Genomic DNA, 113,789 nt, shown 5'->3' with positions numbered 1-113,789 from the left:
AATGGCCATCCAGTCACAGTTGATGGCCATTTACTACCTGAGCCAGCACCTTTCCACGTGAGGCCGAGAGCCTGGAAACTGCACTCCTGGCTCTGTCCCCACAGTAAGCTATAGAGATTATAACTGAGGGTGCATATTATAAGTGTAATTAAATTAAGAAATCTATTGGAGTGGCCAGTTAGCTCAGTTGGTTGGAGTGTGGTGCTAATAACATCAAGGTTGCCGGTTTGATCCCCAGGTGGGCCACTGTGAGCTGCACCCTCCTTGGAAAAGGAAAAAAAAAAGACATCTATCCAAAAGGTTCCAGTTTTCAGAACTGGAAAGAATCCTTGCTAGTATTGAACTCAACATTCACAGTGAAGATGGGAAACTTCATTGATAACTAAACCTCACGGGTATATATATTAGAGAAAAAATTTTACAAACATAATGAACTTAAAAGGTCTTCAGTAACCATAAATCTTCACTAAGCATCAGAAATTCATGCGAGATCTTAAAATATATAATGAATTGGGTTACACGTGAAACCAAGAATAAAGCATTACTAAGCATCAGTAAGTATGCATCTAAAAGAAATCTTAAAAATATAATGTGGGGGCCGGCCCGGTGGCTCAGCCGGTTAGAGCTCCGTGCGCCTAACGCCGAAGGCTGCCGGTTTGATTCCCACATGGGCCAGTGGGCTCTCAACCACAAGGTTGCCAGTTCAATTCCTTGAGTCCTGCAAGGGATGGTGGGCTGTGCCCCCTGCAACTAGCAACGGGCAACTGGAGCTGAGCTATGCCCTCCACAACTAAGATTGAAAGAACAACAACTTGACTTGGGGAAAAAAAAAAGTCCTAGAAGTACACACTGTTCCCCAATAAAGTCCTGTTCCCCTTCCCCAATAAAATCTTTAAAAAATATATATATGTAATGTGGGTGGGAAAGATCTTACACAAAATACCAGAAAAAGCCCCGCCCCACCCCTAGTCTGGCCCCACCCCTTCCCCTGGGTCCAGTCCCTCCGTCCCACAGGCCCCACCCACTCCTGGATTACCCCCCCTGCCCATTGCCTTCCCGCCCTGCGGAGGCCACACCTGCGGCTGATGTTTTCACCGAGTCATCGCAGAGTTTCTTGTAGACCCGGAAGCGACTAAGGCAGAGAGAAGATTTGGTTGGCAATCGTGACTCTCAATTTTTGTGGTTTAAACCTGGGCGTCTCAGTCCACGGTCCCGCACACGGACGCCTGGCGGTCACTACGGACGTTGAAGTCCCCGCACCAGCGCCCCCCACAGCGGTGAGTCCCGCGTCCTGCGGAGACGTCCCGATACCAGAGCTTTTCGCTGCCGGGTGGAGGGTCCGCGGGGGTTTCCGGGTAATCAGAGGCCGTCCTCCCTCTGGTCTCTCCGCCTTCGGGCCCTTAGACCCCGCCGGCCGCGTTGTTTTCCTGCTTAAAACCCTCCACCGGGCAGCCCCCACGCGCGGCGTGAAGTCCTGGGAGATGGACTCGGGAGATGGGAGTCCGGCCGTTGGCGCCCCTCCCCCAGCCCCGCCACGCGGCCCCTGGAGCCCCGCCTCCCCCCGGGGCTGGGGTTCTGCAGACCCTCCGCCGCCTGCAACCCCCCTCGCCCCAGTTTAATAAGAGGCCCCGAATCCCAGGTAGAGCACACTGTTCAGGGGGATGGGATTTGGGAGGGAACACCGCGGGGTGTCACCAGGTCACCCCCTCACCCGGGGAGGGGCTTTGTGTGAGCGGGGACTGAAGGGACGGCCAGGAAAGCGGCAGAACGAGGGTGTGAGGGGGTCACGAGAAGGAGACAGATGAGAGAGGAACAGACAGGTGAGAGGGCAGAACGGTCAGTGCGGGTCGGTAAAGAGGAGGCAAAACAGGATGTGGGAGGGACTTGTAAAGCGACGGTAAGACAGAACGAGTGACTCGGAGAAGTAGCCAGAGGAGAAAGAAAATGGAGAAATACGGAGGGAAGGGGGAGCTCCAGAGAGATGAAGGGGAACCTAAAGGGAGAGGGGCCCCTGGTTAGCAGAAGTGGGGGCAACAAAGGACAAGGCACTTTAGAGGAGAGAGGGGTTAGGAGAAGAGTTAGGGGAGCCTAGAGTAGGAACAGAATGGGGGTGGTGGTGGTGACAGAAGAGCGACAAACAGCACTGAGAACTAAGCTGGCGATGTCAGTGAGTCCCCACACAGGGGTGTAACAGGACAGACAGTGTCAGCGGGGAAGATGAGAGGAACAGGGACAGGAGAAAGAGGCAGAAATACATGGAGATGGGGAGCAATCAGAAAGATTAGAAGGAGCAACTGAGTGTAAAACAGGTTTCAAGAGTCTCAAGGAACAGGGACAGGGAAGGGAATAGAGAGAAGGAGAGAAATCAGGAGAGGAGAGAGGAGGCAGGAGAGGACAGCAGTGGAGAGATCCAGGTCGAGAGGGACACAGACCATAGACAGGAATACCTACTAGCAGAGGAAGAAGGGGAGCCCCCAGCTGGTTGAGTGGTGCGCAGGTGGGATGTGGGTGATCAAGTCGTGATACATGACATGTGGCATTAAAATCGATTCAGTTTTACACGCGCTGCATTTTCAGTCACACAGATGCAAATAAGAATTACAAAACTCCAGTGTTTAAGGCTTGTGAATTTAATAATTCACTTCATCACTGGGTGGCTTCCATATGCAATCCTTATGCAGCCAGAGAAGGGAAAACTGTGTCAGTCGGTCATGGGTCCCTTCTCATTTCCTGGGATGGCATGAGGGACGTGACCTGGGTAGCGGGATAATGGGTTGAGTTTGTGGGGACAGGAGTGCACACTGTTCTCATGGCTGTGGGAATTTGTAGACGTCTGTGTGAGGGGAGGGCACCGGAAGACAGGAAAGAAAAAACTCACAGTTCTGTCTTCACTTAGGAGCTCCTTGTCCCTGACTGTGTCCTGGACATAGGACAGGAGAGGGCGGCATTTTCAGCATTTCAAGGTCCTTCTGCCTGTGAGTGTGGCGGAAGTACATAAATGAGCCTGCACCACGCCCTGGAAGGCACATTCTCAAGATGCAGATGTGATTCCTCCCCAGAAAGTCTCTTGAGGAAACAACCCAGAGCAGGAGGACGAGGACGAAATGGCTGCTTCTCAGGTAAGCGTTCCGTCCTGGGTCACAGGCTGTGTCCACTTTTCCTCCTAAAATATGTGGGTTTGGAACCTGTCACCTTTAATTCTCTACTTCTGATGTTCTTGCCTAGCAAGGTTCTTTTCAACTACTTACTTTTGCCTTTTCTTCTCAGGAGAGTCAAGGTCAGCTCGGTAGAAACACTCTGCCCTTTTCCCAGAGCCTTCTCTGCCTTCTGTCCATTAGGCTCCCTGAGGACATGAGGAATTCCCACTGTGAGTTACTGACCGTCAAGTACTGAAATCATCTCCTTTGTGACAAATCCACCTAATAAGGTGGTTGTGTCCAAGGTCCCTGTTAGGTGGGGTCAGATGCTCGGTGTCCCGATGAAGGGAGATGTAGGTGTATGTCCTGTGACTACAGCGTCAGGGCTGTAGAACAGGGGTAAGAATGTGCACGACGACCCAGGATGCCTCAGTGCTCAGAATAGCCCGGAAAGTTCTGGAAAAAAGAAAGAAGAGTAATTGGAAGAGACTTGTTCACTAGATTGGTAAGAAAGACTATTTAAATGTACTAGTAAAGTTGCAGAACACTGGAGCTTTATGTACATTGAAATTTGCATTAAACTAATGTTTTTATGATCAGATTCACATTATGATTTCCTTATTTGTTCATTTGTGCCAGTAACATCACAGCAGTGATGGTGTGTCCTTCCGTGTGCCTTGGTCAGCTGATACCCACTTGTTCCACCTGATTTTCACTTGGTTGAGGTCCTGTCTTCCTATAAAGTTAGCTTTTTTCTTTTTTTTCTTTATCATTAATAAGTGTCTGGTGGGCTTTATAGAGAGATGTGTGAAAACCATCACATTCATCTGGAAACTCCCTTTTTTCTTAGTTTCTCTGCTTTGGAAATTGCAGGCCCTCAGCTTTCTTTACTAGAGATAATTGGCTTTTGCAGTGGAGGCTTTCATCAGTCAGGCCTTGTTCCTATAAATTTTCATTGTATTCCAGACTCATGTCACAGACATTCTCTTTCATCACTTTGTGATTTCAGGAAATTTTACAAGAATTGTATTATTAAAGTTTTGAAGTGTGGTAAATTTGTAATGTATAACTCAGCACAAATTGTAAAGCTGAAATTCAGGGAATCAATATCATTAGACTTAGCTAGTTTGCAGTTTGACTCACCTCAATTCTCACTGTCGAGCTGTCTGTAATTAGACTTCGTTTATTCGCAGTTTGATCCATCCTGATATTCATCTGTTTGCTCTTTGTTTCTCCCCTCGCTGATTAACTGAAGAACTCTGTGTGTTCCCTTTCTCAAGGCCACCCACACCTCGTTCATTAACAACATCCTAACCTGGAAAAACAATTTCTTAATCCTTAGGTACCCGGAGTCTGGAATCCAATTTACAACTCCCTTGTAACTTTTACTGGTGACGCATTAAAGTCCCAGGCCACTATGGCTGAGTCCAGAGATAATGAGATAACATCGTCTTCAGACAGCCTAGACCCCAGGAAGGATGTCAGCCCTCACACCTGCCTGACCGACTCCCCCTCTCCTGTACAAGAGAAAGCTAACCTGCAGTTAGTGCCGCTGCCCATCAGGCCGCCCTGGCAAATGAGTCTGCCAGGATTTCTCTCCTCCTAACTTGAATAAAACCTTTTCTTGAAGTCCCCACTTTGTAGAGTCCTTTGTGAATGCTTTCACCTTCTGTGAACAACTATGGGTTAATTCCACAGCCGTGACACAAATGATGCGCAATTTTTTTCAAAGAAACTGCAGCTCTAACTTATTATATGTTATTGTGTTTTCCTTTCTATTGTGTTTATAAAATACAGAGAATCATCCATGAAGACATTTATGACATTTACACAATTGAAAATAATTGTGATTTAAGTAACGTGAAAATTTTCTTGTGTCATTTGTCATGTGCACATGGTTCCCATATACCTATCTGTCTGTGCGCATAAAATGACACTGTTTGAACTGTTCTTTCTTCTTACTTGCTTAAGTTGGTTCTCTTAGGAGTTACAAAAACTGCTATGAAACTGCTATGAATGTTCATGAGAGTCGTCTATGCATATCAGTGTGGACCTTTTTGATGAATTATACACAGTTTGGAGTAAAATCCAAGCTCTACCATTCTACCAAATGCTTCATAATATTCTCATACAAGAGGAAGATTAAGATTTTTCTTAGATTATTTATCTTTTTTATGAGTTAATATATAAAAAAACAATGTTCTCTTTCATACGGTAAGTTTTCAAAAAGGATCGTGTTGCTATGCTTCTAGAAGAAGTGTAAATTCCATAAAACTGTCAGTTCAAAGTCATGTATGAGTTTTTCTTTGTTTCCATCCTCTGTGCTATTCAACAGTGTGACACATGGACCAGAGATATTGGTGTCACAGGTTAAAACTGAGTTTGTTAAATGTGGAAAATCAGGCCCCACCCCAGGACTCTTCAGTCAGAATCGGCATTTTTATAACAGTCCAGTTCCTTGTTGTCCACGTGAAAATTTGAGAAGTACTTTGCATTTTAACTCAACTATGACATTTCCAGCTGGGAAATGTATACAGTGTATCCTGTATGAGACAAATATAACACTTACAAATCCATATGCCTGTTTTGATGCCTGAATTTAAATCTTTCTTTCAGAAGAAAAGATAGATTTTTGTCTACAGTGGTTTGTGGATTTGTCTACAGTGGTTTGTGGATCATACGTCATCCTCCTGTCTCAGAGTTAGCAAATAACACTCGAGAATATTGTTGCGACCTGCACAACACAAGCCATGGGAAGGCGAGGGAGGCGGCGAGGGTTAAACTATAATAAAGAGACAGAGACTCATATACAGTTAAATCACAGAGGACCGAGGGACTCGCAGCCTCAAGAGACTGGAGCCCTGAATCGGGTCACTGACAGTATTTATTGATTACAAACAATGAGCATCACATGATTAGAGGCAGGGTCTGTGAAACTCTTACACCATTTCAAAAAAAAAGATTTCAATACCCAATTATTTGTCCCAAAGCAGCCGAAGCATGTTGTCCCCAAATGACTAAGGTGCGGTATGCACCACCCTGGGGGAGAGAGTCTCTCATGGTGAAACTGTCCCATGAGTTGAGCAGAAAGAGCTTGATCTTAACGCGCTAATGGGCCTCTCTCACAATAAGGTGAGAGGGAGAGGCAGAGGCAAGCAGCAGCTTCCCACAAGAACAAGAAGGAGGGGCAAGGCTCCCTCCTATTATTTCTTATTACAGCTCACTGGGGTCTCAACGGGGTCGCGTCTGGCTTGAGTTGTCCCTCCCGCGAGGAATCTTACTCGTCATTGACTGCAGACCCTTCTCTTGAAGACCAGATGGAGAGACTCAGGATACTATAAACTCAATCCCAGAGAGACACAGTCCCACAACTTCTTCTTTCCTTAGGGAAAGGTTGTGGGGGACAAACGGCTAGACTGCTGTGTGACCACATCTATTACTGTCAGTGACCTTACTAGTTAATTCCGGACACTCTCCTAGGTCAAAACCAGTTCTCTTAACTCTGTTTTCATTTTGAGTCACGTTATGACCTTGCCCATGGCAACGTGATAAATGTGTCTTGTTTCAGGGACGGTTGACATTCAGGGATGTGGCCATAGATTTCTCTCAGGAGGAGTGGGAATGTCTGCACCCAGCTGAGCAGAAACTGTACATGGACGTGATGCTGGAGAACTACAGGAACCTGTGCTCCCTGGGTGAGGGTGACTTCCTTCCAGAACTCCTACCCCACTGCAGGGTTGTGTTTCCTTCATCAGTACAGCGCCTCCTGGGAGCTTCTGCTTTGTGTGGTAGTATCAGATCCTGGCTCTGAGGAACAAACGGGGTTTGCTGGTGTAGAAAAGAAGCAAATTGGGCATTTGCTGGTGTAGAAAAGAAGCAAATTGGGGGTTTGCTGGTGTAGAAAAGGAGTCTTCATGACGCCCTTGAAGTGGAACTCAGGATCTGAAAAGTTTCTATGTTGTCCAGTAAAGGTGCTGTCAGAAAAGAGTGTTTGGGGGGAATCCTTTTCTAGAATATTCTAATTTTCTGCAATGTCCTTTCTTCTCAGCTGAGCACATACTGGATTGGAAATTGGAGAATCGCCGTCAAAATCCATGTTCCCTTTTTTATTAAACAGGTCTTACTGTCTCTAAGCCAAACCTGGTCACCTTTTTGGAGAGAATGAAGGAGGCCTGGGATGTGAAGCGAAAAAAGACAGTGTCCATCCACCCAGGTAGGTGGGAATGAAGGAGGCAGGTGACACAGATGAGAGGCCCAAAGGTCCCGGAGGAGCCAGACCTTAAGATGAGGTTTGGGAAGCTCCGCTTCAGTGGAAAGGATGTGAGAAGCCCAGGTTTTTTCTGTTGCTGTCACAGAGGACAGTCTTGTCCAATACGTCCCGTGCTCCTACATCCTCTAGGGACGGTCCTCCTGCTCAGTGATCTGGGTCCCATCGCAGTGAGGGCCCCTGGACTGTGGGGGCCACCCTGGTGTGGCTATTGTTCCATTGCCTCAGGGGCCGGGGAAAATCTGTGCTCTCTGCTGAGGAATTCTCCCTGAAGCCATTTTTTAAGTTCTGTTCTTTCCTGGTGTAAGGAGTTTGTGAAGGAAGTGGTGGAGGTCCTGGAATTAGGGTCAGAAATCTAGGGGCACTGGAGACACATGTCTCATGTTTTCTGCTGTATAATTTCTAATCCTAAGGAGGTTTCAAACATGACCCAGCAAAGGTTCAGACTCAGTAACTTCATCTCAGCACAAAGCATCTCCCTATAGTGAGAAACCCTCAATCTCAGTTTGACTTCGCAATATCCTTTTGCTTTCTATGAACTAACACTAGAAATTTTAAGTCTGTTCTCCCCAATTCCTCCATGTTAGAATAGTTTAATGTATCTGTTTACCTCACAGGATTCTTAAATGAATTCATGCCTTGGGGGAGCTTAGAACATTGTCCATCATAATAGGAAGGTCTCCATTGTTCCCTGATTTCTTAATGACTGTCATGTTATAATTCTGTCTTGTTCAGTCCAAAGCTTCCTGGGCCTGTGTCTTGTATGTTTTCACTTTCTGATTAGATCTTTGTCAGATTAGTGGTTTTAGTTTCAGAAGTGCTGATAACAAGGTGCTCAAATGAACTCCTTCAATAAGAAGTGAGTTGTAGAATTATTAGGTTCTCATATTTCGGAAAATATTTGCTTTCTCGATTTCCATTTACTTCAGGCAAAAAGTAATCATGAGGTTTGTCATCTCCCTTCCTCAGCATGTTTCTCAATAATGGTGTACTTTAATCTCAAATGTTGATTTTATAGGTCACTGATTCTGTGGTATTTTACAACTTTTTTGTTGTTCCTGTATTTAGAAATGAAGGGTTCTTTTATTGTCTATGTTTCGATTATAGCGTACATATTTTCTGTAAGAATAGTAGAAATATGTTAATCTAATAAATTTATCCAGTGTCATATCAATGCTTATTTATTAATTTTTCCTTTGATCTATTTATGAATGATTCTAATGCACTGTGTGTGATATGTTCCTGTCATGCATGCAACACATATTCCAATGATTCAGAATGCTTGCTGTTCATGGGGCCACACTCACAGTTGAAACTGAGTTCTATGGAAGGTTTCTCTTCAATAGTACATGTGTGTAGTGTTCACAGTTCTGGATACATCTTCTCTTATTCTCGTTTTGCAATTCCATAACAATCTGTTTTTTTTATGATAGTTTCCTCAAGTTTATTTACTTGCATTTTTGGTTGTTACTCATATATTATGAATGTCAATGTCAGTTTTTAGCTCAGTACACTTAAGACAATATGGGATTTGATTCATGTATGCTTTTTTGAAATCCAGGTAATTTTTGAAATGTTTTATAACCATATCTGTTTTAGATATTATTTTTCATTTTCAATTTTGGTAAAAATCTGTGACTAAAATTCTACCCTCCGTACAGTGTGGTCGTGTTAAGTACATTCACATTGTTGTGCAACTGATCTCTGGAAATTTCCATCTTGCAAAACTGACCGAATACCCATTAAACAACCACTTCCTCATTTCCCTTCACCCCAAGCTCCTGGCTGCTACCCTTGTTTTTGTTCTATGAGGAGGACTGCATTAGGTGACTCACAGAAGTGGACTCTTATAGTATCTGTGTCTTTCTGACTTTTGAACTTAACGTAAATGTCCTCAAAGTTTGTCTGTGTTGTATCAGGTGAGAGCATCTGTTTCTATTTCAAGGTAGAATAATATTCCGTTGTATGTATATGCTACATTTTCTTCGCCCGTTCATCTATTGATGGCCAATTGTGTTGCTTCCAGCTATTACAGGCTTTTGTGAACAACGCTACAGTGTGCATGTGTGTGCACATGGCTCTTGCAGAGCCTCCTTTGAAGTCTCTTGGAAATGTACCCAGAAGTGGGATGGCTGCTTCATAGCACGATTCTATTTTTAAGTTTTTCAGAGACCTTCATATTGTTTTTCATAATGTTTGCACCAATTGATATTTCATGCAACTGTGAATAAGGGTCCAATTTCTCCACATTTTTGCCATCACTTGATATTTTCTGTTTCTTTGATAGTGGTCAGCGTAATTCATGTGCGGTAATGTTGTGTTTATTTTAAATAGCGGATGCAAACATTTACATGCTCGTATAAGCATAACGAACTTCTGGAAAGACATGGAACTAAAATCAGATAGTTCAGAGAAGCAGAAGTCTGAGGATGACTTTTATGTTAAGTGCAGTTTTCGGTCACAGCAAAATTGAGTTGAAGTTACAGAGAATTCTCACGTGCCCCTCCCACATTCACAGCCTTCGTCTTATCCTCGTCACCCCCTCCTTCAGCAGTACGTTTGTTACATAGATGAAGCTACATTGACACGTCATTGTCACCTAGAGTTCATACTTCACCTTGGGGTTCACTGTGGGACTGTGCATTCTGAGAGTGTGTATACATTTATGATGACGTGTCATACAGAGTAGTGTCACGGCCCTGAATATTCTCTGTGCTCTGCCTGTTCATCTGTCCCTCCCCTAAACCCGAGCCACCAGTGATCTTTTTACTGTCTGCATCATTTTGCCTTTTCTAGAATGTCATAGCTGGAATCATACATTATATGGCCTTTGCAGATTAGCTTACTTCACTTAATATGTATCTAGGTTTCCTCCACATCCTTTCTTTTTATTTATTTATTTATTTATTTATTTATTTTTATTTATTTATTTTTATTTTATTAAATTTATTGGGGTGACAATTGTTAGTAAAATTACATAGATTTCAGGTGTACAATTCTGTATTACATCATCTATAAATCCCATTGTGTGTTCATCACCCAGAGTCAGTTCTCCTTCCATCACCATATATTCGATCCCCCTTACCCTCATCTCCCACCCCCCGCCCCCCGCCCCCCCTTACCCTCTGGCAACCACTAAACTATTGTCTGTGTCTATGAGTTTCTGTTTCTCTTTTGTTTGTCTTGTTCTTTTGTTGTTTTTGGTTTATATACCACATATCAGTGAAATCACATGGTTCTCTGCTTTTTCTGTCTGACTTGTTTCGCTCAGCATTACTCTCTCAAGATCCATCCATGTTGTCACAAATGCTCCTATATCATCTTTTCTTACTGCCAAATAATATTCCATTGTGTATATATACCACAACTTCTTTATCCGTTCATCTATCGAAGGACATTTTGGTTGTTTCCATGTCGTGGCCACCGTAAACAAAGCTGCAATGAACATTGGAGCACATGTGTCTTTATCTCTAAATGTTTTCAGATTTTTTGGGTAGATACCCAGGAGAGGGATTGCTGGGTCATATGGCAATTCTATTCGTAATTCTTTGAGGAACCTCCACACTGCCTTCCATAACGGCTGCACCAGTCTGCATTCCCAATCCTTTCATGGCTTGATAGCTTCTTTCTCTGTAGCACTGAATAATATTCCATTGTCGGTATGTACCACGTTCACTCCTCCATTCACCTCTTGGCAGATATCTTGGTTGCTTCCTTGTTTTGGAAATTATGAATAAAGCTGCTGTGAACACACACGTGTGGGCTATTGGGTCGATAAATGTTTTCAACTCTGTGGATAACTGCTGAGGAGCACAATTTCTTGACCTTATGGTGAGAGGATGTGTACCTTTGTACGAACCACCAAACTGTACCCCAGACCCTACAGCATTTTGTGTTCCCACTGGCATTGAGTGAGAGTTCCTGCTGCTCCACGTCCTCAACAGCACTTGGTGTTGTCAGTGTTCTGGGTTCTGGCCCCTCCTAATAGGTGTGTAGTGTTGTTTAATTTGCTGTGTGTTTAATTCTCATTGTTGTTTTCATGTGCATTTCCCTGGTGACATATGATGTGGAGCATCTCTTTATATATCATTTTGCCTGGTGTATCTTGTCTAGTGTGGTGTCTACTTAGGGTTTTGGCCCATTTTTTAATCAGGTTGGTAGTTATGTCATCGATCAGTTTGAAGTCTTCTTTGTGTGTTTTGCATAGTAGACCTTTACAGGTGTGTCTTTGCAAATATTCTTTCCAGTCTGCGGCTTCTCATTTTGTACTGTTGATGAGGATGACGTGTTCATTTTTGCTACTTAATATTTTGTTTCAAACATCGGAGTTCAGAACTTAACATTACAGATAGCAAAAACAAGAACTTATTTAACTTCCTTTGGTAAGAATCTAAAGTGTATGAAATTAAGTTCCCTTTATATTTAATAACATTTAAATTGGAATTTCAACTATGTGTTCTTTCCTGGAATAAACACATAATGAGTCAAATGTTGATGGAGAAGAGTTTACATATAAATTTTGTGACAATGTTATGTCAACTCTAATGAAATCTTTTAATTCCTAATTGTACAGCACCATCAAAGATGGCTTTTTTTCAGTCTTCTATTATTTTGGTGCTTTTTGCATTATAAAAATAATACATGTTTGTCAAAAAAATTGAAACAGTAGAAAGATATTAAAATTTTCGTTGTGGTCCAAAATGTGGTCAACTATTTTATTTATTTGTTTATTTCTATTATTACAGTGTAGTTGATATACAATATTATATTAGTTTCAGTTGTACAACATGGTGATTTTTTTATTTACATATCTTGCGAATTCATCACCACACTGAGTCAAGTACCCATCTGTTACCTGACAAGGGTATTATGATATTGTTGACTATATTCCCTATGCTACATTACATCCCGTGTTTTACTCATTTCATAACTAGATGTTTATACTTCTCAACCCTGTTCCCATTTTTCACCTTTCTTTATCGCCCTTTCTTCTCAGGCAACTATCAATAAACTGTCTGTATCTGAATTTATTTCATTTGTTTGCTTTTAATTTTTAGATTCTACATAGTAATGAAATCGTGTGCTGTCAGTGTTTCTGTGTCTAACTTATCTCACATAGAGTAGTACCCTATAGGTTATTCCATGATGTTTCTTCTGGTAGTGTTTTATTTGTTGTTGGTTTTTTTTGGTGAATAACATTCCATTTCATTTATTTATCACATCTTTATCCGTTGATCTATCGATGGACACATAGATTCTTAACTGATCTTGTCTATTGTAAATAATGTTGCAGTGGATGTAGGGGTACATATAGCTTTTCGAATTAATGTTTTGGTGCTGCTTGGATAAATGCTCGGAAGTGGAATTGCTAGGTCATATGGTAGTTGTCTTTATAATGTTTTGATGAACCACCATACTGTTTTGCTGCACCAATTTTTACATAAATATAATTGCTATAGCTTCTTGGTGAATTCACCTTTTTATTGCTATATAATGCTCTTTGTGTTGTAACAGTTTTTGACACTTAATGTGTATTTCTGTAATACAGGTATGGCTACCTGTGCTTTTTATCAGTAACTGTTTATATGGAATACCTTTTCCCATCCTTTTAGTTATGTCCTATGTCCTCATAACTCAGACAAGTCTCCTATATGTAGAATGTATCGGATTTTATTTTTTAATTCATTCAGCCAACTTATGTCTGTTGATTAGGGGAGTTTTATCTGTTTTTATTTAAACTAATTAATGAGAGGGAGGGACTATAAATATTTTACAATTTTTTTCTTCACTTTTTGTAGCTCTTTTGTCCCACATTTTCCTTCTCAACTGTGTTCTATTTTATTTGTTTGACTTTTTTTGGCAGTGACATGCTTGTGATTTTTTTCGCAGTTTCTTTTTGTGTGTCTAATATAGCTATTATATTATGGTTACTGTGGGGTAACTTAAAATATTTTAAAGTTATGAGAGTGTATTTTGAATTCTCAGTCAGGTAATTAATAGCTCTGTCAGTTTAGGACCAATGTGTGCAGATGGAGTTTGTTCCTGTGATTGGACCATATTTTTTCTGTTCCATTGTATGCCTTGTGATCTTTTGTTGAGCTTTGGGAACAGAAACATCCACCATCCCAGGTTTTGTGGACTTGCTTTGTACAGGAGAACACAAACAGGAGGAAGATTTGCTGGAAATTGTAAGGTCTGTCAAACCGGTTCTGGGGATGTGTATTTTCTGTGGTTTTTGTGCATAATTTCCCACTTCAAAATGTTTTCTGTTTCTTCTTTAGAGGCAGTGGTATCTTCCTATCCTTGATGTTTGTCTTCAGTACTGCAGTCTTTGTGGTGTTTGAACAATTACTCACCATTTTTCTTAGTGGCCACCACAATGCATTCACATTGCACTGCCATTCCCTTAGCACTTGGTGTGATGCAGAAGATAAATGACCCCCTCAGGCAGCTGTGATGAGGGGAGACCTTTGGACACACAGTATACTCAGCCGTTTCCCTCCTGAGAAGAAACTGGGAATTGGCGTTTCTCACAATATTGTCATGGTGTGCCAGGGAGGGTTAGCAGCTATTATCAGCAAATGTAAGCAAGTTTTCTTTCCTTTTTGATGTGACTCTTCCTCTTTTTATACTTTTCTGAATGTGCTGTGAACTCTTAACTCTCTTTTGAAATTATCAGTACTCTCCATGGATGAGCAAAGGTTTGGTGCCTGCTCTTATGCCGTCTTCCTAAGTCCTATAATCAGTATTAAGTTCTTGCAGTTGAATTTAGCTGAGTGTAGAAAGAGTGATAATTTATTTGGTGCTTTGCAGTTATGCCTTCTGAAGACAGCAAAGGCTTGTTGCCAAAACTGGGCATAGAAGATTCATTCCACAGAATGCTTCTGGTAAGATATGAAAGGTGTGGCCTTGATTACCTACCCTTAATGAAAAATTGGGAATGTGATCGGGAGTGTGAAGGGCTGAAGGGATATTATGATGGACATAACCAAAATTTGACTGTTGCTCATACTAAAATCCCTGTTGCCAAAAGAGATGAGAGATATAAGATGTCTTGGGAAACCATCACTGTAAGATAGTTGAATTTTCAGAATAATTTATTTCTGAATGTAAAGACAGGATACAGTTTTATAAAGATATATATTCTGTATACGAAAATGTGGAGTATCTGGGAAGTCCCCTAATGCATGGTGTGATAATCATTTGACTCATTTAAAATGTAGGATTGGATTAAACAATGAACCAAAAAATCTCAATCTGACAATCCCTTAACCAGAGATTCATTATTCTTTCATCCAAAAAGAATCCCTCCTTGTTCCACATTCTGTAATTCTCATGACCTTGGAGGGTACATATAAGCATCATGGTTCCATAGGTATCATGGAGTAGTTGGGAACAACTTTACATGTTTAATAAAATTAGAGCCCTCACTAAAGTCCTTTCTGTCTTTAACGATTACCAGAGTATGTGTAATGGAGAGAGAAGTTATCAATTCAATGAATCCTGGAAAAACTTTCGAGAAGGGCCAAATCCTAATAAGCATCAGAGAACTCAGTATTCAGAGAACCATTGTAAATGTGGGAGTGTCTTTGATCAACGCCCAAATCTTATACATGACAACCATCATATTATAGAGAAGACAAACGAATGTAAATGTGACAAATCTTTGAACCGATCTTCAAATCTTACTGAAAATGAGAATATTCATACTGGGGAGGAACTTTACAAATATAATCCGTGTGGGAGAGTTGTTACTCAATTACCCAGCCTAAAGAGATGTAAGAAAATCCATAATGGAGAGAGGCCTTACAAGTGTAGAGAATGTGGCAAAGCCTTTATTCGGCGTTCATATCTTACTAAACATGAGAAAATTCATACTGGAGAGAAGGCTTACAAATGTGGAGAATGTGGAAAAGCTTTTATTTACCGTTCACAGCTTACTACACACGTGAGAATTCATACTGGAGAGAGACCTTACAAATGTGAACAGTGTGGCAAAGCCTTTAACCGGTGTTCACATCTTAATTTACATAAGAGAATCCATACAGGAGAGAAGCCTTACAAATGTGAACAGTGTGGCAAAGCCTTTAACCGGTGTTCACATCTTAATTTACATAAGAGAATCCATACAGGAGAGAAGCCTTACAAATGTGAACAGTGTGGCAAAGCCTTTAACCGGTGTTCACATCTTAATTTACATAAGAGAATCCATACTGGAGAGAAGCCTTACAAATGTACAGAATGTGGAAAAGCTTTTATTTACCGTTCACAGCTTACTACACACGTGAGAATTCATACTGGAGAGAGACCTTACAAATGTGAACAGTGTGGCAAAGCCTTTGACTGGTGTTCACATCTTAATTTACATAAGAGAATCCATACAGGAGAGAAGCCTTACAAATGTGAACAGTGTGGCAAAGCCTTTAACCGGTGTTCACATCTTAATTTACATAAGAGAATCCATACAGGAGAGAAGCCTTACAAATGTACAGAATGTGGAAAAGCTTTTATTTACCGTTCACAGCTTACTACACACGTGAGAATTCATACTGGAGAGAGACCTTACAAATGTGAACAGTGTGGCAAAGCCTTTAACCGGTGTTCACATCTTAATTTACATAAGAGAATCCATACAGGAGAGAAGCCTTACAAATGTGAACAGTGTGGCAAAGCCTTTAACCGGTGTTCACATCTTAATTTACATGAGAGAATCCATACAGGAGAGAAGCCTAACAAATGTAAACAATGTGGCAAAGCCTTTACTATGAGTTCACATCTTACTAAACATGAGATAATTCATACTGGAGAGAAGCCTTACCAATGTAGAGAATGTGGTAAAGCCTTTACTCAGTGTGCACATCTTATTGTACATGAGAGAATTCATACTGGAGAGAAGCCTTACAAATTTAAATAGTGTGGCAAAGCCATTACTCATCATTTACAGTTTACTCAACACATGAAAATTCATAATGGAGAGAAACCTTAAAACTCAAGAATCCAAGAAGCCCTGTAGCTGGACCTACAGCCTTACTCAATTTCAGAGAAAGCTTACTGTTGAGAAATCTACATAATAAACGATGAAAGCCCTTGGTTCAGAATACACACTTCTAGAAAACCGACAGAAGTCATGCTTCAAAGTAACTTTAAAGATGTAAAAAAAACTGTAATCCGAAATAAAATCTGAAATACCAGAAAATTGACATTAGAAAGTGATAAGTGAAGAACACTTTTCAGATATCACTTTAAATCAGAATACTTATAAACAATAAGCAAATGTTAAAAAACTTGTTTAATATGATTGAAAGTATCAAGGGCATGGATGTTGGACAGCTATAATTATTTACAATGAGTCTTTATATATTGACAGTACTTGACGTTTATTGAAAAAGAAATATTAATGTGATTCTAGTATGAAGTTACTTGGTGCTATGTTTTTACAGCTAGTGTGTGTGTGAATCGTGGGTTGATTGTTGCTGCCTCAACAATTGTTGATTGTTGAGAGCCCTCGTATGTTGGTGGGATTCACTCAGATCTTCTCAGACTCAGATGCACTGAGACTGAGGGCAGTGTAATATAAATGTTTGTAGAAAATCTATGTGGAGATGCTGTTTGGTTGACTTAAATGTTGATGTAAGTCACCATGAAGTAGGTGTTCAGGGCATTGTTCTCTGCATTAATGTAAGACAGAAACATTCTGAATTTTCACTAGTTTTACCTATTGCTCTTTAAGGAAAATAGGTGGCGGTTCATTAAAACCATGGTGTATTTTTGTAGTAGCCAAAGATAGGAGTTGTTGAGTTTTATTTGATGTGGTTGAAATAAAGAAGTCCTCAGAGGTACCTGAGAAAAGGACAGAAACTCATCCCTGAGTGCATAATTATTGTACATTCATGTTTCCTAAACAATGAGCCTCAGTCTTCAAACCCATGGAAAACAGAGCTCGAAGGTTACTATATCAGAACAACCAGAATGCTTCTTAAATGCTTTTTATCTGTATTTTGTCCATGGAACCTACAGGTGGTTTAGACTATGTGTGAACTTATATTTTTAATAATAAAGGTGATTGATTTTTAATGTACTACTAGCACTGATCCGTAATGAATGACATGTTTTCCTGCCAACTACATTAACCTCTCCCACCTTAATCATGGTTGTAATCATCAATGCACTATTCGGTGATGCAGTAGAAGGACAGCACTAGTAATCCCTTTTCCCTGTGGCCTGAATCTACAAATCATGTGAGGCTATTTTCCCCATAATTTATATATTGTATCCTCTTCTAACTGTGACTACTGGAGATTTATTACAATAAAGATACAGTAGTGCTGTTGACAGGTTAGCTAAACTACCATATTGCTGCCTTAGAATCCATGTTGTGTAGCCAAGTTGCCTTGAAGTGACACTGGCCCCTCCCACTAGTGCATACACTAGACAACAGGTCACAGACTCACAAGTGAATGTAAGTTCCCGATAGGACTTCTCCAGCAGCCCTTATGAGCAACAGTGTCCCCTGCCTGTGAGGGACTTCACCTTGTATACCCTTGGATAGATCCCTGCAGAGCTTACCAAAACCTTGCTGTTTTTTGTTTGAATTGATTAATGTGGACTTAGCTTGAGAACCCCAAAGCACTGCTCTCATGGACCCTAATAAAGGCATGTGCCCTGGGTTCTGCCCTTCTCTGGTGCATCCTGCCTTGGCCTCCCCATGTGGCCCTTCCAGGTGTACTGTGTCCTTCCTCCAGGACCTGTGAGAATAAGAAACTTGTCTGTCTCAGTTTCCCTGTCATTTTGTTGAACTGCGAGCTCATATCCAACAATGGAGCTCTGCTTAACAAATGGTAATTTATCAAACTCACAAGAATTATAATTAGAAGCCGTACTTTCGTCCAAGGGGAGGTAACAATCTGCTCTAGTATGAAGTTACTTGGTGCTATGTTTTTACACCTAGTTTGTGTGTGAATCGTGGGTTGATTGTTGCTGCCTCAACAATTGTTAATTGTTGGGCTTGCAAGGTGGGCATGTCCGTGCATCCCACATTTCCCATCTGTACCAGAATTTGTGGGTGTTTGAGGGAAAGGAGGACGCCTGAAGACAGGATGGAACCCTCAGTTTGATTCCATGTAGGAGCTAATTGCCCCTGATTCTCCTGTGACCGAGGACAGGGAAGGGGAGGCCTCTGTATTTCAGGGTCCTGCCTGTGGATGTGGTAGCAGATGAATGGGCTCTGCTGGTGCTTTAAAACAGATTCTCAAGGTGCAGGCCTGACTCCCCACGTCACTGTATGAGGAGGAAAAATTAGAAACGGCAGGTTCTCCAGTAAGTGTCTTGTCTCAATTCAGGGGCTTTTGTTTCTTCTTCCATTAATGTCATGTATTTATACTTGCTAACTTTTACTTCTCTACTTCTGATGTTCCTTGCTAACCAATGTTTTTAACTAGTTTTTTCCCTCTTATTCTTATGATAGTCAGGGTCAGCTCTTTAGATTACTTCTTTCATGTGTCCCAGACCTTCTGTCTACTTCTCCATCCTGACTTCCTACATCTTCAACTATTGACCTGCAACTATTAAAAGTGTACCCTTGGTGACAGGACGACATAGGACTGTGTTGGTAGCCAAGATTCACATTGGCAGTGGGGTTGGGTCCTGCGATATCAGTGAAGAAGGAGAACGTATCATGTTTAGGTCCCATCTGGATGCTCCCTCAGCTCTGCTGGAGACCAGGATTCAGAAAATGCACAGACACTATGGTAAGTCTTGCTGTCTAGAATGCTGAGGAAAGACTATTTAAAATAAAAGTTAGGGGCAGCCTGATGGCTCATTTGGTTAGAGCGTGACCTATTAACAACAAGGTTGCCAGTTTCATTCCCACATGGGCCAGTGAACTGCGCTCTCCACAACTAGGTTGAAAACAGCTTGAGCTTGGAGCTGAGCTGCAGGTGGGCAGCTGGTTGGCTCAATGTTTAGAGTGTGGTGCTCATAACACCAAGGTCACCGGTTGAAGTCTCACTGCAGTGAGCTGCACCTTGCACAAGTAGATTGAAAAACAACGGCTTGACTTGGAGCTGAGCTGTACCTCCCCGACAACTAGGTTGAAAAATGACTTGACGTGGAGCTGATGGGTCCTGGAAAAACACACTGTTCCCCACTATTCCCCAATAAAATATTAAAAAACAAAACTATGCTACACATGTAGTTTATAAAAAAATAAAGGTTAGCAGAGATAGAAGCTACATATAGCTTGAAATGCACATAAAGCACCTGTTTCTTATGATTAGAATCATATCATAATTCACTTTTCCCCCATGATAATAAGATAAATGATGGGTTCATCCATGTGCATCAGGCAGCCTACACCAGTTTTCCCCCTCACAGCTGATGTTACCTTCATCCACTTGATTGAGGTCCTGTATGCCCCATTCCTCCTCTATAATGGTAATACTTTTCCTATGGTCAGTAATAAGGATTTCGGGGATTTACTGAGTGTTGTATATAAACCATGATATTTACTGTGTTTCCCCGAAAATAAGACCTAGCCAGTCCACCAGCTCTAATGTGTCTTTTGGAGCAAAAGTAAGATTTTTTGCTCCAAAAGACACATTAAAGCTGATGGTCCAGCTAGGTCTTATTTTCGGGGAAATACGGTATTCTGGAAACTCCTTTCTTCTGAGTTTGTCTTTCCTTATATTTTACCTTGTTCGATAAAGGCTCTGGCCTTTGTTTATTAGACATACTGGTGTTTACAACAGGAGGTTCTAAGGCAGACCTCATTCCTGTAAGTTTCCATTTGATTCCAAAGTCATGTCTGACATACTCTTCATGTCTGTTGTATTTTTTGAACAAGAAAATAAGAGTCATATGTTCAGGTGTCTTCAAATTCTAAGATGAAACTTAGCACAATGATAACTAAAAAATGTTCAGTTAAGTACGCACTCACAAACAATAGCTTTTATATGAGTTTATGTCATTGGGCATGTTTGTCCCCATAATATTTTTTAAACACACAAAAAGGTTCATCCACAAATAGGTGATAACTTCATGCAATTGAAAATATTTCTTAATTTCAGTGGAATTGAGATTTTTCCACTGTGTTACATTTACCATGTACATAATTACCTTTTATAGATATGGAAGTATGCATAAAATGAAAAAATTATTTGATCAATTCCATTTTGGTACCTTGTTTCCATTACTCTTCTCAGTTACAAAATCTGCTGTGATTATTCGTTGATGATTTTCTGTGAATGTTGACTTTGTATGGGTCTTCATTATAGATAAATTCTAGGTCAGAAAAGGTAGGTTAAATCCCAGGTTCTATTTACTGGATACTGAAAAAAATATTCTTATAAAAGAAAAATAATGTTGCTCTCAAAGACTGCTTTTTGTAGTTGTATGCATTCATATTAGAAAAAGTTATAATAATGTCTCAGGATATCCAGTGTTCAAAAAGGAATGGTCTGCCATTGTTGCTATTACAGATGAACCTGTCATTTCTGAGAAGCCCTTTCCTTTCCCGTCATTCATCGTGTCTTCCCATGCGTTTTACCGCTTTGATAGTAAGAAGTGTGGCCCTGAGACTTGAGGCTTTAATATGAGTGGCCAGCATGTTAGAAATGCGGAAACTCAGGCTCCACACCAGAACTATGAATCAGAACCTGCATTATCATAAGATCTCCACTTCGTTGTTGTGCATGTTTAAATTTGGGAAATACACTTCAAACCCACCATGAGTTGCCCATATGGGGTATACACACTCAAAACTATATGTGCCTGTGTTGATCCTTAATTACATATTTTATCTTCCCCAAAGTGTATTATCAGTAGTGGGTTTTTATATCTATGTCATTCACTTTTTTTAATTGGAAAATATTACCATGTTGAAAGTAACCTAATTTTATTATTTCAGAATCAAATTCACCTACCTCAAAACCTTAACTCTTTTAATCTCTGGTCAAAGGATGAACTGTGTCCATGGCCACTTGGTAAATGTGTTATTTACTTCAGGGACGGTTGACATTCAGGGATGTGGCCGTAGAATTCTCCCAGGAGGAATGGGAAATATTATGCCTCAGTGGGATTTGTACCTGGACGAGATATTAGAGAACTCCAGGAACCTGGTTTCCCTGCGTGAGGAGCGCTTCCTTTCAGAATTCCTACCCCACCTACAAGGTTCAGTTTCTTTTATTTGTAGACTGTCTCCTGGGAGTTTCTGCTTTGTATGACTGAATTTGTGAACGTCTGTAAACGAAGTTATTTGTCTTTGTTGGTGTAAAATATTGATGATGTTTCATCTTGACCTTCACCTTCCCCTTTTGTGAGGCTATCTGCATCCTTCACTTTACATTAGGGACAATCATAGAAATTCAGTGTCATAAAGTATTGCCTACATCATAAACCCCAATTTCCACCCCCTTACTTTTGAGTCCATGTTAGTACTTAGATGTGGAGTTCAGATCTGTAAATTGAACATGCTGTCTAAGCGTCATAAAAGGGCTGTTAGGAAACTGGGCAATAATCTTCTATGTCCTTTTATAATGTCCTCTCTACCGAGCACAATACTGGGTAGAAATTGTAGAGTCCACACAGAGACACGTTCCTTTTTATAATAAATAAGTGTCATTGTCTCAGATCCACACTTGGCCACATATTTGGAGCACAGGAAAAAGCCCTGAGAAGTGAAGACAGGAGACACTAGTCTTCCACCCTGGTAGGTGCGAATAAACAAAGCAGATGACACAGGTGAGAGAGCTAAAAGGTCAAGGAGGAAACCCCCTTAAAGTGTGGTTTGGGAAAATCTGCTTCAATGGCAATGATTTTTAGAAAGCCCAGAATTCTTTCTCTTGTCCCAGAGGAACATATTCTGTCCCACTCTGATCCTTCTCCTACATCCTCTAATGACTCTGTTTTCCTCCAGAAACCTTTGAGCACATTTGACAGAGCCAAAGCCTCCCCAGAGCCAGTAAGATCCCGCATGGTCTCACTGTATTTTCATTGCTTTTTTGCACATCTGGAATTCCAACATGGAGGCCAACGTATGAGTGTCCCCTCCCCAATATTTGGGTGTCCCTGCATACTAGAGATACCTATAAATGTGCTACATCCTAGGGAATGTGGGATACATTGACACTCCCCTACCAAAACATAAGCAGAGGAGGCCTCCCCATGGAGGCTTCCCCATGGAACAGACCCTGTAACCAGCCCACAGAAATGGCCCTGGGGTCCTCCCCGTGTTTCACACTGGCCTTATGGTAGAATATCATGGCTACTCTATGAAGATATTATTGATGCTGGGCACTTCCACAGACTAACTAAGAATCTCTGGGATGGGACACAGGAGTGATAGTTGTAAAACCACACAGGGGAGGCCATTGGGAAGTCAAGGCTGAGCTCGACATTGCTAACCCTATCTCATCAAATTTTCAAACACTCACAAATCACTGAAGATAACTTTCTAGGGCTCCACACTCAGACATTATATTTCCAGGTTTGAGGTGAGGCTGTTTAATTTGCCTTTTTAACAACCACTGAGGTTGCTGCCTCAAGACCCTATTTCCAGAATCATGAATCCTGAGAAAGCAAGCTTGCCTGTGTGCCTTACACCCAACCCTCTATCTCAACACAAATACCCGTTCCCAGTGAGTGTCACCTAGCACCTTCTCGAGAGTACATTCTCTGCTCAGTGTGTGCTAGCTGAGGGCACAGAGCATGTAGTGATGTTTGAGTAAGGATGTATGTGGGAAAAAAACATTCACTCATTTATGAAAGCAGTGTTGAGGACAACTTGCTCTGAGAGCTCTTAAGAAATCAACTTTTATTTCCCACAGATCTTTCCCATTTGAGGAGACTTTCCCCACCAGCAGTGGAGTGGCTTACTCTGTGCCATGTGTGCTTTTACTTGGGTTCAAGTCTCCACTCATTCCCACCAGCCTGCATTTTCCCCTATTTCCTTCACTTTGCAGGTCCAGGGTTTCCCTTTTCCCAAAGTGGAGATCATATTTAGCTCAATAGAGACTTCATGAAGGAAAAGGAACATGATATGCTATGCTTTTCTAGAACACATTTTCCAACTCTTTGTTCAGCTAAGAAGAGAGAATGTTAAAGATGGGTCTAGGGTAATATTTCAGAAAATGGTCAACTGACTCCTTCGTTCTGAATGCTGAAGGGTTCTCTTAAGTTTGAAGAAAGCTGGGTCTCAACTAGTAAATCAAAAGCACGAGGGAGGGCCGGCCCGATGTCTCAGGTGGTTGGAGCTCCATGCTCCTAACTCCGATGGCTGCCGGTTCGATTGCACATGGCCCAGTGGGCTCTCAACCACAAGGTTGCCAGTTCTATTCCTCGAGTCCCGCAAGGGATGGTGGGCAGTGCCCCCTGCAACTAAAGATTGAACATGGCATCTTGAGCTGAGCTGCCATTTAGCTCCCAGATGGCTCAGTTAGTTGGAGCGTGTCCTCTCAACCACAAGGTTGCTGGATCGACTCCTGCAAGGGATGGTGGGCTGTGCCCCCTGCAACTAGCAACAGCAACTGGACCTGGAGCTGAGCCCTCCACAACTAAGATTGAAAGGACAACAACTTGACTTGGAAAAAAAAAAAAATCCTGTAAGTACACAATGTTCCCCAATAAAGTCCTGTTCCCCTTCCCCAATAAAATATTTTTTTAAAAAAAAAGCAGGACGGAAAAACAGAATCAGGTGTTCCTAAAACTTTTCCATAAGGTTCCCTGACTTTTAATGTTGCACATCCAGCATTGATAAGGCATGAAATGTACAAAAGTGACGAGAGGGGAAGTCTAGAGTCCATCTCCCAAATCAAATCAGATTCAGTGGCTCTCTCATACACAGGGATTTGAAATACAAGCAAGTCAGACGTTCCCAAAATACTCAAAAGGGAAAGCAGTGATATGCAAATATGGTCACTGAATTTTAGAGAGAAGCAGTTTCCTGCAGTTCTCCATCATGTCTCTGGATAAGGCCCTCTGTGATGAGTCCAGTCATTCCCACTCCTCAGAGAATTCTATGGCCACGTCCTTGAATGTCAGCCATCCCTCAATGGAAAACATAGATCATGGAGTTGACAGGGAGAGAGTTCTTATTTTGACACAAAATGGGAGAATCGGAGCTATGCAAAAATTAACTTGGCTGGGTCTAGTGTTCTGACTTATCCATGTTAGGTAAATTTAAGGATCTTATATATGTCTATTTCCTTTTAACGAAGTGAAATTCAGATAATTTAAAGTTAACCATGTTAAAGTACAAGTGAATGGCATTTAGTACATTGAGAATGTTGTACAAATGTCACATCCAGTTGTAAATATTTTATCAGCAGCAAAGGAAACCCTTCACACACGAAGCAGTTGCCTACACCTCCCTCCCCCCATTCTGGACACCACTATGGTGCTGACTGGATTTTGGATTAATGGGATCATTAGCGTATGTGCTGCAGACATTTCTAAGAGGTTATCTGCAGTGAGGACTCCTGGTTTCCTCAGGACTAATACTAATTGTCAAACCTTTAAAGTGTTTTCTTCCCTAATATTTTACTGAGGGTTTTATATTTTAGATGTTTAAATATTTAGATTCAGACGTCATCAAAATGGAGGCGTGCAGTGAGCCTCTGTAAACTCCCCTGGAATTTACAACTAATCTAACAACAATAACTCCACAAAGGACTCCCTGCACAGCAGATAGGCAAGACGAAGAGGCCCAATACTGAATTCACCTAAAGGTGGGCGAATAGTGCGAGCGGGGGAGTAGGGAAGGGAGAAGTGCGGAGACAGCGCCCCGCCGGCGCAGGACACAAACCTAGCTCAGTGCTCCGAGCTCGCTGCATCCCGGAACTACCGCAGCTGCGGGAGAGGGAAGAACTCGGACTGCTAGGGCTCTGCTTATGGCCCACAGGGCTGAGGGGGCAGCATACAACACCGCTAGACCCAACGCTCACGGCAGAGACCTCTGAGCAAAGACTGAGGGAAGAACGCTGAAAACGGTGGTTTAAGCCCTCACTGCCGAGCAGAGAACAGAAGCCTTAGGCACTGAGACTAGCCGCCCCCTCCCTACCCTCCGAGAGCTTGCCCTGCCCAGTGCTAGAAGAGGAACAGTGGCAGGGTCAGATCGGAAGAACGGAGTATTTCCTGTTCTGAAACTGTGGACCGCAGAAACGAATTCGAAGCCCAACTGGTTCCGGCAAGGGGGAGGGAGCTGTGGAAGCAGGACCAGCTCTGGTGGTCGTCGCCACCATTGCTCTGGGCCACCTCTCACGACTCACCCCGCCCCTGGCACCACCTATCTGGATGGATCCCTGCAGGAGTAAACAGAACTGCTGAAACATACGGGCTCTGACTCTGGTGCAGGAAGAGCTTTGGAACTTCAAAAGCTCTCCGCATACCCACACGGACACTGCACCCTGTGACCCAGGCGAACTAATAACAGGAGAAGCCTGTCTCCCAGGGTATCCCCCAATTGTGTGAGAAGCTGAAATAGTGCAGAGAAAACATAGCACTAACGTGAGAGAGAGAGAAAAAAAGGCTGCAGTTGGAGAGAAAATAAAACATTCTACCAACAAGTATTGGAAAACAAAAGAAAGACCTCTTCCTATCAACCTGTTGCAGAAACCACTCCTGTAGATGTCTAGGAAGAGAAATAATAAATCAGTAATTGCCATGAATAACCAAGGCAACAAGACAGCTCAGAAAGAAAGTGAAAAGTATCCAGAAAAGGAACTTAAAGATATGGAAATATGTGACTTAAATGACAGAGAATTCAAGATTGCAGTTCTGAAAAAACTCAACGAGATGCAAGAAAACACAGAAAGGCAGTTTAATGAACTCAGAAACACAATCAAAGAACAACATGAGCATTTTACAAAAGAGATTGAAATTTTAAAAAAGAACCAAATAGAATTTCTGAAGATTAAAAACTCAATAGAAGAAATTAAGAATGAAATAACCACCTTAGGTAGTAGAGTTGACCAGATGGAGGAAAGAATCAGTGACATGGAAGATACAAACCTGGAAATGACACAGATGCAAAAAGAAAGAGTCTTGAGACTTAAAAGAAATGAAAGAACTCTACAAGAACTTTCTGACTCCATCAGAAAGAGCAATATAAGAATAATGGGCCTACCAGAATGAGAAGAAAGAGAGAAGGGAACAGAGTATATTCAAACAAATAATCGAGGAGAACTTTCCAAACTTGTGGACAGAACTGGATCTTCGAATCCAAGAATCAAATAGAACAAGTAATTATGTCAATCCCAACAGGCCTTTTCTCCAAGGCACATTGTATTGAAGCTGTCTAAAATCAACAACAAATAAGAATCCTCATCAGATTTTTCAGCAGAAACGCTGCAAGCCAGGAAGGAGTGGAACCAAATATTCAAACAATTAAAAGAGAGAAATTATGAGCCAAGAATAATATATCCAGCAAAGATATCCTTTAGATATAAAGGAGGAATAAAGACCTTTCCAGACATACAGAAGCTGAGGGAATTTTCTAATACACGACCTGCACTACAAGAAATACTAAAGGAGGCTATTCGACCACCATCAACAGGGACAATTTGTGGCAACTGAAACATAAAAAGGGGGAGAGTAAAGGCCAGAAACGGAATATGGGAATGGAGAAAGTAAGCGTGCTGAAGAAAATGGAATACTCTAAATATCAAACTTTCTTTTACATAAACTTAAGGGTAACCAATCAAAAAAATCCAGAACTGAAATATATACTGTAATAAAAGAAGAAACAGAGGGACACATCATAGAATACCACCACACAGAAGTAATAGACAACAACAAAAAGGCAAAGAAACAATGGAGACACAGCCTTACCAGAAAACTAAAGATAGAATGACAGGAAATCCTCACATATCAATAATCACCCTAAATGTAAATGGACTGAACTCACCGATAAAAAGGCACAGAGTAGCAGATTGGATCAAAAAGCTAAACCCAACCATATGCTGTCTCGAAGAGACACATCTCAGCTACAAGGACAAGCATAGACTCAAAGTGAAAGGGTGGAAATTGACACTCCAAGCAAATGGTACCCAGAGAAATCAGGTGTAGCCATCATGATATCAGATGAAACAGACTTCAGGGTGAAAAAGATAACAAAAGACAAAGATGGACATTTCATAATGGTAAAGGGGACTATACAACAAGAACACATAACAGTCATCAATATTTATGCCCCCAATCAGGGAGCACCGAAATATACCAAGCAACTACTAACAGAATTAAAGGGAGAAATTGACCAAACACAATTATACTAGGGGACTTAAATACATAATTGACAGCTATGGCTAGATCATCCAAACAGAAAATAAATAACGAAGTAGCAGCCCTAAATGACACATTAGATGAAATGGACATAATTGACATATATGGAGCACTTCATCCTAAAACATCAGACTATACATTCTTTTGTAGTGTACATGGAACATTCTCAAGGATCGACCATATATTGGGACATAAAATGAGTCTCAGCAAATTTAGGAAGATTGAAATCATACCAAGCATATTCTCTGATAACAAGGCTCTGAAACTGGATATCAATTGCAAAAGAAAGCACAAAACCTACAAATATATGGAGATTAAACAACATACTTTTAAAGAAAAACTGGGTCAAAGAAGAAATTAGAGGAGCGATCAAAAGACACATAGAAACAAATGACAATGAAAATACGTCCTACCAAAATTTTGGGGATGCAGCGAAAGCAGTTTTAACAGGGAAATTTATATCATTACAGGCCTATCTCAAGAAACAAGCAAAATCCCAAATAAATAACCTCATGTTACACCTTAAAGAACTAGAAAAAGAAGAACAAGTGAAACCCAAGGTCAGCAGAAGAAAGGAAATAACAAAAATCAGAGCAGAACTAAATGAAATAGAGAACAAAAAGACAATAGAAAAAATTAATGTGACAAAGAGCTGGTTCTTTGAAAAGATTAACAAAATTGACAAACCCTTGGCTAGACTCACTAAGATAAAAAGAGAGAAGACACTAATTAACAAAATCAGAAATGAAAAAGGGGAAGTTATCACGGACACCACAGAAATACAAAGGATCATCCAAGAATACTATGAAGGACTATATGCCACCAAATTTAGTAACCTATAAGAAATTGACAAGTTTTAGAAACACGCAATCTTCCTAGGGTAAACCATGAAGAACTGGAAAATCTAAGCAGACCAATCACCAGTAACGAAATTGAATGAGTCATCCAAAACTTTCCTAAAAGTCCGGGAACAGATGGCTTCACTAGTGAATTCTACAAAACCTTCAAAGAGCATCTAATGCCAATCCTGCTCAAATGCTTCCAAAAAATTGAAGAAGAGACAGTACTCCCTAACTCATTTTATGAGGCCAACATTACCCTGATACCAAAACCTGGCAAGGACAGCACAAAAAAGAAAACTACACACCAGTATCTCTGATGAATACAGATGCAAGAATCCTAAACAAAATTCTAGCAAAGGGAATACAACAATGCATTAAAAAAATTATTCATCACGACCAAGTGGGTTCATTCCCAGGGCACAAGGATGGTTCAACATCCACAAATCCATCAATGTGATACATCACATAAACAAAATAAAGGACAAAAATCATATGATTATATCAATTGATGCAGAAAAAGCATTTGACAAGATACAACATCCATTTATGATTAAAACACTTAATAAAATAGGTATAGAAGGAAAATACCTTAACATAATAAAGGCCATATATGACAAGCCCTCAGCTAATCTCATAATTAATGGTGAAAAACTGAAGCCCTTTGCTCTACGTTCAGGAACACGACAGGGCTGTCCCCTATCACCTCTGCTTTTCAACATAGTGTTGGAAGTCCTTGCCAGAGCAATCAGGCAAGAGAAAGAAATAAAAGGCACCCAAATTGGGAATGAAGAAGTTAAATTATCACTCTTTGCAGATGACATGATGCTATATATAGAAAACCCTAAAGACTCCACCAAAAAGCTATTAGAAACAATCAACGAATACAGTAAAGTTGCTGGCTACAAAATCAACGTACAAAAGTCCATTGCATTCCTATATACTAACAATGAAATCTCAGTAAAGAAATACAAAAAACAATTCCTTTTGCAATTGCAGCAAAAAGAATAAAATACCTAGGAATAAACTTAACCAAGGATGTGAAAGACCTATATGCTGAAAACTATAAGACATTTTTGAAAGAAATTGAAGAAGACACAAAGAAATGGAAAGACATTCTGTGCTCATGGATTGGAAGAATCAACATAGTTAAAATGGCCATATTACCCAAAGCAATATACAGATTTAATGCAATCCCCATCAAAATCACAATGGCAGTTTTTAAAGAAATAGAACAAAAATCATCAGATTTGTTTGGAACCACAGAAGACCCCGAATAGCCAAAGCAATCTTAAGAAAAAAGAACAATACTGGAGGTATCACACTCCCTGACTTTAGCTTGTACTACAGGGCTACAATAATCAAAACAGCATGGTATTGGCAGAAAAACAGACACATAGACCAATGGAATAGAATTGAGAACCCAGAAATAAAACCACATAAATATGGACAGATAATTTTGACAAAGAAGCTAAAACATACAATGGAGGAAAGACAGCCTCTTCAATAAATGGTGCTGGGAGAATTGGATAGCCACGTGCAAAAGAATGAAACTGGACTGCTATCTGTCACCATGTACCAAAATTAATTCAAAATGGATCAAAGACTTAAGCATAAAACCTGACACAATAAACTGCATAGAAGAAAACATAGGTACTAAACTTATGGACCTTGGGTTCAAAGAGCATTTTATGAATTTGACTCCAAAGGCAATGGAAGTAAAAGCTAAAATAAACGAATGGGACTATATGAAACTTAAAAGCTTCTGCACAGCAAAAGAAACCATCGACAAAATAAAGAGGCAACCAACTGAATGGGAGAAGATTTTTGCAAACAGTGCCTCCGATAAGGGGCTAATATCCAAAATATACAAGGAACTCATGCAACTCAACAACAAAAAAACAAACAACCCAATTGAAAAATGGGCAGAGGAACTGAAGAGACATTTCTCCAAAGAGGACATACAAATGGCAAATAGACATATGAAAAAATGCTCAACATCACTAATCATCAGAGAAATGCAAATAAAACCACAATGAGATATCACCTCACCCCAGTCAGAATGGCTATCATCAACAAGACAAATAGTAACAAGTGTTGGAGAGGCTGTGGAGAAAAAGGAACCCTCATACACTGTTGGTGGGAATGCAAATTGGTGCAGCAGCTAAGGAAGGCAGTGTGGAGGTTCCTCAAAAAATTACGAATAGAATTACCATATGACCCAGCAATCCCTCTCCTGGGTATCTACCCAAAAAGTCTGAAAACATTTATACATAAAGACACGTGTGCTCCAGTGTTCATTGAACCTTTTTACGGTGGCCAAGACATGGAAACAACCAAAATGTCCTTCGATAGATGAACGGATAAAGAAGTTGTGGTATATATACACAATGGAATATTATTTGGCAGTAAGAAAAGATGATATAGGAGCATTTGTGACAACATGGATGGATCTTGAGAGTACAACGCTAAGTGAAATAAGTCAGAAAAAGCATAGAACCATATGATTTCACTGATATGTGGTATATAAACTAAAAACTACAAAAGAAGAAGACAAACAAATAAACAAAAACTCATAGACACAGAGAATAGTTTAGTGGTTACCAGATGGTAAAGAGGTTGGGGGGTGGGAGATCAGGGTAAGGGGATCAAATATATGGTGATGGAAGGAGAACTGACTCTGGGTGGTGAACACACAATGGGATTTATAGATGATGTAATACAGAATTGTACACCTAAAATCTATGTAAATTTACTAACAATTGTCACCCCAATAAATTTTTAAAAAAGTAAAATGAAAAAAATGCAAAAAAAAAAATACTTAGATTGAAATAGTTTGAAACTTGGGAAGATAAGTTGCTCTTGGGCAAGAAAACAAAAACCCTCCCTTTGTCCCTCCGTTTCCTCTGTCTCCCAGGGCTGAGCCCACTTCCCGAGTTGTGCTCTCGCACACAGACTGACTTGCCATTTCTCTACAGATGAAATCTTTCACAAGTAGGAATGAGAGAAAACATACTTCATGGTAGATGTTAATAACAGATATTGCCATAAAAGTTTTTGAGTGTAGAAATGAAATTATTTGATTATTTTATTTATTTTTTTTATTGAGGAAGAGTGTGTTTTTCCAGGGTCCATCAGCTCCAAGTCAAGTGGTTGTCCTTCAGTCTATTTATGGAGGGCACAGCTAAGCTGCAAGTCCAGTTGCCCTCTTCAATCTTTAGTTGCAGGGGGCGCAGCCCACCATCCCATGTGGGAATTGAACCAGCAACCTTCTTATTAAGAGCTCGCGCTCCAACCAACTGAGCCATCTGGCTGTCCAAGTTATTTGATAATTTCAGTTTAGGGCTGATATTATAGAAATATACTTCCGTACTCAATGCCCTTAGAAATATTGCAAAATTCATGATTCTTTAGGTTACAATAAGTCCCAATGTCTTTTGAAGACTATATTTTATGGACTTTGTTAAGCCCATGTGACAGAACATTCAGACATAGAAAACAAAGCAGAGCGAAAATACATGACAATTTTAAAATAACAAAGTAAGATTTCCTCTTACTCTCAGAAGGAACGTACAATGAATTTCACATGACCTTATATTTAGGTATTATTGATGTAAATATGATATGAACAAGTTTATCTCAAAGGTATTTGAAGGTAACTTATTTCAAATGTGGAATAAAACAATGCAATTTTTAACATTTTTTCACGAAGTTATTTTAACCAATGCTTATTGACCTAAAACACCACATGTCTTAGTTCTCCATTTCTCATATCCCAGTTCGTGTACCTCTGAAGGACTCTGGTACTGAGCCATGTTGAGTCTTGGCCTCCATGGTGAATGGGGAATAGAAAAGGAAATGCTGTTCTGTTGGTGTCAGTATGAAATTGCCTTTTCTACCCAGGGAGGATTTTGTACTTCACATTTTAGTTGGTAATCCCCACACAGGCAGCTGTAGTTTTTGCTTAATTAAAGTGCTTACATTAATTCTAACTGCAGAAATGTTCCTGAGTACCATCCCTTCCCTACACCCACCCCGTCACCGGGATCCCAGTTCCTCATGAGTTTCTTCAACCTCCCCAGCAGAACCTCCTTGCAATCCACGGAACAAAATAGGTTTTGACCTAAACCGTTTTCAGCTTGCTAAGAGGAAAACATCTTGGTTTTCAACACATGTGGTTCACAAAACTGTAACCGTTTACCTTAAAACTTACACACAATAAAATGAGCAGGCAGCAACGCTGCTGCATTAGAGTCTAAAGACGAGCAATTCTAAAATCAGAAACGAACTCTTGAGAACCAGGTGCAACAACGCGTAAGCCCCGCCCCGTCCCTAAGCCCATTTCATTTGGCTTCCTCGCTGTCACTGCGCATGCCTGGCTTCTCAGCCGGTCCCGCCCCCAGCAGCTCGCGCTCCGCCCCGTCGCCGGTTTCCTTTCGCTTTCCTCGGGTCACCGCGCAGGCCAGGGTTGTCTCTCGGTCCTGCTCCCTGCAGTTTCCTCCCCGTCGTGGCCTTTCCCCCACGCGGGTTTCCTTTCTATTCCGGGGCGTTAGTGCCCAGACCCGACCTCTCACCAGGCCCCGCCCCCTGTCGTTAGCGCTGCGCCCAGGTCGCCCTCCGTTTTCCCTCCCGGCGCCATTTACTATAGACACGGAAGCGGAGAGTCGCGAGCGTCTGGGTGAGTGTGGAGCGTGAGTTTCCGATTTTGTCGTCTAAACATGCGTTTCCCAAGCCCCCCCTCTTTTTACAGGGGTCTGGGATCGCTATGGACCTTGAAGTCCGTGCAGCCGACTCGCACCTCTGTAAATTTATGCGTCGCCCTGTGAGGCGGGGCGCTCCCTGAGGCTTTGAAATTCCTGCGAGGCTGCTCCCTGCCTGCCGGCTTTTGTGTCTTCCGACCATGTAGACATGCTTTTCGAGTCGTTTTCCTTAAAACTCTTTACTGACTTCTCTGCCTGGCAGGAGCCATTCAAGTATTCCGTGAGGTGGACTCGCAGCCCCAGCCTCACCCTCGCGGTCCTTGGGGCATTACGGATCAGCCCGCCGAAATAAGGCCGTGTTTTCTTCCGGTTCCAGGGCTCCTGGAGAAGCCCGGCTTTCTGAGCCACGCGTCTCCCCATTCCCCCATCTCCGCCGTCCTCGCGTCCTCAGGCCCGCTCCTTCTCCTCGGGCCTCCACTTCATAGGCCCCTTCTGAGCACGCGGTTGTAGTGGGGGGGGGGGTGAGCAGCCTGCCCTGTGACACCGGGTGTTCCTTCTTCCAAAATAAAACCCCACTGAGAAAGATGCTTCTGGGGGAGAGAATCATCTTTTGCATTCCACTCCTGAATGTGCGTGCAAGGGAGTCCAGAGAAACGGGGCCTCGGAAAGAAAAATAGGAAATGTGAGAAGAGTGAGGAAAAATAGATGACAATGTAGCAAATTGAGTGAGGGATTTGGCAACAGACAGTAAAAGTGTTAATCTAGGTGTAAGGTTAAAATTCCGTAAATCCATAACCTAATTTGTCTTAGGTCGTTTGCAGTTTGACTCACCACATTGCTGGCTATCTAGCCACTTGTCAGTTTGATCCACCCCACTATTCCCCTGTTTTCTCTGTTTCTCCCCTCACTGATTAACTGAAGAACTCTGTTTTGTTCTCTTCCTCAAGGCTACACATACCTTTTTAATCCATTTAATCAACTCAATCCTAACCTGGAAAGGGCAATTTCTTAATCCTCAGGCGCCCAGACACTGGAATCCAATTTGAAAGCTCCAGGCCATGGTGGCCTAGTCCAAGTCTGGGTTCTGGAGATAACATTATCTTAAAACAGACCAGACCCCAGGAAGTGATGTCAGCTCTTGGACCACTTTCCTTTGTTCTTCTTGTGTGCCTATAACCATCTGTCCCGCCTAGGAACAGGGAGATGGACTTTGGACAGGAGTCCGCCATTGTCCCAGAATGCCACCAGTCTGAATAAACCTGATTTTCTTTCCACCAATCTTGTCACTCGATTTTTAACTTTTTCAAGCAGCAGGCAGCTGGACCTTATTATGGTATCATAGTTACTGTCAACTTCATAATAACATGGCATAGTTCTATTTTGTCACCAAAAAAGATTTATTTGGGAAGAAGACAAAGGAAAGGGTTGCAACCCAGCACATGCAGGCATGGCAAACCACCTTCACATTCTGATCAGTGTGGCAAGATGGAGGGATATTTAAGGAAAGGAAAAAGGAAATTAGAACCACAGAGTTCTATTATCTTGCTCCCCAGCATATGTCATTAGTTTGGCTCAAACTCATAAAAATTCACTACCGATATCTACAGGTTTTATAGCAAGAGGTCTCTGGTAGGCTTTAGGAGTGAGAAAACTAGTGGGGCCCTTAAAACAGAGAGTAGGGGCAGAGGATAAAAGTGTTGGATCCTTGTCCCACAGAGCCACTTGTTTTCTGGGACTGAGAGAGGACAAGGGGGTGACAAGGAGAGCAAAGGAAGAAACAGCAGAACGGAAGTGTAGCCTCCTGTGTGTGGCAGAGTGGGGATGAATGGGGTGTAACTGGGAAAGAAGGAATGTTACTGGGAGAGTAGAGAGGGAGCTGAGATGGGGGGAAAATGACAAAATACAGCAAGATTGGCGACAATCAGAAATTGGGTGGAAAGCACAAGAGGGTATCAGAGTTGCTGAGTGGGTTTAGCACAGGTGTGAGAAAAATACTGAGAAGGAAACAACAGGATGAGAGGGGAACAAAATGAGCACAGCAAAAAAAAAAAGTGAGAAAATACAAGAAGGGAGGGAAATTCATAGTAGTGAAGAGGGGGTCCACTTCTGGGTACATACAGGTCCGACAGTTAAGTTCGCAAACTTGTTGCAACGATGTTGCTGACCTTTTTTGATATCAGAGGTATTATTCATTATGAATTTGTACCAACTGGACAAACAGTTAATGAAGTTTACTATTTGGAAGTGCTGAAAAGGCTGCATGAAAAAGTTAGATGACCTGAACTTTTTACCAACAATTCATGGCTCTTGCATCACAACAGTGCATCAGCTCACACAGCACTGTCCGTGAGGGAGTTTTTAGCTAGTAAACAAATATTTAAACACCCTCCCTACTCACCTTATCTTGAAAGGAAGACATTTTGATGACATTCAGGACATCAAGAGTAATATTACAACAGCTCTGATGGCCATTCCAGAAAAAGAGTTCCAAACTTGCTCTGAAGAGTGGACTAGGTGCTGGTGTCAGTGCATATCTTCCTAAGGGGAGCACTTCGAAGGTGACCATAGTGATATTCAGCAATGAGGTATGTAGCACTTTTTCTAGGATGAGTTCGCAAACTTAATTTGTCAGACCTCGTATACCTAAAGGCAATGAAATATTTTGAAGCGATAACCTGCACTCCCATGTGTGTTACTGCATTATTCACAACAGCCAAGATGTGGAATCCACCTAAATGATGACAGATGAATGGATAAAGAAAAGGAGGTCTAGCTATCTATGTATCTATGGTGAAATATTACTCAGCCAGAAAAATGAAGGACCTGCTGCCATTTACAACAAAATGGGTGAACCTGGAAAACATGCTAAGGGGATAAAGCCAGAGAAAGTCAAACGTATGATCTCGCTATATGTGGAATGAGGAAAGTCAAACTCAGAGAACCAGAGAGTACAGTGGTGTTTACCAGGGTTGGGGAAGATTGGGAGATGGTGGTCAAAGGGTACAAACTTTCAGTTGTAAAATGAAAGTTTCTGGGCTTTTAATGTACGACATAGTATCATCAAGCATGCTGTATCATATACTTGTGTTGCAGAATCCAAGACGGGAAAGAACGCAAGCGGCACTGAGAGTTAGGAGCGTCAGCTTTTATTACGCCGGCGGGCTCAGCGGGATCCTTCCCAAAAGACTGAGCCCCTAACAAGGTTTTGAGCAGGTTTTTATGGGTTCGGACTTCCTTGAGTCGGGGAAGGGGTAGGTGTCGTCTGGTGATTGGCTCAAGGTGTGGCTTGGAGGCGGTTATGTGGAACTGGGCTGGGGCTTAGGCTGGGGACTTCTCTCTCTGCCTGGGCCACCATTTTAGCTCAGTTCCACGTGGCAGGGAACCATTTTAAGGTCAGTTCCCCCATCACGTCCCCCCTGTTGATGATTGTAAGTGGTAACAACTTAGAGATCATCATATTAGCTAAGAGGACGATAACCCCACAGGGCAAGGATCTGGGTAGTAGCCCAATGGGTGACGGAGGTCTCTGTGAAATGTATGACAGCATTAACTATGCATGGCCCGATGGTAGCAAGCAGGAGGATCATGAGGAGTGGTCCAGCCAGGGGTAGGAGCCAAGAGGGCCACAAGCTGGGATTGAGTCCCCAAGAGCCGTGGAGGTCGTCTCTGCGTTTTTTGAGGTGGTCGTGGAGTTCATGAACTTTAGCGGTGACGGTCCCCGACTGGTTGACAAGTAACAGCATTCTTCTCCTAGGAACAGACAGGTGCCTCCTTTCTAGGCAGTGAGTAGGTCTAATGCCTGCCTGTTCTGTAGGGCGACTGCTGCTAGGCTGTTGATTTGGGACTGGAGGGTAGCCAGGGAATCGGCCACTCGGTCCATGTCATCGTTGAGTTCCTGGGAGAGCCTGTGATAGAAACTGACAGAGGATCTGAGCCCGGCAGTCCCAGTAGCAACCCCAGCGAAGATGCCTGCCCCGATACGAAAGGGGCTGCAGCAACACGTTTCCGATGCGGGGTTAGCCTGGCCTCCAGCTCAGAGTCAGTATACAGAGAGACCTCGGGTGAGGACAATTTAGATGCAAGGATCGGGGAGATTGATGTCTACACAGCGTAAAACAAGTCCATTACAGAGGAGAAAGATGCCAGGCAAGGCACAGTACGGGGCACCTGTGGGAAATGAGAGGTTATGGGAGCATAAGGAGGGCTGTAATTTACCCCAGGAAGTGACACTGGGGGAAACTACACAGGTATAGTTGGGCGTGGAGGCCACCGGGATTTGGCAGCTATTGGCTGGAGGGTGTAGGTGACATTGTTTGGGCTGCTATCGTTGTCTGGGCTCCAGTCGGGGAACTGGGATCCCAATATAACTGGTCTGGGCGAGGGGTAGGCAAATCCAGCAGGCAGGGGTGGAGGCAGGGTTAGTGGCGTTTAGCCAGGTGGTCGCCCACAAGCGATAGGTGGTGTTCAGGAGGTGCCGGGTGAATAGCAAGGTATCAGGGACTCGGGTTAGTCTCTGCAGGGAGGTTAGGTTGAGACCTCGGTAAAGGGGGTGATTCCCGACAGAGTGGTTGGCAACCTGATGGACCTTGTCTTTGATTTGTTGGCCGAGGACCAGGTCCTGGACTCCTTCCCCATCAGAGGACCGATGTGGGGAAGATATCTCCAACATGCCTGTCGTCCTAGTGCGCCTGGGCAGTTAGGGCTAGTGATTTTTCCCATCTAGTAGCGCTTAGACCCATCGTAGCAGAGGGAGGCTGTGGTGTAACACTCCGAGGGCATGAGGGTAAAGTACGAGAAGGTAGGTTGGCCAGCGGATTTTCCCCGGCAACCTGAGGGACAGGAAGGGGAGGCGGTGTCTCCTCCCTGGGGAAGAGATAGTATAAAGACAAGCCAAGTCATGGTCGCTGTCTAAGACAGCTTATGGAGAGGAGGCAAGCAACCCAGAACAGGAAACAGAACCCCAACAGTCCTTTCTCTAGTGGTGACCAGCTCAGTGGGGTGGATGTAATGAGCAAGGTGAGGGCTAGAAATACTAGGAGTCCAATAACAGTAAGGATGGAGGCCGGACGGACAATGGTGAGGCTCATCCGGGCTGTTTCTAGAGGGTCAGGTAGAGTGGATGGGCTGGGTCAGGCCGGGCGGTTCAGGCGTCGGTCTCTGGCTAGACTCCGTTCACCTGGGTGTGATGGATCCACGGGACAATGCCTGAAACTTTAAGAGCGGTGGGAGTAATGAGTATTACAGTATGAGGGCCTGTCCACCTGGGCCGGAGGGGTTCGTGTTTCCAATCTTTGACCCAGACCTGATCTCCCGGGGTAAAGGGGTGTACCGGGGTACCGAGGGAAATGGGGGCCCTTTCCAGAATGTAAGCACGTACATCTGTGAGGACCTTGCCTAGCATGGCCATCTGGTTTTGGAGGTTGGAGAACCCCAGCTGGCGAATGTCACCAGGGAGACTGGTTAGCAGGGGAGGGGGCCTCCCGAACATAACTTCGAAGGGAGATGATCCAGATTTGCCAGGGGTGCAGCGTACCTGAAAGACGGCTAGCAGTAGGAGGTCCGCCCACCCTAGGGAGGTCTCCTGGTGGAGTTTAGCCAATGTCTTCTTGAAGGTACGGTTCATGCGTTCAACTTTCCCTGAGCTTTGTGGTCTGTGAGCTGTATGGAGCTTCCAGTTGATGCCCATAGCTCTGGCTACCGTCTGGAGAAGCTCTGCTCTGAAGGCTGGCCCATTGTCACTGTGGATAGAAAGTGGAATCCCATAACGGGGAATAATTTCCCTGAGGAGGACCTTAGCTAGTTTGCGGCTTTTTTTCAGTCCGAGTGGGGAAAGCTTCGACCCACCTGGAGTAGGTACAGACCAAGACCAGTAAATACTTAATGCCGCGGCAGCTTGTCATGTCAGTGAAGTCGACTTTGAGGTCTTCAGAAGGTGCAGCTCCACTCCTTTGGATCCCGGGAATAGGGCTGGGGCCAGACTTTGTTCTTTGCACAAGTGACGCAGCGTTCTCTGATGGACTTGCAAAGAGCTGACAGCCGGCTAATGTAGAAGTTTTTGGCTAGGAGGCCTTTGAGAGCGGTTTTTCCTAAGTGGGTTAACTTGTGGTATTCAGCGGTTATTTGAGGACCCAGCAGGGCCGGGATGAAGAGTCTTCTGTCGGGCAGTTGCCACCACCCTTGTGGCCACCTGGTGGCTCCTTCTGATCTTCCCCATCTGAGTTCTTCTGTGTACCGCGGGAGGGACGTGGCGGTAGTGTCAGTGACCAACAGTAGTTCAGTAGGGCTTCCCATCACTGCTGATTTCGCCGTGGCGTCGGCGAGCCTGTTCCCGACTGCTGAGGGCTCATTGCCCCTCTGGTGGCCACGACAATGGATAACTGCAACCTGCCGGGGAAGCCAAAGGGCTTTTAGGAGCTTAAGGATTTCTTGTTTATTTTTAGTAGTTTTTCCCTCTGCAGTCAGAAGGCCTCTTTCTTTGTATATAGCCCCATGGATATGGACGGTAGCAAAGGCAAACCAAGAGTCAGTGTAGATGTTGACTTTCCGGCCCTCGGATAGAGTAAGGGCTCTTATTAGTGCCCACAATTCTGCCCGTTGGGCTGACCATCCCGACGGGAGTGCCCCTGCCTCGAGTACCTCATCTGTGGTGGTTACTGCATACCCCGCGTGACATTTTCTGTCCCTCAGGAAGCTGCTGCCATCAGTATACAGAGTAAGGTCCGGGTTAGGATGTGGGCTGTCCCGGAGGTCGGGCCTGGTGGCATAGACCTCGCTGATAACTTCTGTACAGTCATGTTCTGGATTCCCGTCCTCAGTTGGCAGGAAAGTGGCTGGGTTCAGGGTGCACACAGTTTCTAACAAGATCCGAGGGTTTTCCAGGAGTAGCCCCTGATACTGAGTCAGCCGTGCATTCGACAGCCATCGGGGTCCTTGACTGTTCATTAAGGTGGTGACCGAGTGGGGAACTTTAACTGTGAGACTTTGGCCTAAGATGAGCTTGTCTGCCTCTTTGATGAGAATCACAGTGGCTGCTAGGGCCTGCAGGCATGGTGGCCAACCCGCTGCTACAGGGTCTAATTTCTTTGAGAGGTAGGCAGTGGGATGGAGCCATGGTCCAACTGTTTGGGCCAGCAGTCCTAAGGCTGTTTTGTCTCTCTCATGGATGAATAAGTGGAATGGCCTCTCAGCATCAGGTAACTCGAGGCCTGGGGCCTGTCCAAGTGAGCTCTTGAGCTGCTGGAAGGCATGTTCTTGATCTTCTGTCCATAGCATGGGGGCCTTTTCTTGACCAGCTAGAGCCTCATACAAGGGCCGGGCTATTGCCGAAAAGCCAGGAATCCAGATCTGGCAGAAGCCGGTGGCCCCGAGGAACTCACGGAGTGCCTTCCGGTTGGTGGGCTGAGGGAGGGAAGTGATGACTTTCTTCCGCTCAGTGCTGAGGGCTCGCTGTCCTTTGGCGATGACAAAGCCCAAGTACTGTACTTGTTTTCTGCAGAGCTGGGCTTTCTTCCAGGAGACTGGACTTTTTGGCGTATGTCAGGGGCTGCCTGAGTGACAAAGGCCACGTTTATCATCCTTTGATTTTTGGGGGCTTCCGGATCCAACAGAGTCGAGACCCGGAACGCCTCACAGAGCCGTTCATAGAAGTCACCAGGAGTCTCTTCCCCATTTTGGGTCACATCGGCTGTTTTGAACATGTTGGTTGGTTTTCAGGATCCTGCCCTCAGCTCTCGTAGGAGAGCATCTTGGTATTGGCGGATTGCGCCTCTCCCTGCTTCAGTATTAAAATTCCAATCAGGCCGTGCATCTGGAGAAGCCTCGGTCGCCCAGGTGGCAGCATCCAGGACTTCCCCAGGGGCCACTTCTTCTAGCCACTGCCTTGCCCCCTGTAGGATCCGTCGGTGCTCTTCAGTGTTGAAGAGCGTTCGGAGGAGCTGCTGACAGTCTTCCCAGGTGGGGTGATGGAGTGTGGAAGACGGACTCCATAAGGCCTGTCATGGTTTGTGGTTTCTCTGAGTACGCTGAGGTATGGTGGAGAAGGGCTGGTAGTAGATGATGGGGCGTCCTGGCTGGAGGGTCCCATCGTCTCCCACTTGGTCTGGCCCTCTGGTCTCTCGGAGGGGCAGCTGAAGTGGAGGCGTATCCCTGGACCAAGTCGGCTAGCAGGTCCCAGTGAGGGTTGGTGTCGAGGATCACGCGCCTCCTGGGGAGGGTTTGGGAGGTTGGGTGTCGGCTCAGGGGGTTCGGACAGAGGCAGAGTATCTGGGAGTGCCGGGGGCATGTTAGCTGTTGGCCGTGGAGCATATGGAGGTGGTATCAGCTCTTCATCGGGGTCTCCCTGGTATATGATGTTATTCGCCTCTCTCTGGGTGCAGCCTCACAGGCTCTGTGCAACAAAGATCCTGGACTGTCCCTTACTATTGGAGCAGAACCGTGCCCAAGGAGGAAGGATTTGGGTGATTTTCAACCACGAGTCAACGTAAGGGAACTGGCCTGGATGTCCTGGGGTCCCAATGACAACTACGTAGACTCAGCAAATCGTGGGGAGGTCAAGAGTGCCTTCTGGGGGCCATCCCATGTCAAAACCTGGCCACTCCAGCTCACATAAAGTGTGGAGACGTCCAGGGGTCATTTTGACCCTGTAGTCACCTCTGAAACCTTTCCTGAAATTCTTTAACATGCAGTCTAGAACCGTGGGCTTACCGTGTTTCCCTCTCATGGTGTTTGGACAAGGGACCCGCCTGGCTGTTTCCCTTGCGGGAACTTAGGGTACATCTTGGCTAAGGTGTGCACGTTTAAACCCCGGGCCAGGTCACACCCTGAGAGTGCGAATCATCGTTATGCCTTAGGACGCTACCACGGAAACACAGGTTGGGGCTCACTCCTGTTCCGTAGCCGACAGGCCGTGGATCCACACAGAATCCCGTTGGGGACCAAGCACACACACACTCATTCAGGGAGGAAAGACGCCCTCCCCTGGAATGGCCCTAACTGGAGTCCGAAGTAGGATTCAGCAGGAGGTGATCAGGCCCCCTTCTGCCCGTAGGCAGGCTTAACTGGGTCCGGGGCCCGTGGTCTTACTGTGTCCGATGTCCTGGTTGGCTGTCTGTCCTTTCTCCCTACTGGGGTCTGGCAGGGAGCCATGGGCTGGAGGCGGCGGAGGTCACCGGTCTTGGGCCTGCTGAAATCACCTTGCGCCTAGCCCGGTCTCAGCTCTCCCGCCACCCTGCGGCCTGCCTCTGCTCAAACCGGTGGTTCAAGGGGGCCAGCCCGGTCAGGGAACCAAATGTTGCAGAATCCGAGACCGGAAAGAACACAAGCGGCACTCAGAGAGTTAGGAGAGTCAGCCTTTATTATGCCGGCGGGCTCAGCAGGATCCTTCCCAAAAGACTGAGCCCCTAACAAGGTTTTGAGCAGGTTTTTATGGGTTGGGGACTTCCTTCAGTCGGGGAGGGGAAGGGGTAGGTGTCATCTGGTGATTGGCTCAAGGTGTGGCTCGGAGGGGGTTATGCAGAAGTGGGCTGGGGCTTAGGCTGGGGAGTTCGGCTGGGGACCTCTCTCTGCTTGGGCCACCATTTTAGCTCAGTTCCATGTGGCAGGGAACCATTTTAAGGTCAGTTTCCCCATCACTTGAAATTTGCTGAGAGACAAAATCATAAGTGTTTCCACCACACAGCCAAAACGTGGTGATTATAAGGTAATGGTATTATGAGGTATTAAATGGTGATTATTTCCCAGTGTATTTCAAATGATCAGGTTGTGCTTCTTTAATACACATGATTTATATGTGTCAATTATGCCTCAATCAAGTTGGAAAAGAAAAAGTGGGTGTTTGTGTGTGTGTGTGTGTGTGTGTGTGCGCGCGCATGTGCGTGTGCTGGGCTTCCCTTCTGTGGATGGTGCTGAATACCACTTCACATTAGATTGCTGAGGCATTTTGCTATTCCATCTTTTGTGCCCTCTAACTGAAAGTCATTCCTACATTATGGTGGGCCCAGCCTCAATAATGTTTAAAGTGCTTCATGTGATTCTAATGTGTATCCATCATTGAGCAGCAAGGCTCTGGGTCCTCCATTTCTGGGGGCTGAGATCTGGGGTGAGGGTGAGGGGCTCTGCTCTGCTTGGGGTTTGATCAGGGCCAGGTCTGTGACCTGAAGGGGACTGTCAGTTAGCCGAGGTCCCGCTGTTTCAGTGCATGTAAAGGCAGTGTGATCTGAAGGGATGGGAAAACACTTGTTGGTGTCAGAGTAGGAGTTTCCTATCACTGAATGCTGCGTGTGGCAGGGGCAGCAGGCACCCATCTTTTCCACATGGGAGGTCTCCCCGTGTGTGGTTGTGGCACAAAAAGGAGGGGGTATGTTGATAAACCGCATATTTTCAGCTTTTTAGATTGATTTGTAAAGACATTTGTCTGAGGATGAAGCCCAGAAGAGGAGGAAGAGCAAAGAAAGAGTGTTCAGCAATGGCTCTTCCTCAGGTTAAGTCATATCCTGGGTTGGTGGTTGTGTCTGTCCTTCCTGAGATGCTCTTTGACTTGCTGATCTTCTCTGACTCTGAATTGTCCTGCCTGACATGTTTGTTGACACTCAACCTCGGCCTTCCCTCACTCCCTCCCACCTCTAGTTAGGTTCCATCTCACCATGACTCAGTGACATGGGACTTGTGAAGAGGCCGCACGTGCCCTTGGATTGGAGACAGGGTGGGGGCTCCATGGCATCAGAGCGGTTGGGCAACAGAGATTGTTCAGGGGCCACATCTGGATGCACTGTCTCCTCTCTGTCAACCAGGGTAAGGGAAGATGCTCATAGAAGTCATGTATTGATATGCATGAATGCCTGGTAAGTTCTGGAATAGGGACCAATAGGTGGAAATCTTTTAGACTGATTTTATAATACATTTGAAGCTAAATGAGTGAGTCAAAATCGTAATGATTGGGAATGAACTGGGAAGTTCACAGACTTCAGTGACAAAGGGTGTTTTATTACATCATCCATTTAAAAAGAAATCCACCGTAATGTCTGACAGTTGCAGATTCTTCAGATCATTTTTCTCACATCCATTTCTCGAGGGTAGTAGCATTTTCACCCTGTGGATTGTATCCTTTGACACATGGAAGTTTCTATGTTTGATGCAGGTAAGTTTCTAGCTTCACTCTTTTGCATGTAGATATCCAGTTTTCCCCACACCATTTGTTGAAGGGACTGACCTTTCTCCATTGGGTAGTCTTGGTATCCTTGTGGAAAATCATTTGGCATCTCTACAAGGGCTTATTTCAGGGCATTCTCTTTTGTTCCATTGGTTTATGTATCTGGATTAATGCCATTATCACACCGACCTGATGATGCTTGCTTTGTAATATGTTTTTCAACGGAAAACAGTGTAGCCTCCAACTTCTTCTATTTCAACAGTGGGTAGGCTCTCCTGGATCCCTTTTCCTTGATTTTTTATGAATTCTAGTGTGTTTCTTTCTATTTCTACCAAAATTGCCTTTGGAATTTTAATAGGGATTCCATCGAATCTGTAGAACACTTTGGGTAGCATGGGCCTTTGGACAATATTGAGTCTTGCAATCCATGAGTTAGGGATGTTTTTCTATTTATTTGTATCTTTGATTTATTAGCATTGTTCTGTAGTTTTCAGGTATAAGTTTTCAAAGTTCTTGGCTACTTTTATTCCTACATATTTTATCCTTTTCAATGCTGTGGTAAGTAGGATTGTTTTCTGAAGTTTCTTTTTTGAATGTTTATTGCCACATTCCTAAAATAGTTTCCTAGTTATAACATATGTGTGTGTGCGTATGTATGTGTGTGTGTTTATGGTTTTCTACATGTAAGATCTTTTTATCTGTGAAAGAATATAATTTTACTTCTTTTCAATCTGGATGATGTTTCTTTTGCTTGTCTAATTGCTCTGGCTAGGACTGCCTGTACTTTGATGAATAGTTGTGCCAAGAATATGCATCCTTGCCTTTCTATTCCTATTAGAACTAAAGCTTTTGCCATTCACTATTGAGTATGAGGGTAGCTGTGTACTTTTCAAATATGGCTTTTATTATGTTGAGGTAGTTTACTCTTAATAACTTCTTAAAAGGTGGCTGAATTTTATTAATTGCCTTTTCTGCATCATTTTAAAATGTGTTATTTTTACTTTCTTCATTATCATAATGTGGTGGGTTACATTGACTGACTTTTCTTTTTTTTTTTTTAATTGGGGAAGGGGAACAGGACTTTATTGGGGAACAGTGTGTACTTCCAGGACTTTTTTCCAAGTCAAGTTGTTGTCCTTTCAATCTTAGTTGTGGAGGGTGCCTTTCAGCTTCAAGTTGTTGTCCTTTCAGTCTTAGTTGTGGCAGCTCAGCTCCAGGTCCAGTTGCCATTAATAGTTGCAGGGAGCGCAGCCCACCATCCCTTGCGGGAGTCGAGGAATTGAACTGGCAACCTTGTGGTTGAGAGCCCACTGGCCCATGTGGGAATCGAACCGGCAGCCTTCGGAGTTAGGAGCATGGAGCTCTAACCACCTGAGACACCAGGCCGGCCCCACATTGACTGACTTTTGTATGTAGAAACATTCTTGCTTTACAATGAGAAATTCCCCTTGGTCGTGATGTCTAATTGTCTTAATGCGCTGTTGAATTTGGTTTACTAGTATTTTGTCTTTGCATGAGTACTCATCAGGGATAGTAATCTGTAGTTTCCTTTATTCTTGTGCCTTTCTTGGGTTTACTATCAGCATCATGCAGACTTTATAGTATGAATTAGCAAGTCTTCATTCTTGAATTTTTTGTAATTTTTTTGCAAAACTCGTGTTATTTATTCTGTCAGTATTTGGCAGAATTTTGCAGCAAAGCCATCTGTTCTGGGTTTGTTTCTTTTTTTTCTTGCATGTTTGATTACTATGTGAATTTCTATAATTATAATTTTGTTCACATTTTTTATTTTTTCACAATTGGTTCTGGTATGTCTTTAGGAATTTACCCATTGCCTTTGAGGTTATGTAATTTTTTTTCGTATAATACCATTCATAGCACTCTCTTAAAATCCTTTAAAAATTTTCTTTGACGTCAGTTGCAATGATCCCTGTTCTGTTTCTTATTTGAGTTATTCGAATCTTGTCTCTTTTTTTCCTTAGTGTTGGTAAAGGTTTATAAATTTGTTAATCTGTTCATAAACCAACTCGTAGTTTGTTGATTGTTTAGTATTGTTTTCTTTTTTCTTTACCTGTGCTCTAATACAAGTATTTCTTACTTCCTTCTGTCCTACTAAACTTTGTTTTAGTTCCTCCCTCTCCTCTTCTCCCTCCTCCCCCTCCCCCTCCTTCTGTTCCTCTTCCGCCTCCTCCTTTTTTTGGAGGTGTGAAAGTTATATCTGATATCAGGTCTTTCTTCTTTATAATGTAAATACTACTTAGCTCCTCCTTGTGCTGCTGTCACTGCATCCCATAGATTTCAGTCTGTTGTATTTTCATCCAGATTTTTAAAAAATGCTCGTGATTTCTTTTAATTACTGGTTGTTTAAGAATGGCTTGTTTGCTTTCTATGTTTTGTGGATGTTTCTGTTTTCTTTCTGCTGTTTGTTTCTAATTTCATTTCATTGTGGTTGGAGTAGATGCTTTTTTGATTGGAATTTGTAAAAAAATTTCATATTTGGTTTGTAGGTAACATGTGGTCTGTCGTAGAGAACGTTCCATATGTGCTTGACAAGCATGTGTTTTCTGCTGGTGTTGGGTGGAATGTTGTGTATGTGTGTTGAGTCCTTCTGTCCATGGTGCTACTCAAGTGTTCCATTTCCTTATTGATCTTGTGTTTGTTGTTGTGTCCATACCTAAAGCTGAAGTAGTCAAATCTCATAGGATTACTGTGCTGGTATCTATTTTTACCTCACATATTTGGGAGCTCTAATGTTGTATGCATATATACTTATAATTGTTATATGTTCCTGGTGAATGGCTGCTTTACCATTATAATGCCATTTGCCTCTTGTCAATTTTTGTCTTATACTCTGTTTTGTCTCCTAGAATTTAGCAACTCTGGCTGTCTTCAGGAACAGGTTTGCATGGAATATCTTCATTCCTCCATTTGCCATTAGCCAATATCTATTTAGATTTGTGAGTTTAAAGTTCCAGCTCTTTGTTTCAGTCCGTCTATTTTGTCCTCCTTTTCCCTCTTCTACTGGTCTTTGTTTAGGCAGGCTCTCTGGTCAGCCCCCTTTGTCCACTGATTTCAGAGGAAATGAATCCACTGTTTTCTGCTAATCAAAATGTTTGATGAAATGTTTCTGCTTCATGACAGGTTTTGGCCCAATTTCATTTTTCTCATGCTGTTTAATTATCTAAGAATTTTCTCAATTGCCCGTTAATGTGATAATATATAACACTGATGATTTTAAAAACCTCGAATCATTGTTTTATGAGTGGACTACACCAATGAACTATTTGGTTTTTGTTAATGCCTACATATCTAGATGTAAATGGATAAAATTCTATTTTGCCCCGACCAGCGGGGCATTCAACAGGGACCGAAGGGAGACACCCTGAAAAGAGAAAATAGGAGGTGCGAAGAAATGGAGGCAAGACAAAGTTCTGATCAAGCCTCAGAATTTTTATTGTAGCTACAAGCTTATATGGGTTAGGGTAAACTGGGCGGGGAGTGAATGAGGAAGGAGAGAACGGAATGACGAAGGAGCATTACTTATCAGAGACGTGACCTTTTAAGGGCAAACTGACGGTTCCAGGAATTAGGTCATGTGCTGCCGGATGGCATAGTTTTTCTGAGTCAGGCTCCTACACTATTTGTATGTTTCAATAAGTATTTTATAGAACTTGGAGTTAAAGCGGTCTACATTCTTTTCACTTTGTGTAATGTTTTACTAGCCTTTGATACCATCTTAAAAAATCAAAGTGTAGAATTGATACATTTTTATTGTCCCAATGATGCTGAAATACACATAAATAAAAATGGTAATGAAAAAAATCATTGAAAAATATGTGAAGAGACAACGCCTCTCATTTCAGTTAATTGTTTGGTTTATACGTGTGTACATGAGTGCATGGATGTGCAAGTCATGATTTTTATAAAAGACACCATCATTACATAAATAAGTTTTATATTGTTTAGTAGTTGAAACTGTATCATAAACATATTCCATGGTCTTAATTTTTTTCTACACTATTATGTTAGTGATTTAAATAAAAGTAAAAATAGTAGCATGTTTGCAGGTGCGCAGATGTAATGACTTTTCATGCAGTTCAATGTCATTGAACATGTTTCAGATGTTTTCAGTCAGAGAATGTTTTGTTAGTGTACTTTTTTTTAAAAAAGATTTTATTGGGGAAGGGGAACAGGACTTTATTGGGGAACAGTGTGTACTTCCAGGCCTTTTTTTCCAAGTCAAGTTGTTGTCCTTTCAATCTTAGTTGTGGAGAGCACAGCTCAGCTCCAGGTCCAGTCGCTGTTTTCTAATTGCAGGGGGCATAGCCCACCATCCCTTGCGGGAGTCGAACCGGCAACCTTGTGGTTGAGAGGACGCACATCCGGGAGCTCAGCGGCAGCTCAGCTCAAACTGCTGTGTTCAATGTTAGTTGCAGGGGGTGGAGCCCACCATCCCTTGCAGGACTGAAGGGATTGAACTGGCAGCCTTGTGGTTGAGAGCCCACTGGCCCATGTGGGAATCGAACCAGCAGCCTTCGGAGTTAGGAGCATGGAGCTCCAACCGCCTGAGCCACCGGGCCGGCCCTGTTAATGTTGTGTCTGTAACTTACCTGTTTGACTGTTTAGGTTCAAGTCTAAACCGCATCACCTGAGTTCTGTTGTTTGCTGAATCAAATTGCAGATTTTGACCCGATGGGAGTTTCTTAGAGTTCCTGTGACATGTTTTCTTCTCTATCAGATGGGAACAGGGTTGTGTGTAGCGAGCCATTATGTTGAGAACAAGTAAACTATGTAAAGCATTTAGACTAACGCTTAGTGTATAGGACGTGTTCAAAAATTTTTACTTATTGCTGTTGTTATCCTCATCACAATTTAAGGGTCTGAATTTTTTTAAGGACACTCTGGAGTTTGTCACCCCTGAAGATACTACTCATGCTCTAGCTATCTACACATTGAATATCACTCAGTGTGTAGAACATAGTATCTGATACTTCCGTGTAGACTGCCCTCTTTTGAATTTTAATTGTATATTTCATGTATTGTTTGCAAAAATGAGAAACCTTCCAGGATTTATGAGTTAGCAATAGCTATTAAGGGAAACTATAATAAGCCAACATTATGGACCCATAACTGGCTCAAAAATATTATATGTAGATCTGTCAGAGCACTCACTTCAACTGAATTGTTTTTATACCTCTCTTCTTCTCATTCTGTGAGAGGGTAAGAACTATCACCATTTCCCCATGGTTAAATGCGTTTTTCATTTCAGCCATGGTTGACATTGCAGGATGTAGTCATAAAATTCTCTCCGGAGGAGTGGGAACGCCTGGACTCAGCTCAGAGGGCTTGTACAGGGACGTGAAGTCGGAGAACTACAGGAACCTGCGATCCCTGGGTGAGGGTGGGGTCTCTCCAGAAATCAGGATCTGCCCTAGTGTGTTTTCATGTTCTCTTGTGTGCCTCTTGGGAGCCCCTGCCTTGTGTGACTGAGATTGGAGCGCCCTTTACTCAGACATGAAAAGTCTTCATAACGTGGCATCAGGACTTTGAACTTGCCCTTTCTTCAGTTGATCTGTCCTCTTATAATCTCTCTGGGTTGCTCCAGGGCTTAAGTGTCTATAAACCCCTGCAGCAAATTCAAAAATATGTAATACTTTATTTTCTATCCCTGCTTATTGATTCAGGAGTTCTTGGAACAGGGCTTGGTATCTGCATATAACACTGGTCCCTATGCACAGAAGTAGACAAGCAGTGGGTGATTTTGTGAAATACTTTTCTTGACCCATCTGTAATATCCTTATACCTTAGTTGACCAGAGATTGGGGATTCTGGAAAAAGTACAGTTCTTCTTCCCCCTTTCTTCTTCTATGCAGGAGTTTAGTTGTCTAATTTGAATATTATCTCCATTTTGGATCAAGGGAAAGCACCCTGGACTCTGGAGAAGGAGTTGAAAATACCAAAAGAAGCTCATGGTGGGAATGTATGAAAGGTATGAACACAGGTAAGATCTCAGAAAGGAGAGAGGAACCTCAGCATTAGTAGTGTTTGCAAAGTTCTTCCCAAGTGAGAGAGATCTGTGGGCAAACAAATTTATTTCTTGGGAACCCTCAATGGAAATTTTTCTTCTCTCCAAATTCTCCTCTATCCCTCCACTTATAAAATTTACCTTTCAACCTGCAGGGGTGCCACAGTTCCAACAGAGACATAGAGCATTTATTGTGGTCACAGCACTGTTACGTGGCCCCTGCGAAGTCCCTGAGGAGCATTGAGCGGGTTGTCCCACACGGTTTCTTTCCTACTTGGTCTCTTCACCACCCTCCCATCTGGCACCCATCAAAATGCTATCTGTATCTCTGAGGTTGTTTCTTTTTTGTTTATTCTACTCTCCATTTTTAAATCTCTTTCATTTTTGCCTCATGTGCATAGTATAATTCCCAGAGTTAAAGATGGGACAGTCTTATGCTACTTGCTGACCCAGTTCTTCTTTCTTACTAGGCCAGGATTTTAGTTGCCCTCCTACAGTTATACTCCCACAGTCACAGTAGCACAAGCTCTGTCCCCACATGCCCATTACTCACTGTCCTCCACTCTTGCCTTCCCTACTTTTGATCTTTCCCCCCATGCAACCTTAAACAAGAAGTTATATACTGTTTTTTTCCTAGCATGTTAACTCTACTCACCAAATTCCACCACACACCTTCACCAGTTCTTTGCCCACCTGCACTCCTCATGCTGTAAAAAAATGCCACCCATTTTTCCCCAGAACAACTTTGTCAGGACATGACCTAAATCAGTATGTGCATGGATGACGACTCAGAAACCATTTCTAGGACAAATGGCCTTGCAACACTATTTTAGTGATACAGCTCAGCTCTCATATCGCCGTGGAAGTATTTCTTTCTAAGCTGCTGGTATTTGTTGTAAGCTTTTTTTGCTCTACTGCTTGGGCAGGCAATTGTGCTTCAGAACATGTCATCTGAGTGTGTAGGTCCAAGTTCAAATCCTGTGTCTCTTACATTCTCTGTAAATGGAGGTTATATATTATACATAAACCCTGTGAGTCTACTTCCTTGATTTGAAAATGTTCATTAAAAGTTATCCCTTTGCTTGCATCATATCATATGTTTTTATTTTTTAATTTGTTCTGTCACCTTCATCAATTTTGAAAGCACAGACTCTCTATTTCCATATATCGTGGGGCCCATGTACTAGATGACTAAAGTCCCCTGCATACACAGGGAATTGCTCTATGGATTGGCTGTTATATAATTGCAGCCATAAAATCCTAATGGTGAGTGTTGCCTTCTTTCTCATATTCAGAAGAATATAATGTTATATTCTTTATATTCTTTATAATGTTATGTATTTTGCTGACCTGATACTTCAGAAGTCAGTGATTTCAACATAGTTTCCATTTCTCATGTTGTGTGCTCTTTCTAGAATAGAAGTTCATTTTTCATTCTTTAGGGGGTATCTTTAGAGTTCGACAGAGTGTAACTTTCTAACGTGTTTCCCCCAAAATAAGAACTAGCCAGACAATCAGCTCTAATGCGGCCTTTGGAGCAAAAATTAATATAAGACCCGGTCTTGTATTGTTTTATATCATAATATATCATATCATATCTTATAGTAAAATAAGACCAGGTCTTATGTTAATTTTTGCTGCAAAAGACATATTAGACCTGATTGTCTGGCTAGGTCTTATTTTCAGGAAAACACAGTATAATATGGTTACTGGTTATTTACAGCTGTCTTTATCATGATTTCCTAGCATATTTTTAATTTAACTTTTATTTTGATATAGAGATGAGGGTCTTTCAGCGTGTGTTATGCAATATACCTAACATGAACCATGTGTTGCTATTGTAAAATGCCTCTTCTTTGTAGGTACACATAGTTTTGGAACAGATATTTAGAAGAGTATTTGATTTTTACAAAATGTTTTATTGACTTTTTAACATTCTCATTGCTATATTTGATGTACAATTTTAAACTGCACTTTTAGATTTTTTAGAGAATCTTTGTTCTGGGTTATTTATCATTACAATGTATTGTCTCTTCTTCAGCATTCATTCATGTCCAGTATATATGTAAAAAGTGTATAATATTCCTTTTACCTCAGTTATGAGATAGTAGTGTAGTTACTGCAAATTGGTATGTGCTTTGGGGTGTTGGTGGGAAAATAGTCTTTCCTTGAAAGCTTAAGTTAGCACAGCATGAGTGTTTTTATCATAGGTGTTTGAAACTAGGCTACCCTAAAATTAATTTGACTTGTTTGTGACTACTCTTTCCTTAGTAAGAATCCCATTTCTATTATTAGAAGTTTAAGGGTCACATTTGGGAATTTTCAAAACTGCGTTCTATATAACTTTCTTTTTGGTGTAATATTAGTTTCACAATAATGATTAATAAGAACAGTATGGTATTTTTATCTTATAAATATCTGTCCTGTATATGTGATCAAGACATTAAAACCAACAGAAACCAGTAATACAGAAGAAATCTTCCAAACAGTGATGTTTGGGAGACATTAAAGCCATGTAATAATCAAAGATTTTTCCTTCAGTGAAATCCAGGAAAATATGTATTACTTTGCATGTCAGCAGAGAAATGATGAAACAAATTACCAAGCAATGCCTATAACTCATAAAAACCATCTTACTGATAGAAGAGATCAACACAGTAGAAAGCATGCAGGAAATAAGCCTATTGAACACAGGCTCAGACTAAGCTTCCAGGCACATCTGGCTGAGGTGGAGATATTTCATACTGAAGGGAAAAATTGGTGAATGTAATGTAACTGAGAAGTCTATCAATAACACTTGCTTTGTTTCTCTACTTCAAGGAGTTCCTCCTAGTGCCCAAGGTCACATTTCTGATGTAGATAGGAAGTATTAGGAATTTTCAAAACTGAGAAAAGACCAGAAAGCACACAGGAAAAATTCTTACAAGTACAATGAGTGTGGCAAAGCCTATGGCATGCGTTGAAGCCTAAGTTACCATTTGGTAAATGCATAGTGGAGAAAAATCTTACAAATGTAATGAGTGTGACCAAGCCTTTATTATGAATTCATACCTGACTAGACACCAGGTTATTCATAGTGAAGGGAAACTTTAGGGATGTAATGAGTGTGGCAAAGCCTTTAGGGTGTGTTTACACCTAACTAGACATGAGGTAATCCACACTGGTGAGAGACTTTACAGATGGTGTGAGTGTGGCAAGTTTTCCTAAGGAAAATCATACATTAAAACTCACTGGAACATTGAGGACATATGGGAACATTTGTGACAACATGGATGGATCTTGAGAGAGTAATGCTGAGCGAAATAAGTCAGACAGAAAAAGCAGAGAACCATGTGATTTCACTGATATGTGGTATATAAACCAAAAACAACAAAAGAACAAGACAAAAAAAAAAAAAAAAACCTCACTGGAGCATTCATACAGGAACCAAACAGTACAAATGTAATGAGCATAACTAGACATCAGGTAATCCATACTGGAGAGAAACCTGACAAACAAGTGTGGCAAAGCCTGTACTGTGTGTTCACACCTAACTAGACATCAGGTAACCCATACTAGAGAGAACCCTTGCAAATGTAATGAGTGTGGCAAAGTCTTTACTCAGAAATCACACCTTACAGATCAGAATAATCTGGAGAGAAACCTTACATATGTAATGACTGTGGCGATGTTTTCAGTAAAAAATCACAGCTTGCAAGTCATCGGAGCCTTCATACAGGACAGAAACCCTACAAATGCAATGAGTGTGGCAGAGCCTTCAGTGTGCACTCACATCTAACTATACATCAGGGAATTCACAGTGGAGAGAATCCTTAAAAATGTAATGAGGGGCAGCCGGTTAGCTCAGTTGGTTAGAGCATGAGCTCTTAACAACAAGGTTGCGGGTTTGATTCCCACATGGGCCAGCGAGCTGCGCCTTCCACAACTAGATTAAAGACAACACTGCTACTGAGCTGCCGGTGGGCAGCCAGTTGGCTCAGTTGGCTTGTGCTTTGGCAACAAGGTTGCTGGTTCTATTCCCACATAGGATGGTGGGCTGCGCCCCCTGCAACTAGATTGAAAATGGCAACTTGACTTGGAGCTGAGCTGCACCCTCCACAACTAGACTGAAAAACAACGACTTGACTTGGAGCTGATGGGTCCTGGAAAAACACACTGTTCCCCAATATTCCCCAATAAAATTTTTTTTAAAAATGTGATGAGTGTGGCAGAGCCTTTACTGTGACTTCAAGCCTAACTTTTTATGACATACTCCATACTGGTGAGAGACCTTACAAATGTACTGGATGTGGCCAGACTTTAAGGTATCGCCTTAAACTCAGGATTCACTCAGTAATTCATATTTGCAAATATAGTGAATATAGAAGAATTTTAAATTAGAGCTCACCCGGTACTAGATGTAAGAATGTATACCCTGGAGAGGAACTACACAAATTAATGTGGGGCAAAGTTTTTACCCAAAGATCAACAGTTGGGAACCATTGGAGGGATACCTGACATGTACATTGAGTGTGGCAAAGCCATTACTTTGAGTTCAAGTATTATGTAACAAAAGAGACCCCATAGGGAAGAGAAATTATATAAATGTATGTGACAGAGCCTATTTCCAGGTCTCACAATTAACTGGGATGTACATCTTTGAGAGAAACCACACATAAGTGATGTGCGCATTAATGCTTTTACCCAAAGATGAAATGTGTGGGACATCAAGTGATTCATACTGGAGAGCAACCTTACAAATGTAGTTAATGCCATAGGCTTTCCACCAAATGTCTACATCTTTTGAGTAATGACAGAATTCACGCAGGAGAGAAATTGCACTAATATAGTGAACATGGAAATACTTCGAAGAAACCATGTCCTTAGGATTCATTCAAGATTTCATACTGGAGAAAATCCTTACAAAAGTAATGAATGTAGTAAAATTTTTATCCAAGTCTCACAACTGACCGCACACTCAAGAATCCATACTAGGAATAACTAAGTCTCTGGTACTCTGAGATTAACCCAAGACATTATATACTGCGGAAAAATAACTAATCAAAGTATGTTAAAACTCAGGCCATGCCATATATCAGAGGATTGAGGATGTGTACAAACACCCCATTGTTTTTGGTTTATAATACTTAGTTGAGTCTTCTGGAAAAGACTACGTTACTATTTGTGAATTTTAACATGAAGAGCATAGCCTTGGACTTAAGTCTTTTTTACAGGTCATTCATGATGATCTCTGGGAACCAATCAATACAATGAAAAGGCCTATTACATTAGGCATGATTCATTCATATCCATGTCCTTTGGAAAAATAGTGACACTTGTCATGTAAGGACTCATGCGGGGTCTCAGCTCCCGCTCCCCACATAAGAACGCAGGGTATGGTGAGGCCAAAAAGGAACACCCACGGAACCATACATAGAGGAGTCATACCATTATATTCTCGCTGGCAGGCAGGCAAGACACACGCAGTGGGATCCACACGCTGGGCAGTCTGCCATTCACCTTTTCCCTGCCTGCCAACCAGCTAACCAATCAGTGCAGCCCGGCAGTTACATCAACAGCCAATTGGCTAACTGGTTACCCCTGACGGCCAACCAATCACAGTTGATGGTCATTCACCCTGGGAGCCAGCACCTCCCCACGAGGCTGAGAGCCTGGAAACTGCTCTATGGGACTCTGTCCCCACACACTGAATATCAGGGAACCAGAGGGTATGTAAAACTATGTTGTCTTCATACTTACTAGGCTCAGGGTGCCCGTCTCTAGACAGGCCCCTGTAGGTCATAGGAAATAATGCTCTGTCAGCTGACCATGAAACAGCAGGCCAGACAGTAAGGGGCTGGGCTTTACATGGGAGGAGAGTGATAGGTTACTGGGAGGTGATTACATGGTAGAAATAATGCAGAAGAAAGGGTGAGTTTCTCCATTGAATGGCAGTAATTTGTATATCAAGAGTAATGAAAGATCTGTCTTATTTGCAGTAATTATAGAGCAGTAATCTGAGAGGGGCGCTTAATCGAACCAGAATGGTGTATGTATGTGTGTGTTACATTGAAATGCTGGCATTACCTTTTTTTTGCCCATGTAATTGGAAATAAATCTTAGGGCTCATGTTTTAATGAATAAAGTTAACTGTTTTTTCATAACCTTCAATGAATCATGTTATTTGTACGAATACTGTTTTATCCCACCTCTGTAGGGTACTTCATAATAAACGAGCATTGCACCATTAGGCTTTCAAGATTGAAGGAATCAACAACAATTTCCTACTGTGGGGGGATCGAGGAACAAACAATTTAGGGGTTATTTATTCATAATTTGCACTTGAGTTATTCTCTCACACTCTGGCCCATGACATTTATGAGGCTATAATAACAAATATCATAGTGGTGCAATTTCAGACTGTGATCTCTAAAACCTGCCTGCCATTCATGAATATATGCCATAGGATTATATTTATGTCCTTATTTGTATCCAAATGCAACCCATATCATGCTTCTTGATTTACATGAAGTGAAAATAGAAATATGATAAGCATGTTGAAAAATTAGGGAATCAAAGAACATTTTAGTAAAAAGAATATAAAAAATCTTTGGCGGTTGGAGCACTCAGTGAAATAATATAGAAGAACAATATACAATGGGAATTTGTGTGTGTGTTTTGGGGGGGAACTACAAATTTCATATATGCAGTACCAAAACATTTTTCTTGTCAGTTTGCACTTGAAACAGAGTGGAACCCTTTACAAAGCCTGGTTTTCATACTGAGACTGATGAAGCTATACACTGAACTGTAAAGAGATTACTTTTTACATAAGAAAGCTTTCTGAAAGTACTGTTGGGCCCTTTGATGTCAGGCAAATCAGATTAAAAATTATAGGTCAATTTAATATGAGATTAAATGCTACAGAGATAAACTATGAACCAACCATCAGTGAGGATTATACTACAGTAAATTAGTTGCATTCACATTAGTGTGGTGTTTAGGACCATTAGTTTATCTCCACACACTCAGTCCACCAGTCAGGAATCATTCCTCCTACCCCATGCCCTTGCCACTGGACTAGTTCCTACCCCTCAGTACCTCCCCCCCACCTCTTTTTTTTCTCCCTCATCCATCTCTTTCCCTTAGAGACTGGCTTTCCCGCTGAAATGAGAGGAGTCATCGATTCCTTCTGGCTGGCTGGACTGCATGCTCATGGTGGTGCCCTAGTGGGGGGAGGGGACAGTCAGTCTGTGGCATGTTTGTGATTCTGACATCTCACAGGACTGCATTATCAATATACCTAGTGACGAGACCCGTGTATGTTTCGTAAGCTGAGAACATTTGTGAAAAACTGTTCCCTGTTGCCTTACAGCTGCCAAACCGTCTGTTCCCCTCGCCTATCCCATGACATCACAAGGAAGTGTCTCGGAACACTGAGACCTGATGGAATAATACCGGTCATTCTCCCTTATCACATGGTTTCGGAACACTGACTCCATCCCCTGGGCTTGTGCATCTGTGTGAAGGCACAGTACATGTTGGAGCACAATGGGGACTCGCGGGAAAAGTAGCAGTCAGGCACGTAACTCACAGACTGGGGGAAAAACAAGTTTTACTTCCTTGTATGATTAGTAGTAAAAGCTATGCGTTGGCCCGATTTGGGGCTCAGTCCTTGAGACTTGAGTCCCTTGGCCCGCATTGTACTTTGCTCTTGGCTACTGTCTTTCTTAACCCTGCGCTGCCCTCCTTGAATCCCACAGCTCTTGTCGTGCTGGATGCGACAGTTCCCATTGCCAATTCCCACCAATACTTAGAAGTTGGTCATGTACGTCACCAGAGAGATTTGGATTGTCTGGTAGAGACTTCCTTTTCTGTGACCCTTGAAGGCGCAAAAGGTTCACACTGAAGGAGACAATGCTGAGCGTGAGGTGACACTTGATGGATAGCGATGTTGAAAATATTTTTGTTTCCCTATTTTCTCTATATCTGCTTCAGTGAAATATCTCTTCATGTTTTTGTGCATTTTCTAATTCAATTTTTTTAATTGTCATGGTTCTAGAATTTTTTATCTGTTCTACATATCAGTCCCTTGGCAGATAAATGGTATGTAGATATTTTCTGCTATTCCGTAGCTCTTTTTCCCCACATTCTCTTAATGTGGTTTCTCACAGGCAAACGTTTTTAATTTTGTGGAGTCCAGTTTATCTTATTTCTGGAGAAAAGTCTCAGAATTCTTCAGAAAGCTCTGGATCTGAAAGATTTTATTCTGCTTTTCTTTTCCCCCCTAAATCTCTTATTTAAACTTTTATAATTTTACATTTAAAGCTCTGATTAATTTTGAGCTAATATTTGTACAGGTGTGAAGTTTACATAGAGATTAGTTTTTTTCTACTATGGATATTTCATTGGTTCAGCACAAGATTTTGAAATTTCTTCCTTCATTGACCTGCGTTGGTGCCTTCATCAAAACTCAGTTGGAAGTAGTTATCTGGGGCTATATCTGGTTTTTCTGTTCTGTGCCATTGATCAATGTGTGTGTCTCTCCAATACCACCCATCCTTGATTACTCTTCCTACATTAGAAACCTTAAGGTCACATGGAATGATTCCAACCACTATTTTCAGTTTTTCACTCTTCCAATTCTTTTGCCTTTCCATATCTTTTCCAATATTTTAGGAAAATATTGTTTGTGTCTACCAGAAAATCTTTATAGGAAATGCATGAAACTTCTATGTCAATTTGGGGTGATTTGATATCATTTCTGCATTGTGCCTTCTAGTCAATGAATATGGCCTGTTTCTCTATTTAGGTCATCTCTAATGTCTCTCATTGGCATTATGTACTTTTCAGCATAAAAGTCCTATCTATGTTTTGTTAGATTTGTTACCGGAGAGTGGGCCCTCCTCAGCGTGGTGTCCAGGTTCTTGGCGTCTCGAGCAAAGAATTGAATCAGACACAGAAATAGAGTGGTGAAAGAGTAGTTTATTAGAAAAGATAGTACACTCCAAAGAAATAGGAGCGGATCCAAGCAGTACAGAATGGCTCAAGGGCCATTATTAGAAGAGAAAGTACACTCCAGAGGGATTGGAGTGGGCCTGAAGAGAAGCATGGGCTCAAAGGCTCAAAGGCTCAAGGTGGCTTGATTAAGAGAAAAGGTACATTCCAAAGGGTTTGGAGCGGGCCCTGAGCAAAGGCAAAGCTCAAGAGGTGCTGACTGGGAAGGACTTGAAGTTTTTATCCCTTTTTTTCTCTAGAATGGGCTGTTTGTTTCCGGGAGTGGGACCACTTGATTGACACCTGTGATTGACAAGAGGCTATTATCGTGTTTCCCCGAAAATAAGACTGGGTCTTATATTAATTTTTGCTCCAAAAGATGCATTAGGGCGTATGTTCAGGGGATGTCATCCTGAAAAATCATGCTAGGGCTTATTTTCCGGTTAGGTCTTATTTTCAGGGAAACAGGGTACCTCATCTTTTTAAACTGAGCATGTTCCTTCCCAGAATTCAGTCTGTTATAATAATATTAATGAACTTCTGGGCATACGCACGATATTATAATGATGGTATAATGCGGCCCAGGTGAAATGAAGGTCATTGTGGCCTTTACTGTGCAGGTGTGAGTGACTGGTTTAATCTAGTCCGGTATTTTGTACCCATTTGTTTCCTCATAGGGGTCGATAATTACAGTGAGAAGGGAAAGTTTTGGACAGAGACGGGAGGTCTTTCGGGCGGTCACATTCTGTGGGTGATGTTGGACGTGCAGGAATGCAGAGACTTGATGCCTAGCTCTAACTGCCTGCCTTGTTTTCTCCTTGAAAGACGTGATCCCCATAAAATCTGTATGGGAAGTTGAGGGACAGGAGGTCTTTTCTTCTGTATCTGCTCCCTGCTGGGCAGGGGCCATAGAGCTGTCCCTATCTGTTGGGGGATTCACGGAACTCTCGCCCTATCTGATCTTAGATGAGAGGATGGGGTCTCGAGATTTGCCTGGAAGACCATGTTGGCTTTTTTGGTTGGGACTGGTAATCCTGCTGGGGTATCATCAGTATCCCCAAGGCCCCTAGATGAGGAAAAATAGATTTTAATTAATAAATTTAAAAGTGTTGGCTTAAAGAGCAGAGCTCAAAGCTATTGATGCAAGGTGGCTAAGTGATGGAAAATTCGTCTGCTCTATGGACCCTGTGGCCACTTAACTGGTTATTCAGGTGACAGTTAATCGTCCAGGAGCTAGGTCTGGAACAGGTTGGAGAAAAACATTAGGCTTCAATGATTATCATCAACAAGTATGAATCACAAGTATCAGGACAATTATCTAAAGCAGGGGGTAGGAGATTTCTGTGGTTCAGGTTAAAAACAATCTATTGCCTATGATTAAGAAACTGATTTGGGTGGGGGGTGGGGGGTGGGAGATGAGGGTAAGGGGGATCGAATATATGGTGATGAAAGGAGAACTGACTCTGGGTGATGAACACACAATGGGATTTATAGATGATGTAATACAGAATTGTACACCTGAAATCTATGTAATTTTACTAACAATTGTCACCCCAATAAATTTAATTAAAAAAAAAAAAAAGAAACTGATTTGAAAAATGATTATAACTAGGGGTTATAGAGTCAGAACACTAGAGAAAAGAAAACTTAAGAGTTTCTATAGTGAGAAGCTCTTTTGTTTGGACCATATCAGATTTACACATATTTTTCTATGTTTTCCTTCTAGAGCAATTATACGTGGTACTTTAAATTTCTGCTTTCATGAGTAAATTGGTAGTATGTAGAAATGCAGTAAATTTTTTTTTTTAATTGGGGAAGGGGAACAGGACTTTATTGGGGAACAGTGTGTACTTCAGGACTTTTTTCCAAGTCAAGTTGTTGTCCTTTCAATCTTAGTTGTGGAGGGTTCTGTTCAGCTTCAAGTTGTTGTCCCTTAAGTCTTAGTTGTGGAGGGCACAGCTCAGCTCCAGGTCCAGTTGCCGTTACTAGTTGCAGGGGGCACAGCCCACCATCCCTTGAGGGAGTCGAACCGGCAACCTTGTGGTTGACAGGACGCGCTCCAACCAACTGAGCCATCCGGGAGCTCAGTGGCAGCTCAGCTCAAGGTGCCATGTTCAATTTTAGTTGCAGGGGGCGCTGCCCACCATCCCTTGCAGGACTCGAGGAATTGAATTGGCAACCTTGTGGTTGAGAGTCCATGCTCCAACCAACAACTGAGCCATCCGGGAGGCAGCTCAGCTCAAGGTGCCGTGTTCAATCTTAGTTGCAGGGGGCAGAGCCCACCCTCCCTTGTGGGACTCGAGAAATTGAACTGGCAACCTTGTGGTTGAGAGCCCACTGGCCCATGTGGGAATCGAACCGGCAGCCTTCGGAGTTAGGAGCACGGAGCTCTAACCGCCTGAGCCACTGGGCCGGCCCTGCAGTAGGTTTTTGTATGTTGTTTTTAGATCCTGACACCTTACAAATTTTACTTTTTCTAGAAATATTTGTAGATTCCTTTGATTTTCTACATACACCATTTCATTCAATATCCTATTGCTACTGAAACAAATGACCACACAAATTAAACTGAATACATTAAACCAACAAAATTTATTCTCCGACAGTTCTGGTGGCCAGAAGGGTAAAATGGATCCACAGCACGGTACCTCTGGACACTGCAGGTCAGAATTTGTTCCCTTCCATTTCTCATATTCCAGGGGCCACTTATATCCTTTGCCTCAGGGTCCCCTTCTCCCATCCTCAGAGCCAGCAGGGTAGCATCTTAAAATCTCTTATCTTTGGCCTTCTGCTCCCATCAGATCACCAACCTCCACCTAATTGCAGGTCTCCCTGCATCCTTCTTAGGACCCCTGGGATTAGGGGTCCTATTTACTGATCATCCAGGATAATCTCCCAAATCCCGATCTTAATTAGATCACATTTGCAAACTCCCTTTCCGCACTGAAAGTAACACATTTTATAGGTATGAGGACATGGCCATTCTTGAGGGCGGGTGCATTATTCAGCCCACCACCCCCAGAATCCCCTGCCAGTGGGTACATTATCATATCTCCCTTTCCTCTCTTTATCACTTTCTTCAGTCTTCTTCCTTGATTTCACTACTTAGAAATTTCTAATGCACATCATTGCTCTGTTCCCAATCTCTGGGAGAAAGCGTTCAGTCTTTCACCATTAAGTGTTATGTTTGCTGCAAGTTTGGTGAGTGTTCATTATCAAGTTGAGGAAGTTTCCCTCTCCTCCTAGTTTTTTGGAAGTTTCTATAATAAATGGGTGTTGAATTTTGTCAAACGGTTTCTCTACATCCTGTATCACAGGATATGATTTCTCTTCTTCAGCTTGTTCACTTTGTGGGTTACATTAATCGGAATTGAAAACAGCTTTCTCTCCCTCAAATAAACCCTATCTGCTCATGGTGTACAAATCTGTCTGTGTTAACTCTATTGCTAATATTTTAAGATTTTTTGCATCTTCATGTGGAATTTAATTGCTTTTATCTCCCCCCCGCCCCCAGTGGCATTGTCTGTTTCAGTATGGTAATACTGGCCTCATCAGATGAGTTGGGAAGTGTTCCCTGCTCTTCTATTTTTTGAAAGAAATTATGGAGACTTGCTGTTAGTTCTTCTTTACGTGTCTGATGTCATTGTCTAGTGTCACTGTTGTGCCTTTAAATTAACATTTATTAAATGGAGCCCTGGGTGTCTGATGGTGAGCCAAGACTTAATAAAAGACCACCAGGGAAGGATTGTCTTCCTCACAGGTCTTGCAGAAGCTACAGGACACCCCTCAAGGGGCCGCTTGCAGAGGTCAAAGAAGGGTGCAGACAGCTTGGGGAAGGACCTGAAGCACGTGCTTTATTAGGGTCCATGGATGGAGTACTTTGGGGTTCTGGGGCTAAGGCTGGATTGGTCCATTCAAACCAAAAAGAGAAGGGTTTTGCTGAGGGAGGGGATTGGATTCTCATCTAAAAAGGAAAAGGAGAAGGCTCTGGGAGGCAGTGTAGATTGCTTATCATAGGGGTGGTTGGGAGTCATATCAGGAAATTATTTTTGTTTGTGACTCTGGGCTGTTCTCTAGGACGTGCTCAAGAGAGGGGCTGGTGTCAGTTCAAGATCCCTGCAGGCAGCTTGGCCACACAAAATGGATACCAAGGCAGCAATATTATGGAGTAGTTTCCTTCAACTCTCAAAAGTCACCATCTGTGCCTGCAGATTACTTTGGGTGGGGGGATTTTAAAATTTCAAATTCACTTTGTAATTCAAAGTATTCATTCAAATTATGTATTTCACATTGTGATTTGTGGTAGCTTGTATGTTTAGAAAAATTGGTCCATTTTATCTAAGTTGTCAAGTACATGTGTATAGAGTTTTTTAATAGTCCCTTGCTATCCTTTTGATATAACTGCAACTTTGATTATTCTTGGATATTTTCCCTCTTTTCTAATGTAAACGTTGAGTGCTATAAATTTTCCTCTCATTCTTGCTTTAGTTAGACTTCACAAATTTTGACTTGTGTTTTCATGTTCCTTCAATATGTGTATTTCCCTTGAATTCTCCCCTTTGACCCATGGATTATTGAAAGGTGTGTTGTTTAGTTTACAAGTGTTTGGAGATTTTCCACTTAACTTTCTGATTTGGATTTGTACTTGGATTCCACTGTGAGCAGAAAACACACTGTATGATTTCCACTCTTCTGAATTTGTTGAAAGACATTTATGACCCAGGATATGATCTGTCTTGGTGTATGTTCTTGGAGAAAATGTGTAATCTGCTGTCTTTGAGTGGTGTTCTACATATGTTGCTTACATACTGTGACTTGATGGTGTTGTTGAATTCATCCATGTCCTGCCGATTTTCTGTCATTGTTCTATCAATTATTGAGAGAGATGAATTGGAGTCTCAAACTACTACTATGGATTGGTCTATTTCTCCTTTCAGTTCTATCAGTTGCTACTTTATGTATTTTGCCACTCTATTGTTGGTGCGTATGCACTTAGGATTGCTAAGTCATTTTGGTAGTTTGACTCTTTTATCATTATGTAATTTCCCTCTTTTTCCTTGTTAATTTAATTTCTCTGAAATCTATTTTACCTGATACTAATATACACAGTACTGCTTTCCTTTAATTGATGTTTACATGGTAAAACTTTTTCTATTTATTGACATAGTGTGTCAGAAAATTCTTGTTGTGTGTAGCTGTCCTATGCAGTGTACAACGTGTAGCAGTGTCACTGGGCTATACCCACCAGATACCAGTAGCACCACCCCTGTTGTGACAAGAAAATAATGTCTTCAGATATTTGGCAATATTTCCTAGGAGGAGGGTGACTGCTTCTGGATATCACCTCCATCCACGTAGAGATCAGAAAAATGAAAAAAAAAAAAGCTATGTTATTTTCAGCTGCATATGACACAATATGAGAAAGACCTGACATCAGAAATGAAAGAACTCATTTGCCAGTAGGATTTAAAGGGTATAACTAATTGTGTGTCATCTCAGACTGGTAGAACTTACTATTAAGGAATACTTGATGGTCAAGGGAATATTGAGCTCAAAACCATCGCACAGTCTAAATAAAGGACATGATCCCAATGCGTTTGGAAGTAAGTTGCCAAATGGTTAAAATGGCTCCTGTGAAATTGCTCTCTTTGGACAAAGTGGTTTAGGGAACAGAAACTACAAGTGTGGCTCTCTTAGGAAGGCCTGATAAGCATGAAGACCCTGGAATAAATCTGCAGAGCTAGGCGTGTCCTGTAAAAATAGTGGGTGTAGCTAATGGAAAATGGAGCTATTTGGTATCACAATGTGCTGTTTTTATTTATTTTTATTTTTTATTGTTTCTCTTTTAATTAGTTTCAGGTGTACAAAACAACATAATGATTAGACATTTACACCCTTCAGAAAGTGATAAACTCCCTAATCTACTACCCATCTGATATTGTACATACCTATTATAATACCATTGACTATATTCCCTGTGGTGTACTTTACATCCCATGAATACACACACACACACAGAGGGTGCCAAAAAATGTATACACATTTTATACAGTCAAATTTAATACATTTGTAATATTCAATATATACCAATAACAACTGATGAATACAAGTCACGTTTAATTTCTGCAATTACAAGAGGTGCTCAAAGTGGTTACCATCAGCATCCAGACACTTCTGATTACGGCAATCTACTGCTTGAGCAACATTGACCAAAAAGTCCACTTGCATACATTTTTTTGGCACCCACAGTATATATTTTTAATTACAGTTGACATTCAATATTATTTTATATTAGTTTCAGGTGTATAGCGCAGTGGTTAGGCATTTATATAATCTGTGAAGTGATTCCCCAATAAGTCTAATACCCATCTAACACCCTACATAATCTTTACAACATTGATTCTCCATATTGTGTGTGTATTTCATATCCCTGTGACTCATTTGTGACTATCAATGTGTACTTTCTGATTCCCTTCACCTTCTCCCCATTCTACAGCCCCTCTCTTACCTAGCAACCATCAGTTTTTTTCTCTGTATCTGTGAGTCTATTTCTGTTTTGTTTGCTTTTTTATTCTGTTCTTTAGATTCCACATATAAGTGAGATCACATGGTATTTGTCTTTCTCTGTCTGACTTATTTCACTTAACATAATGTTCTCTAGGTCCAACCAGGTTTGTCAATTTTATTTATCTTTTCAAGAATCCAAGTGGTAAGATATCATTCATTTTTATGGCAGAGTAATATTCCATTGTATAAATGTACCACAATTTCTTTATCCAGTGGTCTTTTTTAAAAAATGTTGATTGACCAAATGTCACTTTTTCTAGAATGAATGATTTTATTTATTTATTTATTCATTTAAAGTTTTATTGGGGAACAGTGTGTTTCACCAGCGCCGATCAGCTCCAAGTCATTGTCCTTCAGTCTAGTTGTGGAGGGCGCAGCTCAGCTCCAAGTCCAGTCACCTTTTTTTTTCAATCTTAGTTGCAGGGGGCACAGCACACCAACCCATGCAGGAATTGAACTGGCAACCTTGTTGTTGAGACCTCACACTCTAACCAACTGAGCCATCTGGCCGCCACCTCCAGTGGACTATTGATGGGATTTTGCTTGTTTCCATATCTTGGCTATTGTGAATAGCACTGTGATAAACATAGGGGTGCACATATTTTTTCAAATTAGTATTTTGCATTCTTTCAATAAATACTCTGGAGTGGAATTGCTGGGTCTTTAGGTAGTTCTATTTTTAATTTTTTTGAGGAACCTCCATACTGTTTTCCAGAGGAGCTGCACCAATCTGCAAGCCCACCAACAGTGCACGAGGGTTCCCTTTCCTCCACATCCTCACCAGCACTTGTTGTTTGTTGAGTTATTGATGATAGCCATTCTGACAGGAGTAAGATGGTATCTCATTGTGGTTTTTATTTGCATTTCTCTGATGATTAGTGACATTGAGCATCATTTCATATATCTGTTGGCCATCTGTATGTCCTCTTTGGAAAAATGTCTCTTCATGTCCTTTGCCCATTTTTCAATTAGATTGTTTGTGGGTAGGGGTTTTTGGGGGGTGTTAATTTGTATGAGTTTTTAAATAAATTTTGGATGTTAACCCCTTATCAGATGTGTCATTGGCAAATATCTTCTCCCATTCAGTAGGATATCTTTTCCTTTTGATGATGGTTTCCTTTGCTGTGAAAAAACTTTTTAGTTGGCTGTAGTCCCATTTGTTTATTTTTTCCTTTGTTTCCCTTGCTTGAGGAGATATATCAGTAAAAATATTCCTAAGGCAATGTCTGAGAGTTTACTTCCTATATTTTCTTCTAGGAGCTTTATGGTTATGGGTCTTACATTTAAGTCTTAATCTGCTTGGAGTTTATTCTCGCATATAGTGTTTAGATTGTGGTCCAATTTCATTTTTTGCATGAATCTGTCCAGTTTTCCCAGCACCATTTATAAAATAGACTGTCTTTTCCCCAATGTAAATTCCTGCCTTTTTTTTTTTTTTTTTTTTTTTTTTTGTCATAGAGTAAATGACCATGTAGGCATGGATTTATTTCTGGGCTCTCTATTCTGTTCCATTGATCTATGTGTCTATTTTATTCTCATACCATGCTGTTTTGATTACTATAGCCTTGTAGTATAATTTGATATCAGGTAGCATAGTACCTCCGGCATTGTTCTTATTTCTCAGGATTGCCGTGGTTATTCAGGGTCTTTTATGGTTCCATATAATTTTAAGATTATTTGTTCTAGTTCTGTGAAAAATGCCATTGGTATTTTGATAGGGATTGCACTGACTCTATAGATTGTTTTGGATAATATGGACATTTTAACTATATTAATTCTTCCTATCCATGATCATAGTATATGTTTCCACTTATTTGAATCTTATTTCTCACTTCAATGTCATAATTTTCTGAGTACGGGTATTTTACAACCTTGGTTAAATTTATTCCTAATGGTTTTTAGTGGAGTCTTTGGGGTTCTCTCTATATAGTATCATGTCATCTTCAAATAATGACAATTTTACTTCCTCCTTTCCAATTTGGATGCCTCATTTATTTTTCTTGTCTCAGTGCTGTGGCTAGAACTTCCAGTACTATGTTGAGTAAAAGTGAAACTGAGCATCCTTGCCTCGTTCCTGATCTTAAGTGGAATGCTTTTAGCTTCCCCCATTGATATGATATTAGCTGTGGGTCTGTGATATATGACCTTTATTATATTGAGATATGGTACCTCTATTCCCACTTTGCTGAAAGTGTTTATCATAAATGGATGCTGGGTTTTGTGAAATGCTTTTTCTGCATCCATTGATATGACCATATAATTTTTATTTTTTATTTTGTATATGTGCTCTATCATGTTAATTGATTTGCAGATATTGAACCAACCTTGCATACCAGGAATGAATCCCACTTTACCATGGTGAATGATCTTTTTAATGTATTGCTGAATTCGGTTTGCTAATATTTTGTTGAGAATTTTTGCATCTGTGTTCATTAGGGACATCAGCCTATAGTTTTCTTTCCTTGTAATGTCTTTGGTTTTGGAATCAGGGTAATGGTGGCCTTGTAAAATGTGCTTAAGATTCTTCCCTCCTCATGGATTTTTTGGAATAGTTTGAGGAGAATAGGGGTTAATTGTTTTATGAGTATTTGGTAAAATTCACCCGTGAAGCCTCTGGTCCAGGACTTTTGTTTGTTGAGAGCTTGTTGACTACTGATTCAATACTGTTGGTAGTAATCGATCTATTCAGATTTTCTGTTTCTTCTTGATTCAGCCATGAAAGATTGTATGCTTCTAGGAATTTATCCATTTGTTCCAGATTGTCTAATTTGTTGGTGTATAGTTCCTTGAAGTATTTTCTTAAATTTTTTTTGTATTTCTGTGATGTTGGTTGTCAGTTCTCCTCTTTCACTTCAGATTTTATTTATTTGGGTTCTCTCTCATTTTTTCTTGATGAGTCTGGTTAAAGGTTTGTCAATTTTATTATTTTTTTTATTTTTATTTTTTTAAGATTTATTTATTGGGGAAGAGGAACAGGATATATTGGGGAACAGTGTGTACTTCCAGGCCTTTTTTCCAAGTCAAGTTGTTGTCCTTTCAATCTTAGTTGTGGAGGGTGCCATTCAGCTTCAAGTTGTTGTCCTTTCAGTCTTAGTTGTGGAGGGCGCAGCTCAACTCCAGGTCCAGTTACCATTGCTAGTTGCAGGGGGCATAGCCCAGCATCCCTTGCGGAAGTCCCTGCAACCTTGTGGTTGAGAGGACACACTCCAACGAACTGAGCCATTCGGGAGCTCAGCGGCAGCTCAGCTCAAGGTGCCATGTTCAATCTTATTCGCAGAGGTCGCTGCCCACCATCCCTTGCAGGACTCTAGGAGTTGAACCAGCAACCTTGTGGTTGAGAGCCCACTGGCCCATGTGGGAATCGAACTGGCAGACTTTGGAGTTAAGAGCACGGAGCTCCAACCACCTGAGCCACTGGGCCGGCCCTGTCAATTTTATTTATCTTTTTTAAAAAAACAGGTCTTGGTTCCGTTGATCTTTCATATTGTATTATTTTTTAAGTCTCTATTTCATTTATTTCTTCTCTGATATTTATTATTTCCTTCCTTGTACTCAGTTTGGGCTTATTTTGATGTTCTTTTTCTTTTTTTTAAAGTTAAAATGTATTGGGGTGACAACGGTTAGTAAAATTACATAGGTTTCAAGTGTACATATCTGTAATACATCATCTGTATATCACATGTGTGTCACCACCCAGAGTCAGTTCTCCTTCTATCACCATATATTTGACTCCCTCTACCCTCTTCTACTATCCCTTCTTCCCCCTTACCTTCTGATAACCACTAAACAATTGTTTGTGAGTATGAGTTTGTTTCTTTATTTGTTTGTCTTGTTCCTTTGCTGTGTTCAGTTTTATATCCCACATATCAGTGAAGTCATATGGTTCTTGACTTTTTCTGTCTGACATATTTCGCTTAGCATAATAATCTCAAGATCCATCTGTTGTCACAAATGGGTCTATTTCATCTTTTCTTATGTCAGAGTAGCATTCCATTGTGTATATATACCACATCTCCTTTATCCTATCATCTATCGAAGGACATTTTGGTTGTTTCCATGTCTTGACCACTGTAAATAAGGCTGCAATGAACATCAGAGCACATGTATCTTTACAGACAAATGTTTTCAGTTTTTTTGGGTAGATACCCAGGAGAGGAATTGCTGGGTTATATGGTAATTCATTGTTAATTTTTTTGAGGACCTCCACACTGCCTTCCATAGCAGCTACACCAATCTGCATTCCCACCAACAGTGTATGAGGGTTCCTTTTTCTCCACAGCTTCTCCAATACTTGTTATTTGTCTTGTTGAGAGCCATTCTAACAGATGTGAGGTGATATCTCATTGTGGTATTTATATGCATTTCTTTGATGATTAGTGAGCTGTCCTTTTTCCAGTTCCCTTAGGTGTAAAGATAGACTGTTGATTTGAGATTGTTGTTTCTTGAGGTAGACCTGCATTCCCTCTTAAGACTGCTTTCTCTAATGCAAATCAAAATCTCAATGAGATATCACCTCACCCCAGTCAGAATGGCTATCATCAACAAGACAAATAGTAACAAGTGACAATAAAAGAAGATATAGGAACATTTGTGACAACGTGGATGGATCTTGAGAGTGTAATGCTGAGCGAAATAAGTCAGACAGAAAAAGCAGAGAACCATGTGATTTCACTGATATGTGGTACATAAACCAAAAACAACAAAAGAACAAGACAAACAAATGAGAAGCAGAAACTCATAGACACAGATAATAGTTGAGTGGTTATCAGAGGGTAAGGGGGGTGGGGGGTGGGAGATGAGGGTAAGGGGGATCAAATATATGGTGATGGAAAGAGAACTGACTCTGGGTGGTGAACACACAATGGGATTTATAGATGATGTAATACAGAATTGTACACCTGAAATCTATGTAATTTTACTAACAATTGTCACCCCAATAAATATAAAAAATAAATTTAAAAAAATTCAAAAAAAAAAAAAGACTGCTTTCTCTGTGTCCCATAGATTTTGGGTCATTGTGTTTTCATTTTCATTTGTTCAAGGTATCTTTTGATTTCTTCCTGATGTCATTGTTGACCCATTCATTATTTAGTAGCATGTTATTTAGTCTCTCTCTCTTTCTCTCTTTCTCTCTCTCTTTCTTAGTTTTTTTCTTGTAATCAATTTGTAGCTTCATACCACTGTGGTCAGAGAAGATGCTTGATGTGATTTTAGTCTTCTGAAATTTTTTGAGACTTGTTTTGTAGCCTAACATGTGGTCTTTGTTGGAAAAATGTTCCAAATGCACTTGAAAATAATGTATATTCTGTTGCTTTGGGGTGAAATGCTCTAAAAATATCACTTAAATCCATCTGGTCTAGTGTGTCTGTAAGGCTGTTGTTACCATCTTGAGGATCTGTCCCTTGGTGTCAGTGGGGTATTACAGTCCCTACTATGATTGTGTCACTGTTGATCTCTCTGCCTTTATGTTTGTCAATATCAAGTTTATATATTTAGGTGCTCCTTTGTCGGGTGCATAGATGTTTACTCTTGTTGGATTGATCCTACATTATTGTGTAATGTCCTTCTTTGTCTCTTATTATAGTCTTCATTTTAAAGTCTGTTTTGTCCAATACAAGTATTGCTACCCCAGCTTTTTTTGCATTTCCATTTGTGTGTAATATCTTTTTCTATCCCTTTACTTTCAGTCTGTGTGTGTCTTTTGATCTGAGGGGGGTCTCTTATAGACCATATATGCATAGGTCTTATTTTCTTATCCGCTCAGCTACCCTGTCTTTTGATTGGAGCATTTAATCCATTTCCATTTAAAGTGATTATTGATAGGTACAAAGTTATTGTCATTTTATTATTCATATTTTTTATTTTTGTTAGTTTGTTTCCTCCTTCTGCTTAAAGAAGTCCTTTTAACGTGTCTTGTAATACTGGCTCGGTGGTAATGAATTCCTTTAGCTTTTTCTTATCTTGGAAGCTCTTTGTTTCTCCTTCAATTTTAAATGGTAGCCTTGCTGTGTAGAATAGTCTTGGTTGTAGGCTTTGTTTTTCAACACTTGGAATATTTCCTGTTACTCCCGTCTGTCCTGCAAAGTTTCTGTTGAGAAATCAGTTGACAGTTTTATGGGAGCTCCCTTGTGAGCAACTAGTTGTCTTTCTCTTGTTACTTTTAGGATTCTCTCTTTGTCTTTAACCTTTGCCATTTTAACTATGATGTTTCTTGGTGTGGGCCTGTTTGAGTTCATCTTGTTTGGGACCTCTGTGCCGCCTGGGCTTGTATGCCTATTTCCTTCATGAGGTTAGGGAAGTTTTCTGTCATTATTTCTTCAGTTTCTTGATCCTCTGTTCCCTCTCTTCTCCTTCCAGTACTCCTCTAATGCGAATGTTGTTATGTTTGGTATTGTCTCACAGGTCTCTTAAGCTATCTTCATTGTTTTTTATTCTTTTTTTGTTGTTGTTTCGATTGGGTGTTTTCTAATATCTTATTCTATATATTTTTTTCTTGCTATCTTTTTTTTTTTAATTCTCACTAAGTTCCTTAAGCATTCTTATAATTAGCGTTTTAAACTCTGTCTTTGGTAGGTTGGTTGCCTCCATTTTATTTAGTTGTATTTCTGGAGGTTTCGCCTATTCTTTTATTTAGGGCATGTTCCTTCATTTCCTCAGTCTGGCTGCCACTCTGTGTTTACATCTGTGAATTAGGTAGATCTCCTATGTCTTTCAGCCTTTGCTGGTAGGCCTTATGCAGTATATGTCTTGTGTAGTCCAATGGTGCAGTCTACCTGATAGCCTGTGCATATGTTTCAAGAGTGTCCCTTGAGTGTGTTGTGTGTGTTCTACCATTGTAATTGAGCTTTGATTGCTTTTTTTTGTATCATTGAGTGAGATTGACTCCCAGGCTGAATTACAGTCAGGATTGACTACACCCACAGTGCATGAGCTGCTATGTGGAGGCTGAACTCTAGAGGAGGCTTCGATCCCTCAGGCTCTTGTACCTGTTGAGATTTCCCTTTGGGTATGCCGCTTGTGAGGCTAACCAGGTAGTGCTCTGGTGTGGTCTGAAGGTGGCCTCTGGGTGTGTTGTTTCCTGTGTCTCCTGGGAGAGGCTCCCATGCAGGCCAATTTCAGCCCTTTCTGTTACCAGCCCGTGGTTACTGTAGGAGCCACAAAGCTATATGTGGTTGGCTGCTGCCTGTGTTTGAACCTGGTAGCTTCTGGGGGGTGGCTTTGCTGTTAACCAAGGCTAGCTGCCACCAATAGTGGGCCTGAGGCAGCTTAACAAAAGGCTCTCTAGGCCTATTGCTACCTGCCAGCTTCCCATAAGGCCCAGCCAATGAAAGAGGCTCTTTGGTGCACATGTCGAGCTAGTTGATCCAGTGTGGAGAGTGCCCTCTTCAATGCAGCACTAGGTGGGCAGAGTGGAGTTCAAGGGAGTCAAGAGATGTGACCAGTGGCTTTTACAAAGTTAATGCTGATTCAGTTCTTATGCCAGTGCCTGGCTATGACCAATTTGCACAGCACCCCGAGAACAGCCGAGCCAGCCATAGCCTCAGGCTCGCACATTCCCGAGAGCTGCCCCAGAGTGGCTGTGGCACAGTTTTTGGTTCACTCTCTACCACCAAAATCTCCCAGGGCCATCATGGATTGTCCACTGCTGTAAAAGGCCTCCATGGCTTGTGGGGGAGGGCCAGTCACCCACGTACCCAGAGTGCCCCTGGCAACTCTAGGTGCGGGGTTGGTATTCCAGGGAGCTAAGGGGTGTCATTGTTGGTTTCTACAAAGTCAATGCAGTCTTGGCTCCCTGCACCATGCTGGGCTTGTTACCGTCCATCTCAGGCTGGCAGGTTTCCAAGAGCTACCCAAGAGATGCTGCAGCAAAGGTCTTGGGTTATCACCCACCAGCAAATGTTTCATGGGCTGTTGTAGTCCGATTGACCACTTCATAAACCTCTACAGCCCGTGGGGTGGAGTGAGCCTCTCAGCAGTCCAGAGTTTTCCATGTGATGTAGCAGCAGCTGTACAGGGAATGGGGACTCAGTGCCTCACCAAGGTGATGCACAAGCATGGATTAAACCATAGCAAAGTGGTCCCAGACTTGGCCCTTTGGGGTAGGGCTTAGCACTGAAAAGAAAGCACTTTCCTCTAGGCCACACATGTGCCAGGCTCCATACAGGGACAACATTGGCTCCCTCCAGCTCCCATGCTGAAGCCACACAACTCAATCCTTCCCCGCACATCCTGAGTCTCCTGAGCTTCCACCCCTCCACCAGAGACCAGGTGAGTGCCCACAAGTGAGCGAGTCTGTGTGCCGGCTCTACAAGAGAGAGTCTGTGTTTCCAGCAACCTTCTACCCCACTCGGAAGGGCAGACAGAGTCCTCGCTGATTTTCACTGCCAGATGCTGTTGGTACTCCACTTTCTGGCACAGTACCCCTGGGGTGGGAATCCTGGCATGGGGCTGGGATCCATCTCTCTTCAGGTGGGACCTCTGTTACTGAGGTGTCCCTCCCCACATTCAAATACTATCTGTGGGTTTGGGTTCAGCCCGTTTCACATCTCCACCCCTCCTATCAGTTTGAGGTGGCCTCTTCTTATATCCTTAGTTACAGAGGTTCTGTTCAACTAGTTTTCAGATGATTCTTGAAGTTGATTGTTCTATAATTTATTTGCAGTTTTGGTGTGATCCCAGGATGCAGTAGGCACAGCATTTACTTAAGCGCCGTTTTTCCTGGTTCCACAAAGTGCTATTTTTTAATGTCCTGTTGCACTGTTGAATGCTGTACAAGCTTGTCCTATCAAAATGCTGACCTGATAGACTTAAAATAATCTTTGGAACTCTAACTATTTATGAGAAGGATGTAGCTGGAGAAGGCTGCTTGTTTCACCTAGAAGGCATCGTTTCTAATCCTTTATTAGCTGTGACTAGGTGTCATCAGGAACAAGAAACAGAAGCACTGGATATCCATTCGCAGGAGAACTGGAGTCAGGAAAGGATCCTTCCTCTTTCCCATCCCCATGGACTAGGTCCCTGACTCCTTTGGGGAGGGTTTATTGAGGTGTTATTTCTGTGTTTCACCGTAATGTGTCATGTGACAGGGACTCCTCTTAGGGGTCTGAATCAGAGGAATCTCATGACAATCTTATAAGACACTCATTTGTGATTGAAGTCATGTTCAGATAGAACTTTTTAACATTTCTTTTGGGATAGCAGTAAATGTATTTTTTTGTGAGCAAAGAAGGGACAGATTATTTCTGATGGAAGCTGCACTAGGCCATATATTGTAGCATTTTTTCCAATTATCATCCTCCTGTGAATATACACATCTCTGCCATTTGATATTAACCTTGACCACTTGTCTCAGGCCACCCTTCTTTCCTTTGGGATGATTATACTTCCTACCAACACCATGGCAAGCTTGGCTGTGAGTTTTCGTGACTTCCTTGGTCAATTTGGTGTGAGTAGAGGTGGCATATTTCAATTTTAAAGGGAAGTTTTAATGTGTCTTTGTTTGCTTCTAACTCTGCCGTTCTGTCCTCCATTCCCAAATGAACTGAAATTTCCCTGAATCGAATTACGGGGCCAAGCAAGAGGGGGACAATAAAAGACAAAATAGGAGGAAGAAAGAAAGGTTTGTTGTTGTCGGCAAAAGAGAATTGAGGAATGTGTGTTACCATAGCTAAACTTCCAGAAAGCTGACTGGTATTCTTTCAATGACATTTTCTTTTTTCTGTACCCCACCTATCCTCCCAATGTCAAGTTTACAGTTGGGAGAGGATTATCTCCAGTAATTGTACCACCTTTGAAATTTTGATTTCAAGAATTCCCTTTCTGGGGCGGCCATTAGCTCATTGGTTAGAGCATATGCTCTTAACAACAAGGTTGCTGGTTCGATCCCCACATGAGCCACTGTGAGCTGCGCCCTGTACAACTAGGTTGAAACAACTACGTGACTTGGAGCTGATGGGTCCTGGAAAAACATACTTTAAAAAAAAAAAAAAAATTCCCTTTCTATATTATTACGCTCGTTCCTTTCATTTTTATATATTTTCTTTTCTTTAGAATATCCATTTATTTTTAATACATCGAGGAACACATTGCCTTTCATCGTCTAACAGCCCTCAGTGGCCTTATGGTATCAGTTACATTTTCACCTTGTTTATCAAATGTCCATAAAGGACCTCACGCACCTTGCCCATGTTCACCTGCTGCCTTCACCTGACAGCCTCAGGATCTGATGAGCTGTTTTCAACCCAAGTCCCTTTACAGGCAGGAAGTTCACAATGATGTATAGAAAACCAAAGCAAACAAACAAAATAAATAAAAGAACCGTTAGCTTATAGGTGTTTGGTTAAATTGCTATCTGTTTTTGATGGGTGCTATTTATAATTTCTGTCTTAGTGGCAAATTATAAATGTTGATACATTCTGTTATCGTTTATTCAGATTATATTTTACATGGCCAAGAACATGGTTTGTCTTGGTATAGTACTATATGCATTTTTAAAGATTGTGTGTGATTCTCTTGGTCGGTGCAGTGTTCTTCTGAAAGAACACCTCCTGTGTCAGAAAAGATCCAGTTCTTCTCTACTGTGTGTTTCCTTCCTCTGTGTCCCCTTTACTCTCACAGTACTAACACACTCACCCAGAACACTTCACTTCTGACACTCATGGTCAGCAAATGTGTGGAGGTTTCCTCCCACACCAAGCAATTCTCTAGGACACCAGCTAGGTGTCCTATATGTTAATGTAATTCTGACACCATCAGTCTGGAGATATCATCATATGTCACAGGGTGAGGGCTGAGTTCCATAGGCTGCCCCTCCTGCTTTTAACAGACCCAGCTGGTGCTCCAGGTCATTGGTTACCTGTGCTTCTGACCAACTAGGTATAGATTGGAGGTTTCAACTACCCCCTTTGGGTTCCATTAATTTGCTAGATTGGCTCATAGATTGCCAGTTTATTAAAGGACGTGATAATACAGATGGGCAGTCAGATGAAGAGATACATAGGGTCAGGTCTCAGAGGGGTCCTAAGCTTCTGTCCCCATGGAATTGGAGTGCATCACCCTCCCAGTGTGGATGTGTTCACCTACCTGGAAGTCTGTGAACCCCCAACTATTGGGATTTTACGGTAGTTTCCTCACACAGGCATGATCAATATGTAACTCCATTTCCAGCCCCTCTTCCTCTCTGGAGTGTAGGGGAGGGGCTGAAAATCCCACCCTTCTAATCATGGCGTGGTCTTTCTGGTGACCAGTCCCCATCTAGGAGCCCACCAGAGTCACCTCAATAGAACAAAAGATGCTCCCAGTGCTGCATCACTTAGAAAATCTTCAGTTTTAGGAGCTCTGTGCCAGGAACCAGGGGCAGACACGAATGTATGTATTTTGTTATCTCGTAGTACTACAAATGTCAGTTAGGTTCATTTCATTGATTTATTAACAATCTAATTGTTAGAGTCTTCTATGTACTCATTTTCTTTCTAATTGTTCTATGTATTATTGAGAGAGAAGGCATGGGAATCTCTGAACATAAATGTGGATTACATTTTTTCTCATTGCAGCCTGGTTAGTTTTTTCAGGGGTTTAGAAGTTCTGCTGCTCTGTGCATGGTTCTTGATTGTTATGTCCTGGTGATGAATTTATCCCTTCATGATTGTGAAATAGAGTTCATTATCCCTGGCCATAGTATTTGTTCTCTAATCTGCTTTGATCTTAATTACTCAATTTTGAATAGTGCACACATGATTTATCTTTTTTTCAAGATTTTCTTTTTCGTCCCTTTTTCCCCTCCAATTTTTCTGTTGTTGTTTGGGTTTTTTCTTTGGTATTACCTTTAAAATTTTAAGATATCATTTAAATATATATTTTCCTGAGAGTGTTTGTAGTTTATTAATTTTAACTTCCAACCATGATGGGGAACTAGAATCAGATTTTAATTCACCAGGTCAAACTTGTTCCTGTGCTTTTCAAATATTTGAAGTTTTCAACACTGACATCTTTAATAATCTAATAATTTGCATCTGTTTTATGATGATATTACAGGGGACATATGTCAAATTTTTGCATTGATTGAGGGAATTCTTTCTTTCTTTCTTGTTAATGTGTTCATTTTCCTCCCTTGTAAATTTTACAAGCAGCAACACTCCCATGAACAGATGAATTCTTGACTTTCACCTATAATTAGCTTTGCCTCAACTCTTCTGAGTTTGATGCAAATTCCACCAGCCATGCATTTATTTGCTAGTGAACATCAGAGTCCATGTTGAATTTGCTTTTCTGCCAATATGGCTGGTTGGCAATATTCCATAATACTACGTAATGTCCATAACCTAATTTTGAAAGATCACAAAATCTATTACCAACATTACATTTTATTAAAAATTACGTTCAGGCAAGAAACGCATGGAATGTTTTTATAAAAGGATTGTATTAAGCTTTCAGTTATGTCATGTTGAATCATAGAAATTAAAACTGAAGATACGATCAAATATATGGTGATGGAAGGAGAACTGACTCTGGGTGGTGAACACACAATGGGATTTATAGATGATGTAATGCAGAATTGCACACCTGAAATCTATGTAATTTTACTAACAATTGTCACCCCAATAAATAAAAAAATAAATAAAAAAATAAAACTAAAGATACGTATTACAAGTCTAATCAAGTTAAGAAATCTACCAAAATGGTTCCATAGTTTTCACAACTAGAAAGAATCCTTGCTGGTATCAAATCCAAGACTTCCAATAAAGATGGGAAAGTTTTGATCAGTTTTTCATGGATAATCAAATATTATAGTTACACATGTAAGAAAAAAACTTTAAACTATAATGAACTCGGAAGGTCTTCATGCAGGATGAATCTTCACTAACCATCAGAAATTCATACTGCAGAACTTGAATATAATGAGTTGAACTATATGTTTAACCAAGAGTCAAGAATTACTAAACATCGGTAAATATGCATCTAAGAGAAATCTTGGAGTACAATGGGTGTAGCCAAGTTCTTGTACAAAATTCAATCCTTCCAGGATCATGAGAATATTCGAAGGAAATCTTACAAATTTTATGAGTAATGATACAGCCTTATAAAATATTAAGTAGGTTAAACTAATCACAATGGAAAGACCCACGTGGGCCCCGCCCCATCCAGGAGGCCCCGCCCAGGCATGGCCACTATTCGCGCCCCGCCCAAAGCCGGAAGCGCTCGTTCCAGGCCACGCGGGCGTGAGTCTACCTGCAGCGCGCTCGCGGACTTTCTCTCAGCTGCGAATCACAGAAGGCTGGAGGAAGGTGTCGGTGATATTGGGTGTTTCTGGTTTAAACCTGGGCGTCTCAGTCCACGGTCCCGCACACGTGACGCCTGGCGGTCACTGCGGACGTTGAAGTCCCCGCACCGGCGTCCCCTACAGCGGTGAGTCCGGCGTCCTGGGCAGACGTCCCGATACCAAACCGCTCCGCCGCGGGGGTTTCCGGGTAAACAGGCCGTCCTCCCTCTGGTCTCTCCGCCTTCGGGCCCTTAGACCCCGCCGGCCGCGTTGTTTTCCTGCTTAAAACCCTCCACCGGGCAGCCCCCACGCGCGGCGTGAAGTCCTGGGAGATGGACTCGGGAGATGGAGTCCGGCCGTTGGCGCCCCTCCCCCAGCCCCGCCACGCGGCCCCTGGAGCCCCGCCTCCCCCCGGGGCTGGGGTTCTGCAGACCCTCCGCCGCCTGCAACCCCCCTCGCCCCAGTTTAATAAGAGGCCCCGAATCCCAGGTAGAGCACACTGTTCAGGGGGGTGGGATTTGGGAGGGAACACCGCGGGGTGTCACCAGGTCACCCCCTCACCCGGGGAGGGGCTTTGTGTGAGCGGGGACTGAAGGGACGGCCAGGAAAGCGGCAGAACGAGGGTGTGAGGGGGTCACGAGAAGGAGACAGAATGAGAGAGGAACAGACAGGTGAGAGGGCAGAACGGTCAGTGCGGGTCGGTAAAGAGGAGGCAAAACAGGATGTGGGAGGGACTTGTAAAGCGACGGTAAGACAGAACGAGTGACTCGGAGAAGTAGCCAGAGGAGAAAGAAAATGGAGAAATACGGAGGGAAGGGGGAGCTCCAGAGAGATGAAGGGGAACCTAAAGGGAGAGGGGCCCCTGGTTAGCAGAAGTGGGGGCAACAAAGGACAAGGCACTTTAGAGGAGAGAGGGGTTAGGAGAAGAGTTAGGGGAGCCGAGTGCAGGAACTGAAAGGGGTTGGGGGTTGACAGCACAGCAAGAAGCCTCCCTGAGCTAAGCTGGGGGTGTCAGCGAGTCCTGGCACAGGGGTGTAACAGGACAGACAGTGTCACGGGAGAAAGATGGGGAGCAGTTAGAAAGATTAGGGAGAAAGAGCAACTGAAGGTGAAAGAGCTTTCAAGAGCTTCGCGAAACAAGTGCAGGGAACAGAACAGAGGAAAGGGGAGAAATCGGGAGAGGTGAGGGGGACAGGAGAGGACAGCAGTGGAGATAATCCAGGACAAGAGGGACACACAGATCCATGGACAGGAATACATAATAGCAGAGGAAGAAGGGGAGCCCCCACCTGGATGAGCAGTGAGCTGGTGGAATGTGGGTGATGAAGTCATGATATATGACTGGTGGCTTTATAGTTGATTTAATTTAATACATGCTGCATTTTCAGTCACACAGATGAGAATGAGAATTACAAAATTCCAGTTTCTAAGGCTTGTGCGTTTAATATTTCATCACCGGATGGTTTCCATGCGTAAGCCTCATGCAGCCAGTGGGAAGAGACCTGTGTCAGTCAGTCATGGGTCCCTTCTCATTTCCTGGGATGGCATGAGGGATGTGACCTGGGACAAGAAATGACAGAAGCTGTGACTACATGATACTTTTCAAGGAATATTAAAAACATTGCCTCCTTTTTTCTTTTACATGGAATTTACTTTTTCCTTTCTACCTCTCCTACATTTGATTCACTGTTTTAATAAAAAGCAAATTGAGATAAATCTTAGTCTGCCTAATTTTAACTATTTTGTAATAGTCATTAACTTCTGAAATAAGCTCTGGTGACATTGCATTACCAGCTCTTACTCTTTTCTAAATATGAGGTAATCTTAATTTTCTTTTAAACTTTGACCCTAGAAGTAATTACAGTAAAAAAAAAATCTCAAATCAATTTCCCTTCTAATAACATTGTGTCTAGTGTACATGAGAAGCCCTGCATTCTTTCTACTCCTTATCGTGTTGAAACGTCCACTGGTACTTATTAATAATATTAGGCCACTTCAGTGTGCATTTGGTGAGGCTATTTGTGTTGAACCTAGTTTGGTGAGTTAGTGTGATATTCAGCAGCTTTTGTCTTCCTTTTAAGTGTTTTTGTTAATTTAGTGAGCTGGAAGCTACCAAATAGCTGTCCCCTCAAGTCATTCTTGTTCATTCTCTGAAAATGTAGAAGGATGGTGCAGATGGACCAGATGGACCGAAACTCGGTTCCCACAGAGCTCATCTATGCATGGTGAAGTAATGTGATCTGTGTATTTCCACAGCTAACCCTCCTTTATAAGTTTTCAGCACCAAATACATGTTCATCATTTTATAGCTCTTAGCTGATTCTCTGTGATTTCATGGAAAAGAGAAAGAAAATCCACCTGAGGAGCCAACCCTTCTAGACGTTCCTGCCTCAATCCCTCACACTCCCCAGAGCTCCATTTGTGCAGTCTGGGATCTGTAGCCCAGTGTGACAGGAAACAGGTCTGGGTGGCAAGTCCGCACCCCAGGGAGACTTAGAGATGCCATTTCATTGACCCCCTGCAGACCTGCAGAACTGTAATGGCCCCCTTTAGAGTGGCCCCTGATCCTCCAGGGACCTGCATGGTCATTGAAGCAAAACTTGTCATTCTGGTTCCTCCTATGTCACATGGGAATTTTAAGGAGTGATGTGACCTGTGCCCTCCCCCTGGGAGTTGGACAAGTGGTTTGGGTGGAGCATCATTGTATTAGTGAGGTGTTCATGCGACTCTAAGGTCAGGCCAGGGACTAGCTGGAGGCTCCTGGACACAGTTCTGAGAGTTGAGAGCAGACTTTGGACAGGGGAGGTAATGGGGTGCTGTGTTGGGTTTTGGGGGCCAGGAGAGCAGCCCACGTTCTCATTGGTATGGGAATGGGTGGGTGCCTGTGTGAGGGGAGGGCACGTGAAGACAGGAAAGAAAAAACACAGTTCTGTCTTCACTTAGGAGCTCCTTGTCCCTGACTGTACTGTGACAAAGGACAAGAGAGGACGACCTTATCATCATTTCAAGGTTCTGCCTGTCAGTTTGGAGGAAGCAGATGAAGGGCCTGTGCCCACGCCCTTGAAGGCACATTCTCAAGATGTCCACGTGATTCCTCCCTGGAACATCACCTGAGGAAACAAACCAGAGCAGGAGGAGGACAAAATGGCTGCTTCTCAGGTAAGCGTTCCGCCCTGGGTCACCAGTTGTGTCTGCTTTTCCTCCTAAAATTCGTAGGTTTAGAACCTGCCACCTTTAATTCTCTACTCCTGAAGTTCTGCCTAGTGAGGTTCTTTTCAACTACTTACTTTTTCCTTTTCCTCTCATGAGAGTCAAGATCAGCTCTGTAGAACACTCTGCCCTTTCTCCCAGAGCCTTCTCTGCCTTCTGTCCATTAAGGCTCCCTAAGGAGATGAGTAATTCTCACCGTGAATTACTGACCCTGAAGTACTGAAAACATCCCCATTGTGACAAATCCACCCGTCAGGGTGGTTGTGTCCAAGGTCCCTGTTAGGTGGAGTCAGATGCTCAGTGTCCTGAAGAAGGGAGGTGTAGGTGTATGGTCGGACAATTAAGTTTGCGAACTCATCCTAGAACAAGTGGTACATACCTCATTGCTGAATAGTACTACGGTCACATTCGAAGTACTCTCCTTGGGAAGCTGTGCACCAACACCAGTGCTTAATCTACTCTTCAAAGCTGTTTTGGAACTCTTTCTGGAATGGCCATCAGAGCTGTTGTTGTATTACCCTTGATGTCCTGAATGTCATCAAAATGTCTTCCTTTCAATATTTCCTTTATCTTTAGGTAAAGAAAGAAGTCATTGGGGGCCAGATCAGGTGAGTAGGGAGGGTGTTCCAATACAGTTATTTGTTTACTGGCTAAAAGCTCCCTCACAGGCAGTGCTGTGTGAGCTGGTGCATTGTCGTGATGCAAGAGCCATGAATTATTGGCGAAAGTTTAGGTTGTCTTACGTTTTCATGCAACCTTTTCATCACTTCCAAATAGTAAACTTGGTTAACTGTTTGTCCAGTTGGTACAAATTCATAATGAATAATCCCTCTCATATCAAAAAAAGCTTAGCAACAGCATTGCAGCAAGGTCGCAAAATTAATTGTCATTCCTCATATGTCCCGTCACTGCAGCATCAGGGCTGTAGAACGGGGGTAAGAATGTGCACAAGGACCCAGGATGCCTCAGTGCACAGAATAGGCTGGAGAGTTCTGGGGGAAACAATAAGTAATTGGAAGAGACTTGCTCACTAGATTGGTAAGAAAGACTGTTTAAATGCACTATTAGAGTTACAAACGTGGGAGCTATATAAATGCATTGAAATTTGTAAAAAACTAATGTTTTTATGATCAGATTCACATTATGATTTCCTTATTTCTTCATTTTTGCCGGTAACATCACAGCAGTGATGGTGTGTTCTTCCGTGTGTCTCAGTCAGCTGATACCCACTTGTTCCTTCCACCTGATTTTCACTTGGTTGAGGTCCTGTCTTCACTATGAAGTTAACATTTTTATCTTTATCGTTAATAAGGGTCTGGAGGGATTTACACAGAGATGTGCAAAAACCATCACATTTCTTCTTGAAACTCCCTTTTCCTAGTTTCTCTGCTTTGGGAATTGCAGGCCCTCAGCTTTCTTTACTAGAGATACTTGGCTTTTGGAGTGGAGGCTTTCATCAGTCAGGCCTTGTTCCTGTAAATTTTCATTGTATTCCACACTCATGTCACAGACATTCTCTAGTTCATCCCTTTTTGTGTTTTCAAGAAAGTTTACAAGAATCATATTAAAGTGTTGAAGTGTGGTAATTTGTAATGTATAGCTCAGCACAAATGACATGCAATTTTTTTCAAAGAGAAAGCCCCTATAACTTATGTTATTGTGTGTTCTTCTCCCTATTGTGTTTATAAAATACAGAGTATCATCCACAAAAACATTTATGAGATTTACAGAATTGAAAATAATTGTGATTTCAGTGACGTGAAAATTTCTTTCTCTGTCAATTTTAATGTGCACACAGTTCCCATATGTCTGTGTGTCTTAACACGGTTTGAGCTATTCTTTCTACTTACTTGTTTAAGTTGTTTCTCTTCTCAGTTACAGAAACTGCTATGAATGTTCATGAGGGTTGTCTATACATATTGCTGTGGACCTTTTTGATAAATTCTAGAAACAGTTTGGAGTAAAACCCAAGCTCTACCATTCTACCAAATGCTTCACAAAATATTCCCATACAGGAAGAAGATTAAGATTTTTTCTTAGATTACTTATGTTCTTTATGAATCAATATATAAAATACAGTTAGAATGTTCTCTATTATACAGTAAGTTTTCAAAAAGAATTGTGTTGCTATGCTTCTAAGAGAAGTGTAAATTCCATAAAACTCAAAGTCATGTATTAATTTTTCCCTGTTTCCTTCCTCTGTGCTATTGAACAGTGTGACATATGGAACAGAGACATTGGTGTCACTAATCAAAAGTGATGTTGTTAAATGTGGAAACTCAGGCCCCACCCCAGGACTCCTCAGTCAGAATCTGCATTTTTACAACAGTCCAGTTCCTTGTTGTCAACATGAAAATTTGAGAAGTACTTTGCATTTCTAACTTGCCATGTCACTTCCAGCCAAGAAATGTACACAATGTATCCTATATGATACAAATATAATACACAAAAATCCACATGCCTGTGTTGATGCCTAAAAATTTATCTTCCAGAAAAGGAAAGTCTGTATGTTATCCTCCTTTCTCAGAAAATATACTAAAGATTATTACTGTCAGTGACCTTACTGTTTAATTCCAGACACTCTTCTAGGTCAAAAACCAGTTCTCTTAACTCTGTTTTCATATGGAGTCATTTTATGACCTTGCCTGTGGCCACGTGGTAAATATGTCTTTTGTTTTAGGGACGGTTGACATTCAGGGATGTGGCCATAGATTTCTCTCAGGAGGAGTGGGAATGTCTGCACCCAGCTGAGCGGAAACTGTACATGGACGTGATGCTGGAGAACTACAGGAACCTGTGCTCCCTGGGTGAGGGTGACTTCCTTCCAGAACTCCTACCCCACCGCAGGGTTGTGTTTCCTTCATCAGTACAGCGCCTCCTGGGAGCTTCTGCTTTGTGTGGTAGTTTCAGATCCCGGCTCTGAGGAGCAAACTGGGGGTTTGCTGGTGTAGAAAAGAAGCAAATTGGGGGTTTGCTGGTGTAGAAAAGAAGTCTTCATGATGCCCTTGGAGTGGAACTCAGGTTCCACGTTGTCTAATAGAGTAAAGGTGCTGTCAGAAAAGTGTTTTGGGGGGCATCCTTTTCTAGAATATTCTAATTTTCTGCAATGTCCTTTCTTCCCAACTGAGCACATACTGGATTAGAAATTGAAGAATCTCCATCAAAATCCATGTTCCTTTTTCTAATAAACAGGTCTTGCTGTCTCTAAGCCAGACCTAGTCTCCTTTTTGGAGAGAATGAAAGAGACCTGGGATGTGAAGCAAGAAAAGACAGTGTCCATCCACCCAGGTAGGTGGGAATGAAGGAGGCAGGTGACACAGGTGAGAGGGCCAATGGTCCTGGAGGAGCCAGACCTTAAGATGAGGTTTGGGAAGCTCCGCTTCAGTGGAAAGGATGTGAGAAGCCCAGGTTTCTGTCTGTTGCTGTCACAGAGGACAGTCCTGTCCAACACGTCCCGTGCTCCTACATCCTCTAGGGACGGTCCTCCTGCTCCGTGATCTGGGTCTCATCGCAGTGAGGGCCGATGTCCTCCCCCTGGACTGTGGGGGCCGCCATGGTGTGGCAATTGTTCCATTGCCTCAGGGGCCGGGGAAAATCTGTGCTCTAGCTGAGTAATTCTCCCTGAAGCCATTTTTAAAGTTCTGTTCTTGTCTCATGTAAGGAGTTTGTGAAGGAAGTGGTGGAGGTCCTGGAATTTGGAGCAGAAATCTCAGAGACACTGGTGACACATGTCTCATGTTTTCTGCTTTATAATTTCTAATCCTAAGGAGGCTTCAAACATGACCCTGCAAAGTTCAGACTCAGTAATTTTATGTCAGCACTAGTCACCTCCCTAAAGTGAGAAACCATAAACTTGTTTTCACTTCAAAATGTCCTTTTTCTTTGTATGAACTAACATTAGAAATTTTGAGTATCTACTCTCCAATTCCTCCATGTTAGAATAGTTTAATGTATCTGTTTACCTCACAGGATTCTTAAATGAATTCATGCCATGGGGGAGCTTAGAACATTGTCCATAATAATAGGAGACTCCATTGTTCCCTGATTTCTTAATGACTGTCATGTTATGATTCTATCTTGTTCAGTCCAAAGCTACCTGGGCCTGTTTTGTATGTTTTCACTTTCTGATTAGATCTTTGTCAGATTAGTGGTTTTAGATGGAGAAGTGCTGATACATGTGCTAGAATGAACTCCTTTGGTAAGAAGTGAGGTTTAGAATTATTAGGCTCCCATATTTCAGATAATGTTTGCTTCCTCAATTTCAGTTTACTTCAGGAAAAAAGTAATCTTGAGGTTTGTTGTCTGCCTTCCTCAGCATGTCGCTCAGTAATGGTGTACTTTAACTTTAAATGTTGATTTTATAGGTCACTGATTCTGTGGTATTTTACAACTTTTTTGTTGTTCCTGTATTTAGAAACGAAGGGGTTTTTCTCTATATGACGCATTACAGCCTCTATATTTTCTGTAAGAATAGTAGCAATATATTAATAACCTAAAAATTTCTCCAATGTCATTTCCATGCTTATTTATTAAAATTTTTCTTTAGAGCTGTTTATGAATGATTCTAATGCATTGTCTGTGAAAAGTGCCTGCCCTACAACACATACTCCAATGATTCAGAATGCTTGCTGTTTGTGTGACCACACTCACTGTGGAAAATGAGTTATACAGAAGGACTCTCTTCAATAGTACATTTGTGTAGTGTTAAGAATTCTGGAGATCCATTTTCTCTTATTGTTATTTTGCAATTCCATAACAGTGAGTTTCCTATTTTATGGTAGTCTCCTCAAATTTTGTTACTTTCTTTTTTGGTTGTTACTCATACATTATGAATGCTAATGACAATTTTCAGCTCAGTACACTTAAGACAATGTGAGGTTTGATTCACAAGGAATCAGGCATATGTCTGTTGTCATTAAAATTAGGTGCATGTTTGTGTGTATCATTGATATAATAATGTTGGATCTGCCAGCAGTTTCTGGGTGTGGGCCGGGATCCTATCTCATGAAGCCGAAGAATGAACACACAGACCAGGGAGAGGGAAAGAGTTGTAAAGGAAGATAGTTTATTAGAGGCAGCAGAAGAGGTTGCAGCTCCCAAGCGGGAGAGGGTACCCGAAACTGGGAAGCCCAGTGACTGAGCAAAAGCTCCTACTAAGGGGACTGAAGCCTTTTAATGGAATTCATCTGTCAGGTTTGTCCTGTTTGCCATTCTGAAGGGATTAATGAACTAACCCATTCCTAGCTATCAGATCTGCTCCTTTGTCCGGCCAGAAGGGATTTGAGATAATTATTAACCTCAACGTGTGTTCTCCTATCTTTTTCCTGGAGTGAAGGAGACATTCCAGAACCTGAAGTTTCAGGATATGGCTGCTTTTTGTTTATTCCACCAGGGAACCCCACCTCCCTCCCCTCCCTCTACCAGCAATCATACTGACTAACCTGTCTCATCATTTTATCCTGACTTTGTGCATGACTTATTTCTTTCTTTCCTTAGTTAATGGTCAGTCTTTTCTTATCCTGCGTAGTTAAGTAGTTGTGGTAATAGTCTTCATTTTACATCTATTTACTGGTTATTTTATGTTCTCTTTGTGAGAGAATCACTTTTTTGAATTCCAGATAATTTTTGAAATGTTTTATAACTGTATGTCTTTTAGATGATATTTTTCATTTTCAATTTCTGTCAAAAATTTGACTAAAAAATCTCCTACCTGTAACTATAGTCCAGTCATGTTAAGTATATTCACATTGTTGTGCAACTGATCTCTGGAAATTTCCATCTTGCAAAACTGGCTGAGGACCCATTAAACAAGCACTTCCTCATTTCCGTTCACCCCACGCCTTCCTTTTGTTCTATGAGGAGGACTGCATTAGGTGACTCACAGAAGTGGACTCTTATAGTATCTGTGTCTTTGTGATTCATGAGCTTTACTTGAATGTACTGAAGGTTTGTCTGCATTGTATCAAGTGAGAGCATCTGTTTCTATTTCAAGGCTGAATAACATTCTGTTCTGTGTATATGCTACATTTTCTTTACCGTTTTAGTGGCCATTTAGGTTGCTTCCACCTATTTCAGGTTTTGTGAATAATGCTATAGTATGTATGGATGTGCACATGGCTCTTGCAGAGCCTCCTTTGAAGTCTCTTGGAAATGTACTCAGAAGTGGGAAGGCTGCATAATAGCAGGATTCTATTTTTAGTTTTTTGGAAGACCTTCATATTGTTTCCACCAATTAATATTTCATCCAAGAGTGCATAAGGGTTCCAGTTTCTCCACAGTTTTGCCAACACTTGATAATTTTGTGTGTCTTTGACCATCCTAATTCTCTTGTCATCCTACAGTGGTCATCCTGATTGGTGTGTGGTGACACTGGGTTTTTTAAAATAGCGGATACAAACATGTATATTCTTGTGTGAACATAACGAACTACTGGAAAGATACATGGACCTGAGATCAGATAGTTCAGAGAAACAGAAGTCTGAGGATGATTTTTATGTTAATAGCAGTTTTAGGTCACAGCAAAATTGAGTAGAAGTCACAGAGAATTCCCACATGCACAGCTTTCCTCCTCTATTCCCCCCCGAAGTGGTACATTTGTTACATAGATGAAGCAAAGCTCACATGTCATTGTCCATCTTGGGGTTCACTGTGGGGCAGTGCATTCTGAGAGTGTGGACACATTTATGATGACATGTGTCATACAGAGTAGTGTCACGGCCCTGAATATTCCCTGTGCTCTGCCTGTTCATCTGTCCCTCCCCTAAACCCGAGCCACCAGTGATCTGTTCACTGCCTCCATCATTTTGCCTTTTCTAGAATGTCATAGCTGGACTCATACATTATGTGGCCTCTTCAGATTGGCTTTTTTTCACTTAATGTATATCTAGGTTTCCTCCATGTCTTTTCATGGAAAGCTTTTTTCTTTATAGCACTGAATAATATTCTATTTTCTGTGTGTGCCACAGTCCACTCTTCCATTCACCTCTTGGCAGATATCTTGGTTGCTTCCTAGTTTTGGAAATTATAAATAAAGTTGCTGTGAACACGCATGTGTGGGGTATTGGGTGGATAAACATTTTCAACTATTTGGTTACTGAGGAGCACAATTGCTGGCCCATATGGTTAGTGTATGTATTTTTGAAAGAACCACCAAACTGTACCCAAAGGCTGCAGCATTTTGCGTTCCCACCGGCAGTGAGTGAGAGTTCCTGCTGCTCCACGTCCTCACCAGCACTTGTTGTCCGTGTTCTGGGTTCTGGCCCCTCCTAATAGGTGTGTAGTGGTGTTTAATTTGCTGTGTGTTTAATTCTCATTGTTTTCATGTGCATTTCCCTGTGACATATGATGTGGAGCATCTCTTTATATATCATTTTGCCTTCTGTATGTCTTGTCTGATGTTGTGTCTGTTTAGATCTTTGGCCCATTTTTTAATCAGGTTGGTAGTTTTCTCATCAATCAGTTTTAAGACTTCTTTGTATGCTTTGTATAGCAGACCTTTACAGGTATGTTTTTGCAAATATTCTTTCCCAGTCTGTGGCTTCTCATGTTCTACTCTTGATGAGGATGACGTGTTCATTTTTGCTCCTTAATATTTGGTTTCAAACGTGGGAGTTCAGAACTTAATATTATGGATTGCAAAAACTTGGTTAAGAATTTGCCTTGAAAAAAATCTTAAGTATATGAAATTAAGTTTACTTTGTATTTAATAACATTTTCATTACAGTTCCAGATATGGGTTCATTCCTGGAATAAACACAATGAGTCACATGTTTATGGGGAAGATTTTACATATCAATTTTCTGACAATATTACATCAACTCTAATGAAATCTTTTAATTCATTGTACAGCACTATCAAATATGGCCCTTTTAAAAAAAATTTTTGTTATTTTGGTGTTTTTTGTATTATAAAGATAATGATTGTTACAAAAATTGAAACAGTAGAAAGATATTAAAATTTTCATTGTGATTCAAAATGTGATCAACCATTTTATTTGTTTATTTCTATTATTAAAGTATAGTTGATATGCAATATTATATTAGTTTCAGTTTATAACATGGTGATTCTTCATTTACATATCTTACGAAGTATCATTATGCTGAGTCAAGGACTCATATGCCACCTGACAAAGGTATCATGATATAACATTGACTATATTCCCTCTGCTACATTACATTTCATGTTTTACTCATTTCGTAACTAGACGTTCATACCTCTCAACCCCGTTTTCACCTTTCCTTATGGCCCTCTCTTCTGGTAACTATCAGTAAATTGTATCTGTGAATCTTTTTCTGATTTGTTTTATTTGTTCGCTTTTAGTTTTTTGGATTCCACATATCAGTAAAATTGTATGCTATTAGTCTTTCTGTGTCTGACTTATCTCACTCAGCATAGTAACCTCTAGGTCCTTCCATGATGTGGCCACTGCCCACATTTCCGTCTTTGATTTGGCTGAATATCATTTCACTGTGTGTATCTATCACATCTTTATCTACTGCTCTATTGATGGACACATAGATTGCTAGCACTTCTTGTCTATTTTAAATAATGTTGCAGTGGATGTAGGGGTGCATATATCTTTTCAAATTGTTTTTTGGTATTTCTTGGATTAATGTCCAGAATTGGAATTGCTGGGTCATATAGTAGTTGTGTTTATAATGTTTTCATGAACCACAGTACTGTTTTTGCTGCACAATTTTTACATAAATATAATTGTTAGCTTCTCGGTGAATTCACCCTTTCATTATTACATAATATTCTTTATGTTGTGACACTTTTTGACACTGTGTATTTCTCTGATACTAGTATGGCCACCTATGTTTTTTTCAGTAACTGCTCTGTATGGAATTCCTTTTTCCATCCTTTTAGTTACGAGGTCTGACAATTAAGTTTGTGAACTTGTTGCTAACCCTTTTTGATGTCAGAGGGTTTATTCATGATTAATTTGTACCAACTGGACAAACAGTTAACCAAGTTTGCTATTTGGAAATGCATGAAAAAGTTAGATGACCTGAACTTTTCACCAACAATTCATGGTTCTGTGTCACAATGCACCAGCTGACACAGCCCTGTTTCCTGAGGGAGTTTTTAGCCAGGAAACAAATAACTATTGGAAAACCCTCCCTACTCACCTGATCTGGCCCCCAGTGATTTCTTCCTTTACCCAAAGATAAAGGAAATATTGAAAGGAAGACATTTTGATGACATTCAGGACATCAAGGGTAACATGACGACAGCTCTGATGGCCATTCCAGAAAAAGAGTTCCAAAATTGCTTTGAAGGGTGGACTAGGCACTGGCATCAGTGCATAGCTTCCCAAGGGGAGAACTTCTAAGGTGACCATAGTGATTCAGCAGTGAGGTATGTGGCACTTTTTCTAGGATGAGGTCGCTAACTTAACTCTGACCTCATGTCTTCACATCTAAAATGAGTCTCTTGTAGACAGGTGTTGGATTTTGATTTTTTAATCCATTCAGCCAACTTATGTCTTTTAATTGGGGGACTTTTATCTGTTTTCATTTAAACTAATATATTAGAGGGAGGGACTACTATAACCATTTTAGAATTGTTTTCTGCACTTTTTGTAGCTCCTTTGTCCCACTTTTCCCCTCTACTGTGTTCCATTTTGTTTCTATGATTTTTTTTTTTTTTTTTTTTTTGACAGTGACATGCTTCTGATCTTTTTCTCACTTGTTTTTGTGTGTCTGGTATAGCTATTTTATTGTGGTTATCATGGGGGTAACTTAAAACGTTTTAAAAAGTATTTTGTATTCTTGGTCAGGTTATTAATAGCTCTGTTAATTTAGGGCCAGTGTGTGGAGATTTAGTTTTTCCTGTGATTGTAGCATGTTTTTCTGTTCTTTGTAAGCCTTGTGATCTTTTGTTGAGCTTTGGGAGCAGAAACAGCCACCATCCCAGGCTTTGTACTTGCTTTGTACAGGAGAACACAAATAACAGGCAGCTATACTTGAAATTCTGAGGCCTGTCAATCCTATTCTAGGAATATGTGTTCTCTGTGTTTTTTGTGCGTAATATTCCACTGTAAAATGTTTTCCGTTTCTTCTTCAGAGGCAGTGGTACCTTCCTATCCTTGATGTTTGTCTTCAGTACTGCAGTCTTTGTGGTGTTTGAACAATTACTCACCATTTTTCTTAGTGGCCACCACAATGCATTCACATTGCACTGCCATTCCCTTAGCACTTGGTGTCATGCAGAAGATAAATGAGTCCCTCAGGCAGCTGCAGTGAAAGGACACCATTGGACACACAGTATACTCAGCTAATTCCCTCCTGAGAAGAAACTGGGAATTGGTGTTTTCTTGCAGTATTGCCATGGTGTGCCAGGGAGCGTTAGCGACTATTATCAGCAAACATAAGCAACTTTTCTTTCCCTTTAGATGTGACTCTTTCCTAGGCATGCTGTTAACTCTGAACTCCCTTCTAAAATGATTAGTACTCTCCATAGAGGAGCAAAATTTTTGTGCTAGCTCTTACGCCATCTTCCTAAGTCCTATAATAAGTATCACATTCATGCAGTAGAATTTACCTGACTGTAGGAAGAGTAATAATTTATTTGGTGCCTTGCAGTTATGCCTTCGGAAGACACCCAGGGCTTGTTGCCAACACTGGACATGGAAGATTCATTCCACAGAATGCTTCTGGTAAGATCTGGAAGGTGTGGCCTTGAGAATGTACCCTTATTGAAAAAGTGGGAATGTGAGAGGGGTTGTGAAGGACTGAGGGATATTATGATGGACATAACCAAACTGGGACCATTACTCATAGTAAAATTTGCCAAAAAGATCAAAGATATAAGACGTCTTGGGAAAACTGTCACTTTAAGGCAGTTACTTTTGCAGAATAATCTGTTTCACTGAGAAAAAAATCCTTCCTTGTTCCAAATTCTCTAATTTTCATTATAGAAAATAATGGGAGGGTATGTATATAAGCCTCATGGTTCCATAGGTATCACAGTGGTATTGGGAACAACTTTACATGTTTAATGAAATTAGAGCCCTTACTAAATTCCTTTCTGTCTTCAATGATTACCAGAGTACGTGTAATGGAGAGAGGAGTTATCAATTCAATGACTCTTGCAAAAACTTCAGAGAAGGGTCAAATCCTAATAAGTATCAGACAACTCAGTATCCAGAGAACCATTGTACATATGGCAATGTCTTTGATCAAAGCTCAAATATTATATATCAGAATCGTCATATTGTAGAGAAGACAAAGAAATACAGTGAAAGTTACAAATCTTTGAACCGATCTTTAAATCTTACTGAACATGAGAATATTCATACTTGGGAGGAACCTTACAAATGTAATCACTGTGGGAGAGTCTTTATTCGATTACCCAGTCTAAACAGATGTAAGAAAATCCATGCTGAAGAGAAGACTTACAAGTGTAGAGAATGTGGCAAAGCCTTTATTCGACGTTCACATCTTTCTAGACATGAGAGAATTCATACTACAGAGAAACCTTACAAATGTGAACAATGTGGCAAAGCCTTTACTCAACGTGCACATCTTACTGTACATGGGAGAATCCATACAGGAGAGAAGCCTTACAAATGTGAACAGTGTGGCAAAGCCTTTAATGGGCGTTCACATCTTACTAGACATGAGATAATCCATAGTGGAGAGAAGCCTTACCAATGTAGAGAATGTGGTAAAGCCTTCTTTAGGAGTTCATGTCTTACTCAACATCAGAGAATTCATAGTGGAGAGAAACCTTACAAATGTGGAGAATGTGGAAAAGCTTTTATTTACCGTTCACAGCTTACTACACATGTGAGAATTCATACTGGAGAGAGACCTTACAAATGTGAGCAATGTGGCAAAGCCTTTAACCGGTGTTCACATCTTAGTCTTCATGAGAGAATTCATACTGGAGAGAAGCGTTACAAATGTACAGAATGTGGAAAAGCCTTTATTCACCGTTTACAGCTTACTCGACATGTGCGAATTCATAATGGACAGAAGTATTGTAAGTGAAGAATTTGGAAAACCTTATTGCTGGACCTACAACCTCCCTCAATAACTGAGAATATGTACTGGAGAGAAATTCTTCATTTCTTATACATGATGAAAGACCTTCATTGAAAATATACACTTCAGAAAACCCCACAGAATTTTTGCTATAAAGTGACTTTAAGATGTAAAAAATGTAGGGAAGTGTTCATCAAAAATCAAATGTGGAATATCAGAGAATTGACATTAGCGAGTAGTAAGTCAAGAACACCCTTCACAGCTTACCTTAAATCAGAATACTTACAGTAAATAAGCAAAAGTTAAAAAACTTAGAAAACTTTCTTCTTAGTATGTTTCAACTTAAGAAAGGGAGGGATGTTGGACAGGTATTACTTTCAATGTATTTTTATATATTGACATTACTCAACGATTTTGTTTTTCAAAAGGAAATATTAATGTAAATCCTCTCTAAAGTCACTTGACACTGTATTTTTACACCTAGTGTGTGTGTGTATGAATCATGGGTAGATTGTTGCTGCCTCAAAGATCTGAGAGCCCTTGTATGTTTTGTGGGATTCACTCAGATCTCCTTCTCCCTGGAAGGCTGAGGGCACTGTAATACACAATGTAGGAAGAAATCTAAGTGGAGATGCTGTTTGGTTGACTTAGAACATTGATGTAAGTCACTGTCAGGTAGGTGTTCAGGACATCGTTCTCCGCATTAACGTAAGACAGGAATATTCTGAATTTTAACTAGTTTTTCCACTTGTTCTTTAAGCAAAATACGTGGCGGTTCATTAAAACCATGATGTATTTTTGTAGTAGCGAAAGATAGGCGTCGTTGAGTATTATTTGATGTGGTTGAAAAAAAAGAAGTCCTTAGAGGTACCTGAGAAAAGGACAGACAACTCATCCCTAAGTGCATAATTATTGTACATTCATGTTTCCTAAACAATGAGCCCCAGTCTTCAAATCCATGGAAAACGGAGCTCTAAGGTTACTATATCAGAACAACCAGAATGTTTCTTAAATGCTTGTATCTGTATTTCGTCCATGGATCTTACAGGATATTTGCCATGCTTTATTTAAACTACGTGTGAACTTTTATTTTTAATAAAAACGCGAATGATTTTAATGTACTAACACTGATGTGTAGTCAGTGACTTGTTATTCTGCCACCTACATTGACCTCTCCCACCTTAGTCACAGTGCTAGTCAACAATTGCTATTCGGTGATGCTGGGGAAGGACAGCATTAGGAATCCCTTTTCTTTGTGTTCTTAATCTGCAAATAATGTGAGGCTATTTTCCCCATAATTTACATATTGTACTCTCTTCTCCTGATTGTAACTACTAGAGAATTATGATGGTTACAATAAAGGTGATACAGTAGTGCTGTAGAGAGTTTAGCTAAACTACCATATTGCTGCCTTAGAATCCATGATGTGTAGCCAAGTTGTCTTGAAGTGACACTGGCCCCTTCCACTAGTGCATACACTGTTGTGCAGACAACAGGTCACAGACTCACAAGTGAATGTAAGTTCCCGTTATTACTTCTCCAGCAGCCCTTGTGAGCAAGTGTCCCCCGCCTCTGAAGGACTATGCCTTGTATACCCCCTGGATAGATCCCTGCAGAGCTTACCAAAACCTTGCTGTTTTTCGTTTCAATTGACCAACTTGGACTGAGCTGGAGAACCCCAAATCACTTGTCCTGTAAAACCTAATAAAGGCATGTGCCCTGGGTCCTGCCCTTCTCTGGTGCGTCCTGCCTCGGCCTCCCCATGTGGCCCTTCCAGGCATGCTGTGTCCTTCCTGCAGGATTGTGAGGATAAGAAGCTTGTCTGTTTCAGTTTCCCTGTGCTCTTTTGTTGAACTGTGGGCTCAGCATCCAACTGAAGACTCTCTGCTTAACAAATGCTAATTTATCTGTCACAGGAAATATAATTAGAATCCATACTTTGGTCCAAGGGGAGGTGAAGTCTGCCTTACATGGGCTTGCAAGGTGGGCATGGCCATGCACCCCACATTCCCCATCTGTACCAGGATTTGTGGGTGTGGGGAAGGAGGGCACCTGACAACAGGATGGAACCCTCTGTTTGATTCCATGTAGGAGATAATTGCCCCTGATTCTCCTGTGACCGAGGACAGGGAGGGGGGCCTCTGCATTTCAGGGTCCTGCCTGTGGATGTGGTAGCAGATGAAGGCTCTGCTGGTGCTTTCAACTCAGCTTCTCAAGGTGCAGGCCTGACTCCCCATGTCACTGAGGAGGAAGAAGAGATAGAAACGACGGGTTCTCAAGTATTGTGTCTCAATTCAGGGTTTTTATACACCCATTAATGTCATGTATTTAGAACTTGCAAACCATAACTTCTTACGACGTTTCTAGCTAACCAATATATTTTCAGCATGTTTTTTCCCTCTTTTTCTTCTTATGATAGTCAAGGCCAGGTCTTTAGATTAATTCTTCCCTATGTCTCAGACCTTCTGTCCACTTCTCCATCCTGACTTCCTACATCTTCAACTACTGACCTGCAACATTGAAAGGGTTCCCTTTGTGACAGGATGGCATAGGAGTGTGTTGATAGCCAAGATTCGCATGGATGATGGGGTTGGATTCTGGGATATCAGTGAAGGAGAACATTTCGTGTTTAGGTTCCATCTGGATGCTCCCTCAGCTCTGCTGGAGACCAGGATTCAGAAAATGCACAAATACACACAATAGAAAGACTGTCTAGAATGCTAAGGAAAGACTATTTAAACTAAACTAAAGGTTAGCAGATATAGGAGTCCCATGTGGCTTAAAATAAGCATAAAGCACCTGTTTCCTTGTGATTAGATCCATGTCATAATTCACTTTTCCCCAATGATAACAGGACAGATGATGGGTTCATCCATGTGCATCAGGCAGCCCACACCAGTTTGTCCCCTCACAGCTGGTGTTACCTTCATCCACTTGATTCAGGTCCTATATGCCCCATTCTTCCTCTATAATGGTAACAGTTTTCCTATTTTCACTAATAAGTTTTGGGGGATTTACTGAGTGTTCCGTATATAAAGAATGACTCTGGAAACTATTCTGAGTTTGTGTTTACTTTGGAAAATGAAGGCTCTGACCATTGTTTATTACAGATACTGTTTTCACAACTGGAGATTCTAAATGAGGCCTCAGTCCATTACATTTTCATTTTGTTCTAAAGTCCTGTCAGACATTGTATCGATAAGTATTATTGATTGCTGTGCACGGACTTAATTTCAAGGCCCGATACACAAGACACATCACCACAAGACGGGATGAAGGGGTTAAAGAGTTTTATTATAAAGTGAAAGTAAGTAAGACAAGACAGAGATTAGGGGGATATATCATCATACCACTAACAAGCAAGGAGGCAATTCATCAGACCACCAGGGCCCAGTCAATTAGCGTCACAGAAACAGCAACGGCCTTTCATCAGCACAGGCAAAACATCATGCACAGAAACAGCACCGGCCCTTCAACAGCACAGGCGAAATCCCAGTCAAGTAAAGTCTTCAACACGGGCGGAATATCTTGTAGCAGCCAAGACGGCCAGGGAACAACAACTACTGTTGTGCCTGCCTTGGCTTTCTGGGGTTTTGAGGACTTCACTAACAACAGTGGCAAGGAGCCAATAAGCATACATGTTAGCAACACAAGGAACTGGTCTCGGATCTGGCTAGGAGCCGGGGCCAGTCCTTGGTACGAGATTAGATGTATCGGAGCTCGGCCCACCTGCACCAAGGCGAAGGCCAGGCTCCACATCCTGTAAATATTTTCTTGGTCCTTGGGAAGGTAGCCAATCCTTTCAAGGCCAAGCACGTATCCCAGCCACTGTGACAGTTTACATCCCCAAATGTTCCCAGGCAGACCTTCATATTTTCTATTCCTTACAATTCGGCCCTAGGGCTGCGTGGCAGCATAAGCATAGTTTACATAGCGGTTTTGAAACATGAATGCAGTGTGCACTTTTTGTATGCGACAGTACATCCAACATTTGCATATACACAATAACAGTAAAATGCTCACAATGATTAATAGGGGAGTAAATATTGCTTTGAAATACTTATGCGCGGTTGTGCTGGTGAATAGAAAATCATACCAATGATGATTGGAGTCTTGGGTTATAACATGTGAGAGGCCCTTCAGTTTATTACTGACAGTGGGAGTCATAATCTGATGTTCAGCGAGGGACTGGGCATTATGATCCAGGTGGATTTGCAAGAGTTGAGAGTTCTGTAATATTCGAGCCAAGGACAAGTGTATATAGGTAGCAGGAGGCTGTAACCGCCGGGGGATCTACGTAAGGGATACATCAGCTTCTAGATCGGGAGTTAAGTAGAAAAATCACCGTTCCAGTGGAGCAACTCGAGATGCTGCAGACATCCCGAGAAAGGGGACAGTAATCCCATGGCGGCTAGTTTGGCAGCATTAGAGCTAGCAAGGCATATATGCTGTGGTTCTATTTCATATAGGAGAGAGAAATTGGCTATGGGAAAAATCGTTAGAGTACATAGATTAACAGAATGAGAAAGTAAACAGGGTTCCATCATTCGAAATAAACCATTACATGCAAAGCCTTTATCTGTAGATATACAATCTGTAAGCTTATAAGTACTATTATTATTATTACCTATATGGGTGCCTTCAATGTGTGGCTGTAAAAAATAATTACCCTAGATAATGGGCAGAACATGAAAAGAGCATAGCAGGTTAGTTATTATGGGTATGTAACAAGTTACAGTGCTGCTACCACATCTAGAGTGCACGTAACATTGGGCTTGACGTTTGCTATCCAAGCATCCTTTGGAATGGGGAACATAGATCTCCACATGTAGGAGTCTCCTTGTGTTAGTGTGCGCTGTGCTTCTTCTTTTTGGATTAAGGTATATAACATTTGTAGGGAGCATCTAGTCCAATCAAGTAACTTGCTAATGTTAAGTCCTACCATGTAGGTAGGTATCTATATTAGTAGTATTGAAAATTTGTAGCATTTGTTGTTGATATTTTAAGGTATTAGAATGGGGTGTAATAGTAGTGGGTAACCATTGTGCATTCAGGGTGACTGCCTCAACTGTATCTGAGCCAGTCTGCCGAAGACGGCTAGTCAAGACTTCTAGGTTAATTGAATTGGCGATACCAAATCCAGAACTGAGGCCACCCAGCAGGGTATCATACCAGGCTCGGCGGCGTCGGTTATAATCAGGTAACTCAGGAAATGAAATGTTGAAATGGATTAGGTGTTTTCTAGCGGCAACAGAAACATTACTACAAGTACGGGGTACACGTACAAGTTGGGGAGTGTTATTTCGAGGCCGAGCAACAGAAAGCCAGAGAAAATCTCCCCATATGGTTCGATTTTCAATTGGGGTCGCATTACTACAAAGGATAAATTGAGAAGTCTGTATAGAAAAAGTATGGTTATAGGCAGCCGGGTGGCCTGTTGTCATATTAAGCCATCCGTGGGGTTGTTTCCAATTTAATCCCAGTTTTTTGTAAAAATCAGTGGAATTTTGTTGCCAACATGATATATTTACATGTGCAGTAATAGTTATATTAATGGGTGGAGGTCCAGAGAAGACAAAACGATATGGGTTGTGGTCTCCTATCCATCCGGTGAGGTTTGTGGCTCTTACAGTTCCATTAGCTATAATACATTGTTGGTTTTCTTTGCAGGTGTAGTTATCTTGTGTGCGCGGGATAGTTTTATTCCGCCGTCTGCAATAGAATGTGATTGGGCTTGTATGACTGAGTTGCTGCACAGGTGTGCCAGGGTCCAAGCTTCAACCAGAAACAGGTCCAGACTAAGCCGCCATAAATCAGGAGCTAATTTCGTAAAAACAGTTGGTTAGTTGGATACATTTCAGGTTGATCTTGCCCAGGGAACATGACAAATACAACATTGTTGTCTCCTTGGGCTATGACCTCTCTGGCCCTCGGAAGGTCAGTGGTGTGTTTTCTGGCCCAAACTTTGGTACCAGCCACATAATCTGTTGAGCCAAAGCCTCCATATCATGTGGTGGCATTAGGAGGAGTATCTAACTTCTCCCAGAAGTCAGTGGACGCACATGGAATGATCAATATTTGAGCGATCCCGGTGCCTGGGAGAAAGTGTAAGGTTTCTTTTGAGACATTATGCAGTAACATCTTTATTTCTCCCACAAAGTCTGCATCAATGACTCCAGCCATGATTTGGACTCCCTTCTGTGCCAGGCTGGACCTGGCAGCGATCTGACCATAGTAACCCTTAGGAGTTTGAATTCCAATTCTAGTGGGGACTGTTTGGCTAGTATTAGGCTCTGGCCAGATTTCTTCAACATTATTTAAATCACGTCCTGCAGATGCAGTAGTGCCCATATATGGGGCTTGGGCATTGGGGTGGACTGCCCACCAGTGCAGTGTTGGGAAAGTATGGATCTTCGTATTTGCAAATTGAGAATCATCATTCTAGATAAGGGAGTACCTTCTGTACTGAGAGCACGATTATTGAGTTGTTGCAGGGCTGTAAAAAGATGATCTTTCCACTTGTAATATGAATGGAGCCCATTTTGCGTAATTTTTCTTTTAACAACCCATTCATGTGCTCTATTAAACCAGCTGCTTGTGGATAATAGGGAATATGATAGATCCACTCAATGTTGTTTTTCTCACAAGTTAGTAATCTCTTTACCTTTAAAATGGGACCCATTATCACTTTGAATTTGTAGAGGTGTTCCATAATATAGGGTAAGAATATCAAGAGTCTTAATTGTATTAAGCTGCATGGCACGCTTGTATGCACAGGCGATCAGAACTCCCGAATAAGTGTCTACACAGGTACAAATATAACGACACCCTTTGGAGGTGGGGCAAGGGCCCAATATAATCGATTTGCCAAATTTGAGCCGGAGCCTGCCCCCGCAATAATTCTCCAGTGACTATTTTTGGTAAGGGGCATTTTTCATCCGATTGGCAAGTGGGGTATTGTTCCTTAGTGCTCTTTAAATCAGACATAGGAACACTTATCCCTCTGTCCTGTGCCCACCTGTGCATAGCAGCGGAACCAGCATGTCCTGTCTTTTGGTGGATCCATCGAGCAAGTGCCAGAGTTTTACTTATAGGGGTGGAACACTCTACTTCAGCAATTGCTGTGAGGCGATCTACATCAGCGTTATTCACGTTCCACCGAGGTTTTCTTAGCATGTGCATCTACATGAAACACAGAGAGGTTAGTGGTTTTTGCAATCTCCCAAATTTCTTTCCATATACCAGCACCCCATAAATTCTTGTCATAGATTTTCCAACAGTCCTTTTCCCATCTAGGCATCCAGGTGCCCAGACCTTTGGCCACAGCCCAAGAGTCAGTGAAAATGTGGCACTGCCCATCCTTTTCAAAGTTCATGGCTTGATAAGCAGCTTGCAGCTCAGCAAATTGACTACTTTTCCCTCTCCACTAGTCTCTAACACCATTTTGGTGACAGGATTATAGGCTACAGCCTTCCAGGACCGAGTATTGCCGATATATTTGGCAGAGCCATCAGTAAACCAGGCATGTCTCTTGTTCGGCAGAAAGGGAATTATATCCATGGTTATTTACTACAGGAGATTCAGTTCTTTCAATGGCTATTGGTTGGAAATCATCATTGGTAATTGGGGCTTCAATAACTAACTCATGTAGAGATAATATTCCAGCTGGGCCTGTTTTGGCTCTATTTTGTATATACCATTTCCATTTAATAATACTGGCTTCTTGTGCATGTCCAATCTTATGGGACACTGGGTCACTCATAATCCACTGCATGATAGGAATTCGGGGCCGTAAGGCCACCTCATGTCCCACTGTTAACTGTTCAGTTTCAGTTAGTGCCCAGTAAGCAGCGAGTGACTGTTGTTCAAAGGGAGTATAACTCTGTCCAGCCTCTGGCAATTTTTGTGCCCAAAATCCTAGAGGGACGCGCTTGGCATCCTGCTTTTTCCATAAGCTCCAGTTAGCATACCCGGCGTCCACAGTAACCATTAATTCTAAGGGTCCTTCTCTTATTGGCCAGAGATCTAAGGCTGCTTGGATTGCAGCTTTTGCTGCTTCAAATGCCTTATCCTGCTCAGCTCCCCAGTCAAATTCATATTTTTTTCCTAGTAACTCTATACAGAGGTTGTAAAATCTGACCTAAATGAGGAATATGATTTCTCCAATAACCAAACAGGCCTATAAATTTTTGAGCCTCCTTCTTATTCTGGGGTGTTGCAAAGTCTAAATTTTTCTGCCGGGCTTTTGGAAGGACGGCCCTATGCCCAAAATTCCATTGTATTTCTAAGAACTTAACTTCCTGGGCTGGCCCCTGGATTTTGTCAGGGTTAATTTCCCAACCTTTCTTTCACAAATGTTCTACAATTTGTTCTAAACAATATCTTACAGAATCTTCAGTGGAAGCTTGGATTAGGATATCATCTATATAATGAGTAATTAAAACTGAGGGGTGGAGAATGTCACATTCATCCAAATGTTCAGCAACTAGTCAATGGCAAATGGTGGGGCTATGTTTGTAGCCTCGGGTCAACCTAGTAAAGGTAAATTGACGCCCCTACCAGCTGAAGGCAAATTGTTCCCATTGGGATGGATCAATGGGAATAGTAAAGAAAGCGTTAGCCAGATCAATAGCAGCATACAAAGTACCGTGATGAGACTGAATATGCTCAATTAAAGTGATAGTGTCCAGTACGGCAGCCGTCAGTGGGGAAGTGACTTGTTCAGCTCCCTATAGTCTACTGTCATTCTCCAAGACCCATCTGACTTTTTTACTGGCCAGATTGGGTTGTTCCAAGCCGAAATAAGTGGACGTATTATACCAGCATTAACATAATTTTTAATGGTTTGAGTTATTTCACTATGTCCACCCGGGATACGATATTGTTTGTTTGTGATAATCTTTGTGGGCTCAGGGAGATGAATGGGGTCAATGAGTAATTTGCCTACTATAACAAAATGCATTTGCAAAGCTCTGATTGCAAAGTGATAAGTCCCATCTTGTAGTTTAAGGGACATTCCCCTTAAAATATCAATGCCAATTATATGCTCAGGAATGGGGACTACTGCCACCGAATATTCTCAGCGGGGCAAATCACCAATGCTCATTATTACCTTAATTTGTTTAGCTGGAATTTCATGGCCACCAAGACCTGAAAATAGTAATTGGGGTTCCTTTAAATTTGGACAGGTTCCCATAAATTAAAGAGGCCTCCGCTCCAGTATCCACAAGTGCATTAGCCACTGTAGTGGACCCATTTTTCCAACGTAGTGTTACTTGTACATGTGAGCGGTAGTCCCATCGGTGTATTTCCTTAATCTGTGGGATACCCGAAGCTTGGCCTCCAGCCTATTCAAATTTACTCAAATCCTCAAAGGGACAGATTCCAGCAGGTGGGGCAGAGGGGGAAGGAACCATATGAGGAATGGATTCAGTCTCAGCCTGTTGGACTTCTACCCGGTTGGCTCGCTTTACTTTGTCCTTGTACAGCTGCCACATATCTTTAGTAGGAGTGCCATCCAATTTGTCCAGGCTCATCCCGGCCTTTAATAAGGCTTGAAACATTTCTTTTCGGGGGACCCGATTGATGTTACCGGGTCCACCAAAATTATTGGACTTCTCCCTATTGTCAGTGGCATTTTGCTTTTCATTATTCCATTCTCCCATATCTCCTACTTCTGACATCTTTTCTAAAATTTGCTCGACTGGTCGCCCAGTTTCTGCTAATAGCAGAGTCATCATTATGTGCTTGTAAGCAGGAGGGGCAGTCCGTACAATTAGACTGCGGTGGTAGGCGGTCATAGGGCCTGTCAGATAGTGATCGGCGTGTCCTAGCATGACTGCAGTTTTCATTGCCTCCGCCTTCAGACGGTGTGTGCCATCCCTATGGTGTACCAGGGCCGTGTCTCTACCGGCCAGGAAGTGTCAGTAGCATATTGGGCTGTACATCCGCGGGCCACTACGCTAGCGCTAATAAAGTGGTCATTGCACCTCCCACGTGCTGGTGATCAAGGATAGCTGTCTGAACAAAGGGGTTGGTAGAGATAGTAATAAAGCGGGGGGCATCCACACTATCTATACTAACACCGCCTGCCCCAGTATCTATCAGCAATTCTAATCATCCAATCAAGCAATTTCTCTCCCGATTTTGGAAAATTTGGATAAGATATCATTAATTTCCTGTTGGGAGAAGTCTTCATTAATTACTAAAAAGTCCCTCTGCCCATTAGAGATCCGCTCCTGTCTACGCTGCAGAGGCTTAGCCTGTAAAGCTGGGGGATGTTTTTCCTCATGTTTCCTGGCTTCGTCCTCCAAGTCTCCCCAATCTACCTCATCATCAGTATCATCCCAAATATCTCCGTTCCCATTTATAAGGGTCCCAATCAGCCTTGGCCGAGGCGATCACTGCATGCGCTTAACAGGGAGTCACTCTCCCTCTCCTTTTTTTTTATTTGTATTGAGCACACCGTACAGCAGCTTTCTCAGCTACTGTTTGATAGTCATGGGCTTGATCACCTAGAATATAGTTTCGACATTGTAGCATGGCCACCATGCCTTGTAAATCAGTATGCTCTTTTTCCAGATTACATTTTTCTTCAATTAAGGTATTAACACGTTGATACATGCGGTGATAAGCAGTAAGCAGAATCCACCCTCACCTTGCCACAGAAACCGATTCCCCCCCTTTATCTACAGGAACAGTCCTCAACACTTCAAGCAACCGAGGGGCGTCGGCAGTCTGTAATTTACCATCCCAGTTTTTACTTAAACTACTCCCTATTGCCCGTTCCTTAGCCAGAGAAGCAAACTGAGGATCTTCCCATCCAGGAACATCAAAAGGTACACAAGTCACCTCACTTTTCTTTTTAAACGGGCATTGTTTCGGTGGTCGTGCATGTCCTGCCGACTACGCCAATTTGTATCGACAAGTATTATCAATTGCTGTGCACAGACTTAATTTCAAGGCCCGATACGCAAGACACACCACCACAAGCCGGGATGAAGGGGTTAAAGAGTTTTATTACAAAGTGAAAGTAAGACAAGACAGAGATTAGGGGGATATATCATCAAACCACTGACATGCAAGGAGGCAATTTATCATACCACCAGGGCCCAGTCAATTAGAGTCGTAGAAACAGCAATGGCCTTTCAACAGCACAGGCAAAACAGCATGCGCAGAAAACAGCACCGGCCCTTCAACAGCACAGGCAAAACATCATGCGCAGAAAACAGCACCGGTCTTTCATCAGCACAGGCGAAATCCCAGTCAAGTAAAGTCTTCAACACGGGCGGAATATCTTGTAACAGCCGAGGCGGCCAGGGAACAACAACTACTGCTGTGCCTGCCTTGGCTTTCTGGGGTTTGAGGACTTCACTAACAACAGCAGCAAGGAGCCAATAAGCATACGTGTTAACAACACAAGGAACTGGACTCGGATCTGGCTAGGAGCCGGGGCCAGTCCTTGGTACGAGATTAGATGTATCGGAGCTTGGCCCACCTACGCCAAGGCAAAGGCCAGGCTCCACATCCTGTAAATATTTTCTTGGTCCTTGGGAGGGTAGCCAATCCTTCCAAGGCCAAGCACGTACCCCAGCCACTGTGAGAGTTTACATCCCCAAATGTTGCCAGGCAGGCTTTCATATTTTCTATTCCTTACAGACGTCTGTCCTCAAACATTCAGTGGAGTTTTCTTGTGTCCTTTTGGTGAAGGGCTTTGTCGGAGGGGCGTTAGAAGTTTCTTTCGGAGCCTGGGTTACGAGAATCCTGCACTGTCCCTTTTTACTAGAGCAGAACCGTATCCCAAAATGGAAGGATCCTGGCAATTTCCAACCAGGAGTTAATGTATGGAAACTGACCTGGTGACCAGGATTGCCGGTCACTACAATATAAACATGCCGGATGACGGCCAGGTCTAGGGTTCCCTCTGACTGCCAGCCGATGTCAAAAGTGGGCTATTCTAATTCACAGAGGGTTCTTAATTTTTACTGGGGTCATGCAGACTCCATAATTTCCACAAAAACCCTTTCTAAAATTCTTTAACATACAGTCTAAGACTGCAGGCTTACTTTGGTTCCCTCCCATAGCGTACAATGTCAGAGATGGGGGGAGGGGGATTTACTCAGGTGCTGCTCTGCTGGCGTCCCTCGCGGGAACTTAGGAGTGTTTTTGGCTACAGTGTATTGTGAATAATTTCACAGACCAGGCCACTCCATGGAGTGAATCAGCATTATGCCAAATGACGCTCTTTGAGAATCAGGGCGAAGCATATCCAGGTTTCCATAGCCAAAGCAATGGAATCAAACAATCAGACACACCATCAGTCACTCACACACCGGGTTGACACCCTCCCATGGGTGTCCCTCACTGGGTAGGTTATAAGAACCTACCGGGAGGTGATCAGGCTCCTCTTCTGTCACATGGGACAGGACTGGCTCTGGACAATGGCCTCGAGGCTTACTTGGTCTGATGGGTGGATCCGACTGGTTGTCCCTGGTCCCTCTCTGTGGGTCCAGCTGGGGAGGCGCAGGCCGTGGCTGCCCGGGGAAGCCCGGTCCGGGGTCCGCCAAAATCGGTGGGGCGTGCCTACACCCTTCTCAGGCCTCCTGTTGCTCCACGGCCCACCTCTCACCCCACACCAGTGGTGCAAGGGGCCATAGCGGTTAGATTTCCCAGTCAGGGAACCAAAAATGTTGCAGAAAAGCGGTGAGGACCGAGAAACTGAAGCTGCTCCCAGAGGGCAAGGAGAACACAGCTTTATTGCACGAGTGGGCCCAGTGGGATTATTCCCAAACAACTGAGCACTGACTGGGGTCAGGCACTTTGTTTTATATGTTTAGGCCTCCAGGTTGGGGGGGAAATCTGGCCGGGGTGCCAGGGAGATCCGTCCCTAGCAGCTGTGATCCCTCAACTTTGTTTTGACAGGGAGGCCTCTAACTATGGTGCCTGCGGGAGACAGCTCCGATAAGGAGGGAGGAGGAGGAGGAGGGGGATTGAGCTCTTAGGGGGGCCTGCAGGAAAAACCGTCCCAACAAGAAGATACATAGAAATAAATGACAATGAAAATACATCATACCAAAACTTTTGGGATGCAGTGAAAGCAGTAATAAAAGGGAAATTTATATCATTACAGGCCTATCTTAATTAAGAAGAAAAACCCCAGATAAACAACCTCATGTTACAACTTAAAGAACTAGAAAAAGAAGAACAAATGAAACCCAAAGTCAGCAGAAGGGAGGAAATAATAAAAATCAGAACAGAACTAAATGATATAGAGAACAAATAAACAATAGAAAAAATTAATGCAACAAAGAGCTGGTTCTTTGAAAAGATTAATAAAATTGACAAACCTTTGGCTAGGCTCACTAAGATAAAAAGAGAAATGACACAAATAACCAAAATCAGAAATGAAAAAGGAGAAGTTACCACGGATGCCACATACAAAGGATCATCCAAGAATACTATGAAGGACTATATGCCACCAAAGTCAATAACCTAGAAGAAATGGACAAGTTCTTAGAAACATATAGCCTTTTTTTAAAAAAATAAAAGATTTTATTGGGGAAGGGGAACAGGACTTTATTGGGGAACAGTGTGTACTTCCAGGATTTTTTTCCAAGTCAAGTTGTTGTCCTTTCAATCTTAGTTGTGGAGGGTGCCATTCAGCTTCAAGTTATTGTCCTTTCAGTCTTAGTTGTGGGGGGCGCAGCTCAGCTCCAGGTCCAGTTGCCATTGTTAGTTGCAGGGGGCGCAGCCCAATATCCCTTGCGGGAGTCGAACTGGCACCTTGTGGTTGAGAGGAGGCAATCCAACGAACTGAGCCATCTGGGATGTCAGCTCAAGGTACATTGTTCAATCTTAGTTGCAGAGGGTTGAACCCACCATCCCTCATGGGAGTCGAGGAGTCGAACCGGCAACCTTGTGGTTGAGAGCGCACTGGCCCATGTGGGAATTGAACCGGCAGCCTTCGGCGTTAGGAGCACGGAGCTCCAACTGCCTGAGCCACCGGGCCGGCCCAATATAGCTTTCTTATGCTGAATCACGAAGCAGTGGAAAATCTAAATAGACTGATCAACAGTAAGGAAATTGAATTAGTCATCTGAAACCTACCCGAAAGCAAAAGTCCAGGACAACATGGCTTCACTACTGAATTCTACCAAACATTCAAAGAGGATCTAATACCTGCCCTACTGAAGCGCTTCCAAAAAATTGAAGAGACAATACTCCCTAACTCATCTTATGAGGCCAACATTACCCGAAGGATAACACACACACTAAAGAAAATTACAGAGCAATATCTCTGATGAATACAGATGCAAACATCCTAAACAAAATTCTAGCAGATCGAATAAACAATGCATTAAAAAGATTATTTATCACAACCAAGTGGGGTTCATCCCAAGGGCACAAGGATGGTTCAACATATGCAAATCCATCAATGTGATCCACCACATAAGCAAAATAAAGGACAAAAATCATGATTGTATCAACAGATGCAGAAAAAGCATTTGTCAAGATACAATATCCATTTATGATTAAAACACTTAATAAAATGGGTATAGAAGAAAAATACCTTAACATAATAGAGGCCACATATGACAAACTCTCAGCTAATATCATAATAATGCTGAAAAACTGAAGGCCTTCGCTCTCCATTCAGGAACACGACAGGGCTGTCCCCTATCACCTCTGCTCTTCAATATAATATTGGAAGCCCTAGACAGAGCAGTCAGGCAAGAGAAAGAAATAAAAGGCATCTGAATTGGGAACGAAGAAGTTAAATCGTCACTTTTTGCAGATGACATGATGCTATATATAGAAAACTCTAAAGACTCCACCAGACAGTTATTAGAAACAATCAACGAATACAGTAAAGTTGCAGGATACAAAGTCAATGTACAAAAATCCATTGCATTCCTATATACTAACAATGAAATCTCAGAAAAAGAAGAAAGATTCCTGCTGCAATTGCAACAAAAAGAATAAAATACCTAGGAATAAACTTAACCAAGGATGTGAAAGAGCTATACACTGAAAACTATAAGACATTTTTAAAAGAAATTGAAGAACACAAAAACAAATCAAAGACATTCCGTGTTCATGCATAGAAAGAATCAACATTGTTAAAATGGCCATGTTACCCAAAGCGATATTTGGATTTAATGCAATCCCCATCAAAATCTCAATGACATTTTTTAAAGAAATAAGACAAAAACATCATCAGATATGTATGGAATCACAAAAGACCCCAAATAGCCAAACCCATTCTAAGGAAAAAAACAATACTGGAGGTATCACACTCCCTGACTTCAGCATGTACTACAGAGGAACAATAATGAAAATAGCATAGTATTGGCAGAAGAGACACATAGAACAATGGAATAGAATTCAAAACCCAGAAATAAATCCACATAAATAGGTAATTTTTGACAAAATAGCAAAAACATACAATGGAGAAAAGACAGCCTCCTCAATAAATGGTGCTAGGAGAACTGGAAAGCCACTTGCAAAAGAATGAAACTAGACTGCTATCTGTCACCGTGTACCAAAATTAACTCAAAATAGATCAAAGACCTAAACATAAGACTTCAGACAATAAACTGCATAGAAGAAAACAGAGGTAATAAACATGGACCTTAGGTTCAAAGAGGATTTTATGAATTTATTTCAAAGGCAAGGGAAGTTAAAGCTAACATAAATGAATGGGACAATATCAAACTAAAAAGCTTCTACACAGTAAGAAACCATTGACAATATAAAGGGGCAACCAACAAAATGTGAGATTTTTTAAAACAACGCCTCTGATAAGGGGCTAACATCCAAAATATATACGGAATACATACAACTCCGTAACAACAAAAAAGCAAACGACACAATTAAAAAATGGGCAGAGGACCTGAAGAGACATTTCTCCAAAGAGAATATACAGATGGCCAATAGACATGAAAAGATGCTCAACATCACTAATCAGAGAAATGCAAATAAAATGCACAATGAGATATCACCTCACCCCAGCTAGAATGGCTACCATCAACAAGACAAATAAGTGTTGAAGAAGCTGTGGAGAAAAAGGAACCCTCATCAAGTGTTGGTGGAAATGCAGATTGGATAAAGAAGTTGTGGTACATATACACAATGGAAAACTATTGTCATAAGATGAGACAGTGACATTGTGACAACATTGATGGATCTTGAGATTATTATGCTGAGCGAAAAGTCAGACAGAAAAAGTCGAGAACCATATGATTTCACTGATATGTAGGATATAAAACTGAAAACCACAAAGGAACAAGACAAATGAAGAAAGAAACAAAAACTCATAGACACAGACAATAGTTTAGTGGTTACCAGAGTGTAATGGGGGACAGAGGTGGTAGCTGAGGGTAAAGGGGATCAAATATATGGTAATGGAAGGAGAACTGACAATATGATATATAGATAATGCATTATACAATTGTATACCTGAAACCTACCTATATACCTTTACTAACCATCGTCGCCCCAATAACCTTTAATTTAAAAAAAATACTATGGACGTGCCCAATGACGTAAACTCAGGAAAACTATTTATGAGTGTGTACTTCAGTGAAAAAAAAATTTTTTTTTATTGGGGAATATTGGGGAACAGTGTGTTTTTCCAGGATCCATCAGCTCGAACTCAAGTTGTTCTTCAGTCTAGTTGTGGAGGCCGCAGCTCAGCTCCAAGTTCAGTCGCCATTTTTCTTTTTTCTATCTAGTTGCAGGGGGCTCAGCCCACCATCTTGTGCGAGAATCAAACCAGCAACCTTCTTGTTAGGAGCACGCGCTGTATCCAACTGAGGTAACTGCTGCCCCAAAATTTTTAAATTATTATTGTGCTGAGTTATAGCTTAGAATTTTAAGACATGTGAATATTGATTCTATTTTCTTCTAATGCTACAATGACATCATGGAGAAGAGTATGTCTGACAGGACTCTAGAACAAAATAAAAATGTAATAGACTGAGGCCTCATTTACAATCTCCAGTTGTGAAAACAGTATCTGTAATAAACAATGGTCAGAGCCTTCATTTTCCAAAGCAAACACAAACTCAGAATAGTTTCCAGAGTCATTCTTTATATACAGAACACTCAGTAAATCCCCCAAAACTTATTAGTGAAAATAGGAAAACTGTTACCATTATAGAGGAAGAATGGGGCATACAGGACCTGAATCAAGTGGATGAAGGTAACATCAGCTGTGAGGGGACAAACTGGTGTGGGCTGCCTGATGCACGTGGAGGAACCCATCATCTGTCCTGTTATCATTGGGGAAAAGTGAATTATGATATGATTCTAATCACAAGGAAACACCTACTCAATACACATTTCAATCCACAGGTAGCTCCCATCTGCTAACCTTTAGTTTATTTTGAATAGAAAGTCTTTCTTTAGCATTCCAGACAGCAAGACTTTCTTTCCATCCTACTTGTGAGTTTTCTGAAACCTGGTGTCCAGCAGAGCTGACGGAGCATCCAGATGGGACCTAAAAATGCACTGTCCCCCTTCACTGATAGCCCAGGACCCAAGCCCAACGCCAATGCAAATCATGGCTATTAACACACTCCTATGCCGTCCTGTCAAAAAGGGAACACTTTTAACAGTTGCAGGTCAGTAGTTGAAGATGTCGGAAGGCAGGATGGAGAAGTGGACAGAAGCTCTGTGACACAGGAAATACGTAATCTAACAACTGACTTTGACTATCAGAAAAACAAAGAGGGGAAAAAACTAGTTGTAAACGTATTGGTTACCTAGGAATATCAGAAGTAAAGGTTTGCAACTGCTAAATACGTGACAGTAATGGGAAAACATAAGAGCCCCTGAATTGATATATGACACTTACCCAAGAACGTGCCATTTGTATCTCTTCCTCATCATATAGTGACGTGGGAGGTCATGCCTGCACCTTGTGAATATGTGTTGAAAGCAGCAGCAGAGACCATTCATCTGTTACCATTACAACCACAGGCAGGACCCTGACATGCACAGACCCCCTTCCCTGTCCTGTCACAGTAAAGTCACAACGAGCTCCTACATGGAGACCACACTGAGAGTTCTCCTTTCCTGTTGTTAGGGGCCCTTCTTTCTGACAAACACCCACAAATTCTGGTACAGATGAGGAATGTGGGGTGCATGGACATGCCCACCTTGCAAGCCCATGTAGAGCAGACTGTTACCTCCTCTTGGACCAAAGTACAGCTTCTAATTATATTTCTTGTGACTTTGATAAATTAGCATTTGTTAAGTAGAGTCCCCTTTGGTTGGATGCTGAGCCCGCAGTTCAACAAAATGACAGGGAATCTGAAACAGACAAGTTTCTTATCTTCACAGTCCTGCAGGAAGGACAGAGCACCCGAGGAAGGGCCCCATGGGAGGCGAAGGCAGGACGCACCAGACAAGGGCAGGATAGGGTTCATGGGAGAAGTGATTTGGGGTGCTCCAGCTAAGTCTAGATTGGTCAATTGAAACGAAAAACAGCAAGGTTTTGGTAAGCTCTGCAGGGATCTATCCAGGGGCATACAAGGTGAAGTCCCTCACAGGCAGGGGACACTTGCTCAGAAAGGCTGCTGGAGAAGTCATAACGGGAACTTACATTCACTTGTGAGTCTGTGTCTGTTGCATTCACCTGTTGTCTGCACAATAGTGTATGCACTAGTGGGAGGGGCCAGTGTCACTTCAAAGCAACTTGGCAACTGTGATCACACAAAGCCTAGCACCTTTCCTTAAGGAAAGGAGAGTCTGTGAGACTGTGCTTCTCTGAGACTCAGTTTGTTACACCTTGTGTCTCTGGTCTCCAAAAGAAGGGTTTGCAATCTAAGACAGTGAGATTCCCCACAGGGGGGAACAACTCAAGCCAGACGGAACCCCACTGAGACCCCTGATGAGCTGTCTTGGAACATCTGGGAAGGGGACTTGCCTCCCCTTCCTCCATGCTTGAGAAAAGTTGGTACTGACTTTTACTGCTCTCCCTTACCTAACTGTGAGAGAGGTCTTTAGAGCGATAAGATCAAGCTCTTTCTGCTCAGCTCTTAGCATTGTTTTACCTCGAGAGACTCTCCTCCCCAGGGAGGTGCATACCACACCTTAGTCATCTTGGGACTATATGCTTCGGGGGATTTGGGACAAATAATTTCCATTTGAAGTAATTTTCTGACCTAGTGGTTGAGTTTCACAGACCGTGTCTTAAACAATGTAACTTCCTTGTGTGTAATCCATAAATACTGTCAGTCGGCCCGATTCCGGGTTCCAGTCTCTCTAGGCTGTGACACCCTTGGCCCTCTGAGATGTAACTGCATTGAGTCTCTGCTTCTTTCTTATAGCTTAACCCAAAGCCGCCTCTTCTTGCCTCCCCACAGCCTGTGTTGCGCTGGACATGACATCTGGCAACA

At 41.9% G+C, this 113,789-nt stretch overlaps 1 protein-coding gene across 1 annotated transcript; it reads left to right on the top strand.

Annotated features, from left to right (window-relative positions):
- Positions 1–1,029: 1,029 nt before the first annotated feature.
- On the top strand, positions 1,030–95,503 carry LOC109439619 (uncharacterized). Its single transcript, XM_074315856.1, is given in 13 exon segments — positions 1,030–1,277; positions 2,897–3,119; positions 6,706–6,832; positions 7,255–7,350; positions 14,218–14,291; positions 14,867–16,385; positions 18,993–19,151; positions 79,442–79,675; positions 82,302–82,345; positions 85,077–85,203; positions 85,589–85,684; positions 92,983–93,056; positions 93,448–95,503. Coding segments are annotated over 12 exon segments (3,510 nt in total). The 5' UTR covers positions 1,030–1,277; positions 2,897–3,104; the 3' UTR covers positions 94,393–95,503.
- The last annotated feature ends 18,286 nt before the right edge of the window (positions 95,504–113,789 follow it).

This window comes from Rhinolophus sinicus, linkage group LG11 (assembly GCF_036562045.2).
Source record: "Rhinolophus sinicus isolate RSC01 linkage group LG11, ASM3656204v1, whole genome shotgun sequence".
Classification (NCBI taxonomy): domain Eukaryota; kingdom Metazoa; phylum Chordata; class Mammalia; order Chiroptera; family Rhinolophidae; genus Rhinolophus; species Rhinolophus sinicus.
Note: the sequence above shows the minus strand (reverse complement) of the source record. Positions and strands in the feature narration are given on the sequence as shown.